The sequence below is a fragment of the Lactuca serriola genome, chromosome 2 (assembly GCF_051521515.1).
Source record: "Lactuca serriola cultivar US96UC23 chromosome 2, Lser_US96UC23_V15, whole genome shotgun sequence".
Taxonomy (NCBI): domain Eukaryota; kingdom Viridiplantae; phylum Streptophyta; class Magnoliopsida; order Asterales; family Asteraceae; genus Lactuca; species Lactuca serriola.
Genome location: NC_136409.1, coordinates 198,523,334 through 198,667,512, shown reverse-complemented (window position 1 = coordinate 198,667,512; position 144,179 = coordinate 198,523,334). Strand labels below are relative to the sequence as shown.

The following is a 144,179-nucleotide window of genomic DNA, read 5'->3' as shown; positions in this document are numbered from 1 at the left end:
CATAACTACATACTGCACATACTGGGCCACGCCCGCTATCCTGGGCCTCGCCACCTACCTCGGGCCTCGCCCGCTACAACGGCCCCGCCGCTCCAGGCCCCGCCTGGCTTCGAGCCCCGCTCGGATACAGATCTGTTTCACTTAGGCCTCGCCTGTCACAGGGCCTCGCCCACTAACATATAATAGCACATAAACATATCACATCACATCACAAAAGCTAAACACATACTAACGGATCTTGTCCTAAGGCCTCGCCTATCTCTGGGCCCCGCCCTTGTCCTGCTACTGATGAGTCATGGAACCCCATCCATACTCCTGCTGATAGTGAGGTAAAGGCCCGGCCCACCCTCACTCCTTCCCTAACTTGGGCCTCGCCCCTGATCTGCTGCTACTGAGATGTGGAACACCATCCACACTCTGCTATTGGTGAGATACGGGACCTCACCCACACTCACCTCCCTACCAGGCACATACAAGTATCACACAGACAACAAGCATACTGTGCCTAGGGCTATCCACCGGATCTATCATTGGACCTCGTCCTGAATATCATACTAGCATACTGTGCCTAGGGCTATCCCCCGGGTCTTCTACTCATAACTACATGGGCCGGCATTGTGGCCGTAGACCCATTCATATAAAGGGAAACTCACCTGCACTGGTTGAACTAGCTGATGAACCCACTAGCTGCTGCCCGACAACTCTCTGAACTCCTGCTCCACTCGCTCCTCGAGCTACCAATGTCAAAGCAACACTGAGTCTAACTGACCCCCGAAAGACAACCAAGTCAACTCTGGTCAAAGTCAAAGTCCTGGTCAAAGTGAACCTTCCAGGTCAACCCTACTCGCCGAGTCACCAAGTGACTCGCCGAGTTCATATGTTCAGAGTCCTTCTCTTTGCGACTCGACTCACCGAGTCAGTCCATGACTCGCCGAGTCTACCGATTTCCGAGTCCTGGCCTGTCCAACTCACCGAGTCTCCACTCGACTCACTGATTCGAGTCTCAACTCGAAGGGTTTGGGGTTTCGCGACCTGACTCGCCGAGTCCAAGAACAGACTCGCCGAGTCCAAGGCAATCTTCAACCAACTTGCCGAGTTGTTCTTCAAACTCGCCGAGTTCCTGCCCAACATCATCTGACTCGACGAGCTGTTCATCCCACTCATCGAGTTTTCTCCAAATCTTCATGCTACTCGCCGAGTCCACTCAAAGGACTCGCCGAGTCCATTCAGATCTCCAAACATGCAGAGGACTTTTGAGTCATGCATGTACTCCAAACTGTAGATCTACCCTTCCCAAGCCTATTCCTCACGTAAAGTTGCAAACTTTAGGTGTAGAGAAGGAGATCTAGGCAAAATACACCATAAACTAGGGTTTAAAGAAAAGAGGCTCCATAATCAACTCAAGGGCTGAAACTTTATGCTTCTCAAGACCATAATAGGCTTAGATCCGAAGTAGCAACTTCAGATCTGGCTTCTAACTCAAAAGGGTAGCTAATCATGGCTAAAAAGCCCCAAAAACTCACAACCAAAATAGATCTAAAGGAGGGAAACGACTTAATACCTTCAATAACTCAGAAAGTTTCCCCAAACTTCAGATCCAAGGCCAATACTTGAAGCTTCAATGTTTCCCTCTTCTTCTTCTTCCTTCAAATCACTCCAAAATGGCTTGGAAACTTGAATGCACGACAATGGAGACTTAGGGTTCGTATTCTGGGTGGGAGAGGCAGTAAAGGAACCCTAGGGGAGAGAATGAGACATTTAAATAGGCTCCAAGTCCCGAATTTAGGGTTTTCCTCGCACGGACCAGACTCGCCGAGTCCGCTTGGCTGACTCGCCGAGTTGGTCACTTACACCTCGACCCGGATCCCGCTCAGACTCGTCGAGTTCTTCCTTAGACTCGTCGAGTCGCCCCTAAAAATTAGGGTTTTCTGTCCTTTCTTGGCCTTCAAAACTTTGGGTGTTACATGTTCTTTTAGATCTGAGTTAAGTACAAGATTTATGAGATTTTTTGTTACATGCATGCATTAAGTCACTTATTAAGTCCCATTTAAGCTTAAGATCTTCATTTAGCCATGCATGAATGTAAAGTTAGCAACTTTACGTGATATTCCAGCTCAAGGAAGGCAGATCTATGTTTTGGGGCTATGTCTTAAAGGATTAAGGACTGAAATCAAGTTTTGGCTGAATGGGTAAGTACGTTGTGCGTACAAGTAGGTACGCTTAGTGTACAAGCCCTTAATCGAGTATGATGCGTATACGTGTTGGGTACGCCTCGTGTACTTAGTCTGGTGGACTTCGCAAGTTTGGGCTTCAGATTTGGGCTTTCCTTTTTGGGCTTGTTGCTTGGGGCATTTTTGGGCCACCTAAATGCAAGTATTTTGGGCTAGGAAAATTGTTGGGCCTTAGGGTAAGGTCCATGTAGGGATTTGGGCCCAATTTGGAAAATTGGGCCATATGTGGGCCTTTGATGGACAATGGGTTTTTGGGCTTTTTAGATAGGAAGTTTGGGCCTTAGTCTTGGACCAAACTAGGTAAGGGGTAAAATGGTCTTTTTACCCATAGTATGCATTGAAGGATATAGATTTGACTCTAATTATTAGTTTGTTGTTATTTGATATTGATAGCTCGGAGATCTGTCGGACCAGCAGCCAGGGATTTTCAGTGTAATTCAGCAGTCCGAGGTGAGTTTCCTCACCATGTGTAGCAGGTTGAAGGCGCCAATGCCGACCCATGATTTGTTGTGTTAGAGTACTCGTTGTCTATATAATACTATTATTTGCATATGCTAGTATGCTTACTGAGCGGGGCCTGATGATTATTCTGTTTGTCATTATTTGTTATGTAGTATGAATTGCATGTGAGCGGGGCCCGTTATGAGAGTTAGGGCGGGGCCCGTTATACTTTTAGGGCGGGGCCGATATGTGTGATATGTTTGGTGTGCGGTATCTTAGGGAACTCACTAAGCTTTGTGCTTACGGTTTTTAGTTTATGTTTCAGGTACTTCCGGTTCCAAGGGGAAGGGCTCTGGATGATTGTAGATCACACACTACCTCATTCTGTTTTTTGTGTTATACTATGATTGTTATGATGTTTTACACATTATTTTTTTTGGCTTGTACTGATGAAGTTTTGGAAATACTGGTTATTACTAAATTAAAAATGAAATTTTCGGGTCTTATTTTTGGTACGTTACAAAACGGATCTCCCCAACGTATCCAATGTGTATTTGTGTGATGTTAAAAATTGATTTGCGCTCATCCCCAAACTCGAGATCTGAAAATCGATCCCCATAAATGGGTTTGTGGTTAGTCTTGAAACAAAAACCATGACGATGAAGGGTTTTTTCTTGCCTCTAGAAAAATATGCACACACATTTCTAGAAATCAATTTTTCTATTCTTTCTTCCTGTAACGCCCGTAGATCCGGGCTAGTCAAATTAGAGGCAATAAGTGTCGAAAATGACTTTTTGACAAAAGATTATTTAGAAAAAATAATCTTAACCAAGTTGTAGTATATGTTACAAGGTTTCCATACATATAAAGAACGCCGAAATTCGAGTTATAACGAAGAAGTTATGACCCGTCGAAGTTTCGCGACGGAACCGACACGATACCGGGTAACGTAAATAGTGAATTTACGATAGAGCGAGATTTAGCCTTAGCAATCTAAATGAAAGTCGTAGAATACGTTAAACCGAGAGCTTCCATAAAAAGAACGCCCAAATCTGACGTCGTATGAGGAAGTTACGATTTTTCAAAGTTTCGGATTAGTAGTGTACAACCCGAAATTCGAATAATAGATCGAGCGGTTTTAGCCGACACGACCTAAACGAGAATTGAAGATCTCGTTAAGAGTAGCGTAACGATAAAAAGATGGGCGAAAACGGCTGTTTGGATGAAGAAGTTATGAGAATTTAACGGACCAATCGTGTCCCGGCCTGTTAAAAATATAACTTTTAAAATAAAGTCAAAATTAGCCGACGAAGTCGAAACGAAAGTTGTAGAGTACGTTCCCACCTTCGCGTGGATATAAAGAACGTCAAAAACGGAGCTCGTATGCGAAAGATACGAATTTTGGAAGTTAAGTGTACAACTTGCGAACCTGATGCATCAAATGATGACGTGGCCGAACTCCCAGCCGCCGGATGAACTCTATTCGAATGGTGACACCTGGTGCGAGGGTTACGCCCAGTGTAACGAAGGGATGCCTAGCGTCCAGAGTACGCCCTGCGTCGGAAAGAAGTACGCCTCGCGTCGGAAAGAAGTACGCCTCGCGTACAGCTATTCTACTTGGTCCGAGGAGTGAACGCGTAGCACCACCGAGACTGCGACATGTGGAGACCTTATCCGAACTTACGCCCAACGTAAGGCTTCGGTACACCGAGCGTAAGTCCGAAGTCTGGGCTATAAATAGATGGACGAGGCTGCCATTCTTCTTCACTCCAAAACCTCTTCTTTCTCTCACTAATTTCTCTCTCTAAGGCTCCTAAACCCCTCAAAACCCTAGATAAAACCCCTAGCACCCTAAGGAAGCCCCGAGGCTCCCGGAGTCCTGAGAAAAAGGGTCTTTCGGTTTCGGAAACGCTGCTCCGAGCAAATCCCAGTTTTCTTTAAAATCCGTTGTTTTATCGAAGGAAAATTGCTTTGAGAGTATCGAAGCGTTGTCCGAGTGTTGAGTCACCACCTTTCAGGTGAGTGCATAGTTACTTTCATCTTACACATAGATATGAAGTATTTTATATAAATTACGTGCTATGTGTGCATATTATCTGAATACTTGTTGTCTATGTTGGATGAACGATTTTATACATGTTTTAAATAATTTAAACTGTATATGTATTTTATATCTACGATAATGTTGGGGGAAAACGTGGGTAGATATAATAGATGGAATATGAGTTTGATGATGAGTTAAGAGGTGATATAGACCACGAGGTGAGGGTGAGAGGTGGACGATGTGAGAAGCCTTTTCCCAAACGATGGCCCCGTCATTCAGCAGAGTATGGATGACAACCACGGACTATTCTAGACAGTCCAGTGGAACACTAGCAGGCTCGCAACCTGTAGGTGCTGTGAACAATGTGTTCACCTGGTGTACTCTAAACCGTGGCGACCATGCAGACTTGGTGCCTAAACCTTAGCGATCATGCAGACTTGATGCCTAAACCCTGGCGACTATGTAGACTTAGTGCCCGTTGTGTAAACCTTGGCGATCATGCAGACTTGATGCCTAACCCCTGGCGACTATGCAGACTTAGTGTCTGTTGTGTAAACCGTGGCAACGGTGGACTTTGTGCTGATTCCTTAGGTTGATCCTTAGGAATAAATGAATGAGGAATAGCTGATTCTTAGGGTAGATCCTTAAGAATAAAGAAGATAATGGGGATGGGTAATTGGGTTGATTGTTTAATTGTTTAAACATAATAATTATATTATTGTGGGTTGAAAACCCTATGTACTCACCAGGTTTCCCAACCTGACCCACTCAGTTTATTTATACCACAGGTGTCGATATGAAGTGACATTACACTGAGAGATTAAAGAGATGTAGATCACTATTGTAAATAAATGTAGGTTCCGTTTATGCTTATGTTCTTGTATTGACGATGACATCCCAAACGTTTTAAAATGAATAAAATACGTTTCTTCAAAAATGTTTTGATAACGTATTTATCATATTCTTTTTCTGGAAACAAATTCAGCAACATTTTTATGAAAAGAAGTACTCTGATTTTTACAAAGCATAAACATAATCGGTCGTTTCTGGCTGTGAAAAATGGGGATGTCACACTTCCATAAATTGAAAGTTGTAGAAATCATTTTCTTGTTCGAAAAAATGGTTGAAGGAGAAGAAGACACGAACAAATCCGTAGGAAACTAGAATCCTCCACCGCCATCATCGTCTTCGCCTCTGCAAACCCTACCTCGATGAACTCAACAACCCTTTGTTCATCCCAGAAATCGATTTGTATGTGGGTCTTCATCTTCGATTTACCTCCCCTCTCACTACCTTCTGAAATCACCCATCACCAACCCTTTGTACTTTGATTCATCACAAATACAACGCCTCTACCTGTAGATCTCAAAGATCCTTTATCCCCCCCCCCTCAGCTCTAACAATCAAGGACGATTTTTGAAGCTATTTCAAAGTAGAAACCCCATGTGAAATTGAACCCTTGAGCTTCATTCTATGAAAGTTAACAATGGTGATGGTTCCATTGTTGCATGTAAACCTAAACTAATCTGCAAATGGGTCGTTTCCTTCCTAAAACAACATATTAACTTGAGTTTTTAATGTGTGTGTGTGTGTGTGAGAGAGAGAGAGAGAGGGGGGGGAGAGAGAGGATATTTTATTTTTGTGTTTATTATTAATTTTTTTAACTGTTGGTAATAAAACAAAATTGAAAAATTAAATTATAAGGGGCAAAATTATCTTTACAAAAAAAGTTCAAATGGTGGTGGTGGTGGGTGATGGTAATGGTGATAGGTGGTGGTGGGTGTTGGTAATGGTGGTGGGTGGTGGTGGTTGTTGGTAGTGGGGGTGGTGGTGGCAGTGGGTGGTAGTGACAGTGGTGGGTGGTTAGTGGTGTTGGTGGTGGTGGTTTTGGTGGGTGATAGGTAGGGTGGTGGTTATAGGTGGTGAGTGGTGTAGGTTAGTGGTGGTGGTGGAGATGGGGATGTATTGTGGTGGTGGTAGTGGAGGTGGGGTGGGTGGTAGTGATGGGTAATGAGTGATGGAGGTGGGGTAGGTGGTGGTGATGGGTGATGAGTGGTGGTGGTGATGGGTGGTAAGTGATGGGGGTCGTGGGTGATAACCGGTTGGGTAGTGATGTTTGGTGAAGGAAGATAGGTGGTAGTGGTGGTGAAGGGTGGTGTGTGGTGGTTTGTGGGTGATGGTGGTGTGGTTGGTGGGTGGTGGTGTTGTTTATGGGTGGGTGGGTGGTAGTGGTGGTGGTGATGGGTAGTGGTGACGTATGGTGATGTTTGGTGGTGGTGGTGGATGGCATTGGTTGGTGGTGACGGGTGGTGGTTTTTGTAGCTGGGGGTAGGGGTGGTGGCGACGGGTGGTGAGGCGGTGTGCTGGTGATGGGTGGTGACAAGTGGTGGTGACGGGTGGGTGGTTGCGAGTGGTGGTGGTTTTGGTGGGTGGTGGTGGTGATGGGTACTGGGTAGTGGAGGTGGGTGGTGGGTGGTGGTTGTGGTGGGTGGGTGGTGTTGGTGGCGAGTGATGGGTAGTGATGGGTGGTGGGTGGTGGTTGGTGGTGGTGGTGGGTAGTGGTGGTGGGTGGTGGTGATGGGTGGTAAGTAGTGGTGATGGGTGTTGTTGGTTGGGTGATGATGATGGGTGGTGGAGGTGGGTGGTAGTGCTTGGGTGGTGATGGTGATGGTGGTGACGGGTGGTTGGTGGTGATTGGTGGTTATGGGTGGTGGTTGTGATGGGTGGTGGCGAGTGGTGGGTAGTGATGGGTAGTGATTGGTGGTGGGTGGTGGGTAGTGATTGGTGATGTGTGGTGGTGGATGGTGGGGAGGGTGGTGATTGTGGGTGGTGGTGGTGGTGGTAGTGGTGGGTGGTGGGTGGTGGGTGTGGTGGGTGTGTGGTGGTGGCGGGTGGTGGTGGTGGTGGTGGCGGGTGGTGGTGGGTGGTGGTGGCAGGTAGTGGTGGTGGGTTGTGTTGGTTGGGTGGTGAGTGGTGTTAGTTAGTGAGTTTTTTAATTGTTTGTAACTATTTTTTGATTTATATGAATAATTTTTTTATAATTTTAATTAAAAAAATTGTGTGGTCCAAATTTATTCTCAAATGTTTTCGCGATAATAAATTTTATTGATTGAATGCTCATATATATATATATATATATATATATATATATATATATATATATATATATATATATATATAAAGAGAGAGAGAGAGAGAGAGAGAGAGAGTGAGAGTGAGTGAGAGAGAGAGAGAGAGAGCTAGGTTCAAATGTTTTTAGCAACTATTGTGTGCCTAAATGCACCAATGAAAATTCAAAAAATAATAAATAATTAAATAAATCATTAAAGGGTATTTTGGACCTTTTGTACTTTTAATTAAGGAAATCATTTAATTGAAATCATTCAATTATTGAAATAAACTAATCATTCAATTAAGAAAATAAACTAAATATATTTGACCTAGTTATTTTTGTGGCCGAACACTTCATCATCGGCATCAACACCATCAGCATCACTGATTCTGCTTCTTCTTCTACAATCGACGGATCCAAAGGGAGCACATACTCTCGTCTCACAATCGATGATAGATTCGGGGGTCGATGAGGCTGAAGAAGGGGATACGGAGGAACAGTGGCGTTGTTGTGGGGTCCGTCAACGTGAATGAGAAGCGAGGACAGGAGCGAACGGTGAGGAAATCCGGGCGATTGCAGGTACTTGGACGGAGGTATGCTCCGACAGCCTCCTGTTCTTCTTTCTCTGGTCCGGCAATCCAACAACTAGGGGATATAACTGGAAATTATTTACCTCGATTGAGATTGATTTTATCTCGATTTTGATTCAAGATCGAGATTGTGTTCATTATCTTATTAAATTTGATTTCTTCAATGGTTTATTTCTGTTCGATTGAAGAAATATTCTGATACAACTTGCACTTCACAGTCATAAGTTGGATTTTGTTTCGAAAAAGTCAAAATTGGTGTTCATATTTCTAAATCGATAATGTAAATGTGTGTTTGTTTATTGAGTTCATGACTAGGAATGAATGCAGATGTGTGTTGATGATTCAATCACAGCTCTTGAATTATATAATGTATTCTATTAGAATTTATTTTATATAAATGTATACTATATTCTGTCAAACTTTATAGTCTTTAATACATTCTGTCAGAATTTATAGTTTTTATTCTCTTAGAATGCATTGAATTTTTTAATTTTTGAAACTTGATTATATTTTCTTTGTGGATTTAGGTTTTAAAGAGGCTAACATTGATGTGAAGAAGGTAGAAAACATAGAGAACGAGAGTGTATTATACAGAATGTGTTATGCTACAATGTATAAAGTGTTGCTAAAAAATAATATTCTCTCAGAATAGATTAGTGTTTTTGTTAGATTTTGATGTTTTTTTCTTTTTTCTTTCAGAATGTTATTATTATTCAATTAATCACAATCATACAATGTAATTATTTGGTATATTATTAGTTCAAGAATTGATTTTGTGTATTTTTTTCAGAATGTATTTACTAGTTTATGGTTGACATTCTGTCATACTGACAGAATAAAATCGAAAAGTATAGTTACTAGTTTATGTTTAACATTTTATCATTCTGACAGAATAAAATCGGATTTTTAATTTTGAATTAATTTAAAATATTCAGATTTTTAAAAATAAAGGAATTAATTATCCCTAAAAATCCAAAAATTTCCTTTTTTAATATAGGTTAATTGACTAAAATGCCCTTATGCTGAAATTTGTGTGATTATATGGTATATGTTATCCTATTCTACTATCATAGACCATCAGATCATGACTTTTGGTTATATTTCATTCAATTATAGAAACAAAATAACCTAACCCTATATATATATATATATATATATATATATATATATATATATATATATATGTTAAGGTGCATTTCATGTACCCATTTTGTAGCTTTATTTCATAAAAGTACATTGCATATAGGCTTAAACTCATGCATTTTGCATGTTTTTCGGGATTTTTCAAATTTCATTCACATACTTTTGTGATATTTCAGGGACTTTTAGAGGTAGGATATTGTTGGAGGAGGTAAATAAGAGTTGCGGATAAAATTTCGGGACTTGCGGAGCACCGAGGAGCAAGATATCAAAGAAATGAACATTTTGGCTTTACAGAGATTTATACGGCCGTGTAAATGCAAACCTTGAGTTTACGCGGGCCGTGTAAACGTAGATTTCTGCGCAGTATATTTTTGCGTTTACGCGGGCCGTGTAAATGACAGTGTTAATTTATGCGGGCCGTGTAAACGTAAACTTGGGTTTTAAAGCAGTTTTTCACCATTCTTAAAGGGGGGAACCGATTTTTTCTTGAGGGGGTCGACTTTTAGAGCAGAGAAACGGATTTACTTGAGGATTTTGAAGTTGATTAACACTTGAGAACATTTGATTTCATTTTGTAAGAATTTTAATTTCATTTTCTAGATTTGTGAACTTGTTCTAGCCATGATTGGCTAGAACCCTAGTTTCTCCAACTTCATGTCTTGACTTCTTAGTTGTGATTTCAATCATTTGACTTGATGTTTGCTTTCAATTTCTATCTAGTGAATTTGATTTTGTTTCAATCAAATGTTTGATTCTAATTATGATTCTTATTGGCCATTTGAATTAGAGTTAGGTCATTCAAGTTATCTAATTGCAAAATCCGTAATTGTTTTGTAAATTGGGCTAGGTAACAAGCACTAAACTGATTTCTATTGAATGAATTTAGTGTAAATCTTATTCACACACTCTTACATTCCCGAGTTTGTGAGGAGTATTGGGTGTTGTTGGGAACATTCACATAAAGCTCAATGCAATCTTTTGATTTCTATCTAAGAGCTTGTTTAGACTTAAATTAATAGGTTAGGTTATTTTCAAAGAGCTTGTTTTGAATTTAACAACTAGGTGAATGGGAAGTGTTAGAGCTTTTTAACACTTTCAAGTACCAACTTAGGCAGAATTGAGTACATATCATTTCATCATTGGAATCACATTGTTAAATTGTCTTGCATAGAGTTGGAGTTCTCACAAATCCTGAATTTGTTTCATTTAATTGATCATTTACTTATTGCTTTTACCTCTTGTTTAAATCATTGCATACCAGCCCCCGAGTTATATGACCATTATTGTACCTTCCGCAAAAAGGTATAAACATTTATTCCGTGTCTCTGTGGATCGACCCTACTTACCTTATATTACATTTCTAATACAAAGTAGTAGTGTTTAAGGAGTTATTTTACCCCTTTATTTGTTGGGTTTGACATGCCCAACAATATATATATATATATATATATATATATATATATATATATATATATATATATATAGGTAAAGGTTCAAATGAGAACCACAAAAAGTTAAGAACCATAAAAACCACTATTTTTACCTTATAACTTAAATCATATGATATATGTAACGCCCGTAGATCCGGGTTAATCAATTTAGACATAATAGGGGTCGAAAATGACTTTTCAACAAAAGATTATTTAGAATAAATAATCTTAACTAAGTTATATTATATATTACAAGGATTCCGTACATATAAAGAACGCCGAAATCCGAGTTATAACGAAGAAGTTATGACCTGTCGAAGTTTCGCGACAGAACTGGCACGACGCTGAATGACGTAAAAAGTGAATTTACATTAGAGCGATATTTAGCCTTAGTGATCTACATGAAAGTTGTAGAGTTCGTTAAACCGTGAGCGTGCATAAAAAGAACGTCCAAATCTGACTTCGTATGAGGAAGTTATGATTTTTCTAACTTTCGACTTAGCGGTATGCAGCCCGAATACTCGATTTGAGATCGATCGGTTTTTAGCCGAAACAATCTAAATGAGAATCGAAGATCTTGTCATTAGTAGTGCAACGGTAAAAAGACAGACGAAAACGGACGTCGGATGAAGAAGTTATGATTTTATAATGAAGTTTTCCTGTGCCGGCCTATTAAAAATAATATAATAAAAATAAAGTCAAAGTTAGACAACGGAGTCTAAATGAAAGTTGTATAGCATAATCTCACCTTCGCGTGGATATAAAGAACGTCGAAAACGGAGCTCGTATTCGAAAGTTATGAATTTGTGAAGATCGTGGCACACATACCAAAGCTTATTCGAAGCATACACCCTGCGTAACCAAAATTACGCCCAACGTACTGAGTACGCCCAGCGTACTTGGAATTATGCCCAGCATACTGATTACGCCCAGTGTACTCCAAAATTATGCCCAGCGTAATCCCAGACCCAACAGCCTATAAATAGAAACCGAGATCAGCCATTTGCCTTGCCATTTTTCTTCCTTTCTCTCTATGTTTTGCATTGTTTTGTGTGCCAATTATATCCTGAAGCCCCGGTATCATTCACGAGCCCCGAAGCAAGTTCCGAAGCCCCGAGGATCCTGAGAAGTGAGATTCCCGAGCCGAAGCTCTGCCCGCGAGAAGCCCGTTTTTGTGAAGATCTTCCAGATATACCGAAGAATACTACTTCTACAAGTCGTAGTGCTGTTCGAGCATCGTCTAATCAAGTGAGTGTATAGTCACTTTCATCTTACACATAGATATGAAGTATTTTATAAAATATGTGCTATGTGTATATATATATTGTTGTTTATATGTATGAGTGTGTGGTTACTCTCTTCTAACACATAGATATAAAGTATTAGCTATGAAATACGTGATATGTGTTATATATTATTTGTCTATTGAGATGGGATTGGAATTGATGTTTTTATATGGGTGTTAAATGATTTAAACTATATATGTAATTTATATCTACAAATATGTTGGGTAGAACATGGGTAGATGAAATAGTTGATATGTGTTGAAAGAATGTGATAAGAGATAGGTGAGGGTATAATGGTGATGATAATTAGGTGATGATAGATAGGTGACGAATTACGAGTCCATGCGATGTTGTGGCTACGTATTCATGCGATGATAGTCTATCCCTTATTATGAACTACGAGTCCAAGCGATGTTGTGGCTGCGTATTCATGCGATGATAGTCTAACCCTTATTATGAATTACGAGTCCAGGCGATGTTGTGGCTGTGTATTCATGCGTTGATAGTCTAACCCTTATTATGATTTACGAGTCCAGGCGATGTTGTGGCTGTGTAATCATGCGATGATACCCTAACCCTTACTAGTCACATATTGAGGGAGTGATCCCCGAATTATTATTGTCTATATGATGCAGGCGATGATCCTTAGGAAAAGTTCTTAGGAACAAACATATAAGGAAATAAGATGTAAGGAGATGAGAGGTAAACATGATATAGGAGATGACCCTTAGGATAATATCTTTTGGGAAGATTAAACGAAGATAATGAGGATGGGTAATTGGGTTGATTGTTTGATGATTAAATATAATAATTATATTATTGTGGGTTGAAAACCCTATACGCTCACCATGCTCCCAAGCCTGACCCACTTAGTTTTCTTTGCATTACAGGTAATGGCACAAGAGTATAAGTTGGTGGACTTGACGATAGATTTTGGATTGTAGATCAGTGGTTATAAATGACTGTTGTAAGGTCTATTTTATATTGTTTATGCTTTTGATCTGTATCGGAACATGACATCCCGAGGTTTTATTATTTATTAAAAATACCTTCTTTTTGAGAAATATTTTGATAAATGGTTATCATATTTTGTTTTTGGGACAAATTCCGCAACTGTTTTCTTTAACAGATAACTCTGATTTTAAAACAAAGCATAAACAAATCGGTATTTTCTGGCCGTGAAATTGGGGATGTCACAATATATTTGATCAATATAATCTCACAAGAAAACTTTTCTCTCACCTCTCTCTCATCTCTCTCTTTCTCTCTCTTACCTTCTACCGCTGCTGACCACCACCACCAACGTCGGCACCACCGTCAGCACCGTCGTCGTCGCCGGAATACAACAATCTTCATATTCGGAGCCGCTACCTTCAGATCTGGTGCATTCGCCTTCATATCTATAACCCCCGACTTTAGATCTGCCATCACCACCGAGCGCCGCATCCAGATGTCCGACCACCTCTAGATAAATTCAGATCTAATGTAGATCTGAGAATTTGGTGTTATTATACAAATTTTTTGTTCAAGAACTCTTGAACTTATTTTTTTCTCTGAAATGTTCCATCACCGGCGAAAATGTTTGTCAAATTTGTACCGGATCTGTTATGTGTCACCTCTTTCCCATGTATAACTCATTTTCGTCTTTGTCTTTCTTATTTTTGGTCAAAACACCACCAAATCGACATCTGATCTGATGTTTTTGTCCATTTTCATGTTAGATCTGGTGTGTGTATGGTGTTTACATTGATGGTGTTTACGAAAGGAAGTTCTGAAAAAAAGATGCACATAAGGTGTTTGATGAAATGTCTCAATAAAATTTGGTAAGTTATTAAGCTGTGAATTAAGTTATGAATGCATATTTTTTGTATATTAAACTATGAAGTTTGTGTATTTAGCTGTGATATTTGTGTTTAAAATTGCGAATTGAATGCATTAAGCTGTGAATTTGTTCTTTAAACTGTAAATTCACTATATTAAGCTGTGAGTTTTGTATATTTAACTATGAATTAATTGTATTAAACTGTGAATAGATAGTATTAATTTTTTTAGTTGAAAATATGCTTTTTAATGCATATTTTTTTTGGGTATAAAACAGTGATTTTTCTATATTTAACTATGAATTAAAAGTTTTAAGTTGATATTATGTTTTTCTACTTGCATTTATTGTAGATCTCTATTATTTTTTGTTTTTTTTTTTTTGTTTTTTTTTATGTTAATGTGTGAATTTGATATTTTAATCTCTCATTTGTCATATAATTTTGTTAATCTTAGTTTTAATTGCTATTAACTTGTGAATGTATAATTTTTTTTTAATTAAACTTTAAATTTATTATACTAGTTTGTGAATTTTATACATTAAATTGTCTATTAATTGTAATAAGTGTTTTAAGTTGATAATATGGATGTGAATACTACTTTTTGTGTATTAAAATGTGAATTTAGTCTACTAAGCTGTCATTTTTGTGTTTTAAACTGTGAATTGATTACATTAAGCTTTGAATTTTCTTTTTAAACTACGAATTGACTGTATTAAGCTGTGAATTTTTTGTTTGAACTGTAAATTGACTAGATTAAGTTGTGAATTATGTGTATGAAACCATGAAGTTACTTGTATTAAGCTATGAATTTTGTGTATAAACTTTGTATTGACTATATAAAGAGTGTTAAGCTGAAAATATGGTTATGGATGCATACTTTTTGTGTATTAAACTTTGAATTTTGTGTATTAAACTATGACTTTTGTGTTTTAAACTGTGAATTGATTGCATTAAACTGTATATTTTCTTCCTAGACTATGAATTGACTATATTAAACTGTAAATTTTGTGTATTAAATTATGAGTTGATTGTATAAAGTTGTGAATGAATTGACATTAATCTATGATTATTTTATAATTTTTTTGTTTGCTTTTGAAATAATGTAAATTTTATTCACGACTTAATATATTAAATTCACAATTTAAAATATGAATGATTTATGTATAAATTTTTTTGTTAATTTTTTTCTGAATATATTTATTTGTTGTGTTGTATAGCTATATAAGAATACATTAGTTTTAATAATAATTTTGCATTAAATTCAAAATGAGTGAAATAAATGGTTTTATTAGACTGTGAATGCAGTATTTATGTTATTAATGCATGACTTTGTTTACAGATCTAATTTAGAGGAAAATAATGGTTGCGATGCTGGTATAGGTGGTTGGTGGCAGCGTGTGGTGGTGGTATTAGTAGGGTTTGAAATTTTGATTTCTTTAAGTTTGTGAATTAGTATAAAATGGTTTATATTAAATTGTGAATTTTGTGAATTAAATTACAAATGGACTGTATAAACTTGTAATTTAGATAAGTTTTGTGTTCAAATATGAGAGCATATAAGAATGAAAATATTATACTGCAAAAATTACAATTTTGCCCTTTTTGTATCGAAAAGAGAGAAAAAAAAGATTTACACATGTTTAACAAGAATATCATGTAAATATTAATTAACTAATGGGGTTCTTAAGTTATTAATCTTTTATGGTTCTTATTTGAACCACTTCCTATATATATATATATATATATATATATATATATATATATATATATATATATATATAGGTTCAGGTTCATTTGAGACCATTCTAATTTTGTGAAACCGTGAGACCAAATCTAAAAATAATTTTAAAATGCAAAATAAATGGAAAAATCCAAAAATTCTTTTTTTAAATATTATTTTCGGAACTTGAATTAACTAAAAAAAATAAAAATAATAAAAAAAATAAAAAAAAATCCCGTGTTTTTTTTTTTGAAAAATACGTGAAATATTCTAAATGTAATATTACACTGACATATTCTAAAAAATAATTTTAAAATGCAAAATAAATGAAAAAATCTAAAAATTCTTTTTTTAAATATTATTTTCGGAACTTGAATTAACCAAAAAAAATATAAAAAAATTGAAAAAATTAAAAAAAAATCTATTTTTTTTATAATACGTGAAATATTCTAAATAGAATATTACATTGTACATATTCTAAAAATAATTTTAAAATGCAAAATAAATGGAAAAATCAAAAAATTCTTTTTTTAAATATTATTTTCGAAACTTGAATTAACTAAAAAAATAAAAAAATAAATAAAAAAAATTAAAAAAATGCGTCTCACGGTCTCACAAAATTAGGCCATCTCACATGAACCTAACCCTATATATATATATATATATATATATATATATATATATATATATATATATATATATATATATATATATATATATATATATATATACATCTCTCTAGCTTTATAATATAATTGTTGTGTTAAACTAATCAATGTTAAAAGTTCCAAGATTTTGAGGGGTTGGTCAGTTGGTGTATCGGCGGAGGAGATTAAATAATAATCTTTCTCGATTAATTGATAACTTTACAATCATAAATGTAAACTGCAAGAAATTTTCGATTTAGTCAGCCTAAAATTTGATGTATATGTTTTTTTTCGATTTATTAACGGTTTACCTTTCATCTATGTTGGATATAGTCGGCTAGGTAATTTTTAATTAAATGTTGATCTAAAACAAGATTATTATACTGTTAAATCTTAATATATTATTAATATTATTTTTAAGGTTGGTAAATAAGTCTTTAAAAAGGTTGTGCAGTCAATGTTCTCATAATTTCATTTATACCTTTCCTGATTTGGATGCTTCGTTCTCCAAATAATCAATGAACATTTCTATTTTGGTAAATATATTTCGATACTAATGTCTAATGAATACGTTTTTATTAAAATAACTTATTATTGTTAATGACTTAATTTCATATAATTATTTTTCATTGTTAATATGTTTGGGTAAAGAAAATTTAGACGATCCTATTACAAATTAGGGTAAATTACACGAATGGTCCCTGTGGTTTGGGGTAATATGTGCGTTTGGTCCCTGAAACTTTTCTTTAACTCGGACGGTCCTTAAGATGTATTTTTGTTGCACGTTGGGTCCCTGATAGACCTAAAATGACTATACTACCCTTATTTTTTATTTTCTTTTATTTGTCTGGTTTATTTATATATAAAATAAATATAAAAATTAAAATTAAAAAAAAATCCTAAACCTCTAATCTAATAGTACACCCTAATAAAAGAAAAGTTGTTTTCCCCTTATTCCTTTCTTCGTCTCCATCCCTTCCTCCAATCTCGCCGGCGAATCCGCAGGGCTGCTGCTAGAGACAATGAAACTCCATCTTCGGTGCCCTTCTTTGTCTTCTTCCTTTACTCACCAGAAAAACTTGATCCACGAAGCTTCATCATCTTTGCCTCTTCTCCTCTCCGATTAGAGCTCTCCATCCTTTACTCACCGGAAAAACACGAGGCAGGAATTCATCGAAAAAACGTCGAACCATAATCATGGGATTGCTTCATTTTGTTTCGATTTACTACATATCTGAGTAGAAATTTTCAGAAACTTAATTTTTCACAGGAACCACAAAAGAGAAATTTGATTTCTCCGAAAGGGTGATGATGCTTTTCCATTTTTGAGTTACAGTAGTTATGAAAACATGACTCAGATTGAGGTAGTTGAAGAAGATGCCAGGACCAGGCAGGCTCAAAAGGGGCAGCAGAGTAGAGATGAAGGTTCTAGGTTTAATCATGGTGGGTTTCATCGATGATTTCATATGGTAGTTCAAGCGAGGAAGATGATGAATCTAGAACCCCCGCTTGTTTTTTGCATTCAGAATTTTCATTAGGTTTTGGTTTTCAACATTTTGATTTTGATTTTGTTCAATTTTGATTACAAGGTAACAATTTAATTTTGGTTTGGGTTTTGATTTGGTTTGATATTCATTAGCTTCATCCTCTGAAAATTATAGAAGCAAGCACCATTGTTGGAAGATGTCGGAGATGATGGTGGCTACAGGAGACAATCATGGTCATGATTGTTATCAGAGACGATGATGATGAAGATGGGATTTAATCGAAGGGGATGAAGAGTTTTTATTCCAGTTTCTGGTTTTTTTGTGCATATTTTAACATCACTTTTGCTTACCTGGGCTCCGATGTTACATATTTCTTTTGGAACTTTGGTTTTGTTCTTATTGTGGCCGGTGGAGGTGATCGGAGGTTAGTGGTAGTGGTGGCCGGAGGTTGTTTTCGGATGGCTGGACATAAGGAGGGGTAGGGTGGGGTGGGGGGTAAGGTATGGGGATGAGTTTTCATTTTAATATATTTCACTGTTTAAATAAATAACAAATTAATTTAAAAAATAGATGAGGGCAAAGTAGTATTTTTACATATGATAGGGACCAGACGTGCAATAAAAATATAAAATAGGGACGTTCCGAATTAAAAAAAAGTTGTTAGGGACCGAGCACGCAAATTACCCTAAACCATAAGGACCATCCGTGTAATTTACCTTACAAATTATTAAGTTGGTCATTATATATTATATTTTTGTTGTTATTAATCCGACGTCTTGAAAGAAAAGAATGTGGTTCGATTAGATTATTATGTACGAAAAGGAAAATCCACCAAAAATAATTGTTTTGAACAATAAATAAGACCATGCAACAGATGTGTCGGGAATTAAAATACGATGAAAATTTTAAACATAGTGAAATGATTAATAAACTGTATGTTATTGTTACATGCATATTGAATCGGACCACTATAATTTATTATATTTTCTATGACCATTTAATTCATATACCTTAACATACTATAATGGAGGAACCTATTGGTATGAAAGAATACTTTGTATGCCATAAAAAGCAATAAAAGTAAACCCTATAAATTTAGAATATATATATATATATATATATATATATATATATATATATATATATATATATATATATATATATATATATATATATATATATATATATATATATATATATATAATATAGCATTTAATTTCTTTAATATGACTCGTTCTTTTCCACTATGGTGGGAAAATGGAGGAACCTATAACTACAAGTCTCACAAACGTACACATAAAAACTTGAGTAAAAAGCCTTCATTTCGACACCTATGAAAAACTTTGGACCAAAAGTATTACACCCCGACAAACCCATACTTCAGTTTCACTTCAATTTCACTCTTCCTTGCATGTCGATCGATAGTTGACAAGAACCAAATCCAACCATACACATGAAACAAGAGATAAAATGACAAAAATAATCAATCATATACCGTTTTTTAAATATTTATTATAAAATAACCATATATTTTTGTTAAAACTAATTTTACAAAAAAAAGAGTTTAGGTCATTTTAGTCATTAAAGTTTTCTAGGTCACAAAAATGAATCAATCATATATTTCCCACTAAATTCATTATTCGTTCTTTGGTTCTCAGTCCGCTATGGTCCAGGTCTAGATCGATGTTAATCCCTAATTTATTCTAAAATAATTGATATAACAAGTTTACTTGTAGAGAATATCAAAACAAAAGTATTTTTTTTTAATAAATGATAATAAAAGAATAGAACGTCTTAAATGAAATTTTTAAACAAGGTCAATGACTAATGATAATTTTAATAAAATATTAAGACTAATGTTAAAGGGTATGGAAGTTTTTTTGTCAATAGTAAAATGATGTCATATAAACGTCACACAAGCTTTTATAATTTTTGTCACACTTTGTCTATGAATGAGTGTGGTGATTTTTTTACCAATGATATATTTAGTGGTATTTATGTTAAAAAGAAAAAAATAATTGCAATGACCAATAAGGAAATAAGAAAAGATTTACCATCGAGATTTGTTATCGGTGGAAGTTCACCTATGAGATTTACCACCGATAAGAAAAAAGGTTGGGGTGTGCCGGTGTGGTGTTCACCACCGATAAAAGTTCCACATAGACTTATGCCATCGGTAAAAGCCTCTCACACCATTAAGCCTAAAGTACAATACCTAGAGAAATTTGATAAAGAGTTATAACATTGGATTACGTCATTTTATGTTGATGTTTGCAACAACTACACTTACACCGGCTATAACCTGCGATAGTGACTAATAATTATAATAATAATAATAATAACAGACAAAACTATAAAAATAGTCAATGTGGTTAACCAAATGTTACAAACTTAGTCTCTATTGATTTTTTTACGAACATGGTCCATGTGGTTTCCAAAACTTGTGTGAATGTCCATTTTTGATGACATTGTTACTGTTCATCCGTTAGTGTGATCGTATTTTGGTTTTTTCAAGTAGTAGGGACGGAGTTTGTGACTAACGGTAAACATAGGGACCATTTATGTAAATTTTTTTCCATATTTTATGTTTATGAGTTTATGGCTTTTTCACCATTTTACTTTTTAAAATATCACTTTGAACATTGAAAAATGTTACTTTCACCCTTCTATTTTCTGAATTTCCGTGTTTAATCTTGTATTATATATAATTTGATTGTCATTAATAACTTTTGTTCGTTAAGCTAAAAAAACTATTTTTGCGTGTTTACTTTTATATATTTGTCGGTATAATTCAAAGTGGTCAACGTTTCAACTTTAATTTAGAACTTTATTTTGTTATTTAAAAAAATACATAGTTTTTTTATAGATTTGTCGGTTTAAATTCAAGTTTGACTACATTTCGACGTAGTTCTTTTTTTTTTTTACGTTTTTGTGTTTAGATTTATGTATGTTTCCTGCGTATGAGATGAGTCACATATAATAACTTTCATTTGTTAATTTGAAAAAACACATTATATTCGAGTTTGTCTATTTTTCGACGTAGTATCATCCGGGTCAAATATAATAAATTTCGGTCGTTAACTTAAAAAATATATTATATTCAAGTTTGTCTACATTCCGACGTAACTTTTTTTTTACATTTTTTTTACGTATTAGTATAGATTCTACTTCGTCTACATTTCAACATAATTTTCTTTTATGTTTTTGTTCTTATTTTTATGTACGTGTTTTTTTCATTCGTGTTTTTTAACGTCGAAACGTACCTTTTGTCAATACAATCGTCGAAATTCAACTTACAAAATTCAATGCTTATAATTACGTTTTTACCTATTATATGTGAACAACCTCATACGTACGAACATACATAAAAAAGGCACCAAAACATACAAATTTTTTGCATCGAAACATAAAAAAATTCAAATTTATATCGACACTTGTAAAAAAATAAGTAAGATTTTTTTAAGTTAAAAAATCCGATTCGCGAACTCGAAGATAATACATTTAAGTTAACGAATGAAACTTATTATATGTGACTCGAATGATACGTAAGAATGTACATAAAGTTAAGCACAAAAATGTATAAAATAAATAAATTATGACGAAACATAGACAAAACTCTAATATAATATATATTTTTTTTAAATTAACAAACAAAAGTTATTACTCACTCCGTCCCAAAATTATTGTCCACAGACAAAAAACACACAGATTAAGAAAAGCAATCATTAGTTTTGTCTTTTTGAGTAAAATGACCCTCTTGCCCTTTTCTAAAAACAATGGGAGATGTGTATTTGTAATTATTGATGTTTACTTTATTAAATGTTAAGGGTAATATGGTAAAAATGTATATCTACTTTTGGTAGTGGATAATAATTTTGGGACAAACTAAAATAGTAAGGTGGACAATAAAATTGGGACGGAGGGAGTATATATGATCCGTCTCATATGTAGGAAACATATATAAAGTTAAACACAAAAAGATTTAAAAAAACTACGTCGAAACATAGACAAAGTCAAATTTAAACCGACAAGTTTATAAAAAAAACCTTGTATTTTTTATAAAAAAAAAATATTAGCGAAAAAAGTTCTAAATTAAAGTCGAAACGTTGACCATCTTGAATTATTTTGACAAATATATAAAAATAAACACGTAAAAATAGTTTTTTTAGGTTAACGAACGTTATTAATAATTAATGGCAAACAAATTATATATAATATGAGGTTAAACAAGAAATTTTTGAAAATAGAGGGGTGAAAATAATATTTTTCAAAGTTCAAAGTAATATTTTAAAAATTAAATAGTGGAAAAACCACAAACTCATAAATATAAAATATAGAAAAAAACTACATGAATGGTCCTTATGGTTTACCCATAGTCATAAACTTAAGTCTGACAACTCTCAACATGACCTGCGATACGACACGAAATAAACAGGTTTGAGTTGAGTTTTTTAACCCGTCAACCCGTTTATTAAACATGTCATATATGAGTATTTCAAAAAATATACAGGTTGACCCGCCAACCCGTTTAGAAGTATACTAAAAAAATTATATATTTTTTAAATGTATTAAGTATTATACACTATATAGTTTATATTTTATACTAGGATAGGATACTTAATACCATTGACCATTTGACTTGTAGGTAACCATCAGTTGATTTGCATTGCAAAGCGTTTAGCGTTTGCGCTAATTAATCTCAGTATCTCACAAGAAGGGCGGCATGAATAATTGAATCATTATCAAACGACGTTAACGCCTACGATTAAATTTATTTATGTATGTATTAATATTTTAGTTTGAACATGTTTCCATGAATATTTTTAATTTTCATTTGGATATTTAAGACTTAAGTTTCTAAATTCAGATATATGTGCATCAAGAATTTATTCATGTTTAATTACCAATTTTATTTATGGAATCTGACCCACGAACACACGAACCCAAATCTAACCCACGAACCTGCCAACATGTGAACTTTTATAAATAAGTGGGTTGATGGGTCATATATGGGTTTATGTTCCAAACTCGTCAACATATGACCAGCCAATACATGACATGTATAATTAAATGGGTCGTGTTTGGATTGGTATATGTTGACTCGCCTACCTGAACACGACACGATTGTCAGGCCTAAATAAACTCAATCCTTCGTACTTGAAAAGACCAAAATACACTCACACTAACGGATGAACAGTAACGGTGTCAGCAAAAGGGGTCATTCACACAAATTTTGGAAACTACAGGGACCATGTTTGGTAAAAAAATTAACAATGACTAAGTTTGTGACATTTGGTAAACCACATGGACCATTTTTATAGTTTTGCTCTAAAAAATAAAGAAAATTCTTCATAAATGGTCACTATGTTTTCCCAAAATATCAAGTTTAGTCCTTAACTTTTTTTGTCTAGATAGTCCTTATGACTAATACCGTTTATTTTGGTCCGTTATGTTAGAACACATGCAATGCATGTGAGAGAAAAATTGTTTTGTACAAACCAAGGACCATTCATGAAGTTTTAAATAAAGAAAGAAAAAATATTCATAGATAGCTCATGTGGTTTTCCAAAATATCAAGTTTAGTCTCTAATTTTTTTGGTCTCATTTAATATTCGTATGCTTTCAATTTTTGTCTTTCACCTATATAAAAAGACTTATACTCTGTAATGCCCGCAAATCTGGGCTAGTCAAATTAGAGGCAATAGGGGTCGAAAACGACTTTTCGACAAAAGATTATTTTGAATAAATAATCTTAACCAAGTTTTAGAGTATGTTACAAGGTTTTCGTACATATAAAGAACGCCGAAAACCGAGTTATAACGAAGAAGTTATGACCCGTTGAAGTTTCGCGACGGAACCGGCACGATACCGGGAAGCGTAAATAGTGAATTTACGATAGAGCGAGATTTAGCCTTAGCGATCTAAACTAAAGTCGTAGAATATGTTAAACTAAGAACATCGATAAAAAGAACGCCCAAATCTGACTTCGTATGAGGAAGTTATGATTTTTCTAAGATTTAGCATAGCAGTGCACAGCCCGAAATCTGAATTTTAGATCGGTCGATTTTTAGCCGACGGGATCTAAATGAAAGTTGTAGTACTCGTAAATACCAACGCGTGGATATAAAGAACGTCGATAATAGAGCTCGTATGCAAAAGTTATGGACGAAGCTTAGTCCCTACTTTTCGAGCGCGGCGAATTCGATACAGTTTTGTAAATCCGAGATAGAATGAGAATTAGCCAACGAGGTCTAAATGAGAGTTGAATATCTCACTACTAGGAACTCAACAGTAAAAAGACAGACAAAAATGGAGCTCGTATGCGAAAGTTATGGACGAAGCTTAGTCCCTACTTTTCGAGCGCGGCGAATTCGATACAGTTTTGTAAATCCGAGATAGAATGAGAATTAGCCAACGAGTTCTAAATGAAAGTTGAAGATCTCATTAATAGGAACTCAACGGTAAAAAGACAGACAAAAATGGAGCTCGTATGCAAAAGTTACGGACGAAGCTTAGAGACTACTTTACTATAAAACTCCTATAAATACAAGGGTGAACTCCTCATATTTTCTTCACACCATAAGCCTTTCTTTCTCTCTCTAACTTCTCTCTAACCTCCCTAAACCCCTCCCAAGTCTAGGGAACCTCCCTATCACGAGAAGAAAGCCCCGGACGGCTCCGAGAAGAAAAGCTTTCGGCTCGGAAACGCTGTTCCAGCGAAGCCCGGTTTTTAATAAAAACCCGTTGTAAGTGAGCTACGCCTATAGTATATTTAATATAGATTTTATTTAATTATAGTAACATTGTTAGAACCTTAAAATAATTATTTAGGCTATTATTATGAGTTATATTGAGTGTTATTTAACGCTTATATAATAGTAATAATAGCTAGACTATTAAATTAGTCTCGTCAAGCGTTAGACTAAACTCTAGTGGTAATGATACTAGGTTTCGTCAAGGGATAATTGTTTTAAGAGTAACGAAGTGCTGTCCGAGTGCCGACTCACCACCTTTCAAGTGAGTGCATAGTTACTTTCATCTTACACATAGATATGAAGTATTTTATTATAAATTTACGTGCTATGTGTGCATATTGTCTAAATACTTGCTGTCTATGCTGGTGAAAGATTTTTATACATGTTTTAAATGATGTAAACTGTATAAAGTATTTTATATCTACAAGATATGTTGGGTAAAACATGGGTAGATGAATGATGATGGATAAAAGCTGAAATAGAGGAACATTAGTAGTACGGACCTAGTGCCCTATAGGTATACATTGGCAGCAGTGGACCTAGTACCCTATAGATGAGCACTGGCAGCTGCGCCACAACCCGTAGATGATTTAGATCTACGGTAAACGTCCTAGCAGCTGCGCTCTAAGGATAGTATCGGCAGCTGCGCCTAATAGGGAGCCTTATGACCATGACAGTAGTGTTTAAAGGTCAATACCGGCAGAAGCGCCTCATAGAAAATGTCCTAATTCTGGCAGCTGAGCCTAAGTGACAATATTAGCAGCTGCGCTTGACCAATGTGTCATTGGCAACAATGGACTTCATGTTGTTTCCTTAGGATGATCCTTAGGAATGAATGAATGAGAAATAGCTGATTCTTAGGGTAGATCCTTAAGAATAAAGAAGATAATGGGGATGGGTAATTGGGTTGATTGTTTGATTGTTTAAACATAATAATTATATTATTGTGGGTTGAAAACCCTATGTACTCACCAGGTTTCCCAACCTGACCCACTCAGTTTATTTATATCACAGGTGTTGATATGAAGTGACATTACACTGAGAGATTTAAAGAGATGTAGATCACTAGTGTAAATAATTGTAAGTTCTGTTTATGCTTATGTTTCTGTATTAACGATGACATCCCAAACGTTTTAAAATGAAATAAATACGTTTCTTCGAAAATGTTTTAATAACGTATTTACCATGTTTTTCTGGGAACAAATTACGCAACATTTTTATAAAATGAAGTACTCTGATTTTTATAAAGCATAAACAACATCGGTCTTTTCTGGCCGTGAAAATGGGGATGTCACAGTTGGTATCAGAGCATTAGTTTAAGCGAACTAGGAATATGGATTTATTTCTAGACTTAAACTTAGAATGTTAAGCGATGATTGTGAGGTGTGAGCACTAGATTATTTTAGGAATTGTGCCTAAAATGCTTTTATGTGCTAAATGCTTGTGCCTGATATGCTGTTATTTGTTCGGATCTATGGTCTGTTGCCGACCGGATCTGGAAACCTTATATGTTTAGGATTCTAAACGTACGACTACGATATTAGAACTAGCATGTAAATGTTTCGGAGTGATAAGGATGATTTAAACGTCAATCCTAAGTAAAGGTCTAGATTCACCTTATTCGGTGTATAGATCAAGATGGCAAGGACCCGTAGCGGAAACGTGAATGCAAATGAGAATAGGAACCAACCCCTAGTGGTTCAGCAAATACCTGTTGTAGAAGAAGTTGCACCTGAGCCAGTCACGATGGCTAGAGTTCAAGCCATGATTCGGGCTATGCTAACTGAATAAAGGGAAGAAATGAGGAGGATGTCGAATAGGGACGAACCTACTATGCCCACTGAGCAACCTGAGCTGATTCCCGAGCAATCGGAGGAAGGGAACTACAGTCGCCGAGTGAGTCAAGTGGGGACTCAAGATGGCCTGAAGAGGAGAAACGACAAGGATGGGCGAATGTACAAGAATTTCTTGGGTGCGAAACCACCAAGTCTCTCAGGAAGCCCAAAGCCTGTTGAGATTATGGATTGGATCTCCGAGATGGAAATGGTGTTTGAGAGCTGCGACTGTAGCGAGAAACAGAAGAATGTCTTCGCCGTAAGACAACTGAAAACTGGAGTCTTGAGCTGGTGGAAGCTATTGGCAAATACGATGCCACGAGGAGAAGCCTTAAGGATGTCATGGGAAGAGTTCTTGGAACAGTTGAAAATACAGTACTGCTCGGAGATAGATCTGATAGACCTAAACAACGAGTTTCAGAACCTGAAGAAAGGGAAGATGAGTGTTGATGAGTATGCCACTGCATTCACCAAGAGGATGAAGCTATTCCCCTACTTGGTGCCTTCTAAACTCTCCAAGATTGATAGGTTTGCTAACGGACTGCCCACTGACTTTGGCCCAATGGTCAAAATGGCAACTACCTTGAAAACAGCTGTTAGGGCAGCTAAGAACGTAGAGGCCCAGGTAAGAGAAAAGGGTCTAGAAAAAGATAAGTCAGGAGAGAAGCGGAAGTTTGAAGGATCTTCAAGGTCCAAAAAGGAAAGCAAGACTACCCAAAGAGAGAGGGGGCTACAAAGCCATATGTGCCGCCAAAGCAAAAAGCGAGAACATTTCAAATGATCCTTGACGAAGCAGATGACAATGCGAAGATTCAGGAGTTAACGCTTGACATCCAAGGATCGAGTTATGGAGTAATCGTGTAGATAGTACCTCGCGATGTAGCCTGTTAGGGGCATAGTTTAGGGTGAACTTGAACACCTATGTAAACATTTTAAGGAATAATATAAAACCTTCGTTTTGATATTTGATGTGTTAAACTGTTATGTGATTTTCTTGTATGGTGACTTGGAAAACTGCGAGACAATACTTGGGACGGGTATGAGTAGGTGTGGATGGTAGTAGAGGCCTATACTACCGGAAGCACAGGACTCACACTTGGATCAGGGAAAGTCACAAGGTTACCAAGAAGCTAGTAATTGATTTCGTTTTATTCAAGTGTGTTGTTACCATCGTTTCGGTAATGACTAAGAAGATTGTTGATATTCCGACCCTAGTGGTCATATCGAATCGAGTCCGACTACGATGAGTATGGTGTGTGGTTCAGAGAACCAAGTTTGATGTAGCGTCCGACTTAAACCAAAAGGTTGAAATCAAAGCGATCAATAGAAGTATCACACTCGTTGTTAAAGAAGTTGGTGGCTAGAAATGCCTAATGTTAAAGTGTGATTATATCACATTAGAACATGAAGGAAGGCATAGTCTGGTTTAGAATTTAACTCTAAGAGACCTAAGTCTAAGTGTTGCAACATACGATGATAGGTCATTAGAATATGACACATCGATCTATAGTAGTAATAAAAGAACTTATCTCAAGTACGTATCCAGCAAGGATCGAGATTGTGACTTGAAGGTCATAATTTGGAGTCTAACCTGAGGTAGAGAACAGGTGCACGATCGAGTACTCTTACAGTCAATGAGTTTAAGAGATAGAATTGAAGGAATGTAGAAGTTATAATTATTACCTAGGATGAAGAGATGACGTATGGAGTCATTATACGACCCTGTTTCGTTGATGATTCCGGGACGTAATCATCCTAAGGGGGAGATAATTGTAATGCCCGCAAATCTGGGCTAGTCAAATTAGAGGCAATAGGGGTCGAAAACGACTTTTCGACAAAAGATTATTTTGAATAAATAATCTTAACCAAGTTTTAGAGTATGTTACAAGGTTTTCGTACATATAAAGAACGCCGAAAACCGAGTTATAACGAAGAAGTTATGACCCGTTGAAGTTTCGCGACGGAACCGGCACGATACCGGGAAGCGTAAATAGTGAATTTACGATAGAGCGAGATTTAGCCTTAGCGATCTAAACTAAAGTCGTAGAATATGTTAAACTAAGAACATCGATAAAAAGAACGCCCAAATCTGACTTCGTATGAGGAAGTTATGATTTTTCTAAGATTTAGCATAGCAGTGCACAGCCCGAAATCTGAATTTTAGATCGGTCGATTTTTAGCCGACGGGATCTAAATGAAAGTTGTAGTACTCGTAAATACCAACGCGTGGATATAAAGAACGTCGATAATAGAGCTCGTATGCAAAAGTTATGGACGAAGCTTAGTCCCTACTTTTCGAGCGCGGCGAATTCGATACAGTTTTGTAAATCCGAGATAGAATGAGAATTAGCCAACGAGGTCTAAATGAGAGTTGAATATCTCACTACTAGGAACTCAACAGTAAAAAGACAGACAAAAATGGAGCTCGTATGCGAAAGTTATGGACGAAGCTTAGTCCCTACTTTTCGAGCGCGGCGAATTCGATACAGTTTTGTAAATCCGAGATAGAATGAGAATTAGCCAACGAGTTCTAAATGAAAGTTGAAGATCTCATTAATAGGAACTCAACGGTAAAAAGACAGACAAAAATGGAGCTCGTATGCAAAAGTTACGGACGAAGCTTAGAGACTACTTTACTATAAAACTCCTATAAATACAAGGGTGAACTCCTCATATTTTCTTCACACCATAAGCCTTTCTTTCTCTCTCTAACTTCTCTCTAACCTCCCTAAACCCCTCCCAAGTCTAGGGAACCTCCCTATCACGAGAAGAAAGCCCCGGACGGCTCCGAGAAGAAAAGCTTTCGGCTCGGAAACGCTGTTCCAGCGAAGCCCGGTTTTTAATAAAAACCCGTTGTAAGTGAGCTACGCCTATAGTATATTTAATATAGATTTTATTTAATTATAGTAACATTGTTAGAACCTTAAAATAATTATTTAGGCTATTATTATGAGTTATATTGAGTGTTATTTAACGCTTATATAATAGTAATAATAGCTAGACTATTAAATTAGTCTCGTCAAGCGTTAGACTAAACTCTAGTGGTAATGATACTAGGTTTCGTCAAGGGATAATTGTTTTAAGAGTAACGAAGTGCTGTCCGAGTGCCGACTCACCACCTTTCAAGTGAGTGCATAGTTACTTTCATCTTACACATAGATATGAAGTATTTTATTATAAATTTACGTGCTATGTGTGCATATTGTCTAAATACTTGCTGTCTATGCTGGTGAAAGATTTTTATACATGTTTTAAATGATGTAAACTGTATAAAGTATTTTATATCTACAAGATATGTTGGGTAAAACATGGGTAGATGAATGATGATGGATAAAAGCTGAAATAGAGGAACATTAGTAGTACGGACCTAGTGCCCTATAGGTATACATTGGCAGCAGTGGACCTAGTACCCTATAGATGAGCACTGGCAGCTGCGCCACAACCCGTAGATGATTTAGATCTACGGTAAACGTCCTAGCAGCTGCGCTCTAAGGATAGTATCGGCAGCTGCGCCTAATAGGGAGCCTTATGACCATGACAGTAGTGTTTAAAGGTCAATACCGGCAGAAGCGCCTCATAGAAAATGTCCTAATTCTGGCAGCTGAGCCTAAGTGACAATATTAGCAGCTGCGCTTGACCAATGTGTCATTGGCAACAATGGACTTCATGTTGTTTCCTTAGGATGATCCTTAGGAATGAATGAATGAGAAATAGCTGATTCTTAGGGTAGATCCTTAAGAATAAAGAAGATAATGGGGATGGGTAATTGGGTTGATTGTTTGATTGTTTAAACATAATAATTATATTATTGTGGGTTGAAAACCCTATGTACTCACCAGGTTTCCCAACCTGACCCACTCAGTTTATTTATATCACAGGTGTTGATATGAAGTGACATTACACTGAGAGATTTAAAGAGATGTAGATCACTAGTGTAAATAATTGTAAGTTCTGTTTATGCTTATGTTTCTGTATTAACGATGACATCCCAAACGTTTTAAAATGAAATAAATACGTTTCTTCGAAAATGTTTTAATAACGTATTTACCATGTTTTTCTGGGAACAAATTACGCAACATTTTTATAAAATGAAGTACTCTGATTTTTATAAAGCATAAACAACATCGGTCTTTTCTGGCCGTGAAAATGGGGATGTCACAGTTGGTATCAGAGCATTAGTTTAAGCGAACTAGGAATATGGATTTATTTCTAGACTTAAACTTAGAATGTTAAGCGATGATTGTGAGGTGTGAGCACTAGATTATTTTAGGAATTGTGCCTAAAATGCTTTTATGTGCTAAATGCTTGTGCCTGATATGCTGTTATTTGTTCGGATCTATGGTCTGTTGCCGACCGGATCTGGAAACCTTATATGTTTAGGATTCTAAACGTACGACTACGATATTAGAACTAGCATGTAAATGTTTCGGAGTGATAAGGATGATTTAAACGTCAATCCTAAGTAAAGGTCTAGATTCACCTTATTCGGTGTATAGATCAAGATGGCAAGGACCCGTAGCGGAAACGTGAATGCAAATGAGAATAGGAACCAACCCCTAGTGGTTCAGCAAATACCTGTTGTAGAAGAAGTTGCACCTGAGCCAGTCACGATGGCTAGAGTTCAAGCCATGATTCGGGCTATGCTAACTGAATAAAGGGAAGAAATGAGGAGGATGTCGAATAGGGACGAACCTACTATGCCCACTGAGCAACCTGAGCTGATTCCCGAGCAATCGGAGGAAGGGAACTACAGTCGCCGAGTGAGTCAAGTGGGGACTCAAGATGGCCTGAAGAGGAGAAACGACAAGGATGGGCGAATGTACAAGAATTTCTTGGGTGCGAAACCACCAAGTCTCTCAGGAAGCCCAAAGCCTGTTGAGATTATGGATTGGATCTCCGAGATGGAAATGGTGTTTGAGAGCTGCGACTGTAGCGAGAAACAGAAGAATGTCTTCGCCGTAAGACAACTGAAAACTGGAGTCTTGAGCTGGTGGAAGCTATTGGCAAATACGATGCCACGAGGAGAAGCCTTAAGGATGTCATGGGAAGAGTTCTTGGAACAGTTGAAAATACAGTACTGCTCGGAGATAGATCTGATAGACCTAAACAACGAGTTTCAGAACCTGAAGAAAGGGAAGATGAGTGTTGATGAGTATGCCACTGCATTCACCAAGAGGATGAAGCTATTCCCCTACTTGGTGCCTTCTAAACTCTCCAAGATTGATAGGTTTGCTAACGGACTGCCCACTGACTTTGGCCCAATGGTCAAAATGGCAACTACCTTGAAAACAGCTGTTAGGGCAGCTAAGAACGTAGAGGCCCAGGTAAGAGAAAAGGGTCTAGAAAAAGATAAGTCAGGAGAGAAGCGGAAGTTTGAAGGATCTTCAAGGTCCAAAAAGGAAAGCAAGACTACCCAAAGAGAGAGGGGGCTACAAAGCCATATGTGCCGCCAAAGCAAAAAGCGAGAACATTTCAAATGATCCTTGACGAAGCAGATGACAATGCGAAGATTCAGGAGTTAACGCTTGACATCCAAGGATCGAGTTATGGAGTAATCGTGTAGATAGTACCTCGCGATGTAGCCTGTTAGGGGCATAGTTTAGGGTGAACTTGAACACCTATGTAAACATTTTAAGGAATAATATAAAACCTTCGTTTTGATATTTGATGTGTTAAACTGTTATGTGATTTTCTTGTATGGTGACTTGGAAAACTGCGAGACAATACTTGGGACGGGTATGAGTAGGTGTGGATGGTAGTAGAGGCCTATACTACCGGAAGCACAGGACTCACACTTGGATCAGGGAAAGTCACAAGGTTACCAAGAAGCTAGTAATTGATTTCGTTTTATTCAAGTGTGTTGTTACCATCGTTTCGGTAATGACTAAGAAGATTGTTGATATTCCGACCCTAGTGGTCATATCGAATCGAGTCCGACTACGATGAGTATGGTGTGTGGTTCAGAGAACCAAGTTTGATGTAGCGTCCGACTTAAACCAAAAGGTTGAAATCAAAGCGATCAATAGAAGTATCACACTCGTTGTTAAAGAAGTTGGTGGCTAGAAATGCCTAATGTTAAAGTGTGATTATATCACATTAGAACATGAAGGAAGGCATAGTCTGGTTTAGAATTTAACTCTAAGAGACCTAAGTCTAAGTGTTGCAACATACGATGATAGGTCATTAGAATATGACACATCGATCTATAGTAGTAATAAAAGAACTTATCTCAAGTACGTATCCAGCAAGGATCGAGATTGTGACTTGAAGGTCATAATTTGGAGTCTAACCTGAGGTAGAGAACAGGTGCACGATCGAGTACTCTTACAGTCAATGAGTTTAAGAGATAGAATTGAAGGAATGTAGAAGTTATAATTATTACCTAGGATGAAGAGATGACGTATGGAGTCATTATACGACCCTGTTTCGTTGATGATTCCGGGACGTAATCATCCTAAGGGGGAGATAATTGTAATGCCCGCAAATCTGGGCTAGTCAAATTAGAGGCAATAGGGGTCGAAAACGACTTTTCGACAAAAGATTATTTTGAATAAATAATCTTAACCAAGTTTTAGAGTATGTTACAAGGTTTTCGTACATATAAAGAACGCCGAAAACCGAGTTATAACGAAGAAGTTATGACCCGTTGAAGTTTCGCGACGGAACCGGCACGATACCGGGAAGCGTAAATAGTGAATTTACGATAGAGCGAGATTTAGCCTTAGCGATCTAAACTAAAGTCGTAGAATATGTTAAACTAAGAACATCGATAAAAAGAACGCCCAAATCTGACTTCGTATGAGGAAGTTATGATTTTTCTAAGATTTAGCATAGCAGTGCACAGCCCGAAATCTGAATTTTAGATCGGTCGATTTTTAGCCGACGGGATCTAAATGAAAGTTGTAGTACTCGTAAATACCAACGCGTGGATATAAAGAACGTCGATAATAGAGCTCGTATGCAAAAGTTATGGACGAAGCTTAGTCCCTACTTTTCGAGCGCGGCGAATTCGATACAGTTTTGTAAATCCGAGATAGAATGAGAATTAGCCAACGAGGTCTAAATGAGAGTTGAATATCTCACTACTAGGAACTCAACAGTAAAAAGACAGACAAAAATGGAGCTCGTATGCGAAAGTTATGGACGAAGCTTAGTCCCTACTTTTCGAGCGCGGCGAATTCGATACAGTTTTGTAAATCCGAGATAGAATGAGAATTAGCCAACGAGTTCTAAATGAAAGTTGAAGATCTCATTAATAGGAACTCAACGGTAAAAAGACAGACAAAAATGGAGCTCGTATGCAAAAGTTACGGACGAAGCTTAGAGACTACTTTACTATAAAACTCCTATAAATACAAGGGTGAACTCCTCATATTTTCTTCACACCATAAGCCTTTCTTTCTCTCTCTAACTTCTCTCTAACCTCCCTAAACCCCTCCCAAGTCTAGGGAACCTCCCTATCACGAGAAGAAAGCCCCGGACGGCTCCGAGAAGAAAAGCTTTCGGCTCGGAAACGCTGCTCCAGCGAAGCCCGGTTTTTAATAAAAACCCGCTGTAAGTGAGCTACGCCTATAGTATATTTAATATAGATTTTATTTAATTATAGTAACATTGTTAGAACCTTAAAATAATTATTTAGGCTATTATTATGAGCTATATTGAGTGTTATTTAACGCTTATATAATAGTAATATAGCTAGACTATTAAATTAGTCTCGTCAAGCGTTAGACTAAACTCTAGTGGTAATGATACTAGGTTTCGTCAAGGGATAATTGTTTTAAGAGTAACGAAGTGCTGTCCTGAGTGCCGACTCACCACCTTTCAAGTGAGTGCATAGTTACTTTCATCTTACACATAGATATGAAGTATTTTATTATAAATTTACGTGCTATGTGTGCATATTGTCTAAATACTTGCTGTCTATGCTGGTGAAAGATTTTTATACATGTTTTAAATGATGTAAACTGTATAAAGTATTTTATATCTACAAGATATGTTGGGTAAAACATGGGTAGATGAATGATGATGGATAAAAGCTGAAATAGAGGAACATTAGTAGTACGGACCTAGTGCCCTATAGGTATACATTGGCAGCAGTGGACCTAGTACCCTATAGATGAGCACTGGCAGCTGCGCCACAACCCGTAGATGATTTAGATCTACGGTAAACGTCCTAGCAGTTGCGCTCTAAGGATAGTATCGGCAGCTGCGCCTAATAGGGAGCCTTATGACCATGACAGTAGTGTTTAAAGGTCAATACCGGCAGAAGCGCCTCATAGAAAATGTCCTAATTCTGGCAGCTGAGCCTAAGTGACAATATTAGCAGCTGCGCTTGACCAATGTGTTATTGGCAACAATGGACTTCATGTTGTTTCCTTAGGATGATCCTTAGGAATGAATGAATGAGAAATAGCTGATTCTTAGGGTAGATCTTTAAGAATAAAGAAGATAATGGGGATGGGTAATTGGGTTGATTGTTTGATTGTTTAAACATAATAATTATATTATTGTGGGTTGAAAACCCTATGTACTCACCAGGTTTCCCAACCTGACCCACTCAGTTTATTTATATCACAGGTGTTGATATGAAGTGACATTACACTGAGAGATTTAAAGAGATGTAGATCACTAGTGTAAATAATTGTAAGTTCTGTTTATGCTTATGTTTCTGTATTAACGATGACATCCCAAACGTTTTAAAATGAAATAAATACGTTTCTTCGAAAATGTTTTAATAACGTATTTACCATGTTTTTCTGGGAACAAATTCCGCAACATTTTTATAAAATGAAGTACTCTGATTTTTATAAAGCATAAACAACATCGGTCTTTTCTGGCCGTGAAAATGGGGATGTCACATACTCTATTTACTTTCTTTTACATTTTCTTTTATTAAAACTATTTGAAAAAAGAAAATAGAAAAAAACATCGCACCGACCCAATACCCATCTACCCTTTGTCCCATTAGTAGCACAAGTCCATACCAACTTTTCCATCCTCGTCTCTCTCTTTCTCTCACAATGAACAACCACTCTCGGAGATCGTATCCAAGGCTAATGACTAACGGTAACTTTAATACAATATAATGACTAAAGTAAAAAACACCTAGAGAAATTCGATAACTAATTATAACATTTGATCACATCGTTTCATGTTGATGTCTGCAACACCATCACTTACACCGGCTAAATAACCGGAGAAATCACATCAACCATTTATGAAGATTTTTTAGAGTTTTTAACCATAATGGGGTAGTTGAAAAAAATATTTATCATTTTAATGTCCTTTCAAAAATATTTATCAAAATAGTATTTTTCTCATTTTCTTTACTTTTAAGTTTTCTTTTTAGTTTTTTTTTTTAAATATCTTATTTTCTTCTCTTTTATTCACCTTTTTATTGTTTATATATATATATATATATATATATATATATATATATATATATATATATATATATATATATATATATATATATATATATTTTTTTTTTTTTTCTAAATGACAACTTTTATTTTAGCTTTCTAACCTTTTTTACTGTTTTTTTAATAACAATTTTTTTTAAAATCTTTTTTTTCTGTTTTTTTTCCTTTTTTTTAAGTATTTGTTTTTCTTATACAACCTTTTTACCATCAAATTTTCGTCATCAAAAATTAAAAATACAATATATTTTAAGTTGCAAAAACTCCAACATTCACGTACAATATTTTTAAGGTAAAAAACAAACAAAACCTCAACATTGTTTGTTAAAAAAACACCACAAAATAAACTCCTTCATTGTTTATTAGAAAAAGAAAAAAAACATCACAATTAGCTTGAATTTGAACCGGTAACAAATCCTTACCAGTAAAAAAAAAGAGGAAATAACCACAACAAATACCATAAAAATATTTTTTTTAAGAACCTTGACATTGACGGGCATTGTTTTAGATTATGCTCCGGTTGCCTACAAATTCCACAAAGATTGACATTTCTTCTTTCTTTAATATTCATACCGAAAACGATGTCCGTCTATGCTAAGGTAGTTCAAAAAAATATTTTTATGGTCTTTGTTCTGGTTCAAATTCAAGCTAATTGTGATGTTTTTTTGTTTTTGTAATAAACAATGTTGGAGTTCATTTTTTGGTGTTTTTTTTGTAATAAACTATGTTGAGGTTTTGTTTGTTTTTTTACGTTAAAAATATTGTATGTGAATGTTGGAGTTTTTGCACCTTAAAATATATTGTATTTTTAATTTTTGATGGCGAAAATTTGATGATAAAAAGGTTGTATAAGAAAAACATATATTAAAAAAAACAGAAAAAAAAATTAAAAAAACTATTATTTAAAATAACAGTAAAAAAAGTATTAAAAAAAAAACTAAAATAAAAGTTGTCATTTAAAAAATATATATAAAAAAAACAATAAAAAGGTGGAATAAAAGAGAAAAAAATATATTTAAAATAAAATAAAAAAAAAACTGAAAAGAAAACTAAAAAGCAAAGAAAATTAGAAAAACATCATTTTGGTAAATATTTTTGAAAGTACACTAAAATGGTAAATATTTTTTTCAACTACCCCATTATGGTCAAAAACTCGATTTTTTATTTATCTATTTAAAACTTCATTAATATGGTCATTTGGTTTGTAAAACATGATTTTGCCCTCCCATGTCTTTGATTTAACGGACCAAAATAGACATTGTTAGCCATAACGACTCTTTATAAAAAGTTTTTAAACCATATAGACAATCATTGAAGCCAAAAAAAATGGTAGAAATTAAACTTAATATTCTAAAAAACCACAGGGACCATTTATAAAGATTGTCAAAAATAAATATACAAATTAATGATTAATGACAGCTTAAATAAAATATAACGACTAAACTAAAACACTTGAAAAAGTTGACAAACCCTTACAAAAATAATCACTATAAATATCTGCTTATCAAATAACAAAAAAACGAAAAAATAAATAAATAAATAAAAGGGTGAGACTGATAATAAAATGGCTGGTTACTTTGAGATGCATGTTGAAAAATTAGTTATTTTGTAATAGGAATCCACCACCCATTTTGAGCATTTTAGTGATTAGCCCTGAAAAAAGCTCAAGCATAAGTGCATAACCAGAACACAGCAACTAAACTATTACCACTTTCCAGTGTTCTAATCGGCAATAAAACTACAAATACAACAGTCACGATTTTGCTTGTCTCGCCTGCCTAATGCCTTCTTTTACATTTTAGCAAATATAAAACATTCAAGGTCAAAAATAAAAAAGGATACCCACATGTGAATAAAAAATGAGTAGTTTTGACTTTTGAGAACAATAAAACTCATTGTCCTGCAATTGTGTTACATCTTCTCTCCTAAAAATCACATTCAATTTCCCTTTTAAAGTATCCTGAGACATTCTTGTGAGAATATCTTTATACTCTTCCGTCTCAAGTTCTCAACACTAATATAAATATAATCACCATTCACCACCTCACCTTTGCTTAAATCATCCTCATCTGTATCTTCCAAATCAATCATACACACAAACCACAGGTTCATTCTCCTGTAACATGTTAGTAATTTTTAATTAGTAAAACTAAATGAACATGATTCAAGACCCAAAATTAAGATGCTATAATAAACAAATCAATGGAAGTACATTGCTATTTCTTGTTGATAAGGGATTCCTCTCGTGACAATCTGCACACTGGAGTTGGCAGAAGACTTGACACATCAGATGAATATGTGTCACTTAGGCAGAAAACCACAGTGTGTGGGTCAACAGAAATATGCTTTTGAATAGATTTGATGCTCTCAAGGTAAGCTCCTTCAGTAGAAGATCCCAATCCATCAATAATCTGTTGTATAATTGCAAAAATTAAAATTAAACCATTGATTAGTTTAATGTTATAAAAAAATAAACAGGTTGAATAATGAATAACAATATAGCAAGCATACCAGAGAACGAACTCCAGAAATATCTATGGCTTCCATGGAAACAAGCTCCACAAGTCTATCTGGTGTGCAAACAAGAAACTCCGGCTCACAAGTTTTTAATCTGTAACATGAACAGAGTTTCAGAAATAAATTCAATCCGAAAAATTAACAGTTTCAAGTTTTATAAAGTTAATGTAATTTACCCGTGAATTTGATGATCTATGGAAGCACCAGGATGTAGACTGACTGTGTGTATTCCAAATTCCTTTAATGGCTTGCATACAGAACGTACCTGTATTGCTTTCTGTTGTGAAGGTACAAGGAATAAAAGGTAAGGGGTGGTGAAAGATACGCCTTCTTTTTCCTTATTTGTAATGGTGTCAACAGCAGTTGATGCTATCCAAGCAACTTGTTCCATTGTACAACTTCCATTTGTTTCCAATACATGTTTGCCACTTGAATAACATCTCCAAAAATCAAAGCCCCATGAGTCAAAGAACAGAGGCTTTCCTGGTTCGAATGCTTCATTGTGATGCATCATATCTTGTATTGTTTTCAAACATGAGATTAAGAATTTTGAAGGGCAGCCTTCATCTTTTGAAATACGTGTGGTGCTAAGTTTCTTGGTGCTTTTTTTATCTGAATCTTTCTCGACCCTTGCCCTTTTCTGTTCCTGGTTTTTTCCATTTGATTGATCATCTTCTTTAGCCTTTCTTTTATTTCCTTTTTCTGACAAATTATCAACTCCCTTTGATGGCTCAACTTTCTTGGTCTTCTTTGTCTTGTCCTTTTTCTTAGAATCGAGATTTGTAGGTTTGTCTAGGAAAGGATCCTCAAGAGTAGGGAGGCTAAAACACATTCCCTGCATCATTGCAACAAAAAGGTGGTAAAAGTGAGGAAAATATCTTCCAGTTAGATCATACTGTTTTAATGTTCAGGTAACCAACGTGTCATATAGATCACAAATCAGAGCTCATGAAAACATAGAGGCAACTACATTTGCATTAAAACTGAGGTTTTAGATGAGGTACACGGTTGCTCGTCATACGTGCTTATATAGCACGCAATAGTGCTACGACTACAAGCTAAAAATTAACTCTTTCAGGTAATTCGGTTTGTTCTTTAAGTAGAAGCATACAGCATAAAATTAGTGTCATATACTGTTTTTCAGCAGGAAATTGATTTGAACTACATAGATGTTCATGTGCTTATGTAGGTCTAAGTAACATACTCCAACAAACAGAGATGAGCAACATAATCTTATAGATTTCCTGACACGGTTTAATTAAATACTCAAAATTATCCACAAAAATTTGATCAACCGTTAGAAATCTTAAGCAAAAACAACTAATTATACCTGACACATTCTGCGTTTGCCGGACTGACGACGCTTTTTTTGTGCGATGATGGCGGCGATGCGATTAGAAACCTTCGATGACTCGCTCCGCAATTTCTTCCTGATCGATTTGTTCTTCTTCTTTATCTTATAATCTTCTCCTGTTGGCATTGTTCAGAGCTAAAAACAAAAATCAATCGAGAAACTGGTTCTGAAAAACGAAGAGCTCGGAAGGGAAGGCGGTTGTGAGCAGTTCTGCTATGCGAGCTTGTAATGGTGCATTGTACTTGGTGGTAGTGGGTAGGTTTGTCATAAGACACGAATCCTATGGGCTGTTTTGATTATTCGTAGGCTTAGAGGGCTGGAATGTATAGTTGGGCCCTTTTATGGGCTTTAATATATCGGTTGACTTGCAAAGTTAGTTGAGATGTTTACTTATTCTAGTTATATTAGTCATTAGATTGCATGAAAGTAAATATAAGAAAACGAACAAGTTTAATCTGAGTGCCTACAAAAGGTCTACGGACTACGAATTGACATCTATTGACAAACATATTTCGAAAAAATGTGATTTATTATTTAGAGGAGTTGGGAACATTATGCCAAGAAATAAGGTTTCGTGGTATTTTTTTTCATTAATTTTATGTTTGACATACTAGCTAAAAAGTTAGTTAATAGTTAAAAAGTTAATTGTTTTATAAAAAACTAGTTGATAGCTATAAAACTAATTGATAGCTGAAAAGATAGATAATAAACTTTGCCGTTTAGTAAAACTAACTGATAAGCTAGCTAAAAAATATAAACTAACACAAAATGACATTTCAAATAATGTTTTCTATAAATAATTAAGGGATATATTTAAAAATTTAAAAAAATAAAATTAAAAAAGTTCGTCTAAGTAGTTTTTCAAAAACTAGCTTATAAACTATATTTTGGTTTACCAAACATGATAACTTAAAAAAAACTTGAAAAATAAGTTATCTTATCAATTAGTTATGGCGCGCCAAAAACAGTCTAAATAGTTTTGTCCTATCGGTGAATGGATCACCTAAATTCTCTATGTTTATAGTCTTATACAATTATGTTATGTTTAATAAACTAGTTGGAAAACTATTTCTAGTTGAAAGGTTGGTATTCTTTGTAACACCTTTTGTATGACAACATGAGTCTATTTAAAAAGTCTTTACTAAAAAAATTCATTGTTTTAGTTTGTGAAAAATGGTCCCAGAGTTTAATTTAAATATTTTCAAGGTTAGAATGCCCCAAATATAAATTTCCAAACATTTAGTGTTTCATAAAAGCATTTCATGTGAGAGTGTCACAACATATATCAAAACAAAGGTTTAAAAAGTCATTACAAACCAAAGGTCTTCTAAATGTCCAAAGCTTATAAATCTTCTAAGCTTATGATAATATCCACGAACCTACAAAAACTTATCAATGTAGTGGGTTAGGCTATAGGGATCCTAATGAGTACAATCTCAAGGTTATACATTATATTGGTAGTGTATGAGTGAACACTTAACTCATACATAACTATACGAACTCGTACCTTGTAAAGTGATGGTTTGAAATGACGTTTTGAATATTAAATGCAATATGAATTGTTAACTTGTGAAATGTATTAATTATTGGGGATTGTAAGAATCAAGTACACAACTAATAGGTAGCACAAAAATCATAACTTGATATACTTAAGTGCACATGCTACCTAAAATCTATGTTTTATTATAGTAGCATACTTTGAAAAACATCATAGAAAGAATTACTGACCTCGTATTCTCATGTTTATGATCTTGTGTGTGCCACTTTGTTGCAAGATGAAGGATCCAGATAAAAACCCCTCTAATGGAATCAAACCCTCACACCAAATAGCAAAAGAAAGTATCCACAAATTAGGGTTATTCAAAAATCACCGACCCTATGAGAGAGGTTGTGATTTTCGGATATGGAGATTAATAGAGAAAGAGTATGGATGATTTTAGGGTGAGTAATAATTGGCTCTAGGGTTTACCATAGTAGTCTATTTATAAGTAACTGTTAGAATCTCAGATTAACACAAAGTTTATGGTTTATCCTTATCTGATTCAAATTTGTCTTATCCCTATCCAAGGAACACCAAAACCGTACATATGATGTCTTCCAGGAGGTTCTGGAATATTCCAATTAATCCCTATGATATATTCAACATATTTTAATTAATTAAATCATTTTAATTAATTTACCAAAATAATTTCTAGTTAACTTATTAATTCCTTGATAAATCAACACATTATTAATATACATTTCCCTATTTTATTTGGGTCATGAGGCCAACACAAAATGACCCTGCTATTTTTAGAAATATTACCAAAATAGTTAATGACCTTGACACCATTTCCAGTATTAATGACTTAATATTAAATTGGTATGAGTAAGGAGTTAAGTGGAATGAATAAAAAATAAGTGGTTTTGAAATTTCATGAGAAACACACCGCGACTATGATAGGTTCGTGACGTGTCAAAGGAAAAATGTGTCATGACATGAACTCAAAGAACGTAATGCGTAAGGTGTGATTTAAGTTATGTCAGTTGAACAGTGACAATAACATATTTTTGAAGATCGCAACGCGAATGTCTGAGATATGCCACATTTTTTTAAAGTAGGTTGTTGAAAAACCTTTATTACTTTTGGGTGTACAAATATCATGGTATGCAGTCACGCTAAAATCGGGTTTTACAAAAACTTTCATAACTTTATCAAAGCTTACAACTCTTTAGTTTTACCACGATACAACACAACTTTCATAATTTCATCATATTACGAACACTTTGAGTCTTTATAGCTTTGAAAAATCATAAAGGACAAAACATAAGGAATATAGTTCCTAAACACTACAAAAAAATGACATTTAGGTGTTGTTTGTCTTTTTCTAAGAAAAAATGTCTACAGTCTGCAGACCACATATGCAGTCTGAAAGAAGAAGCCTATTTGTTTTTTAACATCTGTAGGCTGCTAAAATCTAAATAAAATGTTTTTTTTAACTTAAAAGATTTTTTAATACTTTTATGACTTTATTATTGGCGATTAACAAATCGAGATCAACTTTCATGTATTATTGTATAAAAAGTGAAAATAAAATTATACGGATATATATATATATATATATATATATATATGTGTGTGTGTGTGTGTGTGTGTGTGTGATAAAAGCCAACAAATTTTGGTCACAAAGTTATTGTAATTAGGGATCAAAGAATTTGACACATAAATTGATAAAAATAAAATTCAATTTTAAATTGAATATTTTCATTTTACTTTTTCAATTAAATCAATTAAAACCCGACTATAAATGTTTTTCACAATAAAATGATGATATGTTGGATTAGGTGTCTAAGCCGATAACTAAATTAGTATAATCTTTAATTATTATCAAAGTCCTTTTGGATTTCCCCCAAACCTAGTAATGAATTGGAATGTTATTTGGAAAGAGAGACTTATTTATTAATTTATTATATAGTTAATAAATTAATTAGAAATAAAAATAAATGATTTATTAATATATTATGAGAATAATATATTAATTAGAAATAGTATTGTTTAATTAATAATTAATCAGAAATTAATTGGACTTAAATTTGGGCTTAATTGGATTAATTAAAAGTGGAAATACTAAAGTTGACAATGTTCAAAAGTTGAACATTGACCAATTCTAGAACATTCCTATGAGGAGGGATGAAATTCTAGATGGTTATGGGGTTTCTAGATGGTTTCTAAAGCTTTTCTTGACTCTAAAGAAACTTGGATGCCTTAAGGGGAAAAGCAAAAGGGATTAAACTTATCTAAGGAAACTGTCTTGTCCTTAGCCTCCCTATCACTATATAAACCCTCTTGAGGGTTCATAATTTCGTTCATCCCTTCTACAAGAGGTGGACACGAAAATCCTTCATTATCTCCTCTCTCTCCTTTTTAGTCTCCAATTTGCTATGGTTTGGGTGTGAGTCATTAGAGGCACAGGACTTCTGGTGCTTGCTTTCTAAAGCTAGATCAAGAAGGAATAATTGTTTATTTACTACAATAAACATAAGGTAAGTATTTTCTAATAACCTTTTACTTATTTTTGAAAATAGCAATGTACTTCTAGGTTTCTTAATATTCAATAGTTGTTTGAAAATCATAGTGAGAACATAGATCATTTAGGGTGCATGTGAACTTGGGGTTTATGTTTTTCTGCCAAAATAAGATTTTCGTAACATATAAAACCCATCATGATACTATATTAAATAATGTTTTATAAAATTTGGCACAAAATATAAGACAATATTAATATTTTTTTCTCATATCTATATAAACAGGTCCAACAACCATTATTATAATTAAATTTTTATTTCTAAAATTGTCACAAAGGTCATGCTTGTGTCGTCGAACTTATTTTCTTGAAGTATTGTAACTTTTTTTCCAAACTGTTTATCATAGATAAAGTTGGAATATATCTAAGTTAAAACAAATATATATATATATATATATATATATATATATATATATATATATATATATATATATATATATATGTTTCTTTAAGGCTAGAATATGTTTGAAGTTGCTAGAAGACTATGGTTCACATCTGCGCTGAGAAGATGACTCGCAGACCTTTTTTGCTCTGTAGTCTTCAAAAAATAAATAATTAATTAAATAGCCTGTGAAGGCAAATGTATGTGCATGGTATGCGCGGTGCAGACAGAAGATGCTAAAAAGATCTGCATACAAAAAAAATAAACAACACCTTAGTGGCACATATTATGTTTGTGCCACTGTTTGTCGCTCTGCTAAAATTTCATTTATGTACCACCCAAAATTTCTTTCCCACTTAGTTCAACTTCTCATTCCCCTTGTGTTTAATTTATATTCCCACCATATACCTCAAAACCCTTTTCTCTCTAAAACAACCCTACTTCGATGTATATACTCAACCAAAAGCACAAATCGTTGTTTTTCTCACATATTCTTGAATTCAAGATTGAAGATTCAATCCCATATTTCCAATTAAAAGGCTAATATAGTTAATTTGCAGTTTTTCTCACATATTCTTGAATTCAAGATTGAAGATTCAATCCCATATTTCCAATTAAAAGGCTCTTTTGATGAAAAATATACATCAATTTAATATATGTTTTCATCTAGTCAAGAAGTTATAGCAATTTTGAAATGAGATCTGGAACATTTAACAGCCTAACCTAGCGGTAAGCAAGGTTGTAGAACTCGTTACTTGGTACTTGTTCAGCCGACTACCGATTAGGGAATACTCAGGGAGTACTCGGATTCGGTAATTCATGTAGAAATATTTTTAAAGAAATTATATATGTCAAAATCATAAGTTAAAATCATAAGTTGATTGAAATATATAACAAAATTAGATACATCTGAATACACAAAAACTGAAAACACATAATGGTCTCATTTCGTGAATAATTACTGAAAATTTAAGATATATAGGTAGTAATAATCACATATGTGTGTTAAATAATAAATCATTAAGTAAATTATACATATTAGTCACCGAGTTGGCCGATTTTTACAAAACTGTTTAGTTCAATAAGGGGCTAATCGGGGAGTACTCGGGATTCTGTAACTCGCATCGGCAAAGGGCCGAGTAGCGAGTACTCGGATGAGTAATCGACAAACTCGGTGAGATTTACAACACTGGCGGTAAGATGTAATTTCTTTGCAATTCATATTTGAGTATGTTTATTTGTTGACATTATTTGTGTTGTTTTTATTGATTTTATAGCCTTCATAATCAATATTGTTTTTATAATTACTTTTCTTAGTCAAATTTTGATTGAATTGTTAAATTTTCTAAGGTATGTTCGACCTTAAGGAAGAAGATTGTAGATTTTATGAGTAGACATGATGTGAAAGCGATTAATCGAGTTTTTAGATGTATATTAATCTTTGTTTCTTTGTTTGTGTAAGGAATGTTGAAGCCGAACATATTGCTCCATATTGAAGAATCACTCTTAGGAATCATGATTTAAGAGTGAGGTTGATGTCTTCTTTTTTGTCGGTCGGTTACAACAACAAATAGCTTTCCTTAAGCTTTACAATTCATACTTGGATGTATATATGGTACTCATTAAATGTATTTTTGTTTTTATTAGCTTAATACCTATTAGATGCATTACCCGTTATGCTGGAGGGATATCTATCAATCGTCCGAGTAACTGTCCATGCGAGTTATCTCACTATATCGTGTATTATTATAATATATATCTATGTATGTTAAAACATAGGAGTTAATAGAACAGATCCGATAGTATAGCTTTTATGTGCTTGTATCAGTATAACTTAATGTGTAGTTTCTATGTATGGTTATGTATGTCAGGCGGGGCCTGCCATATAGTTTGTGCGGGGCGCGTTATGTATGTTGGGCAAAGCCATTAGGTAGTTTGGGCTGGTGGGGCCCATTATGTACTTTGGGCGGGGCCCATTTGTATGCATGTATATGTATTGTGGTATATGGTATCTTGGGAAACTCACTAAGCATAGCGCTTACCCAGTTGTTATAAATGTTTTCAGGCACTTCATTGGTTCGTGAGAAGGGTAATGTTCGACTGTACACACACGCATTCGCAACATGTTTCCACTAAATGTAATTATACGCTAATATATCAATATCTAAAAATAAAAACTTTTGGTTGAAAATCGGGACGTTACAATTACATTAAAGTAAGCTTGAGTGTAATTTAACTTACAGAAATTTTCTAGACAAAAGTTCGAAAATTACACTGCCGAACTCCGGTCTGCTAGCTACTAGATGTCGTGCTCTCAGGGGCCTCACATCTTCGCCAAAATACCCTAAATACTAAGAAAATTTGGGCTAATGTGGAGAGTATCAGAGAGAGATTGTTTAGAGGATGTGTGAAGGAAGAGTGGGCAAGAGATCTGAATTTATAAGCTGATTTTGGGGAAGGCGTGCCACGCATAGACAGGACGTGCGTTGCGCCCAAGCTTGGTCGGCAAGGGTACCTCTCAAAAATGGACACATGTCAATCAACTAATGAAGCGACGTGGCAAAATGAGTAGGTGAGGACATAACTTCAAAAATTCATATCTTGGTCATACGAGCTTCGTTTTTTATGTTCTATATATCCACGCGTAGGTATTTCCGAGTACTACAACTTTCATATGACCCCGTTGGCAAATTCTCAGCTGATCTTTATTTTAACAATTTGCAAAGATTACACTACTAATGACCATGTAAAATTCATAACTTTTACATACGGACTCCGTTTTTCGACTGTATTTATATCGTTGGGATCCTATTAACGAGATCTTCAACTCTCGTTTAGATTGTTTCGGATAACAATCAATCGATCTAAAATTCATTTTCTATGTCTGCACTGTTGCACTGAAACTTCAAAAAATCATAACTTTATCATACGAAGTCAGATTTGGACGTTCTCTATATGCACGCTCTCGGTTTTACGATTACTACAAATTTTGTGCTTAGATTCCTTAGAATAATAAGCAACCTATCTACAATTGACTTTTTACGGCACTCGTGGTCGTATCGGGTAGAACGTGAAACTTCAAACAACCATAACTTCTTCGTTCTAAGTCTGATTTGAGCGTTTCTTATATCTCTGGAACTCTCATCATAACTACTTCAACTTTCATCAAGATTATTCGACCTAATTATTATTCTATTTAAGATGCATATTTTATTTCTTATTTTATTATATAACTTTAAGCGTGTGTGTGTGTGTGTGTATATATATATATATATATATATATATATATATATATATATATATAAAACTGCACATAGAACAATTAATACTCAATAATTCTCTTTATTTACTTCATATAAAGGTTACGATTGTTGACCATTACAAGTATATCATCTTATTAATGCTTAGCTAGAAAACTCGAACGTTACACCTACTATCACCCACCTCAGACCTACACCGACACAAACATACATAGTAATAACCCCACCCCGACAACACCAACACTAACGCCACCCCATCCCTGTTTGAATACCAATGCCCACCACCACACATACACTTACACACACTTGTCCACTATCACAAGCTAGCACACATCGGTTTCAGCAGGTAAGAGTTTAATAAATGAAAGTTTTATCAGTTTTTAAAGTGGTAATAAATTATAGAAAATCATAAAAATGTATTTTGGTTATATACATACATTATTTTATATTTCTTTTAATAAATCTGCAAACCAAACAAAATACCAATTTCATTTCATGTTAGTCAAATACATTATCTAAATTTTAAAAGATTCCATTCACTAACCAAATACCACCTTAAAATTTGGAAACTTTTTACTTTTTCAGGTGAAAAACTTGAAACAAATATTCTTATAAGGTAGTATCTCGATCGTTTAATTGGATTTATAATAAGATGCAAAACTCAAAATCAATTTATTACATAAATCAATTTCTGTTATTTCTTTTATAATTTGTTACAATTTTTTAGGGGTCTTAGCAGATAAATAAAATAATAAAAAATAATAATAATACAATGGACCCACCAATGAGAAAAAGGTCTTGAAGACGTGAAAATGTGAAATTTGCTGGGTGTTTGGGGGAATCCGGTGAAAGGGACATAAATAAAAGATGGGCTGCGCCAAATTCCGGTGGCGGTAGGTTTGGGTGGGGCAGGGTATGGTTTTGTCCCGTCGGGGTGACGTGTAGCGCCGTCGTGGAAGGTTAAAATGGTAAATGTTAGTCAGGTCTCCGTGTGGTCCTTTACACGATAGTGAGGTGTTTTTGTGTTTGTATCTCATTTGCATTTATTATTTTAGTTGAAGTTGATATATACTACCATTTATTATTTTATTTCTCTCAGGTTTCATTTACATCCCTATACTTCCAAGTTTTACCAAAACTGTCTTCAATTTTAGTTTAGTTTCATACCTAATCATTATAAAACATTTTTAGATTTGTTTATTTGGTCATTGTAAATGATTCCTCTAAGCCATTTTCAAGAGTAACTTATGACCTTTAAAAAAATATATATTTATTTTCATAACAATAATAGATCAGTCGAATTATATAGCTGAAAACAAGATATGCAAAATAAGCAACTTTTTATAAACAACTTTTTTGATGCTATCAACGATATATATTACTCGTAGGTTCAAATGCAAATCAAATATAGCTTCCTCTTATTGTTATAATAGTTTAATACTATCATTTATCACACAATATTTTAGATGCAAAACAAATGTTTGAACAGTTACAATTTTAAAACCATATTCAAAAGGAATTGTGAACTACAACAATCATTTACACACATACATATATACATACTAACATCGGGATTCAAATATACGTTGACATGTAAAAAAAATTTGAACGAATAGAAATAGAATGTTAAATGAATTTGTAGCAACTAAAAATAAATTATTTTTATATGGTCAAATAGATATATTAATAATGGAAAACAAAAATAATAAAAATAATATACTCGTAAACAGAGACGACTCTACCAATTTGAAGACTCTAATCGAACTAAAATTTTGGAGCCCTTTGGCCTTTACTATTTGATTAATAATAACAATCACCAAAACAAATATAAATAAACAATCATAAACTAGAAGTAATAGATTATATAATGAAATACCCAGGAATAGAAGATAATGGGATACTGAGAGTGAAAATTCAAATTCATTCCTTGTTGGTTTGTTATGTAATCAGATTATGGATTAATGGAACCTTAGGCCTTGATTCTATAATATAATCTAATCAAAAAGGATAAAAATAGAACATGAGAAGTAACATGCACCAATAACAAATCTAAAGTACACTCAATAAATGTCTAATAACATAAAGATGATTCTAAAAGTAGAATATACAATAAAAAAAATAGTTCATAAAAATAAACCTAAACTATGTAGAGTTAAGCAATACCAATAGAGATGTTGATGAACTGATAATGATCGAAATTGAGAATCATACAAGGGCCAGAAGGCAGAACCGCAGAAGGTTGTTGGGCGTTGGTTGCATTTCAGTGTGCAGTCTACCACCAGGCACCGATTGAATTAGACAAACGAAATTGAGAACTAGAGAATGGAGAAGGAAAAATAGAGAAGGGATTTAAGGAAGAACAATAGAACAAAGGTTGTGCAAATTGATAGCGTTTTGTGAAAATTGAATCGTTGCCGGTTTTTCTTGTTGATTGTGGCATCAATCGTGCATATTATTGCTCTTGTTGATTGTGCATAAGAGGCTGCATACTATCATCGATTTTAAAAACTGGAGGCCATTTACAATCAGGGGCTAAGCCCTTGCTTAATTTTTTACATGGTTAGGCTGGGCCTGCTCGTGAAACTATAATGTATGAATAATGCATATGTTTGTTTAAATTGTATATTTTGTTTTCTTTCGAACTATAAAGAATAAAGACATAATTGAAGAAAAGCAAGGGACTTTTTAAGGTAAATCAATTCGTTAGGGCATAAAAAGCACACTTGACAAATCAAAAAGGACACAAAGCAAATTCTTTTCAATTATACTTCTCCTTTTCAAGTTCACTCGGTTTCTTGACCATGTGACTACTGTGTCCATCATATGTTCTCTCTCTCTCTCTCTCTCTCTCTCTCTCTCTCATATCAAGACCTTGAAGTTGGTGCTATGAAGATTCCACTCTTCTTCTACTGATAGAATCGGTGGGTATTCTTTCTCCTCCTTTATTCTTCTGGCAAATGGATTCCACTTGATTCTTCGATATTTCATGATGTTTTATTTCAGCTTACTTTATACCTGTGTGTATTACCTCCTTGAATTGGTGGTCTAGGGTTTGGTTTTTATGTTGATTTACTGCTTCTAGTGGTTTGATTTAGTCTGTTGTTGATGTCAGTTGCGTTTGGGAGTGTAGATTCTAAATCGGAGTTTGGTTAGTCCGAACCTGAACTGAGTTTGCTTGGATTTGAGCTCGATTGTACGTTTCGAAGCTTAGAATCAGAACGGAAGTTCGTTTAGTTGAAAGATGAAACTGATTTTGATTGAATTTCGGCTCGGAGTCACTAAATCGGAGTTCCAAAGAATACTGTAGGCAGTCTTTGAGACGTTAAAGTCGAGATTGGAGTTCGTTTTGATCGAAATTAGAGAATTTCACTTCAATTTGATTCTATTTCACGGAATCGGTTTTCCAAAATGTAGATTTAGGTAGCGTTTAGCAGGTTAGAATCAGATTTAATATCGATTTAGCTCAAAATCAAGCTGATCTACTATTAACCTCCGATTCCCGGAAGGAATTGGAGTGCTCAAACCACCATCATAGACTCACAGTGGGGGAAACAATGAGATCAGTTTGCAAATTTTGTCTCGATTTTGCCTCTGAAATCTGCTTTCTGGTTGCAGTAGGGTTAATTTTTGCTGGTGGTTGGGCAAGTAGGTCATGTTTAATCAATCAACGCATGTGATAGTTTGTTTTAGATGTTTACTGTGATTGTAAATGAATGCTATAAATCTTATTCATCGTATTACCATCTTTGGCATAAATCGTTTGATGTAACTTTTCTTTGAAAAAAGGGAGGATCAATCGTGATATTTGTCATGGAAACAAGTCAAGTCATTGTCATTCCATTCCAGAAATGGGAGAATCCATGTTTGACTTTTCCGCTTCTCAAAGTAGTTATATTCGATTACACTTTAATCACTATCTTGTTGTTTGATTATCTTTTCATTTTAAATTCAGAATTAAGAGAACTGCTTGCTGGTGGACTCATCCGCTTCAAATAAGTGATGGTGGTTGAATCATGGTTTCGTGGTCTACTAAAGTCTTCAAGAAAACACGACCATGGTCAAGAAAAGGCCCAGATTGGAGTATTAGCTTTTGAAGTAGCAAGCTTACTATCAAAGCTAGTTCATCAATGGCATTCTCTTAGTGATAAACAAGTTGCAAAATTAAGGGAAGAAATTAATAACTCAGTGGGTATCAAGAAACTTGTATCAGAAAACGATGATTACATAGTAGATTTGATATGTGCAGAAATGCTACATAATTTGGACTGTGTTGCAAGAGTAGTCACACGGCTTGCAAAAAGATGCAATGATCCTCTTTTAAAATGCTTCGAGCGTGCATACGATGATTTAATCAAGTCAGGTGTTGACCAGTACCAGTGGCAGTTGACCTGGAAAAAGATGAGCAAGAAAGTCAAAAAGATGGAGAAGTTTATTTTAATCAACGCTAATTTGTATCAAGAAATGGAAACCCTCACAGAGCTTGAACAAATTTTAAGGAGAATGAAGAGCAATGAAGAACAAGATAGCATAACTTTGGTGGAATATATGAAGAAATTAGCATGGAAACAGCAAGAAGTCAAACGGCTAAAAGAGTTATCTTTATGGAACAGGAGTCATGACTATGTGGTTGTCCTTCTCGCAAGATCCATCTTCACTATCTTCAATCGAATCGGGTTTGTTTTTGGAATAAACCACGTGTTACCTCTGGAATCTGATTCAGATTCCGATTCCGTTTCCGATCATATGTATAGAAGTCAATCAGTATCCACATTACTTCAATCTTCCATTCACCCATCCGAGAATCGCATCACTTTAGGAAGCATAATATCAAGATCCGGCCCGATATCAAGAACCAACAATCCAAACAATTTCTATTCCGGTCCACTTGGGAATTCAACCACGGTTTCCGGTCCCATCAAGCGCAAAAACATAACTTATTCCGGTCCTATAAAGTCAACATCAAAATCCGGCCCGCTAGCTCGCATGTCCAAAACCGGAATCAAACTATGGAATGGAAAGAGCCCGACACCACATCGTTTCAGCACCACCGGACCTTTCAAAGGCTGTATGCTCGCCGGAAACGGTTCTCCGGTGAAGCACTGTTATATAAATCCAAACGCCACCTGTTCCACGACCCCACAAACAATCAAAGAATCTGAAATGGAAATCCAATTACCAAACTGTGGCCCCAAACACAAAGTCTTTGAAGCTCCACCAGAAACACTTGGTGCTGCTGCTTTAGCTTTGCATTATGCTAATGTTATTATTGTTCTTGAGAAACTTGTGGCTTCCCCTCATTTGATTGGTCATGATGCGAGAGATGATTTGTATAATATGTTGCCAAAAAATGTTAGGAGTGCTCTTAGAGTGAGGTTAAAACCGTATGCCAAGAGCTTGGCATCGTCGGAATATGATATGGGTCTTGCGGAGGAATGGAATGAGGCGATATCGGGAACTCTGGAATGGTTGTCTCCGCTTGCACATAACATGATAAGATGGCAATCGGAAAGGAGTTTTGAACATCAGAATCTGCTTTCCAAGACGAATATGCTTCTTGTACAGACTCTTCATTATGCGAATCAGGAAAAGACGGAATTGACGATTACTGAGCTTCTTGTTGGGTTGAATTATATATGGAGGTTTGGGAGAGAAGTGAATGCAAAAGCTATGATGGAATGTGAGAGTGGTGGGTTGATTGATGAGTCTGTTGTGAACTCAGTGAGTTGATTAGCAAGCAGCGTGTTGAGCTTCATATCAATGATAAAGGGTGTTTCAAGATGCTCTGTTTCCTCAAGGCAATTGCTGATGATGACTGAGCGTTGAGGTTTTGGCATGGAATTTGGAATTGATGGATGGATGCCTGATTGTAGATGTATAGCTAATGGTGAAAACAATTTTAATGATGTGGATTTATTACCCTACCCTATAAGAGTTCTCCTTATAAAATATAAAATGTTTCGAGTGAGATTTCAAACTATCAAAGCCTTTTTTTTTTTTTTTTTTTTTTCTTTTTTTGTACAAGTTACAAGTTCTTGAATACTGAAAGTAATGAAGAGTCTTTTCAAAAGCTTTTTGGGTGAATAAGTTTTGAAATCGCTTATTTCATATGGTGAAAGCTTTTTCGTCAACAAACATTTTTACTTTTTAGTTACAAGCTCTACCGAGTTTTTTCATTGTTTTTCGTATTCTTTTATTCCATTTACTTTAGTTTATTAAATACACAGCCTACACATATTAACTGCCTTCCACGTAAGTTTGGCAAAATTGCCATAAGGACCCGCTTACATCATCTCTCCAAGATCGATCTATGTTGCTTCACGAAAAATAACACCCCTCTCAATATCGTCATGTTTCAGGAACCCATTCGGATCATACCTCGTATCCGACCATTCTCAACCTAACACTTCACCTCAGAATTACAATTAAAGAAACAATGGATCAAATAACCATCGTAGTGACTGTACACGTAGCAGTTTTGTGGACACGCTTGGGCTCGACCACCAGCCCAACCCGAAATGAACTAGTAATATTAGTGTTAGTGTGGGCTAATTATTCCAAATTACAAATGTCCCTTTTGTAATGGTTTATTTTTTTTAATCAAACTTAGTAAAATTTATGATTAGCCTTATTACTAAATTATGTAATAGTATTTATATTTTTATATACGGCGTAGTGTTGGAAAAAGACCAAGTTGCAAAGTGCTCATGTGACATGTTTCTTACACTTTTTACCTATTTATTTTTCATTTATACTTTAGTTAATATAACGTTTCATTTCTATTACTTTTTGTTGTTACTATTAAATAATTATCACACTCCTGCCTTTATCTGGGAGTAGGGGTATCAAAATTAATGCAGGGCCCATTCCTCAAAAGGGTGCACTTTTCAGTTTTATAACGTTTTAAAGGTGGGGTTGTTTAGGGATAATAATTTGTATGGGTAACTAACTTTTATAACTTGTATGGGTAACCAAAAGTGAGATTTTTAGTTTTATCGTATATTGGCACCGCATAAATTGACCCAAATACTTTTTTCCTCGTTGTAACTTAATACACAATTGTAAAAAAAAGTATAGGTTGTTCTTAAATAAAAAGATTTGGTTTGTCATATATTTTTTAAAGACACTTGGTATTCATATACCAGCTAAATCATCCATGTTAAGTCTATTAAGTCGAAATTAAACATAAACATAGAAAGTTTTAACCAACTACCATTATGTATTTATAAATTAAAGTAATAACACTTTGTTCAGAATTTGTATAACTTTCATATGTCGTTACACGAAAAGACAGGTCCATAATCTTTACCCTAAGTTTCCCTGATTAAATACTAAATTTAACATCAAACAATGTTAAAAATCTTCAACAATTTACAAAACATCTTACCTTACAAACAATCGGATTAAAAAACATCCTTGGCAAAAAAAAAAAGCAGGAAAACAAACACATTATATTATATGGTTCTATATATACCAAAAGAATACTTACAAACACAACTAATTAAGCTTCTAGTCCCAAGTCTTCCAAATTCACACTAGACTTCATGCACCTATTGCCATGTAAAAATTGTAAGTTTTTCTAATTATTTATTGTGATAATTAAATGACCTGTCTTAATGACTTCAAATTAAAAGGGCAAATTGCAAGGAATAGCAATTGACTACTCTTTTTTACCAATATAGGCAATGTACTTATATTTTATAACCATAATACCAACATACTTATATTTCTTTACCCATAATAGCAATGTAATTTATTTTTTACTCATGGGTAAAAAAGAAAGTACATTGGTAAAAAGAGTGAAGTACACTGGTAATTCCTGCAATTTCATTTTTCAAACCACCAAATAGATTATAGAATAATAAAAAAAAAACCAAGGATTTTAGAAAGTTACATGAGTGAAAATCATGTCCCATCAGTAGGCAATGCAGCCATAAAAGAATTATAGGAAGACTCCAAGTCAAAATGCAATTGCCTGGACTGCTGTTCAGTCAACTCATCAGCCGCCCCCATTTTGGCCAACCTCCCAAGCCACTCCTTCATCTTGACCTTCCCTTCAAAATCCGGGGGCAAAATCGACAATTTGTTCAACGACCCCGACAAATCAGAAAGCAAAGGAAAAACTTGATCAACAGCCACCATATTCAACTTCAAAGAATCCATCGCAGTGATAAAATTCTGCACGCATTCCGCCACAAAAGCAGCCGAGGTTCCACCGGAGGCGGTGGTTGCCGCCCTGTGCTCCACCGTGGCGGGGACGCCGGACATTATGAGGCGGTTCATGGCGGCAGGGCAGTCCATTTTGTAAGTATTGTGGAATCTTTCGATACTGGGTACGGTGTCTTTTAGTGTTGATGAAAGTGTTTTGAAATGTGCAATGAGCTTTTGGCATTCGAGTTCGTATTCGGTTGATGGGATTATATCGCGAACGTATGCTTTTTCGAGTTTTTCTGTGGCTTTGATGATCGCATAAAGTTCAGCAAAATTTTCGTACATTTCTCTCTCACGTTTGTCATTCCATAGTTTCACTTCCATCTGTGGATAATTATTAACTGATTGGAAATTAGAAATATATTGGAAAAGTAGGCAAACTTCATATGAATAAGTGAAAAAGGAACAATGTAACTGAACTTAATTACTTGAACGTTACTTAAGCTTAAAACTGAGTAAGGTTGAATCTAATGTTCATCGTTATTTGCCAATTAGCATATGGAACTCAAGTAAGAGGAAATAGGGACATAGCGCTCAAGATAATGTTAGATAAACCATTTCTAGCATTCAATAATCAATAAAAGAGCTCCACAACCAAAAGACAAAAACACAAAATCAGTATCTAGATATGAATGTAAAATAAAGTGGAAGCATGTAAGGTACATGGAAATATATGCCTCAAACAAGAATACCAGTGTATGAGAAAGCATATGCAGAATTCTCACGAAAAGGGGTAAAAAAACTGAACGAAAAAGAACGTGGATGAGAAAGCATAATCAAGTAAAATCCTCACGAGCATCTTCGTAAACAACTAACATAAGATATACGAAACGACTACCGATTCTTAATTCCAACTGGAACCTAAGAAGTTTGCAGAAAGAAAATTGAGATGAATAAGATATCAAGTTCCCGATTAAAAACAGAAGGTGGGATTCAGTGAACCGGCAGAGCAGTTTGAAATTGTCAGCCAAAAGATCACCCCAAATCTTAGATGGAACTAGGGTTACAGAGTGGTAAAAAATCATCAGCAAATCACATATGAAACTAGGGTTTAATCATTGACCTTATGCAGTATTCATTATCGAACGAAGGAAGCTCAAAAATCAATGATGACGGACGGCCTTATACAAATCGAAGGAGAAAGACAGAGATGTTACCTACCTGATTGAAGGACGGAGAAAGATGAGGCGACCGGCGAACTGGTATTTTCTTAAGAATGTAATTCAGTTCCTTCGACGCACCCTTCTTGTATGATATATCAATGGTGAAACGTAGACTTTGATGAATGGAATCTAATTTTACAGTTTTGTCACTTCAACTAGTCGCGTAAAGCAATTCTGAATTCTAATTTTGCCGAAATTCGTCGAGATTTTATAGTTTGTGGGTGACAACGTTTCATAGAACACGGTTTACGGTAGGGAAGAGAATCAGAACCGGAAAAGGACCTGGAACCCAAAACCGAACCGTTGGAACCGGAATATATATAACCGGTTCCGGTTCCAGGTTTAAAAAGTGTTTTTATCCGGGTTTCGGGTAATCCGAGTTTGGGTCCAACGGGTCCGGGTAAACCGGAACCGGTGTTAGGAATCGGAACCATTTTTAGGGCCGGAACCGGTTTTTATGAAATGTTTAAAATATGTATATCTTATTTGTTTCAACTCCGATTGACATGAAGTTTTTTTAACATGTAGTTTAGAGTTTGTACATGATTTTAGACTATAAATTTGTTATTTTTAGTTTTATATTCATTGAATTACAGTCCCCCAAAGTCGAGATATTAAAGTTGGAAGTTTTTAGTTTTTTAGTTTTTTTTGTATTCGGTAAAAGTTTTAAAACATGCATATCTAATTCTCTTGAATTCGGATTGACATGTGGTTTTTTCCAACTTGTAGTTTATATTTTGTACATGAGTTTAGACTATAATTTTGTCATTTTTGGTTTAATATTTAATGATTTACAGTTCTTCGAAGTCGAGGTATCAAAACTGAAAATTTTCAATTTTTTAGCTATTTGTTTTTGTACTTTGTATTCTGTGAAAATGTTAACACATGCATATCTCATTCGTTTAAAGTCGGATTGATATGCGGTTTTTTCCAGAGTGTATTTTAGAGTTTGTATATGATTTTAGACTATAATTTTATTAATTTCGGTTTCATATTCAATGAGTTACAGTCCCCTAAAGTCGGAATATCAATATGAAAATTTTCAAAGTTCAATCCACTAAGTAGTAAGTAATTACCAAAAAAATCCGGTTTTCCCGGGTTTTTCGGTTCTAAACCCACTTTATTCGGTTCCAACCTACCCACTTTGATGTTTTCGGGTTTTCCGGTTCAAGACCCACTTTACCCGGTACCGTACCTGGAACCGAACCGGAACCAGTTCCTATATACCGGTTCGGTTTCCAGTTCTAAAAAATCTCGTTAACCGGTTCCAGGTTTTTCTGGTCCGGGTCCATCCGGTCCGGGTTTGGACCCACTTTCATCCCTAGTTTATGACATCAATAACTGATATATTTTGGTTGATAATCTTTTTAGTCATTTGTGATGGGTTAGGATTGGGAAATTTGGGTGAAAGTAATATATCATTGTAAGACCTTCCGGACCGAGAACAACAGTCGTACACACCATCCTGACCCTCTGTGGTTGCTCGTTGTCATGAAGGATTGTGGTCACCACCACATTTCACCACGAACGTTTCCTATCTGCCTTCTTTCTCCTTCTCTCTCTCTCTCTCTCTCTCTCTCTCTCTTGTTTCTCGCTTTGACCACGATATTCCCTCATGCACACCATCCCGGTTGCAAGGGGAAGAATGGTGGTGGTGACGTGGAGGTGGAAGAAGGTAGTGGTCGTGAAGACTATTGCGGATGACATAAAAGTATACAGATCACAGACATATCGCTGGTCTAGGTGGCAAGAGACCATGAGCACGAACACAATCTCGATGTCTCATTTTGGCTCGTGGTCATTTTCCATTCTGGTCTAGATAATGATGGACCACAACAATCAAAACTCTTCATTTTTTGACTCATGCCTTGACCATTCTAACGGTTACTTTGGGTTTTTTATTTAATCTTTACCTATATAAATACCACTACAAACCATTTTATTTTTCATATAATTTTTCTCTCATTTTGTTCACATTCACACATTTGTATTGTTCTAAAATTCAAAAACCACGGCTCCCAAAAGATGAATTCTTCAGAAGAGAAAGAAGAGAAGTTAACACAAACATGAGTGTCGGTTTCGAAAGAAGGAGATAGTCTAATCTTTAGAGATTTTTAGGTAAAAAATTTCAAGCGTTTTTTATGGTTTAATGGGTTGTCCAAGTCGAAGTTTTGATGAAAGATGTTAATAGTGGCGCAATATGAGGGTAAAATGTTGCGAGTTCGATGGAACTTACAACTTTGTTATAAACAATGTACAAGAAAGCGATATCGATCCGGTTAATGTGATCATGGATCAATATGAAAACACAAACCATAAACCTTTTACACATCTCAAAGCTTGGCTAAAGTTGAAGAATTCCCCAAAATGGCAAAACATTGTTTAAAAAAATAAGTTTAAGGGTAGTTATCTGTGTAACACTGTGTTTCGGGTCGTTTCTTAATTCAGGGTTGTGGATTGAAATTTGATCATAAAAAGGCTTTAGGCTTTGAGAAAATAAAGTTGGACCTTACTGAATGTTGATAATGTTGGTGGTGAGATCTAATCCCTTGATTATATGTTGGAACCGAAGGGTAAAAAGGGAAAGTTATAGATCAGACTTATTTTATGGATTGTGGTTTTAATTTGGTATGTGATAAGCCAAAAGTAACTTCATATGATTGTGGGGCTCTTCAATTCCTTTATGTGCATATAAAGAACGCCGAAAACATAGTTTAAACGAAGACGTTGTGGTTGTTTGAAGTTGAGCTGGAAAACGGGAGCCTTGCACTACGCGGGGCGTACTCTAAGTACGCAAGGCGTAGTGGGGGCGTGCTTTTAGTATGTTACACAGGGTGTAACTATGCAAATTAAAAACCCTAATTTCGGGTTTTGGGCCCCATTTAAGGAATTTAACCCCTTGGGATCCTCCTTATCATCAGCCTCCATCCTCTTGATCCTACAACTAAAAACCCTAGCTATCTTGTGAGAATTTGAAGCATTTGAGTGTTCCTTGTGTGTTTTGAGAAGAAGAAGATCATTGAAGGTGTGCTTAGGGAGTCCAAAGCTTATAGATCCAATCTTTACTCTTCTTCAACATCCTCCAGGAGGTATAAAGCTTGCACCATTGATGATTCATTAGATAGATCTAGCTTGTTATAGGTTTTATGAGCTTTTTGTCCTTTGATATCGGGTCTAGTGAGTATGAGTTACTCCATACCTCATGAGTGGCATTTTCTAGCAGTTCAGAGCTTGTAGAGTGATAAAATAGGAGCTTGGTCTCTCCCATCTTTCCATTCATGAGTAGTTGGGCATTAGAATTCGTTTTGGACTTGAGATTTGGTATTATCATCTTTTAAGCCATTCAAAGGCATAAAGTTAGGAACTTTATCACTCTAGACGTTTATTAGGACCAAATCTAAGCAATAGATGGTTGGTCTTTATGGATTAAGAGCTAAACATGGAAACGACTTATCAGTGAAGTATGCGGGGCGTACTCTCACTACGTATGGCGTACCACTATGCATGGCGTACTTTGAGTACGCATGGCGTAAGTCAACTGGTTGTTGATCGTTAACTTTTTGACCAGTTTGACATGTGGTCAAATGTGAGGGGTTGAGGACTAGGGGGCAAAATGGTCTTTTGCTCAAATGGAGATTAGCATTGGCTTTTGGACCCTTAAGTAGAGTATTACCTTAGTTACTAATTAGGGATTGGTTTGTAGATATGTTTAGTGGGAGAGACTTTAGCACCAACAGCTTGTGTATGAGATATATTTGTTTACCGATCAAGGTGAGTCTCCTCACTATACTCGTGGGTTGAAGGCACCAATGTCGGCCGATTGGATTATGTTATGTAGGAAGACCAGGTGGTGGCCCCTAGCAATTGTATGCAAAACTAGGATCCAAACCCTGACAATTATATGTAGGATGCTAGTTGTCTTTATGATACCTACATGGAAGACCAGGAGGCGGCTCTTGGCACTTGTTTGTAAGACCTTGGTTTTAGCCCCCAACTTGGAAAGAAAAGACCATGATACAGATCATGGCATGATAGTGATTGTAAGTCTATGGTTGGTACGTAACGTTATCTATTCTTGAAAACGATAACAACATTTATTTGAGTTTTCCATACTCATTAGTCTATATAGGATAATCTTAATTATTTATATCCCTCCCTCAAGTACCCTAAACAAGAAGCTCCAAACTCTCTCCCTCTTGTTGCTTCATCAAGTGCCATAAAATATGCCTTCCCTCTTGCCTTTGGCGAAGCATTCAGCCTTGCAGTTCCCTCCTTCTTCGGGCAGTCTTGCTTGAAGTGTCATTCTTCACCACATTTGAAGCAAACTTCCTTCTTGGCCATGAATTCATTAGAATAGTGACTTGTTTTCCCACACTTGTAACAATTCACTCCTTCAATGCATTCTCTAGTGCTTCTTTTTGCACTTTCACACCACCTCGTCGTGTCACTTCCATGCTTCTGATCATTAGACTTTGAGGACTTACCCTTCTGATCGGGTCCTGAGGATTCCTCCTACCCTTTTGATCGGGTCTTAAGGATTCCTCCAACTTCCTCTTCTCTCCAACCTCCGCCTTCTCCAGAGTGGTTGCGATCTTCACCATTTGACCAAAGTCCTCTAGTAATCCATTAGCAAACCTCTCAATATTGAAGAGTTCAGTGGGCACCAAGTAGGGAAATAGCTTCATCTTCTTTGTGAATGCAATGACGTACTTAGTGACGCTCAATTTTACCTTTTTCAAGTTCTGGAACTCGCTGTTCATCTCCAATAGGTCTGTTTTTGAGCAGTACTGTCTCTTCAACTGCTCCAAGAATTTCTCCCACAACATCTTGATAGCCTCTCCTTTGGGCATCGTATTAGTTAATAACTTCCACCAACTCAACACCCCAATCTTTAGTTTCCTTACAATGAAGATCGTCTTCTGTCTATCGCTGCAGTCGCAACTATCAAACACCATTTCTATCTCAGAGATCCAATCCATAACTTCTACTGGTGTTGGGCTTCCTGAAAGACTCGGTGGTTTGGCATTCATGAAGTCCTTATACTTACAACCACCATTTCCACCTCCTCCATTAGGGTGGTTTCTCCCTACTACCTGGGGTTCAACACGACTAACAGTTCCACTAGAGTTTCCTTCTTTCGATGGCTCCTATTCAAACTCACGATGCACAACCGCTACAATAGGCTCTCTCCCATTCTCCCTGATCAGCTGCCTCATTTCCTTTTTTTGCTTAGCTAATAGAGAGTTAAGCATTTCCATTGTTACAAGTTCAACTACTGGCACTACTTCAGGCACACGCTCAGTTGCTCGGGAATCAGGCTGACGACTCTCGTTATCATTTCCTAGTCCACTACGTATCCTCACCATGACATTCTATACATCGAAGCAGGCGTTCAATGTATAGTGACGAGAATATAGATAGGGAAGATATATGTATAAACCTCCTTATTACTTTGAAAAGTTACATGTCAGTTCTAATACCGTAATCAAACGTTTAGAAATATGAACACATAAAATTTCTAGATCCGGTCGGCAATAGACCATAGATCCGAACATCCTAAGGCATCTAAAGGTATCCTATAGCATCCTAAGGTAGATTATAGCTATAGCATGTATAAATCATTTAGCACATAGAAATAAATTAGGCATATGTCCAAAAGTAAGCTAGTGCTCGTGTCTATCCAGGTATACTACTTAAAATATACTAGACACTTATCTTACGATCATTGCTTAGCATTCTAAGTTTAAGTGTAGAAACAAATCTTTACTCCTAGTTCGCTTAAACTAATGCTTTGATACCAACTGTGACGCCCCCATTTTCATGGCCATAAAAGATTAGGTTATGATTATTTTAAAATCAGATTTTTAATATACAAGTGCGGAAATTGTCCCATAAAATATTCCTAAAGGAATGTTTTTCATTGATTTATTAAAAACTCAGGGTGTCATCATCGATAAACATAAGCATAAACAAAGACTTACAACATCTCTTTATACTAATGGTTTACATCTCCTTAAATCTCTCATTGGATACATATATCATCATATATGTAATTACATGTGATACAATCAACTGAATGAGTCGCATTAGGAAACCTGGTGAGTACATAGGTGTTGTTTGTTTTTCTGAGGTAAAATGTCTGCAGTTTGCGGACCACATCTGTAGACCTCTACAGCAGAAGAAGTGGACCAAACGTCTGCAGTTTGAAAAAAGAAGACTGTTTGTTTTTTAACATCTGCAGACTAGTAAAATAAACTAAAATCTAAGTAAACTGGTTTTTTTAAACTACAAAGTGATTTTTTAATATATTTATGACTTTGTTACAAATAATTAACAAATCTAAATCAACTTTTATGTATTATTGTATAAAAAGTGAAAATAAAAATGATACAAATTAACGTATATATTTGATAACCAACAATTTTGGTCGCAAAGTTATGACTAAACATTGTAATTAGGAATCAAAGAATTTGATATATAAATGAACGGAAATAAACTTTGATTTTTTCAATTAAATCAATTAAAAACGTGTCATAAATATTTTTTCTAAAAAATTGACGATGCTTTATTAAATAATGTTTTATAAAATTTGGCACAAAAAAATATAAGAATACATTATTTTTTTTCATATTTATATAAATAATTTCAACGACCATTATTTTAATAAACTTTTATTTATAAATTTGTCAAAATATCATGTTTGTGTCGTCAATTTTTTTTTGAAGTATTGATTTTTTTTTCAAATTGTTTATCACTAATAAAGTTGGAATAAATATAAATTCAAAAAAACTAAAAAAAATAAAGTATATGTGTTTTTTTAAGCTAGAAGATGTCTGAAGATGTTAGAAGACTCTAGTCCACATCTGCGCCAAGAAGAGGACGCGCGAACATTTTTAGGTCTGCAAACTTCAAAAAAACAAACAGTATGCGAAGATTAATGTCTACGCGTGGTTTGCGTTGCGCAGACAGAAGAGGGCAGGAAGATATGCGGACAAAAAAAAACACCACCTTACTCTTTTACTCTCATACTCTCTCTCTCTCACACACACACACACACGCACACCTATAGGATTTATCTAGAGTGTTCTACCCTAAGGATTACTAACAAATTTGCTTACCGGATTAGCATTATATGTCAAAATGGAATAATAGAGTACTCAAATGAATTCCACAATCCATACTCTCAGTTTGTGTGATTTCATAAACACCTGCAGAATGTAGCTCTACTAGTGTTCCACTGGACTGTCTAGAATAGTGTGTGGTCGTCATCAATACTCTGCTTGATGACTAATCTCTTTCAGACATGATCTATTTGCCCTAACTCTGGCATGATCTCTCACTACTATTTTATCTCTGGTATGGTTTCTCACTATCATCTGTTTTCTCATGGCCTCTCACAAATATCGCTCCTCGTATAGGCCCTAACTTATATCAAATCTCTTATCTCTTTCTACCCGTCCTACCCAATACATTATGAGTACGATAAAAATACATATATGATATTTTAGAAAAAAAAAATCATTTTCTCATATAACACAGATATCAAGAACTCAGATAACAAACACATATAGCGTTTAGGCAAATTAAATACTTGATATCAGCATATAAGCTAAAAGTAACTATGCACTCAGCTGATAAGGTGAACGAGTCGAAATTCGGACAACACTTCGCTTCTAGCAACTGACCTTTTCTTTGGCGTGACTTAGTATCACTAAAACTAAGTCTAAGTCTACAATTCTACGACTGAAAATAGTCTAGACCTATCAATCATTCCAAATGAATATTCATCGTTCTATAAGGATCAGTCAGGCATGACAGTTGGGAGACATGATCATTTCGATGTATAGCTTTTCTGAAATCCAACAACCAAGCCAACGTGCCCATTCATGACACCTCTCCTGTAAGTAGATTAATCAGTATAATGACTTGGAATTACTGATAAATCTTATTTATAGGTTCATAATAACGACTTATGACTATAAATATAAGTTACACTAAAAATGCTAGAGTGTAGCTTAATTTACAGAGGATTTAGCGAAATATTAGGAATCATGCAGGCAAGACTCTGATCCGGGAACTTCTATTCACCGGCTATCTGACACCGCATGGCTTATACTTGATAGCTACTACTACTTCAGAATTGTAGGGCTTCACCAAAGTCTAGACCTAAGGGAAAATGGGGCCAAAATCGAAGGGAAGAGAATGAGGCCGAGCACCTCTATTTATAGGTCATATGTGCACCGCGCCTGGCGTGCACGTCGTGCACACCTGAGACGTTGCTCCTTCTATTTTTCTGCCACGTGTCGCAAATATGGCGGTCCACGCCCCACCTTCTAGAAGGTGTGCGCCGTGCAACCCACCTGCGCGTGACGCTTCTCGGAAAACTTCAGAAAATCATATCTCCTTCATACAAACTCTGTTTTCGACGTTCTTTGTATCCACGTGTACCTATCAACGAAATCTACAACTTTCATTTAGACTATGTCGACTTATTTTGACTTTATTTTTAAAGTTATACTTTTAACATGCTTAGACAGTTAAAGTCTGTTAAAAATTCATAACTTTCTCATATGATATTCGTTCGACTGTCTTTAAAGATATGGAATCATATGGACGAGATCTTCAACTCTCATTTAGATTGTTTTTCCAAACAATCAACCGATCTCTACTTCAGTTTTTGAGTCGTATACTAATGTGTTGAAACTTCGAAGAAGTATAGCTTCATAATACGAAGTCAGATTTTAGTGTTTTTTATATGTGTGGAATCATTGTCACACATACTATAACTTGTTTAAGATTATTTACCCTAAACAATCGTCTACAAAAAAGTCATTATTATGGCTTATAACAACTTATTTATTCAGCCCGAATTTGCGGGTGTTACTATTACTATTCGGAAAATGAGGATTAGTTTATAGGTCTGAGAGCCCACATCCACAAACTTCTAGTGGAAGTCAACTAGGGTACCAAATCGAAATGATTTAATCCCACTTGAGAGCTTCAAGATAACCCTGAAAAATGTCTCAGATGTACCACAATAGATTGACTACAAAAGGGATTGTGGGGTGTTTTTGTGTTGGTTTCTGGAGGCGTTGATCACCAGGAAATCGATTTTTATAGAGGGTAAAACTGGTCCATGGGATTTGGGTTATCGAAAACGACTAGCGAATTTTTTTTTGGGCACAAGGACAAAAATAATTTAAACACCTTATTTGTAATACCACTTACGGACACATCATTTATTTAGTTTATGTATTTATTAGTTGTTTGTTTATTTTAATTGCATTTTATATTTGATAAAACCAAAAGATATACATCTTATAAAAGCAAAATGTAAACATTTTATAAAAGCAAAACTTTTACATTATATAAAACCAAAACTTACACTAAAAGAGAAATTACATGTTACAGGTATAAAAAAAATAAAAAATAAATAAACAAATAAAATAAAAACTAGGTAACTATATTCCGGAACAATGGTCCGGAACCGTACTCCGGAATTTCAGAGAGCTCTCCAAAACAGGTATTCCGGAGAATATGATTGTTTTAAAAAAAAAAATGGTTTTTATGTGAAAAAAGTCATTTATAAAGGTTAGATTTCTTAATTTCCGTAATAAGTGTGTATATATTAAATAATTGGCATTTTTATATTAGTTTATTAGTTAGTTATGTTTAATTAGTTAAACTATAAAGTTTTTACAAAATTAATGTGATTGAAGATGATCGTTACAGGCTTGCAGCATGTATTACCGACTTACGCGTTGCCTCATGCCTGGTTAACCAAAATCTGTGATTATGTTTCTAACCGTGAAACGAGCAGAGTGACAAAGCACGTAAATCGTTATTTCTCTTCCATCCTCCGTCACATGCATCCCTCGTAAAGAAATTAGCAGCCACCACCACCGCCGGAGTTTCGCCGTGAATGGCGACGTCGAGTGCACGAAGGATTTCTCTCGGTCAAGCGGAAAGTGGACTCATTGAATCCGAAACGATTGAAGGCCTGGGACCCGTTGAGTGGACCAAGATCGACGTAAATACTCTCCACCCTTCCTCTCTTCCTCCTAGGCTTTGGGTTTAGATCCTATATTCAGTTTCAATTCCTCAATAGATATACGATTTTGTGTTCGGATTTTACAATTGATTGGTTTAATTTGTGGAGTTTACAGGAGCCTGTTTCTCATGGATTATCCGAGTTTTTGCTCAAAGCTGAGAGTGTTATGGCTGAGGCAAGCTTTCTCTAGAACTTTATATTTCAATTGATCAATTCATGTGTGTTTTCCTTTCGATTATAGGGGCCTTTCTTACATTTTACACTTCAATTTTGATGTGAAGCCTAGCATATTTCCATTGAAACCTTGTTATCAGCGCCTATTTAAACCAACTTCATTCTATTTATTGTATTTGACAACCTACTATAAAGTTAATGCAGTAAGCAATTTGCTCTAAAAATCTTAAATCTTCATATTGAGCTTGGTTAATCTCTTTCTCCTTCTCTACAATGTTTAAACTGCGTTCTGGTGGTGTACACTTGCTTTCCTGTTGTCATGATATGCTAATTTCATTTCATTTAAAAGCTTTGTCTGATATTTGTGTGTTTTAATTTGCTGTTAGGGGCATGGTGTTCTTGTTAACACGGATGAAGCAGGTACCATTTTTGTGACCAATTTCCGTCTTGTTTTTCTGGTAAGTTATCCATCTATTGATCTTTTTGGTTACTGAATCATGCCATAGTACAAACCAACTATAGTTTCCAATTGCAGAGCCTATATATTTGATAATGAAAATGTACATTGTTCAATGTTCTTCGAAAGTTTGTTCTAGATATCTAGTAGCAAATCAAATGGCTTAATTCAATATCCATCTCAACACCAAGCTTTATCAATTTCTCCTATATCTGACACGCATTTCTGTTATATTCTTTAAGAGTGAAGAATCCAGGGAAGTTACTGCACTTGGAACAATACCATTGGCCACCATTGAAAAGTTCAACAAGATTGTAAGTTTTTGTTACAGAATAATTTTGTTATTTCTTTCCAGAATATTATAATAAAATATTTCCTTCTCAATCTAATTTTGTAGGTTGTAAAGCAACAATCAGGTATTCGGCAGACAGAGAAGACTCCTACACGTAGGCTTCTTCAGGTCACTGGTATGGTATTATTCTTCATGTTATTTTGGGTTTGGGAATATATATATATATATATATATATATATATATATATATATATATATATATATATATATATATATCATACAATTAACTGAAATTCTTTCCATACACAGATTTTAACCAAATACTTAGCCAACTTCATTGCTTTTGTAGGCAAAGATATGAGAATCATCTTATTCTCTTTTCGTCCTCGGACTAAGCAGGTCATTTATGATCATCATCATACTTATAAATTTTTGCCTTTTTTACTTTATTATCTCATTGATTTAGGTTTTACTTAATTTACAGAGACGTGCTGTTTTTAATGCATTGCTGAGGTGGACAAGGCCTGCAAGTATCTGGGATCTGTATGCATTTTCTTGTGGTCCTTGTAGATACAGTGATACCAATCCTAAAGTGCGATTAGTGAATGAGTATTATCGCCTTCTTGGCTTGGGGTCACTTTGTTCATCAATTGGACACATTGAAGATGGTTTGTTTAAATTATCTAATGATTGGTGGAGGATTAGTGATGTGAATGCAAGTTATAACATGTGTCCAACTTACCCTTTTGCTTTGTTAGTTCCAAAAGCCATCAGGTGTGAGAGAAGCATCTTCTTTTTTGGTTTTAGTTATCTGAAGAATATTATGAATCATGATACCCTGCCACTTGTGTTGCTCATTTCAGAGATAAAGATTTGTTGAAAGCTTGTACATTTCGTGCACGCTGTAGACTACCTGTAATATCATGGTGTGATACACGTAAGCACTCCACTGTTTATCTTTCTTTTAAAATTTTAAACATGCAAGTTTATTGCAACATACTTGCATTTATTTCAATGATAATATATATGTAGGCACTGGAGCTGTTCTTGCTCGATCATCACAACCATTAGTTGGTCTTATGATGAATATGAGGAGGTAGGTAACCTAGGCTAACCCCATATTCCTGGAGTTTTTGGCTGGTGTAAAGTTCCTTCAATATGTTATAATTGGGTACAATTTATTAATGATGACATATATCTATATAATGCAGCAATGCTGATGAGAATCTAGTAGGTGCTCTTTGTACTCGATTTTCAAGTGGAAAAGAAGGAAGGAGGTAATGCTTATTGTGATTTTTGCTATATATCTAAGTTAGGGGCTGTTTCTTTTCGACTTAATAAGCTTAATAGGTTAAGCACTTTATCTATACAAATATACATGGTTGTTTCTTTTTGACTTAATCCGGACAAAATGACTTAATTGGTTAAGCCAACAAAACATGGCTTAATGTATTCAGACACCAACCCTTTACTTATCTGCTCAACTCCTCTCACGTCAAAATTGATGAATATTGTTAAAATTGATTAATGTTGTAAAAGTAGTTTGCTGGAATGTAAGGGTAAAATGGTCCACTAAAATGAATACCATGGGGTTTACTTTTGGTAGGAAGTTATACATAGCGGATGCAAGACCCCGAAAAAATGCTCTAGCAAATGGGGCTATGGGTGGGGGCTCAGAGTCATCTTCAAATTATTTCCAGTCTGAGGTGTGTTGCTAAACCTACTACAATATAACATGTTCCAGTTGCATAATATATTTGTAAATTCTAACATGAACACATTTATATATTTATGTTCAGATTGTATTCTTTGGTATAGACAACATCCATGCTATGAGAGAGAGTCTGGTTCGACTAAGAGACTACTTGGATACACATGGAACCACATCATCAGATGGAATGTCATCATTCTTGGTATATATATATATATATATAATTGACTGGTTTGTATTAATTGATTTGATGGGTGGGGTTTGGTAAATGATTTAGTTGTGATTTGAACAGAGAAACGGTGGATGGACATGGGGGGTGGGGAATCTGAGTAGTATGTCCGCTTCAGTGTCCACACTTGGTGATAGTGGTTGGTTACAACATATCCAAAATGTATTAGCGGGTTCTGCTTGGATTGCTGCTCGTGTTGCATTAGAGTCTGCATCAATGCTTGTTCATTGCAGGTAGGTAGGTAGATAAACTGTAAACTTTACTAAAACCAAAGGGATATTTATGATCAATTTGTAACATAAGTTATACTAATATATTATATGCTCTACAGTGATGGATGGGACAGAACAACCCAGCTAGTTGCACTTGCAAGTTTATTACTTGATCCGTATTACCGCACCATAAATGGATTTCAGGTGCATACATTTATTTAATATTTTAATTACTAAAAGTTTCCAATTATTTAGGGTACCTTTATATGTGCATTCAGGCTCTTGTTGAAAAAGATTGGCTTGCATTTGGGCATCCATTTTCAGATCGAGCTGGAATGCCTCCTAGTTTATCTGGGACTGGAACCATGCCTTTAGAATTGTCCAGGCATTCTTCAACTCCAAACATTTCATCATCATCATCATCCCTTCGCCAGCTGTCTGTATCCTTATCAACCACATCTCAACCTCCAGTCGCCTCCTCCAACACACAGCATTCAAACAATTATTCTCCGATATTTCTTCAAGTAACTTTTGCTTTTCCTACAATTAATGTCTGGTTTCTTCTTCGATCTTAAAAGCATCTCATCCATGCTGATTATATTTATGTGTATTGATTTCTACTTCACAGTGGATTGATTGTGTCTCTCAGTTATTACGGATGTACCCTTTTGCATTTGAGTTTTCATCTGTAAGTAAAGTATTAAGTATATCCTTTCATTAGATTGACTACATATATGTCACATGATGATGATTATGTATGTTATCGTGCAGGCTTTTTTGGTTGATTTACTGGACTGTGTGCTCTCATGTCGATTTGGGAACTTCTTGTGCAATAAGTGCGTATGTATTTATTTTATAAGGAATATTATAAAGTTTTAACAAACAGTTATTGATAATTTCAGCGAGAATGAAAGAGAAAGGGCTGGTGTTTTTGAGGCATCTGCGTGCTTGTGGATGCATTTGGCTGATATGCGAGGAGCTTCAGAGGGGACTTCTCACGTACACTACAACCTCTTCTACAATCCATCTAAACATGATGGTCCATTATTACCACCGGCCGCAGCCTTGGCTCCGACTTTATGGCCTCAATTTCATCTCCGGTGGTCATGTCCTGCAGAAGCTCAATCCGGCGAGATTGAAGCCAAATGCAGAAGCATGATGGATAAGTACTCTGAACTGCAAAAGGTAATCAATCTCTTTTATTAACGATTTCATATAATGAATATTACGGAGTATTATTTATCATCAACGATGGACAGGCCAAGGATTTAGCGGAGAGGAACGCTAGAGAAATAACGACGACGGTGGAGTCTTTGACTGCTGATCTAATTAACGAGAGCCAGGTCAGCAACTCCACCTTGGCCTTGGCGAGAAAAGCGAGCATGGAAAATTCAAGCATAAAGCGAGCAATCGAATCACTCGGATGTAGAGTTCATGTTTCAGCCGCCGACGACATTGAAGACTATCCTGCATCTTCTCCGACAGAAACTGTGTCTGTAGGTAGTGGAGACGATGGAAAGACGGATATGTCTGTCTCCATTGCCGTAGCGGAAGATAACGACCATCTTCCAGGGAACCCTAGCAATCGGATTTGTGAACTGTGCCCGCTATGGACACCAGACGGAGGTTGTCGGTGGCCGGACGCCGGTTGTGCTCGAGTTAGGAGCCAGTTTGTGGGTTTGAAAGCTAATTATGATGCTTTTGATCGGCTATCGATCAATGATGGCTACTTTCAACCCGAATCATAAAAATTGTTTGCACTTGTCACACCAAAAGAATGCAACAAAGGTGATTAATTTTGTAGCTATATTTTAGTCGGAATACGTGACATAGATGTATATCCTTCCATTTTTTGAATCAACACTGTTCTCTTCACATATCACAATGTATAAAAAAAACTAATCAAATGTCAACTCTGATATGTATATCGTCTAAAACAGAGTTTGTTTATTCTTTAATATGAATTTGATTCGTTTGTTAAATACACCGTTACCGTAAAAGGCTGTATTTAGTATTTGCCACATGTTCTCTGATTTGGTCGAATATTAGTAATGTGACATGGGAGCAATAAATATTCCTAGGCGATCTTGTTTATTAAAGCGTGCAAAGATTCCTGTAAATGAATGCCAGGAAGTTAGCTTATTTATTAAACTAATTTTAATTAAACGAACAAACAACGAATAAAGGTTTCATTCTTTCATTTACGTTTAGAATCATTCAATTAGATTCGTTTATGTTTGGTTTTTATGTCCGTGTTAAACTTTGTTTGGCAAGCCACTGTATTGTTGTTTCTTGGAACACGCACCATTCATTCATGTTAAAAAAAAAAAGATGTGCCAACTTTTTGGGCAATTGTACGTCTTCCCTTTTTGCTTTTTGAATGGTTGTGATTTTGTGGGTATCTCAATAGAAAAACTACGCAAATTCTATAAGTACTTTTTAAATTGTTTTTGATAGTGTAATAATGTGTGTATCTATATGAGTTTTATAGTGTAACAATTTATATGAGTACGTATAATAGCACCCAAAATCTACAATATGTTGACAACTTTATTAGAAAATTTACATTACAAAAAAAAATTCAAAGAGTAGGACAGACTGCCCTTGCAACCAATTGGGTGAGTTTTTGCCCCATAAAACCTCTATGGATTTGTTTGGGAATTTGAACAAAACATGATGAATAATGATTAGTAACTTATATATCGATGTTAGATCACACTTACAAATAATAATTGATCACTTTTGAAAAAAAAAAAAAAAAATTCAAACTTCACATAATATTGCCTATAATACCAACAACTACTTATCTAAAATTCATATCACAAGCGTGTCTGAATTTTCTATAAATATGGTATAACATTTAAGTTTCTTACTATATATATTTTATCTTGTTGAACCATTGATATCATCTTTTAACACAAACATATCAATTTCAAGTCTTCAAATCTTGTCAAGATCTAGTAGATCGGGTGCAAAAATCAGGATGTTCTCTTATTATCGTCACTAGAAGGACCAAAGCACAACCGAGTGGATTCTTGACAAAAACTCACACTTACATAGTTATGTGTGATCATGACAATTATGGATCATGAACCAGCAAGACAGTTTATACTTGGATCCATAAAAAACTACTCAAACTTTTACATTAAAAATTTCAAGTTATATTTTATCAACACATACATGTGCAAAAGAAATGATATATCAATAATGGCTCGAAGGCAAGACCTTATCAATTGGAAATAAAGTCATCTTTCAATCACCCATATTTCCCCCAAAAAAAAAAAGTTATTTAATGTTACCATTTAAGTTATTAAAAACATTTTCAATTAATAAGATCTTGCCTTTCGGCCATTTTTTATGATACGAATTTATAAAACACTAGGTGTGAGACCTGTATAATACACGGGTTTATTAAAAATAAAAATTTAATATCAATAATTAAACATTAAATATTTTATAAAATAATATTTTTACATAAAATAAGGTAATCTTTTGTAACATTTATAAAAGAAATTTAATATTCTTTAGACCATTTATGAGACTTTATTCTCAAAATTAATAGAATGATTCTCTTTCTTTATAAAATTCATTAGAATTTTATGGAATTTTATTTTAATAAAAATGGAAATTGTCAAAAAATGACAAGTGGAAAATAATAGTTCTAAAACTCTCACAAAATTACATGTAGCAAAACTCTTGAAAATTTGACAAATGACAAAAAAAACATTTATTTATTATAGAGAATTGGGCTTGTGGGTTAATCTCACCACACCATGTAGTGACAATGATGTGGTAGTAAGGATGTACGATAACACCACACCACGAGGTAAGGCTCTGCGAGATGCTCCACCGCAAGAAGCAAATTCATTGCATGCATATACTATTGCTTCATATTTATTTAGAAAAAGTAAAAGAAATATAAGACGACCATTTCTAAGTTTAGAATAATAGTGATGGGAAAATAACATGGCATTTCCGTAACTGATGAGAGTTTGATGAGATCATACTTTTTGACCTTAGAAAAAATATTCAATGCCTCCTATTTCGTTTTTACTTAAAAATGTTTTCAATAAATAAGATCTCTCTCTCTCTCATAAAGAAATCAGTAAAATTCAGATTTTATTTTAATAGAAGTAAACACACACACATACCTATATATATATATATATATATATATATATATATATATATATATATATATATATATATATATATATATACACACACACACTAGATGTTGGCGATAAATAGCTTTTTTGGCGAATAGTTTTCTTACGGGAAAATAATTGTTAGATTTTGTTATTAGTTATTATGTAATAAGAAAGATTACCACTTTTAATTAAAATATTTATGTTTAGAACTTATATTTATATTGTATGTTTATACATTTGATGTAAATCATCCCTAATAAATGAAAATAATTTTGCCAATATGTCACTCTCTCATTAACTTGAACACATGTCATTTTTTGGTATTTTTGAATATATGTTTTTTCCATGTGTCATTTTCTAATTATTTGTCTTTTCTTAATTAACACGTCATATTTACATCTCAATTAATAATTACCTTAATTGAAAATAACCATTAAATTACAATATTACAACTCATATACTATTGAATATGTTTCCTTTTAAATTCAAATTTTAAATTTTAAATTTCAAATTTAAATAATTTTTTGTTTAAACCTTCATATTTTTTTTCATCCAACTCGTATAACATACGGGTCTCACAACTAGTTAATTATTATCGGTAAATAGTTTAACAAATATAAATTAACTTATATTGATGAATTTAATATTTTGAAATTATTTTTTTGCTCCAAATTAATTTTTAATAACCTTCCTTAATTCAAGTCTTCAAAATTTTAGCAAATATTAATAGTTTTATTATGTATAATTGATTTGTATAAAAAGTTTTGTATTTTGTACCTCTTAAAATTCAAGATTTGTACAAAAAGCTTTATATATATATATATATATATATATATATATATATATATATATATATATATATATATATATATATATATATATATCAAACAAATTGTCTACAAACAGAAACCAATATTGATGTAAACTTTTATCTTTTAAAAGAAAAAATAGTGATACTAATTATAAAAAAATATTTTGTATTCTAAGAAGATTAAAAATATTTCTATTTTTATAATCCTAATATAAAGTGAATTTAAATAATAATATTGTTTATTCAATTTACGTTACTAATACTATTATTTTTAAAATTAATATATATATATATATATATATATATATATATATATATATATATATATATATATAATACGTAATATACAATTTTAATTTATAAGGGTTATTAAATAAATATTTGTAACGTTCTAAATAACATTAGGTGTGACTTGACGGTTTAGACTTTTATGAGTCATGATGAGTCACATTGTGTGTGTGTGTGTGTGTATATATATATATATATATATATATATATATATATATATGACTTAAAACGACATTTGATAAAGTGTGCCGTCAAATATAAGTTTTGGAGCTATGACGAGCTTTTTAGAACCTTGATGATTTGTCATTTGTCAATTGTTACTTTAAACATACGTGTAAATTAGTCATTTATTCATATTTAGATGATATACTGATCTAAAAACAAAATATTAACATTATTTTATCCACACAAATATCACTATTCATTCCGTACAATTCACCAATTTGTTAATTTCGTAGTTAATGTTTAAACCAAGACTTGAGGGGTATTCGCACTGTAGCACAACAAAATTTGGTGAATTTACACGTTTCGTCACTCAAATATTTTTTATGCTCAATTGGTCATTAAAATTAAGTTTTCACTGCCAATTATACAATTATGTTACCAGATACCGGGAAATATCGGTTATTTTGTATTGTGGTATTTTAAATTAAATCATATATGTTTTTTGGGGCCCAAACCTCACACTCACAGCGTGCCTCCTTTGCGTCTTCGTTCTTAATCAACCAACATGCACCAAAAATCACAACTCCTCTTGAAATCGGATTGTAGGAGCCTTCAAGGCAGAGATTACGAACACCCACTTCTTTTAGATCTATCGCAACCTCCTTCTCTCGTTTCTCCCCTCCGCTAAACCCAAACCTCCTTGCAAAGTCTCTTTTTCGATACCCATTCTTCCCCTGTGAGTGAGATACTCATTCTTCCCCTGTGAGTGAGATAGTGATGTGGCATTTTAAACTAAATCCTATATGTTTTTTAGGGACCAAACCTCACACTCACAGCGTGCCTCCTTCTTCCCTTGAGTGAGATCGAAGCAGGTTACTGAGTAAGGGCGACAATGAAACCCGATGATTGCCGCCACCTGATGAGTTTGTACCAGGTTACCGAGTCACGACGTTGACCGTACCTAAATCCATCGGAAGCCCTAGATGACGCATCAACTGCAACAAAAGTATTTGCCTTTTCCATAATAGAACACAAATCATGCACTCAATATTGTTAAGCAGCTTATGTCTGCAGTTGCAATCTCAGATTTTCAATCTTTGCCCCAGCTTCAACATTGCATTACGACTCTTTTTCTCACTTCTGCTCTTCTTTGAACTCTCGTTACCACAAAACAAAAACCCAAACAAACCTTTCAACAAACAATTTATAACAAAAACCACAAATTGTTCTTAGATCAAAAGACGATATTCAAAGTATTATCATGGGAAAAGAAGCGCAAAATTGAACTGTAATATAACAAGATTCGAGATTCAAAGTTCAGGTAGGCTTCGATTTCCATTTCACATACTTCGATTTCCATTTCACATACCGAGGTTAAGGGCAAAACGTCGAATTGATTTTAGATTCGACCTTCACATTTTTGCAAAGAGCGTCGGAGGTGAAGCGTTGCAAGGAGGAGGTGTCGTCAGAGACGTCACCAAAGTTGGGGTGTCGGAGGAGGCGGAGAGCGACAATGGGAATGTAGTCTAAGAGTAGGGTTTCACAATATTTATTCATAAGTTCAGGAAAAAGGAAAAAAAGCCACATATTTAGATTTGATTTTTAATTTTGGGAAAAAAAAAGTCATCTAGATAAAGGCTAACCTGTAAGCTAGATAAAATTTCGTTCAATCCTTTAATTAGAAGGTAATTTTTTACTTTAATGACCAACTGAACACAAAATATTAAGTGACTAAATATGTAAATTCGTCAAACTTTGTTGTGCTAGAGTACCAAAAGCCCATGACTTAATGAGATAAGTTGGAAGAACTATGTTTATTCATTCATTCTCCCCCCAAGCTTATTTTTACCACATAGTTCTCATCCTACCCTTTTACATCACCCCCTACCCAAATCTTTTTTTTTCCGATGTCTTCCAATTACCAAGTATCCAAAAAAGAACATGTATTCCTATTTTGTATAATAAACACATACAAGCCCTCTTTACCTAATCTGCATACATTTACTAATGTGTTCGGGTAAATATTCTCACCTATAAAATCATCAGGATCAAGTCCATTATTGAGTGAAAAAAAAAATTGATGTTTAATTTGTAGGTTCTATTTGTTCTTTTGAAGGTTTCTTTCTTGCTATCCCCACCCGAATCTAATATCTCAAGCACGATTTATTTTTAGTGTCCAGTGTATTATAAAGAAAAAACATATATTATTATTGTTGGAGGTCTCCTTATTTTAGTTTTTTACATTAGTAATATAGAAACAACGACCTATACTTTTGAATGAACGGTTAGGTTGCGTTGTTTATTTTTCAGAGCTTTTTCAATTTTTTCGGATCCTTTCATATGCACCTATTAGAAGATTTGGGCTACCTCCTCTCTTTCCGATCTCATTTAGATAATAAGTCACTCCGTTTATTAGATAGTGAGTGGGTAAGACAGGTGCTTGGTTTTGTCTCCGAACGTGGGCGTAGAAGTATTAGAGTCTTAACAAAAAAAAAAAAGCAAATGATTAAGGTTTTTTTTTCCTTTATCTGATTATGGTGATCATTGAATTATTAGGGATAATGACTTAAAAGAATAATATTCTTTTTTATTTATACATATTTGGTCATTGATTATTTTTTGTTCACATTTAACTTGCTTTTTTGTCATATTCCATCCTTATAACTGGCTACGCCAAAAAAATGATTTAACAGTGTCATATATTTTTTTTAAGTTTGTATACATTTAATCTTTTTTTTTACACATTTAGTTCTTATGACAAATTTCTTCATATTTTGCTCTAGACATCCTACATGAGACAATCATTAACGAGGTATTCTGATAAGTGGCTCTTTATTCACTTATATCAGTAACTTAATTCACAAATCGGTCAAATAATATTGGTGCTCTAGTTTTCTGTTTTCTTCAAGCAGAATATGTTTTCGTTTTCGCTTTCATCTATCTTTATAGCAGACAACGAGATTCTTTGTCTTGGAAATACAAATTCGAGTTAAAATGAAGCAATCACAAAGAATTTCGTTATCTGCTATGGAGATAGATGAAACTTTTTGCTAGTAAGTTCTTTTGTCTTAAAAGTGCAATTTCTTTTAAAATCTTCCTTAATTATTTTTGTATTGGAAGTGCAAAGTCGAATTAGAAGAAAAAAATCACAAAAAATCTAGTTGTCTATTATGGAGATAGATAACTAAAGTCGACGACATCATCTGTTGGAGAAAAACTAGAGCATCATCATTATTTTTGACTGATTCGTAAATTAAGTCACTGATATAAGTAAAAGACGAGTCATGTATAAGAACATCTCATTAATAATTGTCTCATGTAAGATGTCGTGAGTAAAATTTGAAAAAACCGGTCATAAAGATTAAATATGTACAAAAACATTAATTACTAAATATATACATTTTTTCCGCATAACCTACAATAACAATAACAGGCTATAAGGACTAAATATAAACAAAAAAACAAATTAAATTGTCAAACATAGGCAAAATAAAATACTCTCCGACCAAATATATACAAATCAAAAAGTATAATTTTTATACAAATCAAAAAGTATAATTTTTTAAGCCATTATCCATATTATTGCAAAACTTTTAAGCCATTATCCATATTATTGCAAAACGTTTTCTTACGACCAAAAGGCTTATAGCCTACTAGTAGTATTAGGTGGATTCAGAACGACTTGAACATTAGATTATGTTTGTCGTTCCCAAAAAAAAACCTAATATATCATTCAAAGAAATTGTTCTCAAGTTTCATTTTTTAATTTTTTATATTTAAATAATTGTTATGTCAATTTTTAACAGATCAGTACGTTCACTCTAAAAAACGAAACAAGATTTATGAGCAACACTTTATCATGCAAAGATATTGTTCTCAAGTTTTATTTTAATTTTTTTATATCTAAATTATTGTTATGTCAACTTTTAACAGAAATATAAAATAATCACTTATTCATATAAAATACATTCAGTCCAAGAAAAGAAACAAGATTTATACGAGCAACAATTTATCCACACACATGTCATTATCCATTCGGTATACTTTATCAATTCGGTCTTAAAAAAAAGAGTTCAATACAACATCTGTATTTGGATTTAAACCTAAAAAAACAGAGTTCGATACAACATCTCTTTGAATTTAAACCTAGGACTTCTAAATCCAGTATTCGTATAAATCTTTATTATGCATTTAGTACCCCTTTTTAAGGGTTCATTAAAAGAAACTATCTTAGTTGCAGAAATACAAAATCGGATACTTTCTGCAACCATGATGGGTATTTTTTTTTTTTAAATTAAGGTCAAATATTAATATTCAAGTTTTCTATATATAATATTTTTGTAACTATGATGGTTATTTCTGAAAGCTAAAGCACAATTGTTATAGAAGTTGGTTAATACCTCTCAAGAGTTGTTGCTTATAAAAAACCTAATCAATTTTGACTTGCCAAAAAGCTAGGTATCACTTAAGTAACATTCTAACATATGCTTCATTTCATACCATCAATATTTGCCATTCTGAACACTTTCAATTAGAGAGAGCTGGAGTTAAAAGAAGTAAGAAAAAGGTTGCAACTTTTTTTACTTGAAAAAATCTAAGCAAACTGAGAGATCACATGCAATCTTACTTTGCATGTGCAATAACAATTAAAAGCAGTAAATAACTAACCTTTCTTGAACCTTCAAGATGACCTTCCTAAATCTTGATGAGCCTTTCAGCCTGGAAAACCAAGCATACCTGAGAACATTATGATCATGAAATTTCCAAGATCTTAAAAGAACACCAATTTCGTTCTAAGCTGCTACTCAAAGAGTATCAATCTTGTTTATGCATTGAATGATGTACCTACCTCCAAATCTTTGACATAGAAGGGAAAATTTAAAACAAGCAAATTCAATTACATACATCTCCCTAAACACCCCTGACCTCTACTAGAGGGGCAACATTAACATTTACCCCTTTTAATTAATAAGCCAATTGATTCTGAATACATACCTTAATTTAGTTATTGCTATCATCACTATGATTGTTGTTGTTGCTGTTTATAGTATTATGGTTACTACTGTTGTGATGATTATGAGTGTTATTATGATTATGACTATGATGATGATTGGTGGTGTTGTTCCCAACACCTTTCCTACTGTGCTTCAGCTGTGACAGCTCTAACTGTGTCTTCATGAAGAACTGCATCCTTTGCAATTCAAGCTCCTTTGCAAATTTCATGCTTTGCTTCTGCATCTCCACCATCTGCTGCAACTTGGAGCTCTCAGCCTGCTCATAAGCTTCCCCAAATTTCATTATCGCCCTGGTCAATTCTCTAACGGAATCTCCCCAATTCTTCTCTCTCCCTCCTACTCCTCGCCCTCTGTCCTGTTGTTGCTGCCTCGTGGTGGAGTTGGAGTTTGCATTGAATGGAAGTGGAACTCTTGGGCGTTTTTGCTCGTAGGAATCTGATTCAGGCGAATCTGGAGACGCCTCTGGTTCTGATTCAGATGAGTCTGAATAGGCAGGAGGGGGGCGTAGACGCTTACGCTGCTGTTGAAGTTGTTGTTGTTGTTGCTGCTGCTGCTGAAGTAGCTGTTGTTGTCGCTCTTGTTGCTGCTTTAGCCGCAGACTTTGAAAAGGTGCCGATCTAACACCGACCGGAATCCCCATCGGAACAGCTCTTAAAGGCGGAGTAGTCAACAATGATGAACCGCTCTTCGCGGTGGCCGTAGGGCCGATGAGCTGGTCCAACCGATCATAGAAACTCCACGTACTAGGCCCCCCGCCAGACGCAATTTTGGCCTTCTCAAGCTTATACTTCTTCTTCACCGTGTCGATCCGATTCTTGCACTGAATATCCGTTTTCGGAGCCTTCAAATAATCCTCCCGACTACTAACTATATCCGCAACCTCTTTCCAGTGCTTCTGCTTCAAATTCCCCCTGCTCAGCTCCAGGTACCGCTCTCCCCACGCGTCAATCAATACAGCGGTTGCACCTTCGCTCCAACAATCCTCCCGACCTCCTCCACCTCCTCCTCCTCCACCACCACCACCGCCACCTCCACCACCGCCGCCGACGGTCCTCGGCTGCTGTATCGGTAGCGCTAACGTCAAGGTATTCTGAGGAGGCGCAGCGGTAGCCACCGTGACGGTTATCCGGCGATTAGAACGCGGCGAACTCGGAGATCCAGATCCTGCGGATGGATGTGACTGGATTTCTTCGTCGTCTTCCATGTGTTTTCCCTGAAAGCTAACAAATCGTGTGGCCGGCGGGCGATATCACCGATCTAAAAGATTTTTAGAGAGAGAGAAAGGAAGGGAAAGTTTGTTGTAGAGAGAGAAGGGAAGGTAGGGTTTTTAGAAAGAGAGAGAGGGTAGTTGACCGGCGTTTTTTACGATAGAGATATATAAATTTATCGGTTGACGGAGAAAAACGGAGAGAGGGGAGGATAAGTTGACGGAGAAGTCGGCCGTCAAGGGAACGGGTTAGGAAGGACACGTGGAATCCCATTTAGACGAAACCCGACACACCGGACGTGATTGCCACTTTGCCGGCTCCGGCTCCGGCTCGGCTCCCTCGTTTCGGCCGTTTTTGTTTTTTCTCATCGTTTTGCTTTTGCATTTAATTTCAGTCTTTAACCTAAACTCCCTCCCTCATACGTCTTCGTCCTGTAAAATGACATTTTTCTCCTTCTCATTATTTCTCTCCTTTTCAATCCCACGTGTTGTGATCGTTCGCAGTCGTTGATGATTGATATTACATTTTGTATTAATCACCATAAAAATTAGATAAATTTGTAAAAATGGGTTTTCATTGCGATTATGGTTCAAATGGTTGTTAAAAGTTATATATTTGTCCCTTTTTTAACAAGTTTTATTGTGATTTTGGTTTCTTTTCCGTTAAATTTAATTAGTCGGCCGTTAACTTCATCAAAATGACAATTGATCATTTTTGTAGTTTTGTCTTTTACCATACCATTTTATATTCTTTTCAATTTCAATAAAGTATTATATATTAATAAATATTGTTTTTAATATATAATATTATTTGTTAATAAAATACTTTTTTTATTGAATTATAAATTTATTTTACTTATTTTTTTTTGTTAGAATAATTCTTTTTATTGAATTATTACATATCGATACCTATAGTTTTTAATATCTAATATTTATAGCATAATAAGTATTATATTATGGGATTATTATATATTACAAAACATTAGTTTATTGGATTATTGTTGATTCTTTTTATAATTTCTTTTTTGTTGGAGTAATTCTTTTTTATTGGATTATTATATATCAATAAATATTATTTTTAATATGTAATATTTATATCATAATAAATATTACATTGTTGGATTGTTAATTTCTTTTAGTGAATTTTTTGTAATTTCTTTTTTGTTTTTTTTATTATTATTGAATTACTATTTTTAATTTATTATTTTTTTCATATAATAAATATTATTTTATTTTTAATGTATACTATTAGTTCTTTTTAATTTTATTAGTTTCACCATAAAGTCACCAAAATACGCAAAATCACCGCTTCTCATCATCAAAAATCGACGAGATCACCGCCAAACACCTTCATCGGAGATTTGACAGAAACCCTACCAACATGTTCCACCCAGCGTCATTGGTAGCCACCTGCGACAACATCTTCACAATCCAATGGAATCATTTATATCCAACATAATGCTCAACAAACTCATGTAACAATTATAAGTGGTGGTGGTGACCCGGTGATAGTGGTGATGTTTTCCCTATGGTTTCTTATTATAAGTTATCTGCAATGAAGGTGTTTGGCAGCGATCCTAGCGATTTCGATGATGAGAGACAATGATTTTGTGTATCCCACGACTTTGTGGTGGAACCAATAAAATTAACACGAACTAATATTATACATTAAAAATAAATTAATAATAAAATAAAATAATATTTAGTATATTAATAAAATAATAAATTAAAAGTAATAATCCAAAAAAATAATTTAAAAAAAAAAGAATTACAAAAATTAACTAAAAAAATAATCCAATAATATAATTTTTATTATGATATAAATATTATATATTAAAAACTATATGTATTGATATATAATAATTCAATAAAAAAGAATTACTGCAACAAAAAAATAAAAAAAAATAACTAAAATAAATTAATTATCCAATAAAACAATATTTATTAATATATAATATTATATATTAAAATTAGTATTTATTAATATATATAACTTCAATAAAAAAATAATGTATTTAAAAGTTGTCATTACAGTATAGTAAAAGACAAAATTATGAAAATGATCCCCAGATTAAAATTGTCATTTTAAAAAAGTTAACAGCCAACCAGTTAACTTAACGGAAGAGGGACCAAATCCACAGCAAAACTTCTTGAAAATGACCAAATTTGCAACTTTGCTAACGTTTGGACCTTAACCACATAAAATGAGAAACCATATGGAGCATTTTTGCAATTTTGTCTAAAAATTAGCTTTGATTAGATATGGATAAAAAGCCTTAACTTCTATCAATTATTAATGGTTTTATGTTGAGCTTAATTATATATTAGTTAATGTTTAATATCTTTAAAGCTTTGTAATAAATAACTTATCAGGTCAAACATACAATATCTTGTTGGAATCTTATCTTTTGACGTGGAATCTGGCATGCTGTAGTGGCATCGAATAGGATTTTTGGTTAAGATCATCAACATCAGTATAATACCAATCACATTTGAACACTTGAAATAAGTTTATCCTGTGTGGCTTTCAAATAGTTAATATTTGGCTTTGCAATTTGGTTTGAAATAACTTATGTAGATGATATAATGTGACATGTCATTATTTAACACCCCAAATCTTTAACATTTACAAACAATAATTGTTGTGAAACTTAAAATATTTAGTTATCATCTCAAAATATGGTTTAATAAAAACCAAAAGTGTTCAAAAGTAAATTTAAAACTTTTGGGTTAGAACTTTACATCACAACACAGATAATCACAGGAGTAATTACACAAATCACCCCTAGTACGTATGCAAAAAGGCTTGTTTAGTCTTTACTTTCAAAAATTAATTATGACCATCCCTGATATGTTTAAAAGTTGCACGTTTCATCCCTGGTTTCATTAATCAGGCCTAAACATACAAATTTACCCTTATATATTTTATTTTTATTTATTTTTAATTTGTTTATATTATTAATAAATAAAATAAGGGCCACTACCACAAACCCTTGATCTCTTACTCTAAGTCTCTAACCCACACTTTCATGGGTTCATCTTCTCCAACGTGGAGTTGTCGGAGTTACAAAGAGAGGGCGAGAGAGACGAAGATAACGATGTAGATATGTAGTCGCCATCTGCACATTGTAACACCCAATTTTGGGATGTTTCTTATTTCTGGCTTTTGGATCGTAATTCAATCAGTCAATGGTATTAATCTTCAAAGGAATAAGTAATATAAGCCTTGAATTGTGCTTTATAACTAAAGGATAAAATGGGAAATCTGATATTTCGGACTCCTTGCATGAATTGATGAATTTAGTTCGGTATGTTTTATGTAACACCCATCTCGCAGAATGAATCAGTGTATTGCATAAGGAAGTCAACTATATGGTTTTTGAGGAAAAACTATATGTCACGACGTGACAAGAAGACATAGCAAATATGAGAATGTGTTTTCGGATGGTTGTCATGACATGACAAGAGTATGGTCACAATGTGACGATATCTGCAGGCAAAGCACATGATCTTTTAGGGTTTCCCCCATATTTGAACCCCTAACCTCATATTAGGACATCATTTCCAACCTCCGTCACCCTCAAGAACCCTGAAGGATACCTTAATACCCTCTTCTCCGTTTTTGAGCTTACCTTTGGTGTTTGGTGCATTTGGAAGGAAGAAGAAGGCCTTTGTGGTGTAAAGAACGTCTTGGTAAGCTTAGAGATTTCATTTGAACCATTTATGGACCATTGTAAGTGTTCAAGATCCAAGCTTTATGTTGTGTGCTTCTAAATCTAGGTTGCTTGTCCCTTATTCTTCATGTTGTGGAAATTTGAATGGAAGGATTCCCTAAAGTTGGAAACTTTATAGGTCATTGAGGTCCCTTGAGGGTTATATATGTTGGATCAGAAGTTTGGCTAAGTTTTGAATCCATGCATGTGATTGTGGTTCCATTTTTCATCATTTTGACCTAACGTGAGCTCAAGACATGCATGTCTATAAAACATCGATTTTTAGACTGTTTTTGGAGTAATAAGTCCCTCTAGAAAGTCGGAATGGGCGGCTTAAAGGATTAAGATCTAAATGCATTAAGTTTCCCCAAATGCAGTAGTCACGACATGACCGTATGGAGGTCACGACGTGATGATGAGGCTCATTGATTGTATTGGACGGATTCTATCATGATGTGGTGGCATGACCATAACGACGTCACAATGGTTTTGCTCGTGGTTGATTGTTTATAACCGGAAGTTTTGAATCAAGACTGATTTCGTTAGCTACGACGTGGACATGGGTTGGTCACAATGTGGGTATCAGCTAATGGTGATGTTAAATGTTGACTTTGACCTTGACCGTTGACTTTTGACATGGGTTGACTTTTCTTCAAATTTCTAGTCTTAGAAGGTAGACTAAGGGTTTACCTTGTGTGGTTTATTAGGAGGTATATATCATATGTTCGTTGGTTATAAGAGATGTTAGTTGTTGACTACGTCGATAAGGTGAGTTTTCTCACTATGTTATGTATGACGCTAGTTGTCTTTGTGATACTTGCATGGAAGACCAGGGTGTGGCCATTGACATATGTATTAAAGACTATGGTGTGGCCGTTGGCATATATATGAAATACCATGGGTCTGTCTCCTTGTAGTTATACATAGGATGCTAGTTGTATTTGTGATGCTTACATAGAAGACCAGGATGTTGCTCTTGACACTTGTACGTAAGACTAGGGTTTGGATCCTGGAGTTACAAGGAAATACCATGATTTGGCTCATACTTGATAGTGACAATAAGACTATGGTTCATCTCATAGCATTTCATATCCTATGTATGGTATGTGGTATTTTGGGGAACTCATTATGTTTTATTCTTACGGTTTATGTTTAAAATGTCTTCCAGTACTTCTAGTTCCAAAAGGAATAGCCCAACTTGACTGCACAACATCCCTTGATGGATTTTTCCGCACCGATTATTATTGTTTTACTCTGATGTTTGAAAGATACATGTTACTCTGGTTGGATTTGGAACAAATGTTTGCACGAATTTGTTGGTTAAAAAGATTGAAAGTTTTATTGGTATTTTTGGGACGTTACCAATTGGTATTAGAGCCTTAGTTTGAAGGATTTGAGCACACTCTCAGGTGTGTCTGAACTCAAACCGAGGAATTGATAATCATTTTGAAAGAAAAAAAATATTCTAAAAGGATTTTTACAAAGAAAGGGATGTGATGTGTGCAAACAGCCAAGCTCAAGTAAGTGATTCCTAGAATACTCATATATATATATATATATATATATATATATATATATATATTAATATTAATATTAATATTAATATTAATATGTTATATGTGTTATAGAATGTTTTGCTTGTTAGAAGTTAGAATAAGGATGTATTCAGTGTTGCATGCTAGAATGCCTATTAGGAAAGATGTCTTTTGATGTTTTGTTGCCTATAGAGTTTTTGATCGAATGTTGCTTACTTTATGCTTTGTAGGGCTCATATTGATATGAGTTAAAAATTAAGTGAATACATTAAGTTACATGCTGCAAAAGGTTAAATAATTTTAGAGTGATTAATTTGGCCCTATTGTGCAGCTCTTGTCTGATTCCAACCATTGTAGGGTTGGGTCTTTTAGTCGAAAGATTATTTAAGTTTTGTTGCAGGTAATTGTATTCATGAAGTAGTTAGCTGACATTTGTAGAAGTTTTTCAGCAAGGGTAAGGTGGGGACCCTAGGAGAACCTAGGAAGTGCTTTAGTGTGAATGGTGAATTGTTTAGCGAGTTTTGGGAGTATCATTATAGGGAGGTGACTTAGAGGATTTGGGATGATTCTTGAGGAAATTACGGATAGGTGTGGATGTGACATCCTATTTCAAGAAGTTCTTATTTCAGGATTGTATATGATTAATGGGTCAAATGAAGGCCTTGGTAATTTACTTTTTTAACCTTTAATATGAAGGTGTTTGCAAAATTTGTCCCAAGGAGCCTTAAGTGAGAAACGCGCCCCTGTTGTGTACGTTAGGCATACACTTGTGTAAGTTGGGCATACATGGTCGAGACTCAAACCCTAAATTTTATTTTTTGGAAACTATTTAAGCATCATTAACTCCCAATACCACTTCCCCTCATGAGCCTCCACTGTCCACTTCATACCTTACAAACCCTAATTTCCATTTATGGTGGTTTGAGCTCATTTTGGTGATTTGGTGTCCATTATGGAAGGAAATATGCCACTGCCTAGCAAGGAAGGAGCACCAAGCTTTGAGATATGAGTATTTCACCCCTTGAGCAACCTCTAGAAGGTATAAAGTTATGAGCTTGTGGATTATCTCCTTAGATATTGCTAGATGTGAAGTTTTGTGCTTTTAGTCTCATATTCTTGTTCTAAGTGAGTATGGACTACTCTAGACCATACGTTTGCCCTTTTGGACGTTTTAAGTGCATTGAGTTATAAAAATGGAATCTTGATTGTTCATATCCCTCCATGCATGCTCTTTAGTGGTTAATGCCTTGTGTTAAGTTAGGGTTTTTGGTATGGGGCACTTAATAGCCATGCAAGATCATAAAGTTGGAATTTTTATGATTTAGAACGTTACGTGGGACTAGATCTTGGTTTTGGATGAAAGGACTTAAGAGAATAAGCACTTAATGGAAAAAGTGTCATCTAATCGAGTACGTTGGGCGTACTTCTGAGTAGGCTGCGCGTACTCATATGGAGTCTCGTTTTTCGATGGTGAGTACGCCATGTGAACGAGCTGAGTACGCTGGGCGTACTCAGTCGGAAACTCGACTTCTTTAACTTTGACCTTTGACTAGGGTTTTGACCAAGTTTGATCTGGGCGTATTTTGGGTATTTTGAGTTGTAGCCTGAGTTTTGGTTACTGTTGGATGGATAGGTGACCTATAGCGTTGGGATTCGGAGCAGTGTTTTGTTCAAGTATCTTTCAGACTGTGAGGTGAGTTTTCCTCACTGTACTCTGGGGTTTGAAGGCACCAATGTCGTCCAGATAGATTATGTATCCTGACACAGGATGATTGATGTGTTGTAGTGATCTGTTAGATATGTATCCTGGTATATATGGCGTTGCTATGTGGTAGTGATCTATAGATCTATTTATTTGTCTGTTGACTTGTTATATGTTTACCTGTTGTATATGTCAACATAGTGCGGTTTTGGGTTGAGGACTTACTGTTATGTGTTTGGGCCAACAGATCGGGGTTAATCCAGCCTGATAGCTATGGACCCGAGGGTATTCCAGTCCGATGACTGATTGGACCCATTGCATATTGGCATCACGGTTCGATGATTGGTTGATCTGTGGCATTCTAGTCCAATGACTGATTGGGGCGGGCGTAATCTAGCCCGGTGGATGAATGACCCAAAGTGTAACGCCCAAAGATTCGGGCTAGTCAATTTAGAGACAATAAGCATCAAAAATGAGTTTTTTATGGAAGATTATTCAGAAGGATTAATCTTAACCGAGTTGTAGTATATGTTACAAGGGTTCCGTACATATAAAGAACGCCAAAATCCGAGTTATAACGAAGAAGTTATGACCCGTCGAAGTTTCATGACGGAACCGGCACGACACCGGGAAGCGTAAATAGTGAATTTATGATAGAGCGACTTTTAGCCTTATCTATCTAAACTAAATTCGTAGAATACGTTAAACCGAGAGCGTCCATAAAAAGAACGCCCAAATCTGACTTCGTATGAGGAAATTATGATTTTTCGAAGTTTCGGCTTAGTAGTGTACAGCCCGAAGTTCGAATATTAGATCAAGTTGTTTTTAGCCGACACAACCTAAACGAGAATCGAAGATCTCATTAATAGTAGCGTAACGATAAAAAGACAGACAAAAATGGACGTCGGATGAAGAAGTTATGAATTTTTAACGACCAATCATGTTCCAGACTTTTAAAAATATAACTTTTAAAATAAGGTCAAAATTAGCCAACAGAGTCTAAACGAAAGTTGTAGAGTACGTTCCCGCCTACGCGTGGATATAAAGAACATCGAAAACGGAGCTAATATGCGAAATTTATGGTTTTTAGAAGTCGGAAAGTAAATTTGTGAAACCTGTTGCGAAGATGGTGACGTGGTCGAACCACAGCCGTTCGATGATGGTCTCAGAACTCGCTTTGGATGAAGACACGTTGCATCTCAGTATGCCCAGCGTCCGAGCTCGGAACGCGTTGCGTACGCGAGCCCCCCTCGGTCCAGCATCCTCCACGTCGCACCACCCAAAGATCGCCACCTGGCAGCCTTATCCGATCTACGCCCAACGTAGTAATTTCGAACTCCCAGCGTTCCGAGGTGCTGAGCGCCTATAAAAGGGTTGCGAGGGTCAGCCAATTCCTCACTCCAAAATCTCTTCTTTCTCTCACTGGTTTCTCTCTCTAACCTACCCTAACCCCCTAAAAGCCTAGGTAAACCCCCTAGCACCCGAAGAAAGCCCCGAGGCTCCCAGAGTCCCGAGAAAAAGGGTCTTTTGGTTCGGAAACACTGCTCCAAGCAAATCCTGGTTTTCTATAAAACCCGCTATAAGTGAGCTACGCCTACGCTATTTTTAATATAGCTGTTATTTAATTATAGTAACGTTATTAGGAACTTATAATAACTACTTGGGCTATTATTATGGGTTATATAAGTATTGTTTAACGCTTATATAATAGTAATAATAGATAGACTATTAATAAGTCGCGATTAACGTTAGACTAAACCTTAGTGGTATTGATACTAGGTTTTGTCAATGGAAAATTGTTTTGAGATAACGAAGTGTTGTCCGAGTACCAAGTAACCACCTTACCAAGTGAGTGCATAGTTAGTCTCATCTTACACATAGATATGAGGTATTTTATATAAATTACGTGATGTGTGTACATATTATCTGTATACTTGCTATCTATGCTAGATGTACGATTTTATACATGTTTTAAAATATTTAAACTGTATATGTATTTTATATCTACAAAATGTGTTGGGTAAAACATGGATAGATGTAATAGTCGCTATGTGACAAAATAAAATAATGAGAGGCCTCGATATAGATGTAATTGGTGATCCAGTCATCTAGCAGAGTATAGATGACGACCACAGACTATTCTAGACAGTCTAGTGGAATGCTAGCAGGCTCGCAACCTGTAGATGTTTATTTGAACTGTGTGCTCACCAGCAATACTCCATCCCCCACATGGTTTCCTTATTTGACATGAATTGCTGAGGAACCCCCGAACCATGTGTTGTCACCCAGATGAAAATCCTTAGACTAGTAGATGTTTTAGGGACGTAAAGTGAGGATAACTGGAACGAGTGATCGGGTTTTTTGGTTTGATAAAGTTAATAAACTTATTTATTGTGGGTTGAAAACCCTATGTACTCACCAGGTTTCCTAACCCGACCCATTGAGTTTATTTATATCACAGGTGTTAATATGAAGTCACATTACACTGAGAGATTAAGGAGATATAAATCACTAGTGATAATGAATGTAAGTTATGTTTATGCTTATGTTTCTGTATTGAGGATTGACATCCCAAATGTTTTAAAATGATAAAAAACTTTTCTTCGGAAATGATTTGATAACGTATTTATCATGTTTTACTGGGAACAAATTCCGCAGCATTTTTATTAAAAGAGGTACCCTGACTTTTATAAAGTATAAACAAAATCGGTCTTTTTTGGCCGTGAAAATAGGGATGTCACACAAGGGTATTCCAGAATGATGACTGATTGGACCCAACATTCATGGTTGTATATGTTATGTTGTGTGGTGGTATTTTAGGGGAACTTGCTAATATTCATGCTTACAATATGGTTTCATGTTTTAGGTACTTCAGACGATCGGGGAAAAGCAAAGGCGTGATCGTGCACATCCTTCTGATTTTATGATTTTGGATTTTGGAATACTCTGATCGGTGATTATTACTTTTGAGATCAAAGTTTTGTAAAAAATTATGGTGTTTGGTTGAATTTTAAAAATGAAATTTTTACCTTGATTTTTGGGATGTTATAGTGCAAGGTAGTATTGGGCCCATACTACTGAAAGCATAAGATTTGTACTTGAATCAAGGAAATTCATGAGGATTCTAAGAAGCTTATACAATGAGGAATTCATCAGGTATGTTTTGATCGTTTGAATGGTTGTCTTTCAGTATGGTAATGAGCACTCGAGGAGGAGGTTCTGGTTCAGGTTCAGTTTAGGCTCTAGTACTGAGCCGATTGATGAGAGGATACACGAGTTCGTTACATATAAGATTACTCGTAGTATTTTAGATGTGACTCTTGTGATATTTGGTACCATCAAGGAGGGGATAATGGAGTTGTTGGGTGAGCGATTAGGGGCTTTTTGGACAGAGATTGTGACTAGTTAGATCGGGGAACATAATCAATCTTTTTGGGAGTTTAAAGCTTACGGAGCCCCAGAGTTCTTTGGGAAGAAGGAACCTATTTCCAGTAGATAGTGGATTGTGGACATGGAGAATACTCAACGGATGAGTTTCTTCCCCTAAGGGATCGAATATGGGATTTGCATCTTGCCTTTTGAGAGATGGAGCTCGCGACTGATGGGAGGAGATTGGTCACTCTTTGGGAGATGAGGTTGTGGCAGCCATGACATGGACTGATTTTGTGTCAAGATTCATGGAAGAGTTTACACATGTTATTGAGGTGCAACAATTGGCGAGGGAGTTTCAAGACCTTCGCCAGACGATGAAGACTGTGGCAAAGATTACCTCCAAGTTCATGGAGAGATGAAGAAGATGAGGTACCATGATATGTTGAGGGATGATATTTGGTAGTTTGTGAGCCTGTAGAGTTGCAATAACTTAGAGGATATGATTGTCAGGGCCCCGGAGTGGGAGATTAAGTAACTCATCATAGAAAATGATATCCCTAACCATCGGCTAACCTATGAACCTCAGGCTATAATCCTCAGTTCGATCATCACATTTGCTTCCTACATGAGTCATGCAACTCATGTTGGTACTACTTCTAACAAGGTCTTCAACATCTTAAGATCAATTAACTCATACAGATCTATACTCTTCAAGTCTAAGTTGCCATGTCCACTTGGGCCTGAACAACCACCAACTTCACCCTCATCCAGATCAACCATAACCAAAAGACCGACAACATGAGGATGGGATACAACTAACCCTAGTGTTATACCATATGGTCTACCAACGACCAGTCCTTTAGCATCCCTGTGACTTTTCTTGATCTTCGTACGGATCCTATACTTCTAGTAGTACATGCCCATTATACCTTCCATACTTATCCATATTGTTTCATGAGTCATCCTGATGTTCTAGGTCACTACACTCGATCACAACCAGGTTTACTAACACACACCTATATGCTTAAAATATCCACAAGCTACACTTCCTATATTTTCACCCTAAGACTCTTCTCACACATATGTATGCGTTGGTATACCATAACACCATACATATGTCACTTAGAACTCCACCATACATTGATATCCCGTTGGAAAGAAACTTCAATCAATATCAACCAACCACCATACGAATACTAACCACATGCAACTAGAATTAGGAAGTCCTTCAACTGAGAGATCCAACACTATAATGGTTGGACTCAAACAAGAGTTGTGCAATAGTCCAGACCAAGCAATCTGGGACTATCTAATCCTAGGTGCATGCAAACCTAACGTACTCGCATAATAGTTAACACATATAAACATAGGCCTCAAATAGCCCAAAGAAATCTACATTTAAAAAATCAATCTACCAGGAAATACCTAGGCTATAACGCATCTCAAATATCAGACAACTCTAACATGTAATTCATGAAAGATCCTTAGCCTATCCACTGGCATGCATTTCTAACAATACTCATATCAACAGATATATAACCGGTATGGATATTTTGGGAGACCACTTCCTTGAGCTCCGGTTGACTGTACACAACGCATATTGTAGTTCATTATTTTTCAAAGATGTAACGACCCAAAATTTTCAAATAAATTTTACATTTTTAATTAGCCAAACATTCCCATAAAATATGAAGTAACATTAACCACTGTTTTCAAAATTCATAACATTAACATTTTATTCAAAACATTATAATGTCCTGTCAAAACGAATGCCAAAGAGTGTACGTTGCGCCATCAAGCCTTGCCCTTGCCCTTAGGCTCAGAAGTACCTGAAACAAATCAACGAACTGTAAGCTAATGCTTAGTGAGTTCCCAGAGCATAGGCTCAAAAGTACCTAAAACAAATCAACGAACTATAAGCTAATGCTTAGTGAGTTCCCCAGAGCATACCCACACAATCCACATAAATACATAATTCATATTAGCTATAAAAGCTACATAAACCATATAAGTCATGCATACAAACATATAAGGAAGCTGTGGAAACCCTCCAGGGTCTTACACCTAGTGCCACTGGAACCCCCACGTAGTCTTAACTAACTGCCATGGGAACCCCCACATGGTCTTCCTGCCATGGGAACCCCCACATGGTCTTCCTGCCGTGGGAACCCCCACACGGTCTTTACAACCAAGAGATGACATACAAACTACACAAGCAAATATACTAGAATGCCATGGAAACCCTTTAAGGTCTTACACATAAGTGCCTCGGGAACCCACCCGAGGTCTTTCATGAGAGTATCACAAATAACTAGCATATCATATTTCTCATAACCAACTAATCATAACTCTTAACAATAATGGGTCGGCCTTGGTGCCTTACACCCATTGGTATGGTGAGGAGACTCACCTCTCGTGAATGTTGAACTGACAAGATAATATAAGATTAGGGGTGTTGATCGGGTATTTTTTTGGATTTCGGGTAATTCGGGTTTTTCATGTTAGAAAAAATACTCGTTACCCTACCCAAACTAAATTCGGGTAATTTTGGTATTGGGTCGGGTTTGGATAATTCGGGTATCACCTCAAAAATAAATTTAATGAAATAAATACGTCGTGCTTTATTAGTCTTGTTTATATAAACAAACGAGACATAAACGAAGTTACTCAAGCTTTGAACATTGAGATTTTTTAGTCAATAATACATGAGATATCAAGTAATTTTGTAACAACTTAATCTAAGCCAATAAAATGTTAAAAAAACAAACACTTAAAGATCTTAATTTAAAAGTTTAAAATGTTTAAGATAATTGTAGCCATAAGTTTTGTCATGTTTAGAAGTTTCGTCAAGATAATGAGTTTGTTAGTTGCAATAAAAACTATAATCTAGAAAACAGTTAAGTTTTAAAGAACATGATGATATATAAACAATTACTTTTAATATTGTTAGTGTCATATTGTCATAATAAATAGATTCATGTTTTACAATAATGATAGTTAGTTTAAGCGTGATCAAATATCTGCTATATAGTACAAGATCTACAAAAAAAAAGGAATTTTTAAAATAATTCGAGTAATTTGGGTATACCCGAAACCCAAAAAATGTACCCTTTACCCGACCCGAAAAATTGTGTTACCTAATTACCCGAAAATTTTACCCGATACCCGATTTACTCGATACCCGAAAAAATCAGGCGGCTAATTCGGGTATCGGGTATTTTCGACATTGCTAGATCAGGTAGTCCCTCGCACTGCTCCAACTCAACCACTTATATGATGGATTTTAGGCATAAGAACAATCCTATGTGCTCATACAAACCCTAATGCTTGGATCTAGGTTTCTCTATTGTACATGCTTTGAATCCAAGACTAATAAACTTAGATATAACATATTATAAACTGAATTAGGGTTTAGAGAATTACCTTTGATTGTTATATAGCAATAACAATCAATTCCTTGCTTGGATTGGCCTTAGAAAGCTTAGTGCCTCAAGTGTTGCACCTCTAATGGAGTCACAAACACCTTATGCAACTTGGATGAAGATGAGAAGAAAGGAGGCTGCCCAAAAACGACTAGAAACCCTAGAGAATCAGTTCCACACGTTTTTGGGGCCTAAGGGGTCCTTTATATACTTGTGTGGACTACTAGGGTTTCAGTCAAAACCCTAATGGACAGCTTAAACTCTAAGCAGCCCATGGAACCTTCTGGATAAGGCCATGGACGAAAATGTGATGGGCTTCCATCATAATTTCCTTCACCCCTTATTCCTTTAGCATTCCTTAGCCTAATAACTCAATTATCCAATAATTGCAGTCCAGTCTCCTAAATTTAATTAATCTCTTTTAGCCACAAAATTAATTCTTAATTAATTCTTGACTAATATTAATTAAACAATATGATTTCTCCTTTAATATATTACTCTCATAATATATTAATAAATCATACTTAAACCTCTCTCTCCTTAATTAATCCTATATATTTCTATGGTGAAGGCAACCCAAAAGGACCATGCTCATAATCGGGTCAAGTACATACCAAAATAGTTATGGACTTAGACACTAATCCAACAGTCTCCCACTTGGATAAGTCTAATAACTATTTTCCGTATGACTTCAGAACCTGATCAGCAATCGTAGCTTTCACAAGCCGTTGTCAACTCTGATCTTATCAGATAGCGTGTCCTCTAGATAAGGGATTATATATTCCTCCATTCTCAAGATATCGTATAGACAAAAGACATGAATTTCAATCATTCTCTCTATACTGTTTCCCGACTTGCGATTTATGACGACTGATAATAGACTACAATTGAACACATTAACTTAGTCCCGGCTTGGCCAAACACTTAGGTGTCATCACTAAATCATCGAGAGGCCCATAGATATCGCTTTTATCCCACTTTGAGTAAAAGGAATGGATAAACTTCGACTCAAATGCTCGCTTGCATTTACTGATCGAATCACACACAACAATAAGTTTTATAACACCAAGTTACTGGTGCGTTTACTTATTATCAATGTGTAACCGACCAACAAATAACAACTCACACGTCTCGGTTTCAAGAATATACAATATTATCGTCTCACTAATCACTCGTGATAAATCCATGAAGTGATCCAAGTGAGCGTGGGTTTAATCCAATACTCTAATCTTATCAAAGCACTCATGAACTCTGCAGCAAGCTTGTGCTATGTCTAAACACTTCAGACAATCTATAGACAGATTCATGACATTCTTTATTCATACCTACTCCCAACGTATGACCGACTGTGGATGTTTGAATAACCTAGTTATTATGGAAGTCAAAACATGAAAATTGAAACATAACAATAATACTTAATCCTATATGGCCTCAAACTTGTGAGAGTAAATAAAACACTTCTATTTAACCACCATATTGATTACTCATTATTATCGTTTACTGTTTCAGAAAATCAACTTATTACTTAAATTACAACAATAGCTGTCCCATGCATAAAGCATGCACACTATGTTTCCTATGGTCCTTACTTTGTGAAATAGATCAATTGAAAAACCTTTTCAATGATGCTCATTTCACAATTCCCAATCCTTATCATTAGTGTAAGAACACAAGGTTCTTTGCTAGTATTATAATATGCTAGATTCTAACATCTTATGTAACGATCCTTTCATAAAGTCATAGCACAAAAGTCACCAAGACTTGGCTGATGAAATTTTGAAGTACTCTATCGGACATTGTTACAAGACAATTCCATAGACGTGAAGTCTCACATTCAAAGTACATTCATTTGAACATCCTTCCTGCATAAAAGTTTCTAATCTAGGCATAGAATCTCAATATCCAACTCCCAATATGGAAACATTTCCACATTTGCCATATGACAACTCATTCTTAATAGAATCTTATCTATTCATAATAATGTCGATATGGTCCATCCAATACCATACTTCCAACTACTCACAAGCGACCAATCCTCAGCGAACTTTGGATCATCTTTTGATAGTTGTTTAATTATTTTAGTCAAGACCAATTCTAGTCCTGTTTCCCTCTTAATGCGCTAGACATTTAGAAAATTTTAGAATGGTAAAATATTATAACATTTGCAATCGATCCTATACCCGAAGCGTATGGGACACTATACATAATTTCTTACATAAAGATATGATACTTTACCAATCTTTTGCCATAATATTTTATGTGTCATGTTCTCATAATTCGAACTATGAAGAGGGATGCCGTAATCATAATCGAATTTTAAGAACACACAATGTATCCTTTGACTGAAAATATTAACATTTCTCAATCTAAGCTTTAGATTTTGAAACGAAGTATAATATTCTCTCCCTTAATTATATTAAAACAACTTTTCAACCCATGCAACTTTGCAAATTGAATCTTTGTTTTTCTATAATTAATATTGCTAACTTGCAATACTCGCCATAATAATCATACAAGCATAACACTTATGCTCCCACTATCATGATGATTATTATCATAACACTTATGCTCCCACTAGCTTTGACATTTATTCAGAAAACAAATGAACTTTCAGAAAACAATGCCTATTGAATTTATGGAATTCATATTTCTAATACCAGATGCTTCGATAAGCCTTTATCTAGGCTTCTTAACATTATAAACCTTTGTCTTAGATAGCTCATATGTGTGCTTAAACAATTCAGAACTTATGTTACTAAGTTCCAAATGTTGAAACTAATTGCCAAATCTCATAATTCGAACTATGGAAAGGGATGCCGTAACCATAATCGAATTTTGAGAATACAATTTTCACAATCGCTATCTTCTTACATCTCTTTTAGTGAAAGCATTTCCTCACAGTCATTTTCATGAAGGAGGGAATCTTATGACACTTAGATTTTATGGTGTATGAGTTCCTATCCATGTGAATTTGCCAAAACCAAGGTTTGCGACAAATCCAAACTCATATGGACTGAACTTTCTTAATCTTGATTTCTTGCCTTATGGTAACACGAGTGCCCACCATGTCTTCCAAGTAGTTTAGTAACTTGTCCTTACATATCAATGTACTTTCCATCGACTAAGGCTCTAGTATGCATTCAAATGAGAACTCATAGAACTCACATACGCAATTAACTCAATTGGAATGGCACAAAAACAAAATAATGTCAGCACGATAGGTTGCAAACCTCAAGTCGTGTGCTAGTGATGATCGATAAGGTATATTCTTGATTTGTTCTTGAAACCTTTCAAGACCATTAAGACTCCCACTGACTCCTTGACATATAAGATTCTCTTGTCAAGAAACATTTCTTGACAAAGCAAATATTCAAGAGTTAGTGTAGTTCTTATCAAGACAAAACACTTCACATATTGGTCCTAGTTGGTCTTTGTCTTATCCAAGACAACACAACTTACCCATTTCAAATGTGCAAGAATAAGAAATTTTTTCCAAATTCCACATTTGATGAGTGTTATAAACCTACTTAAGACTTGATATTGGAACGAAGTATGATTGACTTCTTGATTTACCCATTTCTACAATTCTTGATTCCTCTTTTTAGACATGCAAATGCACTAAGACTCACTTAGAGGATCAATTGAGATATGGTTCTTAATCATTAAGACTTCATCATAAAACACAATAAAAGGTACTCTCCCTTCTTCTTAGAATGGAGAAACTTTTATCTTTCTGCCTTCTTGATTCTTCTTATTCGTTCTGCTATTGATTGAAACTATTTCAGTTAACTCAGAATTATACTCAATCTTATAAGTATAACCATATTTACTAAACTTTAGTAAATCATGACGAATATCTTTGTCACTCTTGTGGTAGAATTGATCAACGTACGATCTAGTGTACTTGATCTCCTAGTCCTTCAATTGACACTTTGCCAAAGAATTAGTCTAAGTTTCCCAAATGTGAAAGTTTTTCATTTATCATACAATACACATTGCATGATTCCAAGTTTATGTCCAATTGAAACTTGGGAGATGAGAAACTCTCCCTATTTGGTAAACATTTGATATTTCCACAAATAACATAATCAAGAATCACATCCATTTTACTAATAATAGAAGTACACAAACATCAATTTTTCATATATTTCATTGCAAGGATAAACAAATAAGATAAAAACCAAAAATTTATTTTATTCATAAAACCAGCGGAAAACATGTCCTTACAATGCAAAATTCAAATGAAAAACTATGTAATCATATACTCCTAACAATTCTATCATAACTCCCTAAGCTCAAAATCTGATCTTCGAATTCATGCGATCGAAATCCATTTCTTCGTGATCAGACTCGTCTTGCTCTTCCATCAAACTTCCTCTCTTTTCTCTAATCCTGCAAAACATGCCAATGTTATCTTATCACATTATGAATAAAGAATAGGAATTTAAATGGAGTTAGATAGTGGATTTTATACCTGAAGTAGAGCCATACTTATCGAATCTCCTATCTCTTAGATTCTTCTGGTCCTTCGGGCAGCTTCGTATCCATTGCCCCTTCCCTTGGCAGCAGGAACAGGTGGTGTCCATGGAAGCATGGTTGGTTGAGTTATCAAACAAATATGCTCCATTACTTCGCCAAATCATTTCTGATTCAACAACAATAAGCATGTAAGTCAAGTCAATGAGGGTTGCGTCAAGTTTCATCATATAATACTCTCTTATGAACTTATCATATGATTCAGGGAGTGACTGAAGAACCCAGTCCACAACCAACTTATTTGAGATAGACGCACCCAACATAATCAACCTATCAATGTGTGATTTCATCCCTAGGATGTGAGCACACACGGGTTTGCCATCTTGATGCTCCATTTCCAATAGGGACTCGGTGATCTTGAACCTTTCAAATCTTCGATCATTAGGGTTAGGGAGAACAACGGAAGGAAAAGGAGGAAGTGAAATCAAGCTAGTCCATAGTGATCCTTCACTTTGAAGCAAGTTGTCACTTTCATTAGGAACACTTTTTCCTTGGGATTCGGGAATACCACGGTTAGAGTCAGACATCTACAAAACGAGAGAAAATTCAAGTTAAGTTGATTGAGTCCTTAATAAAACACCCAAATGAGTTATTAAGGCTAGGATCCAACACAATATTCTACAACCTAGAAAAGGGATGTCGTAATCTAGCTGCAAAATATTTGAAGGTAGGTAAATGACGATTTACCAATTTCCACCATGAAAAACGAAAAGGAAGATTAAGTTTTAAATGAATTGAAACTCCTAGATCTTTTGAGATTCATTGAACTTTTCAATGGCATGTTTAATCTCGATTATGCCCTACTATTTGTGACTTGGATGCCGAGGATCACAAATAAGGTGTGAATAACCATATGAATCACGTGGTGCACCCAATGCTACAATTACCTAATCAATGTGCCGGTTAGCCACACACGCTCCATTGATCTATGACAAACATTGAGTCACCCTTCGCTACCAATGTCATCCCCAAATTAGTGTGCCGGTTAACCACACACGCTCCACTAACGTTTGACAGGGGTACGAAGTGTAATTCTATGGATTAGCATACAATTTCACATTTTTCCTAAAGTAACTATGATTTGGGAATTTGAAAAAGCATTTAGTTACTTTGTACTTCATTATACTTATAATGGAAGGTTTCTGTCCTATCCTACCCGTTCGGCTAACGACCCTCCATTAGTCAAGAGTGCGGTGGGTAAGAGTGGATACCCATTCAATCGCCATTTTATAGGCAATTTCCTTAAACACCCATTATAGATCAGCTTCGTGAATGAGGCCTACTAACGGTAAGACTTACTGTTTACTCATACATATTTAATACTAGACTTTTAATGTTATATATAGTATATGGTGTATTTTACACTTTTAAAATACTAGGTGGTTTAACTTAGTAAATTATACTTTTAATTTAATTAAATGTCAACCAAAAATTTTTATGGGTTTATTAAATCACTTTTAATTATACACTTTAATTAATTAACAAAACCATAAGGATGTGATTCGAACTTTTCAAATTACTAGGGTTTTAGAATTTAACATTTCAAAATTAAACTTATAATCAACTTTTAAATTCCAAAACTTGAGGGAAAGTTTTGAAACATTTCAAAACGTTAGGTATCAAATAACAAATAATTCAAATTAAACAATTAATTTCATAATTATATACATTTGACCTAATCTTATTTTTGTCATTAGATAATTACCAAATAATTTGAAATAATCCATATTTATCATATAAACAACCAATATTTAAAAGATTTGAAATTATCTATCGTTTTGGCAAGGATAATCACTAATTTAAGATAAAAATCGGATTTTAACTTCAAAAAACGAATTAGGCATTAAATCCAAGTTAAAACAGCAGCTAAATCCCGAAATTCCCTCTGTCTGTCCCCTGGACTCGCCGAGTTCATCCACTGACTCGCCGAGTCAGGTCGGGCAGAGGCCAAAAAATTCGTTTTTCAGTAAATAATTCAACATAGCATCACATACAACTGAAACCAATCAAGGCTCTGATACCACTGATGGATTTTAGGCATAAGAACAATCTTGTGTGCTCATACAAACCCTAATGCTTGGATCTAGGTTTCTCTATTGTACATGCTTTGAATCCAAGACTAATAAACTTAGATATAACATATTATAAACTGAATTAGGGTTTAGAGAATTACATTTGATTGTTATATAGCAATAACAATCAATTCCTTGCTTGGATTGGCCTTAGAAAGCTTAGTGCCTCAAGTGTTGCACCTCTAATGGAGTCACAAACACCTTATGCAACTTGGATGAAGAGGAGAAGAAAGGAGGCTGCCCAAAAACGACTAGAAACCCTAGAGAATCAGTTCCACACGTTTTTAGGGCCTAAGGGGTCCTTTATATACTTGTGTGGACTACTAGGGTTTCAGTCAAAACCCTAATGGACAGCTTAAACTCTAAGCAGCCCATGGAACCTTCTGGATAAGGCCATGGACGAAAATGTGATGGGCTTCCATCATAATTTCGTTCACCCCTTATTCCTTTAGCATTCTTTAGCCCAATAACTCAATTATCCAATAATTGCAGTCTAATCTCCTAAATTTAATTAATCTCTTTTAGCCACAAAATTAATTCTTAATTAATTCTTGACTAATATTAATTAAACAATATGATTTCTCCTTTAATATATTACTCTCATAATATATTAATAAATCATACTTAAACCTCTCTCTCCTTAATTAATCCTACATATTGCTATGGTGAAGGCAACCCAAAAGGACCATGCTCATAATCGGGTCAAGTACATACCAAAATAGTTATGGACTTAGACACTAATCCAACACTATAATCATCATGTGATTAACTTGTCACTATCCCGAAATACCATAAATTCCCTCAAAGTCAACCCTAGTCAAAGTCTAGGTTAACAGTCAAGGTCAACAGTGCTTGTTGATCTCAATTCATCGAGTGTATCCAGTAAATCGTCGAGTTACCTGTGTAAATCGTCAACTCGCCAAGTTGCCTGTGTAAGTCGTCGAATTCCCCAATGTCCAGAAGACCGGAAACTCATGTAGACCGAAACATGGAGAAAAAGCATGTCTTTTTCCAAGCTAAGTCAAATTCATGTCAAATGCATATCTTTCCCAAGCCAAGTCAAAATATTAGTGGAAATGAGATAAAAAATCTCATGCTTTGGCCAAAACCTAACCAAATCTCAGATCTGGAACACTAAACCTCAAATGGACCTCAAGGATCCATAAAGTTGCAAACTTTATGGAATCTATCCACTCAAACTCTCCCAAACATGGAGAAAAAAGCACAGAAGCCTAAATCTAGAAGTATAGAACATAAAGCATGGAACTAGAACACTCACAATGGTCCAGAGTAAGTGCTAGAAGATGATGATGAGACTTGCAAGTTGGATTTATGTACCAACAATGTTTCCTTCTCCCTCAAGACACGAAAAACACCACCAAAAGCTTCAAAAACTCAACAATAGAGGCTAGGGTTTCTTGGAGGGTGAAGGGAGATGTCGGAGGCTGAGGGTGTGCAAACCTTGTCCCTTACTTCCCATAAATAGGGGCACAAGCCCCGTAATTAGGGTTAAGTACTCAAGTGGCTGCCACGTCGTGAACATAATCTTGTCACATCATGACACACAAGATTGATGTGCGTTTTATACAATTATGGCCACGTCGTGGTAATCCATGTCCTACGTTGTGGCATAGGGTTTTCTCAAAAAACCCCATCTTTGATCCCATTCAGTCTTTAGCTGATCAACTATGGGAAACGTGTGTTAAAAGTTCCATATTTACTTATATAAGTATGGTATGATACGATGAAGTTGTTTTTGTAAAGCATATCCCTATTTATATATCTATCGAATTTGACTACATCATTGTATCTCTTGAAATTGCATAGTTTTGTAATAATGCTTTTAAGGTTATTGTCAAATCAACTGTATAGTGGATTCATAAGGATCTAGTACACATATGATAAAGCTTTATTTCGACATTTCTTTGCTTCTAATCCGCTTAAAAAATAACGAGCTAACAAAGACTTTGAAAAGACTTTCCATCCTGGAAAACTACCTAATGTTATCCAGGCTCATCAAATAACAGTTTTTTTTTATTTCTTTAGAATTCTCCCCAAATTTTTCAGCAGATTCCCATGCGTTATGCACTCATTCGACATTTTGTTCTCAAGTCTTCTTACCTTCCAGGACAGACAATCTACCTTTAGCTAGGAGCCTCTTTTCCTTTTGCCCAGTTCCCCAAAAAAGCATTTGACGTGTACGTGTTAAGCATATAGCTAGCGTTCATTATGAGCCAAGATCAATCTCTTTATTTAGACTATGATTTGGTCATACAATGGTAGAACCTAGTGAACTGGGCGTACTACTTCTCAACCTTTTGTTGTCTTTTCTTTTCTTATGATTTTTGCTTATTTGTTTAGTCTAATGAGTGATATCTTATAGAAGTTGGTAAAGTAAAGACAAAATCTTTTGAAAGTAATGGTGGCTAGGAATGCTTTCAGTTAGGGCATCGATACACGTAATGTTCGACCTGCTTAAAGAAGGCCCCTTCCCTCCTAAGTTGTAAAAGGGAAGTGCAAATGTTTCTGTAAAACTCTTTCGACTTGAGTATACCCTGAAAAGAGGCTTCTCGTTTATCGTTATTTGGTACTAAGGATACCAACGTTAAGTGCAATAATTGTTGTTGAAGGAGCAGTAGAATCTCAGTCTGCATTCAATGCCTACTTGACTAGCTCAAAACAAGGCAGTTGGAGTGTGTAGATGAGCTTAGAAGCAGGGCTATATATATTTCAATTCGACGACAGGATGGAAAGACTTTCCTAATAAGAGATGGCAGGCTTGATACATATACAACTGTTTATCACACTGGAATTAACCAGTTCAATTATACCTATCTTAATTCCTTCATTCCATACAAATGGATCTGTTAAAGTTGGTCGATTAATCCTTCCTTTGATTCCCTTGCCTTCGAGCACCCTCATCCATAAAGACAATGGGAAAAATGAATCCCTATGACAATGAAGTTTAAAACTTTACTTCGAGATCCCATGCCATTAGCCTATGTAATGTGTGACAACCTGGAACTTTTGTCTTGTACAATTGGTCAATTCTATCAATGTTAAACTCGATTCTATCACCTTTTAACACCGTTTAAGGGTTTGTTCAAGTGTTCTAAGCCTAGTACAATCAAAATTTGGGTTCTAGGTTGAGTTATTCCAAGTCATAGCATAACATTCGGGACAAACACCCCTCTAGGAGGAGTGTACGGCCGTACACCCACCCCATGACCGCACACTCGGGGTGGTGGGTCACTCACACCTATGTATATGAGGAGACCCCCTTCCTTCACTCTTTTCTTCTCTTGGCTGCACACTACTACTTTATCTCTCTAGAATCTTCATCCAAGAACCATCCAAAGGCCTAAAAAACAAAATTGATTCATCCCATAGCATGTTATACCTGAAAGATCCCTTGATTCTTCATATTTCAGCCTTGTCATCACCTCCTTGAAGGTGTACGACCGCACACCTTCTTAAGGTTGGCCATACACACCTTAAAGGCTCTCCAAAGTGAGAGTTTGGCCCCCATCTTCTAGTCGAACTTGGTATTATCCTTAATGCACCTCAAAATCGACATCTTGGGCAAAATCATGGAGAGTGTACGGCCGCACACCCCTCTGTACGGCCGCACACACACCCTTAGGGCCGTATACCCACTTTGATGATCGTCTTTGGCCTCAAACTTGCAATACCACTAAGTATGGGACCTATAACACTCATTGGATGCTAGTAGAACCTTGGAAACACCTCAAAAACACTTCCCTTCATGATTGTATGGCCATACACTCATGGGCCGCACAACCATGGACGTACACACCCTTAGGGTGGTCGTACACCTCCCTCATTCAATCATATATGATTCCGACACTTAGTTCAAGCATTTACAGGTCCTTAGAGTGGTTACCTATCATGTTTAGTCATGGAATATCCTATTCTAAATACATATGTGTGTTATTATATGTTAATAGGATCCACTTGCGTACAAAACATCAGTTGACACTCAGCATCCCTATAAACACGACATTCAAATCCTATGTCAAACAGTGAGTTCATACCCCTACGCTTTTATGACTTTTACACGTTTTCAAGGGAATACAAGCCAAACACAAAGTTTTCAACGAGTCAAATTTATGCAATTTATACAAATCAATGATTTTCATAAAGCATTTAGATACTTAATCCCTTTTGTAGTATGCAGAGCATAAGGGACGTTTTCTAAATAAAATTGCATAATTTTCAAAACATTTCGTGAACTTAACGTTACATTCAAACTATAATGGGTATAGTTTGGGGATTTCATTACCAGTTTTACAGATACAAACTACATACACGGTTGAATGCATAAACTATGACAGATTTAGATTATATCATACATTACTAAGAGAGTACAATAGTAAATAAATATTTTAGTATAATTATTTTTACTCTACAAAACATACATTGGATTTTCATACGAAAGGACAATACACTTATTTATATTATTACACGCAAAGTTGTCAACTTAATTGGGAGACACGTCCTTGGGCGCTTACAACATTAACTAAGTGGAGGACTACCCTTATGAACCAGAATTTCCTGGAGAGAAAGCGTGACTTTTGTGTATAGATCTATACGGGACTGACTATCCCGCACCTGGCTGCTAGCTACAGTCGGACCGGCAGGCCTACGAGTGACAAATGTCATAAAGGATATTGGCGTCAGTTTCACGTCGTATCAAGTTTAAGTACGGTCATAAAACTCGCCAATCGTACAAAATAATTTACGTAATAATACACTCATGAACAATTGCTTTAATTTCATAAGTGTGACACTTATGCCTTACAATTTGGGAACCATTAAAGCAACAAAAACACGAATACTAGGGAAAATAAGGGATTTTCCCAGACAAACAGAACATACTTTACATACTGGTGGTAGCTAGGGTTTTCAAACAGAAATACATTTTACATACTGGTGGTAGCCAGAGTTTCAATACAAACGATACTTTACATATAATGAAATTTTAACATTTATACAAATTCAGTGACTAGTTTTCATTACAAAATCATGCTTATGAACTCACCAGCTTTATGCTGATACGTTTTCAAAACCGTTTGTATTCTCAAGACAACAATAGACAGGTACCCTTGCCAGCTTTTGGAAAAGACGGAGCATTTTAGAGTCTCGTCTTTTACCTTTGTTATATTTTGATGTATACAAACTATGTTTTTAAACAAATGTAAATATTCATATGCAATGTAATGGTTGTGTTTACTTTGATTACTATGATGCAATTGTTGTGATACTACATATGACGTCATCCACCTCCGAACATTTCCACCGTTTGTTTTATGGTTCGGGGGTGTGACATAATGGGATCTCTAGAAGGTAAAATATGAAGAGAGTATTTGAAACATAAATACCTCCCCAACCTAAGAGTATACCTATATGGGTTGTTCCCGTCGAATAAAAGCATATCCAACTTTCTTAAGCTTCAATTTAACCCATTGGTCGTCAGGATTATTCCCACTGATCTTTCTTTTCTTCATTCAAAACCTAACAATGGTGGTGGTAGAATGTTATTGTTGCCACCTTGACCAGATTCCTCTAACAGTGTGGTGTGGATCATGTCTCCAATAATGAAGCGCAACCGTCTGTTTTCTACATCTATTTTCGTCATTTTTTCTATGAGGGGAGAATTTGAACACTGCTGAAATATCTCAACCATGAAGGACCGTATCCCTTCTTGTCCCTTTTATATTGCTTCCATTATTCAAGTTAAATTTCAAGGAGCCATTGATGCTCTCATACCAATTTACTACAACCTTCTAACTATTTGAAAGAGAAAATATGTGGAACATAAATGAATGCTTGATTTCAGTAATAAAAAGATAGGTAAATGCTTAGATAAAACTATTCATTTGATATGTTAGGGTCTCCTTGTAGAATATATCAAATCGAAAAAATGCATAATACTAACCCTTACAAACTAGATGTTATTTTGTAATCGGCGCGTTACCCACTTTACCTATAATGTGTCAATTGTAATGGACATGGAGCAGTTTCATTGGGGTGATAAAGAAATGTAATTTTTCAAACCAGAACATGCTAGTCATTTTTAATGACTAGCCCTTATTTCAATATGTTACTCTTTTTAGTAACTTAGCCTTATTTCAATTGATATAATCAAAGTTTGTTAAATTCATCTTCAAAAACATGTATATAGTAATCGTTTAAAACACAATAAATATATCAATCAGTTGAACAAAACACATACAATGCATGAACACATGAGCCTTCAGTCTCGCCTTCGTCATTTGATAAGCACCTGAAAAACATTTAATCCACAAGATCACAACTATAAACCAAAGCTTAATAAGTTTCGCTAAAACACCCCATACAACAATACACATACAATGCATGCACACATGAGCCACCAGTCCTCCTGAACCGCTTTGCAAGGCCTGTAGGATGCTTGGACTGTTCTATCGAGCCTACAATCTACTGGCCCGCCTCACATGGCCTATAGTGGTTGGACCTCTCCCTTGGGCTTATATTTTGACTGGGCCGCCTCGCAAGGCATACTATACACTGGACCGTCCGGGTATCTTAACCTAAAACACAAAGAAGGACCGCCTCAACCTAACCAACCATAATATATCAATATATGCAAACAGATAAACAATAACCAACAACACAGGTAATCATACATATCTACCAACAAAACTGATCACTGAAGCATACCAACATGCTACACACAAGGATACATACTGCAGTACAAAGTATAATGAGAAAACTCACCTGAGCTAACTAGCAGAAGCTCAACAGCAACCCTCAGCAATCAGAACAACTAACTTAAGCTACCTAGCACCAAATCAAGACTAGATCTTAGCTAAACACTTAATTCTACCAAGGTTTGACCAAAAGTCAAACTGGTCAAAAAGTCAATGATCAACGATCAAAGTCAACAGCCCAAAAGACAACTTTATTGGCCACCATTTGTGGCCCAACCTTTGTTACGATGTGGAAATCTCTGTACAAAATAGTCGCGAGAACTTCATACATCACGACCTGATGGGCATATTGCCACATCGTGGGAACTGATCTTGGACAACATAATGGATTAAGCCCTTAATCCACTAAGCCACACACTCCTCTCCTCTAAATGGTTTCCTTACACCCAATGAGTCATAAAAATATTTTCTTTATAGTCGTGCTTGTCAAATGCATGTCTTTCCCAAGCTAAGTCATAACGTTAGTGGAAATGAGGTAAAAAATCTGATGCATGAGCCAAAACCTAACCAAATCTCAGATCTGGAACACTAAACCTCAAATGGACCTCAAGGATCCATAAAGCAACTTTATGGAATCCATCCACTCAAACTCTCCCAAACATGGAGAAAAAGCACAAAAAGCCTAGATATAGAAGTATAGAACATAAAGCATGGAACTAGAACACTCAAAATGGTCCAGAGTAAGTGCTAGAAGATGATGATGAGACTTGCAAGTTGGATTTATGTACCAACAATGTTTCCTTCTCCCTCAAGACACGAAAAACACCACCAAAAGCTTCAAAAACTCAACAATAGAGGCTAGGGTTTCTTGGAGGGTGAAGGGAGATGTCGGAGGCTGAGGGTGTGCAAACCTTGTCCCTTACTTCCCATAAATAGGGGCACAAGCCCCGTAATTAGGGTTAAGTACTCAAGTGGCTGCCACATCGTGACCATCAACTTGTCATATCGTGGCACACAAGATTGATGTGCGTTTTATACAATTATGGCAACGTCGTGGTAATCCATGTCCTACGTTGTGACATAGGGTTTTCTCAAAAAAACCCATATTTGATCCCATTCAGTCTTTAGCTGATCAACTATGGGAAACGTGTGTTAAAAGTTCCATATTTACTTATATAAGTATGGTATGATACGATGAAGTTGTTTTTGTAAAGCATATCCCTATTTATATATCTATCGAATTTGACTACATCATTGTACCTCTTGAAATTGCATACTTTTGTAATAATGCTTTTAAGGTTATTGTCAAATCTACTGTATGGTGGATTCATAAGGATCTTGTATACATACGATAAAGCTTTATTTCCACATTTCTTTGCTTCTAACCTGCTTGAAAATAACGAGCTAACAAAGGCTTTCAAAGGACTTTCCATCCTGGAAAACTACCTAATGTTATGCAGACTCATCAAATAACGGTTTTTTAGCTTTCTTTAGAATTTTCCACAAATTGTTCAGTAGATTCCCATGTGTTATGAACTCATTCGACATTTTGTTCTCAAGGATTCTTACCTCCTAGGACAGACAATCTACCTTTACCTAGGAGTCTCTTTTCCTTTTGCTCAATTCCCCAAGAAAGCATTTGACTTGCATGTGTTAAGCATATAGCTAGCGTTCATTCTGAGCCAAGATCAATTTCTTTATTTAGAATATGATTTGGTCATGCAATGGTAGAACCTAGTGAACTGGGCGTACTACGTCTCAACCTTTTGTTGAATTTTCTTTTCTTATGACTTTTGCTAATTTGTTTAGTATGATGATTGATAACTTAGAGACGTTGGTAAAGTAAAGACAAAATCGTTTGAAAGTAATGATGGCTAGGAATGGTTTCCGTTAGGGAATCGATACACCTAATGGTCGACATGCTTGAAGAAGGCCCCCTTCCTCCTAAGTTGTAAAAGGGAAGTGCAAATGTTTCTTCAAAAGTCTTTCGACTTGAGTCTACCCTGAAAAGAGGCTTCCCACTTATAGTTATTTGAGAATGAGGAGACCGACGTTAAGTGCACAAATTTGTGTTGAAGGAGTGGTAGAGTCTCAGTCTGCGTTCAACACGTACTTGACTAGCTCAAAAAAAGGCAGTTGGAATATGTAGATGGGCTTTGAAGCAAGGCCACATATATTTCAATTCGAAGGCAGGATGAAAAGACTTTTGTGAGAAGAGATGACAGGCTTTATACATATACAACTGTTTATCACACTAGAATTAACCAGTCCAATTATACACGTCTTAATTCCTTCATTCCAGACAGATAAATCTATTAAATTTGGTCAATCAATTCTTTGATTCCCTTGCCTTCGAGCACCCTCATCCATAAGGGCAATGGGGAAAAACGAATCCCTATGACAATGAAATTTATACCTTTACTTTGAGTGACCATGCCATTAGCCTGTGTAATGGACTCTCTAGAAGGTAAAATATGAATAGAGTTTCTGAAACATAAAATACCTCCCCACCCTAAGAGTATACCTATATGCGTTGTTCCCGTTGAATAAAAGCATATCCAACTTTCTTAACCTTCAATTTAACCTACTACTAGTCGTGATTGTTCCTACTAATCTTTATTTTCTTCATTCAAAACCTAACAATGGTGGTGGTAAACCGTTATTGTTGCCACATTGATCAGATTCCTCTAACAGTGTGGTGTGGATCATGTCTCTAATAATGAAGCGCAACCGTCCGTTTTCTACAGCCATTTTCGTCATTTTTTCTATGAGGAGAGACTCTGAGCACTGCTGAAATATCTCAACCATGGAGGATCGCATCCTTTCTAGTCCCTTTGATATTGGTTCCATTATTCAGGTTAAATTTCCAGGAGCCATTGATGCTTTCATACCAATTTACTACAACCTTCTAACTATTTGAAAGAGAAAATATGTAGAACATAAATGAATGCTTGATTTCAATAATAAAAAGATAGCCAAATGCATAGATAAAACTAGTCATTTGATATGTTAGGGTCTCCGTGTAGAATATACCAAAACGGAAAAATGCATAATACTACCCCTTACAAACTAGATGCTATTTTGTAATTGGTGCATTGTCCACTTTACCTATAATACGTCAATTATAATGGACGTGTAACAGTTTCATTGGGATGATAAAGAAATGTAATTTTTCAAACTAGAACATGCTAGTCATTTTTAATTACTAGCCCTTATTTCAACATGCTACTCTTTTTAGTGACTAACCCTTATTTCAATTGATACAATCTGAGTTTGTTAAATTCATCTTCAAAAACATGTATATAGTAATCATTTAAAAAACAATAATTATATCACTCAGTTAAACAAAACAAGTATACAATTTTGAAATGAAAATGAATTATAACCCTAAGGCCCTAACATTTTAAAAAAGCGTATCATTTAACATTTTGAGTTGGCATGAAAGTAACATCTAGGTTGAAAAGCTATGAAACCTCGGAAAATAAAATAAGAGTTTAGGTCCCTTAACTTTTGGTTTTCTACTCATTTGATCACTTAACTCATTTTAAGTTTTAAAAGATCATCAAACTTTTGGCTTTATGCTCATTTAGTCACTCAACTTTTGGTTTGGTCACTTAACTGTTGGTTTTGTACTAATTTAGTCACCTAACTTTTAAAATCGTGTTCATCTAGTCACTGAACTTTTAAAATTGTGTCAATTTAATCACTAAAAGTTTAAAATAAAGTTATAAAAATGAGTACAACTTTTAAAAATTAGGTGACTAAATGAACACAAAAAGCCAAAAGTTAAATGACCAAACCAAAAGTTATGTGACTAAATGAGCACAAAAACAAAAACTTTGGTGACTTTTTAAAACTTAAAATAAGTTAAATGACCAAATAAACACAAAACCAAAATTGAATGATAAAAAATAACCTAAGCCCATATAATAGTAAATCACAAAACCAAAAATTGAATGAACAAAAATGACCTAAACCTATAAAATAAAAACTTGTATGGACGATAAACAAGTTTTAGAAAATGGCATTAGAAAGAACTGTTCAGGAAGCTGCTTTATTTCATCACAATTTTGAAAGTAGAAACATGAATACAATATCTAAGGAGCTTATAAGTGTAAAACCGTTCGCAAAGTATATGAATGTTTAAACTTTAATTAATACACATTCTCGAAATGGCTCAAGATAAGTCAATAGATTCCATGCATACATGTTTTAAACCCATTGTGTTTGAAGTTTGAAAGGACTTGGTTGGATTTATGAGAACAAACGTACATTTTTTTATCCCTACATGTTTGCCCTAGTGGTACGAAAGTAAAAATCCTTAATTAGAGTTTCAGATTTAAATCTAGACACCATCCTTTTTATGGGTATTTTGCAAAATACTTGGAAATCTCAAATTCTATAAAAAAAAAACGTGTAAGAATGCAACTGTCAACCAGATGTAGCGTTTATGAATGGTATAAAGTTGTTGGCTCATAACCGTGATCAAGTTTTGTGAAATGCAAAATCAATTGGCAAACAAAAGGATCATGTTATATGTGTTTTTATAGCCTTTTTCCTTGTAACAAATAAAGGAAAAGTGTTTAGTCACACCACGACATTCTTGAATCACCTGTGTTTTCAAAATCCAACCATGGAACGATACAAAAAAAAAAATGTTAATTTTTATATCTCTGACGTCGGTCTCAGACACAGTCAGTAGTTAGTCAATCAGTCTCAGTCTCAATCCAGATGGTGTACAATCTGTTTTGATCTAATCAAACGAGACGGATGCTATAATTGCTATTTGTACTTGGAGAAACAAAAAGAAAGAAGGTTGCAAGTGGTAAGTAAAAGAAGTCGGAAGCTGTATATTCAAAGTAATTCTCAGATTTAAACAGAGTATTTGAATTAATATACGACATATGTAAAAAAGATGGAATCTTTTAACCATATTTCATAGGTACTACTGATCATCATTGGGTGTGGGTGATGGTGGGACATCATCAGATGGCTTCTTCCTTGCCCTGCCCTCTTTCCATCGTCCAATAGCCCACCTCAACACAAAGAAGCCTCCAATTGCATAAACCTAAAAACAAACACCAACCGGAATAGATATTTCATAATTTTTAGTAACAATTCATAATTCATAAATAATATAAATGGATTAAAATTGAAAATTCTAGCCATAAAAGCCAAAAAGAAAATTTTACATGGGATGGAGCCCTTAGCCCTTTAGTGAGGATATGATAAAGTGTTCTAAAATTTAAGGGAACCTTCAACATCAACATCTATGATCTATCCACCAGCTGGACTTAAATGACCTACCAATTGCCAATTGGTACTGTGAGCAAACCAAGACCTATAACCTAGCATCCATTTTATCCAGCCAATCTGTACTAGTGTTGTTAACTTATTTGCCCCAAATATCACTCAACATAAGATCACAATTCCTAGATTCCTTCTCCTACAGCTTATCAACATAAAATATAACACAAATTCAATTCAATTACATAATCATCAACAAATAATGAGCTCGAATTAGAAAAAGGACCAAACTTTACACGGAGAATACCAAGATTTTAGGAGTAGAGATTTCGTGGTTACAATGAAAACGATGAGAGAGAGAGAGAGAGAGAATTAAGGAGCTTCGAATTCGTGATCCGATAGTGTGAAAAATATTCAATCAACGAGAATCGATAGAAAATAACTCCGAGAATATTCAGGACTAAAATAGCAAAATCAGGCATATAGGGTTCAGAAAAAAAAGAGGATAGATTACATACCTGCCAAAGAACAGCAGGACTTGTTTCTTGAACCGCATCTTCCGATTCAAGCTTCAACGAAGTAACGGTCTTCGAACGACCATCTGGATACGTAACCGTAGCCGACTTCGCTACCCCCACCACTTCACCATCACGAACTATCTCTTTCTTCTCTGTTTCCACCTTCGCAATCTCTTTCTTCTCCGGCGGCTGTGGTCGAGGAGGGAAATTAAAAACCTGAGTAAACTTGGTGAACAGCAGAGAAAAAGGATTCGGAGGCCGGTTCGATTCGTCTTCGTTTTTGAGCACAATCGAAGTTTCTTTGTCCGCCATTTTTGTCGCAAAGCCGGTGCGAAATCAGTGCAAACTGCAAGCAAACAGTCAACTTAAGCGGATCGTCGAAGCGCGTGCGATCCAACCGTTATGTTAGGCTCGTGAAAGCTATAAACGATGAGACATGGAGATGTGCGCTAAAGTAGGTTTCAAGGCCCAATTGTTTGGACTAATCGATTTAAATGGGATTAAAATCATATGTTCACACCGATCCCTTCATATATCAACTATGTTTTGGAATAAGTTTGTGACACAATCATCTTTTATGTTTTGTAAGTAAGATTGTAATTATAAGATTAATTTGGGAGATTCAATCAAAATAAACTTGTTTTTTTTTTATTTGTTTGTAATGTTGTTTTTGTTGAGTATCTAATTATCTATTATAGTATTATGTTAGGAAACATACTTTATAAATAGAACATTTTAAGTGAAAAAGGAAACAAAGATAAATAATAAACATTATCATGTATAATTAGTCATTGATAAAATGATGATGTTCTATGAGACTTCATGTGACCTAATATGCTCGATTTTCAAGTTGAATAAACCAATCTTTAAAAATTGAATATATAATAAACTCAGATTAAATTAGGATCGTAAAATCCTAATCGAATCTTATTATTACAGTTTAATATGATTGTGATCATCTTTTGTTTATAGAATCATAAAATCTAAGATTATATATAATTGTTTAGAACTATTTATGAATTTTTTTTATTAGTTTACATGGTATAAAAATGAAATTAAAAAAATATGCTTAAATTATTTTATATGGTATTTTTTTAAACCCCTAACATTTTCTCCAGTAACTGAAAATAAATAAATAAATAAATAAAAATAATTAACCAACTTTTTTTCTTCAAAAAACATTTATATTTGGCAAACTACAATTTCATTTTACCTCATTATTCGTATGGTTTTTTTTTTTTCTGTTTTGCGGTTGTTTATTGTGGTTTTCAACATTAAATTTTGAAATTAACATCATATCATTCTTGGAACAAGGAAAAATGTTGTGACCAATTTTTGTTGGTAAGTGAGCATCAAATTCTATTTGCAAGATTTTCAAAGATTGTTGTGGGTGATGAAAAATGGTCTAGGCTAGTATGATATTTCAGATTGTTTTCATAATCAAATAGAAAAACAACTCTTAAATTCCAATATATGTTAAAAAATTTAATGTATCTTTGATGTTATTTGATCTATAATAAGATCATTCGATTTCTTTGATACTCTTTTTTTCTCATCAATACTCATATAATAAGACATTACATTTCATTTTCAAGTTAACACAGGCCCTTCTGTTAATGTAGAACCTTTCAGTATCAAAATTAGTAGATGTTGAACCATTAGTTTCCAAATTAGATCACACTAGATCATTTGTCATACAATTTCATTCAAGTTTGCAATGCAAAAACTTCAATTTCTAAATTAACAAGCACAAATGCAACGGATTCTCAATTAAAACCATTATAAAAAAAGTCAATCAAATATGTGTATTATTTTTGGGAAAAAAATTTGTGTTTCTCTGAAAAAAACAATCAATTACAAGAAAATTACAATTAAACATGCTAAGAGAATTCAAAATAAATAAAAAAAAATGTTCATAAATATGGACTAAAAGCTATGTTTACAAGATCAAAAATCCAAAAAACATTAAGAGCATTTATAAAAGGAAGTTATAATTTGTAAACTTGGTCTTGCCGTTTTTGTTAATTTCAAGATTAGCTTGGAATGTTTACTTTTTGACTTATTTGATATCAAACTTTAACTTAGGGTTATGAGATAGACCAAGGTACCTAACGATACTTTTAAACGACATAAATTCGGTATAAGACAAAGACTATACATATATATCATCTTCAAACTTAATCATAGCCTTTGGACACCAACGGGTTGGTCTTGTTTTATAAGAATCATAAGTCATATTTAATAAGTGGAGTGTTCTGATAATACATACTAAATATGATATCTTAACTCGTAGATTTAGATTCTATAAAACTTTAATCGATTATACATGTAAAAATGTAAATAAATTACTTTTGATTAAAGTTAATGTACTAATTGTTTGAACCTGGTTACATTAAACTTTAACAATGTACTAATTCTTTGATTGAATCATTTGCTGTTATTCCACTCCTTTTATAATCATTTGAGCAAGTTCATAGATCCATATATCTCGGCTCATACCTAATACAATTCTCAATCTAATAAATTAATTTAATGTACTTAAAACTTTCTAATCCTTCTAATTGCATTTGTAAACAAATGATCTTTCATATTTCAACACTAGGCTTTACTTCAATCTCACTAACTAGTTTAATTCGTGAGATGAAATACTAATACAACGATAAAACAATCATTTTCTGCATTGATAATCGATGGAACACAATGAATTCAAATCATAAAGTCCAAATCGATATTGTCAGCATAGTCATGAGAACGAATTCGACGCCTACTGTGTCTGAGATTAATAAAATATACTTTGCTAAGCTAATCTGATTAAAAACTATTCAAATGCAATCATATCGATTTGTATTGATCAGCTGAAAGTATTCCATTCAAGATGAATAGTGTGGATATGAATATTAAACAGCAATTATACGATGAAAGGAACAAACTCATATCGATAACCAATCCAACAAACAAGCATGAGGTACAAACAACTAATCCTTGAAACGTATCTTGATTTGCAACCAAAAATCGATACAAGTAAACTAGCATTAATCAGTCTATCATCATCAACATTCATCAACTAAAGATTCGGAAAAACGTAACAAAACCTGACACGAAAAACAACTCAGAATCGGAGCTTCGAGAAGAACCAACGGTTTTTCCCGGTCTTGAACCGCTCCTCTAGCCTTGCTTTGGTCTCTTTGCAAGCTGTAACCTTCTTGTCGCGCGACTGGAGAGCATCGACCGAGACGACATCCTTGAGATCGACGTCGAGAGTGTACCTCGTCGGCATTATGTGGTTGTAGTTCACTAGCTTGATAAATGCCTTCACACGCGACTTCTTCGCAGTCTTCTTTGCTGAATCTTTACGAATCACCTTCTTCGGATATTTGGCGATTCCAGCGACGAGGCAGTGGCCGTAGGGACGGTCACGAGTTCCGTCATCGAACTGTTTTACGATCACGGCCTTCCGCCCAGCGAAACGGCCGTTGAGAACAACGACAGCCTTGTTAGGTTTCAAAAACTTCACCATTTCCGCTTCTTCTGATCTTCTCTTAGGTTTGCCTTTGCCTCCGCCGCGCTTCTTAAACACGATACGACAGATATATTTCTAGGGTTTATAAATTTTAGATAGCATTGACGTGGGTGGGCTGGTAGCCTCTACTAAATAAGGCCCAGAAACAGGAGTAGTTACAAATTGCCAATTTGCAATCAAGATTTGTGTTTGTGGGCTTGTGTCATCGAGAGTTTGGGCCGAATTCAATTGTACCACTAGTCCATTACCCAAAAAAGTATAAAATATTAAAATTCAAGTTTTTGATCAGATGGAGATCGTTATTAAAGTTTAGTTTTGAAGGTGGCAATTATTTTGCATCGTGTTTGTGTCACTCGTTCTTTTAATCTTTTGCATCCTAACTCTTACGAATGAGCAAAAAAGAACCGCAACCAAAATGTGGTTAATGGTTTTGTTTCAACATTATTATAGTATTGGTGGATGAAAAAACTTTTGCTGGAATTTTTATATCATTTCAATTTATCTTCATTTTTTTCAAAAAAATTGAGTAAATAATATTTCATCTTTAATCTTACTCTATTTTTTACCCTCAAAAAATATTTTTTTATTATATTTTAAGAATAACCATAGGTAAGTCCCGTCAAAATTTAGAGGAACCAAAACCGAGAGTTCCTAAGATGTTGTATCTTGTCGCTATAACATTTCAACTATTTTAAAACAATGATCATAATATTCTTAAGAATTATCTAACTAGAGACCTCTCACAATTTATAATGACTTCCCTCCAATTTACATTATCAGATGTGAGATAGGATGCTAAATTATCAACAACCTGATAGTAATCTATTTTTATAGCTTCATTTGATTCAAATGCATTTATCCCACAAGCGAGGTGGGATAATTTTTGGCCACGTTTTGTTATTTCAATATTATAAACATTAGTTGCCTCTTCTTCTATGGCTTATCCCACATTCACATTTATATATGACAAATTTCTTTACCATCTTAATAATATAAAGATTACCCACTCTAAAAAATGAGACATGTTTTTATATGAGCACTTTTAAGTTTTTTTTTTTTTTTTTAATTGAGAATAAAAATATAACTTCAAATTTCCAGCAATCATATTATATATGCAACCGGTTCCGGGTGATACCCAACGGGTAACGATTCCAAAAAAATTAAAATCAAAACCGGAACAGTTTAAGGCGGTTCCAAAATTTAAGAAATTGGAACCAGAACTGTTAAAGGCGGTTCCAAATTATAAGAAACCGGAACGATAATTTATCTTTTATTCATTACAATAATATTAAATAAATGAGATTATATTTATAACACACTTATAAATAAATATTATACATGTATTTATAGAAACATTACACATACCCGCTTTTAAATAAATATTATACATGTATCTATATAAATATTACACATACACAAATTTAAATAAATACTATAAATGCGCATATATTGTTATGTCCCAACTATACCAAATAAAAATTTCATTTTTAACCAATCAAATCCATTTGTTCATTTTACTCTAGAAGATAGTAAAACTAATAGTTTTCTCAAAACATCAAAGTAAAAATCACAACTAGCCAATGCGGAATAAACTTTGGGGGATGCAGTGCGATCACGTTGGGTTCTTCACTCAGGAATTGGAAGTACCTGAAAAATGTTTAAACCACAAACCGTAAGCACAAAGTTTAGTGGGTTCCCCAAAATACCACATACTATACACAACAACGGGTCAGCCCGCATATTGGGCACATCCTATCATAACGGGCCTAACCTCACGTATCAATGGACCCAACCCATCATACAAATGGGCCCATGTGACATCCCCAAAATCACGGCCAGAAAAGACCGGTTTGTTTATGCTTTGTTTAAAAATCAGAGTTACATTTTAAATGAAAGTGTTGCGGAATTTTTCCCAAAACAAAAATATGATAAAGATTTATCAAAAGCATTTCCATAGAAATGTATTTCATTAAAAGACTCGGGATGTCATGTTCGTACAGATCAAAAGCATAAACAGTACAATATAAGCCTTACTACATTATTTCATATCTACAGGCCTATATCCGTAATCCCTCGTCCAAAACATCACACCTATGCTCATGCGCCACTACCTGTAATACATAAAACTGAGTGGGTCAGGCTTGGGAGCCTGGTGAGCACATAGGGTTTTCAACCCACAATAAATAAGTTTATTAATTTCATCGATCAACAATAACCCGATTACCCGTTCCCGTTATCCTCACTTTACGTCCCTAAACACCTATCATAAGGGACCTAGCCTAAGGATCATCATCGGGACGGACACTACTACTAAGGGGATTCCTCAGCAATAAATGTCCTAAAGGCAACCATGTGGGGGATGGAGTACACCGGTGAACATATCGTTCACAAACACCTACAGGTTGCGAGCCTGCTAGTGTTCCACTGGACTGTCTAGAAGAGTCCGTGGTCGTCATCCATACTCCGCTAGATGACAGAATCAACAACATCAACATCGAGGCCTCTCATCATTTTATCACACATCACCTATTGCATCTACCCATGTTTTACCCCAACATTTTCGTAGATATAAAATACATATACAATTTAAATCATTGAAAACATGTATAACAACGTTCATCTAGCATAGATAGCAAGTATTCAGATAATATGCACACATAGCACGTAATTTATATAAAATACTTCATATCTATGTGTAAGTTGAAAGTAACTATGCACTCACTTGTTAAGGTGATGATTCCAAAATCGGGCAGCGCTTGCTTCTAACGATTCTATTTTCCTTCGACGAAACCTAGCATTATTATCGCTAATTTTTAGTCTAATATTTACCGTGACCAACTATTAGTCTTAGTATTATTATTATTATATAAGCGTTAAACAATATTTTCCAACCACTATGTACAGACAGGGGCCAGACATAAAACACCGGAGGGCAGGACCATTTTGGCATATAGCACTTCTGAAATCCAACAACCCTATGCGGCCCTTTAAACCAGATTCCCCGTACCGCAAGTAGTTAAAAAAAATTATAACGACACTTATATAAGTTATAATAATAGCTCAAATATTTATTATAAGTTCATAATAACAATACTAATTTTAAATATAAGCTATATTAAAATAAGGTAAGCATAACTTACTTACAAGGGGGTTTTAGCTAGGAGTCGGGCTCTGCAGGGGCAGAACTTCGTCGCTGAATCTTTCTAAGAAAGATTCGTGCAGCGCTTCAGCGCTCACCTTACTATACTAAGCTACAGAAAGAGAAGTCGAATCACGAGGGACCGAAATGCTCGGGGGATAAGGAAAGAAATACTCTTGAATCAAGAGAATGGTGCAAGAAATATGAGAGCCCAAGGCTCTTATTTATACTAATTGAATTTTCAAAAACTACCCTCCATAATTACTTAATGACCTTTTAGTTATATAAACAACTAAACACCCTTCTATAATACTATTATAAATGGATTTAATGATATTTGTACTAAACTAATGTCGAAAGAACTCAACATTAGTCTTATAATGACCGCATCGTCGATACCTTTCTAATGATATATACATATGTATATATATATGTGTACGTATACATGAGTTATACTTTATTTTAATACGTAAATATGTTATTATAATTTGTAACTCGTTCATACGAACTCCGTTTTTGACGTTCTTTATATCCACGCGTAGGTGAAGATATACTCTACAACTTTCGTTTAGACTCCGTCGGCTAATTTTGACTTTATTTTTAAAGTTATATTTTTAACAAGCCGGGACAGGATTGGTCTGTTTAAAATCTCATAACTTCTTCATACGAAGTCAGATTTGGGCGTTCTTTTTATCGATGTTCTTAGTTTAACATATTCTACGACTTTCGTTTAGATCACTAAGGCTAAATCTCGCTCTATCGTAAATTCACTATTCACGCTTCCCGGTATCGTGTCGGTTCTGTCGTGAAACTTCGACGGGTCATAACTTCTTCGTTATAACTCGGATTTCGGCGTTCCTTATATGCACGAAAACCTTGAGACATATTCTACAACTTTATGTAGAGATATCGGGATTATCTCACACTTTAATTTTGACGCTCATTTTTATTCTTTATTAATTATACATTTATAATTAAATAATAAACACATATAATTCACATAATACTCAAATATTTCATCTTTATTACTTCAAAAAGAGTTACAAGAGTTGACCTAGACTATTACATTGACAAAAATGCTTAGCCCTGAAACCCGGGCGTTACAGCCCACCCCAACATGCATAATAATGGGTCCAGTCCAATGAGCATGTCGATGGGGCTCATCCCAACACACATTACAAGTATCACAAAGACAACTAACATCTCACACTCTATAGTGAGAAGACTCATCTAACTCGCAAAACCAGCTAGACCACAACTCAAAGCCCCGCAATAGATGCTACAATACTCCTACCAAAACATATTAGGTCCAACCTTAGTCTACACACTAAAACCAGCCATCGAGACCAAAGTCAACCCAAGAAAAAGTCAACAGTCAAATATAAAGTCAAAATAACCAACAGTGGCCCTCCACTTCGTGACCTTCCTTGTCACGTTGTGGGCACCAAATACCAAAACAATCAATGATTCCCCAGTCACCACATCATGGCAGCCTAAGGCCACGTCGTGGGGATTGGTCTAAATAGCTTAATCGAGCTTAATTCGATTTCTTCTGAATTTAAGAACTCCAAAGCTCATATTTGGTCCTTTCTATAACGCTCGTAGATCCGGGCTAGCCAATTTAGAGACAATGAGCGTCAAAAATGAGTTCTTAATGGAAGATTATTTAGAAGGATTAATCTTAACCAAGTTGTATAATATATCTCAAGGGTTTCGTACATATAAAGAACGCCAAAATCCAAGTTATAACGAAGAAGTTATGGCCCGTCGAATTTTTTCGGCAAAACCAGCATGACACCGTGAGACGTAAATACTGAATTTACGATAGAGGAATTTTTAGCCATAGTGATCTAAACCAAAGTTTTAGTATATGTTAAACCGAGAACATCCATAAAAAGAACCCCCAAATCTGACTTCGTATGAGGAAGTTATGATTTTTCTAACATTTAGCATAACAGTGCACAACCCGAAAAATCGAATTTTAGATCGGTCGATTTTCAGCCAAAATAATCTAAACGATAAATGAAGATATCGTTAATAGGAGTTAAACGATAAAAAGACAGTCGAGAACGGAGCTCGTATGCGAAAGATATGGATGAAGCTTAGTCTCTACTTTTCGAGCGCGACGAATTCGATACAGTTTTATAAATCCAGGATAGAATGAGAAATAGCCAATAGTGTCTAAGTTAAAGTTGTAGTACTCATAAATACCAACACGTGGATATAAATAACGTCGAAAACTAAGCTCGTATGCGAAAGATATGGACGAAGCTTAGTCTCTACTTTTCGAACGCGGCGAATTCGAATACAGTTTTGTAAATTTGAGATACAATAAGAATTAGCCAACGAGGTCTAAATGAAAGTTGTAGTACTCGTAAATACCAACGTGTAGATATAAATAACGTAGAAAACGGAGCTCGTACGCGGAAGATACGGACGAAGCTTAGAGACTACTTTACTATAAAACTCCTATAAATAAAGGATGAACTCCTTATATTTTCTTCACACCATAAGCCTTTCTTTCTCTCTCTAACTTCTTTATAGCCTCCCTAAACCCCTCCCAAGTCTAGGGAACCTCCCTAGCACGAGAAGGAAGCCCCAGAACGCCCGACGGCTCCGAGAAGAAAAGCTTTCGGCTCAGAAACGCTGCTCCAACGAAGCCCGATTTTTAATAAAAACCCGTTGTAAGTGAGCTACGCCTATACTATATTTAATATAGTTTTTATTTAATTATAGTAACATTATTAGAAACTTATAATAAGTACTTGGGATATTATTATGGGTTATATAAATATTGTTTAACACTTATATAATAGTAATAATAGCTAAACTATTAATTAGTCTCGGCGAATAATAGACTAAACTCTAGTGCTAATAATACTAGGTTTCGTCGAAGAAAAATATTTTTTTAAGAAGCGAAGCGCTGTCTGAGTTCGAAATCACCACCGTATCAGGTGAGTGCATAGTCCCTTTCATGAACATGATTTTAATACAAGTATTAATTGAAGTATTAAATATATGTTAAAGAGTTGAATATTTGTTGAAGAGTTTATGTGTGAGTGCATAGTCCCTTTCATGAACATTATTTAATACAAGTATTGATCTAAGTATTAATTATATGTTTATATGCGAGTTAATTGAGGTTGGCTGAAATACGTGTTAAAAAACATACCTGATTATATATGATGATTTAGGATAAAGGGTAGACCTAAATTAATTATGAGGAATATTGGGTAGTATTTTTTTTACGAGTAAAAGGGAGTTATACTCAGAGAATAGAACTTTAGTATATGTCATTTATCCGGGAGCATGGATTAGACACAGTCATTGTCCCTAGTCCGAGAGTATGGATTGGACATAGTCAACTGTCATTAATTCGAGGGTATGGATTAAGACATAGCCAGTTGTCCTTAGTTTGGGAGTATGGATTAAGACATAGTCATTCATCCCTAGTCCGAGAGTATGGATTAGACATAATCATTCGTCATTAATCCGAGAGAATGGATTAGTCATTCGTCCCTAGTCCGAGAGTATGGATCAGGCATAACCATTCGTCATTAATCTAAGAGTATGGATTAGGCAAAGTCGTTCATTTCTGATCCGGGAGTATGGATTAAGTAAAACGGTTAATCTTGGGTTTGAGAGTATGGATAGTCTTGTTGTGAGGATCGACGGGGTGGGATAAGAGTTGCTTATACATATATGGTGAAATTGTATGTTTTGTGAGTTATAAATTATATATATGATATAACATTGTGGGATTGAAATCCCTATGTACTCACCAGGTTTCTCAACCTGACCCACTCAGTTTATTTATATCACAGGTGTTGATATGAAGTCACATTACACTGAGAGATTAACGAGATATAAATCACTAGTGACAATGAATGTAAGTTCTATTTATGCTTATGTTTCTGTATTGACAATGACATCTCAAATGTTTTAAAATGAATAAAAATACTTTTATTCGGAAATACTTTGATAACATATTTATCATGTTTTACTAGGAACAAATTCCGCAAACATTTTTATTACAAGAGGTACTCTGATTTTTATAAAGCATAATCAAAATCGGTCTTTTCTGACCGAGAAAATGGGGATGTCACACTTTCCAAGGTCTTAATGGATAAAGTTTCCAACTTTATCCATTAAGACACACCCTTTACGTCAAGATCTAAATTCCAAGGTCCAAAAGGCAACTTTAAGCATGAGACTAGATCATTAAGCGCTTAATCTAAGAAATCTTCAACTCAAAACTTCCAGAAGCACTCTAGGGATCCTAATGAACCCTAAAAATGTAAACTTTATGGACATGTATGCCCCAAACATGTCTTTTCCCAAATATAGGTCAAAAGATGCAATATGACTTAGATTTCATGCAAGGTTCCTAAGTCACCATCACTTCCTATATCTATGAGATAAAATACTCTTGGGACTTAGAGAAACCATAAAGTTGCAACATTTATCTCTTCCAACCATACAAACCTTATGAAAGGGACTAAATATGACATAAACCTAGTTCTAGAGAGAAAACCACCAAAAAAGATGGGCACTTAATCACTTACAAGAGTCCAAAGAATGCTCTAGATGTCGGTGATGATGTTTGATTGTTGAATAAACACATTAGACACCTTCTTCTTCTTCTGTAAGTTATCAAAATCACCAAAATAAGCCAATAATTACCAAGAGGCTTGAGGGTTAGGGTTTTATGGGGTTTGAGGGTGATGGAGGCTGATAAGGAGCCCTGTATTCAAGCTAATGAGGTTTAAATACGAAGGAAACCCTAAAAGATCATAGGCTTGGGCCAGAACAGTTGTAACGTCGTGACAAGTTCATTACTTTTAAGTTCTTTGAATTTAACATGAAAGATGTTGTGTCATTCATGGATCAAGTTCATGAGTTTATGATTCGTGTCTTTAAATTTAAGAATCCAGATGTTGAAATTTCCGAAAAGTTTATCGGTGGGGCTATCATTACCAAATTAACACCTTTAAATTTAAGAATCCACTGCCACAACACCCACCATATAACTTATAAATCAAAATAAAATCGAACAAAAAACATAAAAAGGACAATTTTGATATTTTACGTCATTTAAATTCTCTTTCATTCCAATCAAACAGATTATTAAATTGGATTTCAATTCCAATTTTTGTCACCCAAACAAACTATAAAATTGGTTTCCAATTCATGATAAATTTAAGTTATTTAACATAAATTTCCTCGCAATCATTATGCAAAAATACATGTCATTTTAACACTATCTGCGAACCTAGCAGGTGATTTACCCGGTTGGAGACACATAATTGGTTAAACTTGAGAACTGATGTTACACATAAAACGGTACCGTTTGGATTAAGAGCAGATTTACTCCATTTCGATTATTCGGATTTGTTGGTGAGGATTTTTCCCAACCCTGCTCTTCCTCCATACCGGTACCATTTCTTGTTTTGAAACTCGCGCTTACATCTTCTGGCTTAACGAACTCACCGTTTATTCTTCCCAAACGAGTGTAGGGTTTTAGGGGAAGAAGACGATGCTGACTCCAACAATCCCAACGCACAACAACAGGATCGTTGATTCAACTCACCATCGACTACTCGAAGTAGTTAAGACTGCTCTTATCAAGATTTTTGTCTCTCCCTACGCCACTGTCTGTAATCTCTACTCAAATACTCTCTTTGTATCTATATGTTTTTGCTCATGTGCATATTCATGCCGTTTCCACAATTTGACATTAAAATTCGTTTGTTCTTCAGGTGTGTGATTTGTATTGCGGAAGAGTACCAGACGAAGAGAGATGGGACGAAGCTCAAATAGGTCACTTCATCGGAATTGGTAATTTCACATACAATCAAAACGTTCCTATCTGTTAGTGATCGATTCAGTTTTCCTACGTGTATGAATTTGTTCAATCCTTCGTCTTAAAAGTCTTAGATAGGGTTTATGGTTGAACGAATCTTTTTTAGAAGATTTTAATTTCATATTTCTGGAGATGTATGACAAAATTGAAGTAAAAAATAAAACAAAATCAGAACATATCTTGAACAAATTGAGTTATTATGCTTACAGACGAAGCATCATCTGGAGTTAGAGAAGTCCAAGAAGCATGGGAGAGTCAACGAAAGACTTACACTTCAGACTTTTATGAGCTTGATCCCTGCATTGTGAGTCCTGTTATCATGTAATTGCATATATTTTGTCTCTTTCATGCGTTATTAAAGATAGGTACTCATTTAAGCATTTCTGAGATTTTGTAGTTTGTCCACTGATGGATGTTGACCTTCTTCAGGAAAACTTGGAACCAAATTTGGGGGACAAGGGAAATACAGCTGATATTGTTTGTTGCATGCAACATTTGCAGGTTAAACTCCATTGTTTGTGTTAATATTGACCTCTTCTTCTCATATTGAACATATAAAGGGAACTTCTGTTACTTATATACTGCAGTTCTGTTTTGAAAGTGAAGAGAAAGTAAGAAGACTTCTGCATAATGTGTCATCTTTATTGAAACCAGGGGGTTACTTAATCGGTATTACTCTGGACTCATCTACTATATGGTAGGCTACCATGTTTTTGGGAGTCATTTTGTCAGAATTTATTTATAGCATCATTTTCTTGCTTTCATTTTGAATAATTGGATTGCATTGCAGGGCAAAGTATCAGAAAAATGTTGAAGCATACCACAACCGAAGTGGTGCCATGAAACCCAACCTTGTTCCCAACTGCATTCGATCAGAAAACTATATGATCACTTTTGAAGTTGAAGAAGAAAAGTATAATAAAAACACCCAACATGTTGTATTTTCTTATAAAATGTAATCAAACGTCTGAACTTATTTTCACTATATGGTTTAATTTTTCAGGTTTCCTTTTTTTGGGAAAAAGTACCAAATGAAAATTGCAAATGACACGTCTGCTGAAACACATTGTCTGGTACACTTCCCAAGCTTGATCAGGTTAAGATTTTGGCAATTTCATTTCATCTTTTATGTGGTGATAACTCTTGTTTTTAATAAAACTTTTCCTAATTAATGTTTATGAATTTTTTCAGACTGGCAAGAGAAGCTGGTCTTGAATATGTGGAGATACAAAACTTGCTGGAATTTTATGATGATAATAGGTGGGGATTGGGGAGTGTGATAATTTTTTTTTTCAAAATTTCGCTTTGTGATCTTTACATTATACTTTGTTATATCAGAGCACAGTTTTCTGGGATGCTTCTAGAAGCCGGTCATGGTCTTGTGGACCCCAGAGGGAGACTCTTACCAAAATTCTACGATGTACTAGGTTTTGTGTCGGTTTCATCGTCCTTTCATCTTATAAATCGTTTTCCTAAACTACCCTCATTGCTTATACCTGAAACCTGTTATGCAGGTTTATATACTACATTCATATTTCAGAAGCCTGATCCGGATGTTGCCCCTCCACTTATGACCCCATTATTGCATGATCATGGAACCCAAATCCTTGATGAGGCAAGTTATTCCATCTTTGACCCTTGATGTTAGAATAAATTACAAAGTTGGTTTTTGTTTCAGAGGGAGTGGCAGGGTAGTGTGTGGAGGGATGAGGAGAAAATTGGAGCATCACATTCTGAATCAACTTTCAGCTTGGGGAAGATAACTGAACAGAAAGGGATTCTAGGTCCTGGACCTGCTGATTTACGTTTTTCAGAAGCCATTTAAGCTTCCTCCTCACTAATAATCTCACAAATTCATCATGATATTATTAAGAACTAAAATCATTGATTTTCATTTTTTAATACTGTATAATCCTTCATATATATAGATCACTGAGGATTGCATTTTATGTTGTTTATATTGAACAAATGACACATGTCACACAGACAGTAGGGTGTACATATGTTATACGTTAACTTGTTGCATATATATTAGTTTATCATCAATCAATTGGTAGATTAAATCAGTAAATGATGCCCACTAAAACCATATATTAATTAATTAATTTACATAAAAATTTCATTACATTCACTTTCCGGGTACAAAGTTTGTGGCATAAGACCAAGCATTGTTGGCAACGGGATCAGCAAGGTGGTCAGCAAGGTTCTCCAATGGTCCCTTTCCTGTAACAATGGCTTGAACAAAGAAGCCAAACATGGAGAACATAGCAAGTCTTCCATTCTTGATCTCCTTCACCTTCAACTCAGCAAAAGCCTCTGGATCATCAGCAAGCCCTAACGGGTCAAAGCTACCACCAGGGTAAAGCGGGTCAACAACCTCACCCAAGGGTCCACCTGCAATTCTGTAACCTTCAACCGCACCCATCAAGATCACTTGGGTTGCCCAGATGGCTAGAATACTCTGAGCATGGATCAAACTAGGGTTTCCCAAGTAATCAAGCCCACCTTCACTGAAGATCTGTGATCCTGCCTTGAACCAAACAGCCTCACCGAATTTCACACCATTACGAGCCAAGAGCTCTGGGAAGACGCACCCAAGAGCTCCGAGCATGGCCCACCTGCAGTGGATGACTTCAAGCTCACGGTTTTTTGAGAATGTTTCTGGGTCAGCTGAAAGTCCGGCGGTATCCCAGCCATAGTCACCGGGGAATTCACCGGTGAGATATGATGGGGCTTCACCGGAGAACGGGCCTAGGTACTTGACTCGGTCGGGTCCGTACCATGGACTTCCTGATGGTGCAACCTTCTTTGCAGATGCGGTTTTCCTCATTGAAACCCGCCCGTTTCCTAAAAGCTCGGATCCAGAGGGAGCTGTTTTCACTGCTTGTCCGGCGAAAGGGGAGGAGAGAGCCATGGTGGAAGCAGCCATTGAATTTGTTCTCAGATCAGAAGGTAAGAATGTTGAGAAAAGTGGTGGTCGACTGGTTGAGTGTTATGGTTTCTTCACAGGTTCTATAAATAGAAACAAGATTGTGGATTCTGTAATCTGTAGGTGTATATCTTCAGAATCTTTTGCTTCATTTTGATTGGAGGGTGATATCTTTGATAGCTAAAGAACAACATATATCCAGAAAACCAACCAACAAATGACACGTTTCCGATTTCCTATCAAATATTCAAGAGATTTATAGTAATACTAATAATGTACATATTGTTTCCTCGCGTTTTAATTATTTGCAATTCATGTTTATACTTGATAATTATGTATAACATAAACAGTCTATTTCCTGGTAAACCGTAACAGTAGTTTTTTTATACAGTAAAAACTGAATTTAAGTATAAAATGTATATAGTTAAAAGAGTAAACCGTAAAATGAATAAACTTGTTTTTTTGTTTAACATACCATTATTTTGGGGGTTTGAGTTCTAGCTCCGACGACATCTTCGGAACATGAAAATGCAAGTGAATAAACACTTCAAATTTAGGTTTTATTGCTGGAATTGAACACCACAAACCAGAACAAGAACTCAATAGAACACACACACATTAGATCTGAAACAAAGGGTGTGTGTGTTCATGTGTATCCGAGTTTTTGAAAAACCATAGAAGATGATGAACAACCCTAGAAGCTCTGATGAACAATCCTAGAATTGAATCGGTTCCAAACGTTCAAGCCCTAGATTGGCTCTTGAACTCAAGCCGTCGGAATTAGGGAACTCAAACTCTCAATTTTTAGGAATTCGATAACTCAAACTTTGAAACTGGAAAACGAAACCCTTGATCCTTTGAAATTGATTTCAAGAATTAGGAATAGATGAACTAGAAAAGACTAAGGTTTTTGATTTACGAACAAATGAACTAGAAAACACGACAGAAAAGTCATGATTGCTTGACGAAGTTAACCATAAAGCTCATATTTTGCCCTGAAAAGATGTCACAAACCGGAAAACCCCGCTATACCCGTTCATATTGACACTTTTTCCAACAAGTTCAATGGTATATCGAACATAAAAATAAGTTTAGTCATTAACTATATACAAAACCTAAAATTAGTTAACCTTATCATTATCCCATTATAAAAATGTCCCTTTTGGTTATGTATTTTTGTAATAAAGTCCATTTTTTTAATTTGGATACATAGGACACTACGGGTTGTTAAGGTTTCTTTTTGTCATGGGTTTAGTGTCTTAGTCCATGGACTCAATGCATTTTAAATTGGATTGTTAAACTCTATTTTATGTATCAAAACCCATCAATTTAAGCATCCCAAATTGACATTTATAGCAACTTATTTTCATTTTAATGCGAGTTATAGTATTTTTTTTTCCATTCATTTTAATGTTAATTATAAAATTTTACATTCATTTTTTTCATTTTACTTACATTTAAGTGTTAATATAATTTAATGTTATTTTAAGATTTTATTCGTCTATAAACATTTTATAACAATCTACTTTTTGATTATATAGCTTTACATTCCAGAGTCAACTCACCTAATTTTGGAACCTGGATATGTTCGTCGCTTTATTGTATCAAAACACTATGGTGATGATATCAATATGGTAAACAAAAATAATACTACATCTATATTGTAATATCCATTTTGTGAGGTAATATATTTCTTGTCATTTCTGGTTAAGTGTTTGATTATTATGAAGAAGGAAATGACATATTACGTTGGGCGTAATATGTAAGAGAGTGTGAGCACGCACGACGTACTCACTTGACTTGGACGCGGGCGGGGGCACCTTTGTACAATGTGTATGTTGGGCATACGCTGTGGTTCAACAAACCCTAATTTTTAGGGTTTAACCCCTATATAATCCCCATTATGAGGCTTGAGGCTGCCCCCTCATCAACCCTCCCACACGAAACCCTAACTGCCATTTGAGTGTTTTGAGCTTAGAAGTGACCTTTGGTGGTGTTTTTAGTAATCTTGAAGAGGAAAGGATCTCTTGGAAGTTGCTCTTATGGTGTTAAAGCTTGTGGATCTAGAGCTTAGCCACCTTGATTGTTCTTCAGAAGGTATCAAGTCCTTACCTTGTTGATTCATCTCTTAGTTCTAGATAGTTAGGGTTTTTGGCTTGTTTTGGTCCCTTGAGGTGTTTCTTGGGAGTATAAGCTACTCCAGAAGGTTATGATGATAAATCTTAGTGTTTTTGATGTCCCTTGTGTATAAAAATGGTGTCTTGATGGATTAAGCTCAACCATGCAAAGGTTGATGCTCGTTTCATGAAGTTAGTATGTTAAAATCCAAGATTTGACCTTATTAAGCCATGCAAAAGCCTAAAGTCTTTGACTTTATAGATTAGGACCGTGCTATGATGTTGTTATGGAGTTTAGACATTAAGTCCTTAAGTGTTTAAGACATTTGGGAAAGAAAAGGGTCTCTGACCAGTACGTTGGGCGTACTTCTGAGTACGCTGGGCATATTGGATTCGAACCCCGATTCTGGATCGGACCACGTACGCAGGGCGTATGAGCCTGGTACGCCATGCGTATGTGCTGACAATAGGCTGAGTTGATTTTGGGCCTCATTTGGGCTTGGATTTCTTTTGGGCTTGGTTTTAGTTGATGGGATGAAAATGGGAGAAGGGTATAAGGGTCGGGATTGTTGGATTTGAACCCCCGATTTTGGGTTATTACCTAACTATTAGGGTTTTATATGATTGGTTAGTGTGGAATTCTCCAGTACAACAACCCAAGCATTTATTCGACTTATCAGCAAATTGAAGTGAGTTTGCTCATTATATTGTAAGACACAAAGATATGTTATGTGCTTGTAGTCTTTGTGACTCATGTTGTAGGTGTTGTATGCATGTGTGTTTGTTTGCTATATGTATGTGGGGTGAAATAAACTCGGTATAGCCTTGTGCTGACATATAAGTTGAAATAGACTCGGGGGTGAAATAGACCTGGTACGGTCTTGGACTGAAGCATGAGTTGAAATAGACTCGGGGGTGAAATAGACCCGACACAACCTTGAGATGGCGTATATGTATGGTATGCGGTATTTTGGGGAACTCACTAAGCTTCGTGCTTCTATGTTTTGGTTACTTCCGGATCGAAGGGGAAGAGCTCGGGATGATCGCATCGCACACACCATGATATTTCCCTTTTTGTTTTGATACATACGTTTGGGTGATGTGTTATTTAATATACACTACTAGAAAAAAGGCCTTTTACGACGCTCATTGCGCGTCGTAAAACGCTCAGACGACGCGCAAATGCGTGTCAAGGAAGGCCCTGTCATAAAGAGAGACGACGCGCTTTTGCGCGTCATCTATAGACGACGCGCATTTATGACGCGCATTTACGACGCGCGGTTATGACACGCAATGCGTATCCAGGAAGGCCCTGTCATAAAGGAAGACGACACGCATTTGCATGTCGTAACCTTACGACGTGCGTGTTTATGACACGCAATGCGTATCAAGGAAGCCCCTGTCAAGAAATGCCATGTCATAAATGAAGATGACACATTTTTGCATATCATAATTTTAAATGTTCTAAAAAAAATATTTATATATTTATTAATTTTTAAATTAAATTTGCATTTAATGTCTCATAATAGAAATAAAATATCATATACAAAAAATACAATCCATTGCATAAAATTTAATGTCATACAATTCTATTTTTTACAATATCTAAATTTGCATCTAATCTACTCTCTACATCAAATTCCAACTAAGGAAAGTTGCATCTTGCCTTTCATAATTCTTTAAGACTAATGCTCCAAACAGATGTTATATGGATAAGAAGTTGTACATTGGCCCATCTACTCTGTGTTTCATACTAACAATTGAAATGAAGAATGCAACACTTGCATTTGCAGCATCTTATCTCTTTCGGCTTGAGCTTTCTTTTCCTCTTCTAACTCCAAAGCTATTCGCTTTCATCAACCCTATAAACACAACACAAAATCACTTGTCATTTTCATTCTACTTTTAAAATTAATTCTTATCAGGACATTCTGCTTTTAAACCTACCAATCTAGCAAATTTTTCAAAGAATATAATTTATAATTTTTATGGAAAGTACATTGCTATTTCTTGAATACAAGATGTTACAAATCAAGAAACTTACATGGACTGCCGACCACCATGAACCTGCAAGACATGAGACATCAAATAAATCAAAATTAAATTTTGATTTTTTTTGCTTTCAATAACGATTAACATTTAACAAAAAAACAAAAGGTCAACTCACTCCCTTTGCCTCATTCCAGCTGACCCACTCCCTGGAAACAAGAAAAAAAACTATCAACCAACATTTTACTTATATTTGAGAGGTTTTCATATTTATTTATTTATTTGTTAATAAATAGTTTACATACTACACCTATGGTATGGATTAAGTATTCAGGGGAGGATTTACTATCAAGGAAAATGTCGAGGGTAAATTGTTCACATTGGTTTGAGTGATCTGCAATCTCTTTGAATTTGAAAGTATGACTTCGTCTTGAAGCTGCATAAAATAAATATCAATGAATACAAGCTCATAAGTCATAATCACATCTATTATTGTGTGCACATTAAACTAACACTGATTGCTAAAAGAATAAAGGTTTTGACATGTGTTTTGATTAAGAATGTAGTCATATCAAATACCTTCAAGCGCTCAGAAAGATCTTTGAAACCCTTAACAAGTTGGGGCCAAAGGCGTTCACGGTTGGAACTCTCCATATCTTCTAGCTTTCCCATTGCATCTGCCCACATATAATACACCCATTTAGAACCGTATTATATGTATATATAATTAAACCAATGGAAGTACACATTGTTAACAGAGACATCCATTTCATTGATGAGGCAGATGAAAAATATATTCAAAAGCAGGAATAAAATGAGTCAATTTGAAATGCTTTTTTCCTATTACAGTTTTCCTAACTCTATCATATCCTCTACCACCATCAGTCTCCACAAATCTACATAAATAAATAAAATAAAATAAGACTTACTTATGTTGTTAAACAAAACAAGAAAAAAGTAGTCGATTACTGATTACTTGAAATATGATAGTTTGTACATAAGGGGGTTTAGCATGGTTGGAGTCGCATGTGAACCAATTTGGTATTGACCTGATAAGAAATAACAATGAAAAAGAAGTAATTTATTAGAATAGATAAACAAAAATGAAATAGAAGAAATAACAATGAAATAGAAGTAATTTATTTTCCATTTTTTAAAACTACAATGCCCTAATTAGAAACTATTTGAAAGTACAATGCTATAACTAATTAAAAAAATGAAAGTACATTACTTGAAGTACTTAAACATACAAGATAATCAGGCTCCTTCATATGTGGGAAGATGCCTCCTCCTATACACACCCATTCGTAGGAACTTTTTTATATCATCACTAGAGTATCCCACGACACCTAACAATGATGAAAACTTCAAATAATTAATTTCTTATTTTCAATTCTTTATTATTATTTAAAAATAAAAAATAAAACTAGACATCCAAACAGTTGAAAAATTCTCAAGCAACTTTTTTGGGTGATGACATGGCAGTACCAACAGTAGCAATGTGTGTTGTTCCATGTTGTATTATCAACTATAACTGTCCTGCTAGCCATTGTTGTTGTTTGGTAACATCAAGTGTGTGTGTGTGTGTGTGAATGAGTGCATTAAGTCCTAAGTCCTAAGCATGGATAAGACCTTATATAAATGCTGATTGAATGCAGTGAGTTACTTACTTTATCATCTACTTCAGTGTTATGGCTTAACCATGCGTAAGCCTCTCTGAAATCATCAAAAACATGAAGACCTTCAGGTGGATGAGAAGTGAGCACAATTTAAAGAGCTGAATATGCTTCTGTTGCATCCTGCACACTATGAACCTAAACAAAGGGTAAAATCGTCATTTACTTTGTCATTCAGATGGTTCATTAGGTGCAAATAAGAAAAAGTCCTTGTACATACAACATACACCATTCATCACTTAATGGAAAAGAAAGAAACAAACCCTAATCTGGTAAGCTATGCATGGGTGTTTCTTTTTTACTTGATTAAAAAAACCTACTTTAATGGAAGAAAGTATGGTTACCACATAGAAGGCACCCATAAACACAATTAAGAAAAGAGCAAAAATCGATGTGTCAACATGCAAGACTAAGGGCCACTTTTCAGTCTTCTTCTTGGAAGTCTCTTCCACAACCACCTCTTTTTTTGGTTTTCTTGGAAGGTCTTTTCTTCAACAAATCTTCTTTTTTTGTCACTATTTTCCATGGAAACAGTACTAGCAGATACTCCATCCCAAACCTTAGTGGTCAAAGTCAACAAAAAAGTCAATAAAATAATTTTGAGGACTAAAGAAGTGCGTGTGTGTGATTGCAAATACTTACTTCATTTTGGGTATTTTCAAATAAACTAAAAACATAGAATTTATTTGATCTTGCGAAAACATCAAAGGCTTCAAAAAGAGCAATTTCGGATAATATGCATGCAGTTGGAGCAAGCACAAGCATTAGTTGTACCTGTCATATCGTTAGACAAAAAAGTTTAAGTTGACAGGAAATTAAACATATGAAAAAAAGGTAAAAATGTAAAATGAGTAGAATCCTTACCATGGCACTACAAAAGTATACAAACATTACTATATAAAGGATCAGAAAGGAACTTGCATCAAATAGAGGTGAAAAGCATGCCTGCAACATCATGAGTGTTCAGCACTCCCGTGTAACATTCCATCTCCCCAATGTTCCTTTACTTCAATCTGTTCCAAAATTAGGCAAAATCAATGTTATATAAATGAGCATTATGCTTATTAAGCAAGAAAATCAATATAAATTACTATATTACCTCTTTGAATCGGGTCAAATAGTATTCAATCATCTGTGTTGTGTATTTTCTTGGTACTTTGACACAACAGCACCAAGAGCACAAGCTCCAACACTTCCGCGTAAAAAGGTTACATCCCTATCATTATCGATTTCAACAATATGTTAAATATGGATTTATATATCAAGATAATGAGATTGGAGTACTATAGAGGGTACCTAAAGCTTGCAGAAGCAGAGTCACAAGCTTCAATAATGCAAGCAGAGGTGTTCAGATCATTCTTGTTGCCATTCACTGGAAAAAATTTCAAGAGCAAGAAAGCGGTCCCCGGAGTACCATCACAAAGAGTAGAGTCGACGTGTATTCTTCTTTCAATGGTCTGCCATGTGTTCACCACAACCTGTTAAACATTTCCACAAACACGTTGTAGGCATGCACACAAATGCAGAAAACCAAGAAACACGCAGTTCCCCTAAAAGATTTAGTATCTATAACCATGTGTGTGTGTGTGAGAGAGAGAGAGAGATGGTACCGTGTGCTTGAGATATGTGGCGGCTCTTCTGAATTTTCTACGGATCTGTAAGGAGGGTCAAGGGAAATCAAATTCAGGAATCAAGAACTTGGATTCCATAAATACGAAATCCTAATTGGAAATCAGGCATTCGTTTTTCAACGAGTATTAGACTTTCAGTCAATCCCACATTTGAGTAATAGATTTTTAGCAAATCCCAGGCTTTTAGCGATTAAGCGAGTCTCGGTTTGGTTTCGGTAATAGGCTGCTGGCGACTGACATTTAGAAATCTCAATCTAAAATTAAAATCAGATGGAAGAAATCAGAAATCATAAAATCAGCTGAGAAGAAATCTGTGAAAAGAGTTGAAGTGGAAGGTGCGTTATGAGTGTCGATTCGCTTAGGTGGCGAAGCAGCAGCAATGGTGAAAGTTAAAACCCTAAGTCGTCAGTTAATAGAAAACAACATTACATGCTTCCTTCTGCGGACATTTACCCTAATTTCCCCTTTCGTCTCTCACTCTAGAAACCCTAATCCCTCCGCCACAATGAACACCATTATAGTTTCCACAGCGCCTTGAAAGCCCTAACCTGAATCTCTCGATGAGAAGCGTATCTAGAAGGAAGCAGGTCAAGGAATAGTGCAAGAAAACTATTGGCGAGTATTCTCAATAACAGCAGAGAGATGAAGAAGGTGAAATTACAGCAACGATGAAGTAGATGAATGGAAATCAGAAGCCCTTTTTCTTGATTGAGATGATGAAGTCGAGAGATGGAGATGAAATCGTAACCTTCGATCTTTGATTGAGAAGTTGCACAACAGTGTGAGGAGAATGAAAGATGCGTGAAAATGCTTAGGGCAGGAAGGGTAGCGGGCTTTTCTAATTTTTTGGCTTTTCTTTTCCCGCTTGTAACTAAGGAACGCGCGTTCATTAAAATTATAAAGCGACACATATAGAGGGCGCGCATTTAAGGTACAGCGCCCTCCGTGTTTTTAATTTTTTTTTTCTTTTGACACTAATTTAAAGGCACGCAATAATGCGTGACCTAAATCCTTAAATTTTCTGAAGAGATGACACTTTTTTAATGTCACTCTCGTTTGCGTAACATAAATTAATGAGTGTCGTAATTTGCGCGTCGTAAAAGGCTATTTTTCTAGTAGTGATAAAAACAAAAAATTTTGGTTTTGACGGGTCGTTACATTGGGGCCAATACCCTTTCATCATCAAATAGTTCTAATTTTGGTGTAGTTGTAACACCCGTTTTCCAGAATGGAGGAATTGTGACCAAAAGGAGTAAAAAAATATGGTTTTTGGGAAAACCATATGTCATGACATGGTGGGTTGGTGGCTATGACGTGGCATGAGACTTAGATGAGCGTGTGTCCTGATGGAAGCCACGACGTGGCGAGTGCTGTAGCCGAAGCCTATGATTTTTAAGGTTTCTTTTATTTTAAAGGCCTTATCTCTAGAGTTAGGTCATTTCCGATTAACCCCCACCCTCCTATCCTGAAATCCTAGCCTCTTCACCTGTCTTTTGAGCTATTTGTTAGCATTTTGATCATTTGAAGGTTGAAGGAGGGCCGTGTTGAGCAAATGATCAGATAACATCTTATGTCCATCTCTTGGTGCATCTTTTGGACTTGTGTGAGTCTCCAAGTTCTCACCTTTGTGATTCATTATTGTAGATCTATACTTTTGAGCTCATTTTCCTTCAAGATTTGTGGCACAAATGGTGGGTTTTGATAAACTTGGCAACTTTATTACTTCTTGAGGTCATTTGGTCATCATATGTTCCAGATCTAGATTGTCTTGTTGTTTGGTGCAATACATGGAGTTTTGACTCCATTTCTTATCCTATTTTAACCTAGTTTGGGAGACACATGCATGTCCATAAAGTAAGGATTTTTATGGTTCATTTGAAGGCAAGGAAGCTATCTGTAAAGTTGGAGAAAAAGACTTAATGGATTAAGTCCTTAATGAGAAAATTGGCTTCTACTAGTAGCCACGACGAGGTAAAGTTCAACCTCACGATTGTTTTGTTCGGACATGCCCACAATGTGGCGATGTCTTGTTTATCCTGTATTTTGTCCTGTCTTGCCCACGACGTGGCCAAGAGGTCTCCACGTCATGGTGGTTGTTGACTTGGTTGACCTTTGACTTTTGTAGACCATTTGTAACATCCCAAAATTCAAGACTAAAATTTTTCTTTTTAACAAAACATTACTTAAAGCAAAATCATCAATCCAATTATAATCAGAGTATTAATTTCCAAAACACATGTTCATTATCAGAGTAAAACATTCCCAGGCTGTCTAATCTATGGTGCGTGTCATGCGATCACCCCGAGCTCTTCCCTCCGCTACCGGAAGTACCTGAAACCAAAACTGAAAACCGTAAGCACGAAGCTTAGTGAGTTCCCCACCCTACCACATACCATGCATAACCACATACTGCACATACTGGGCCACGCCCGCTATCCTGGGCCTCGCCCCCTACCTCGGGCCTCGCCCGCTACAACGGCCCCGCCGCTCCAGGCCCCGCCTGGCTTCGAGCCTTGCTCGGATACAAATCTGTTTCACTTAGGCCTCGCCTATCACAGGGCCTCGCCCACTAACATATAATAGCACATAAACATATCACATCACATCACATAAGGTAAACACATACTAATGGATCTTGTCCTAAGGCCTGGCCTATCTCTGGGCCCCGCCCTCGTCCTGCTACTGATGAGTCATGGAACCCCGTCCATACTCCTGCTGATTGTGAGGTACGGCCCAGCCCACCCTCACTTCTTCCCTAACTTGGGCCTCGCCCCTGATCTGCTGCTACTGAGTTGTGGAACACTATCCACACTCTGCTATTGGTGAGATACGGGACCTCGCCCACACTCACCTCCCTACCAGGCACATACGAGTATCACACAGACAACAAGTATAAACTATCACATAAACCATTCCTTGGGCACCCGCCCTCTATCATTGGACCTCGTCCCGAATATCATAGTAGCATATTGTGCCTAGGGCTAACCCCCGGGTCTTCTACTCATAACTACATGGGTCGGCATTGTGGCCGTAGACCCATTCATACAAAGGGAAACTCACCTGCACTGGCTGAACTGGCTGATGAACCCACTAGCTGCTGCCCGGAAACTCTCTGAACTCCTGCTCCACTCGCTCCCCGAGCTACCAATATCAATGCAACACTGAGTCTAACTGACCCCCGAAAGACAACCAAGTCAACTCTGGTCAAAGTCAAAGTCCTGGTCAAAGTCAATCTTCCAGGTCAACCCTACTCGCCGAGTCACCCTATTGACTCGCCGAGTTTATGTGTTCAGAGTCCTTCTCTTTGCGACTCGACTCGCCGAGTCAGTCCATGAATCGCCGAGTCTATCGATTTCCGAGTCCTGACCTGTCCAACTCACCGAGTCTCCACTCGACTCACTGGTTCGAGTCTCAACTCGAAGGGTTTGGGGCTTCGCGACCTGACTCGCCGAGTCCAAGAACAAACTCGCCGAGTCCAAGAACAGACTCGCCGAGTCCAAGGCAATCTTCAACCAACTCGTTGAGTTGTTCTTCAAACTCGCCGAGTTCCTGCCCAACTTCATCCGACTCGACGAGCTGTTCATCCCACTCGTCGAGTTCCTCCTAACCTTCATGCTACTCGCCGAGTCCACTCAAAGGACTCGCCGAGTCCATTCAGATCTACATACATGCAGAGGACTTTTGAGTCATGCATGAGCTCCAAACTGTAGATCTACCCTCTCCAAGCCTATTACTCACGTAAAGTTGCAAACTTTACGTGTAGAGAAGGAGATCTAGGCTAAATACACCATAAACTAGGATTTAAGGCAAAGAGGCTCCATAATCAACTCAAGGGCTGATACTTTATGCTTTCCAAGACCAAAATATGCTTAGATCTGAAGTAGCAACTCCAAATCCGGCTTCTAACTCAAATGGACAACTTAATCATGGCTAAAAAGCCCCAAAACTCACAACCAAAATAGATCTTAAGGGAGGGAAACGACTTAATACCTTCAAATGTTCATAAATATCTTCCCAATCCCAGATCTATAGCCCCCTTCTTGTACCCCTCAAGATCCTTCTTCCTTTTCCAAGCTTTAGTGCACTCTTCAAGGCAATAATTGGCTCAACAATGGATATGGCGGCTAGGGTTTGGTATTCAGGGTTAAAGAGGCAGTAAAGGAACCCTAGGGAAGAGAATGAGGCACTTAAATAGGCTCCAAGTCCCGAATTTAGGGTTTTCCTCGAACAGACCTGACTCGCCGAGTCTCCTTGGCCGACTCGCCGAGTCGGTCACTTACTCCTCGACCCGGATCCCGCTCGGACTCACCGAGTTCCTCCTTGGACTCGCCGAGTCTCCCCTTAAAGTTAGGGTTTTCTTTCCTTTCTTGGCCTTCAAAACTTTGGGTGTTACACCATTGACCATTGACTTTTTGACCTTGTTGAAGTTTAGTAAAATTTTTGGTTTTAGAAGGTAGACTAAGGGTTTACCTCGTGTGATTCATTAGGAAGTGTGTAACACCCGCTGTTCTTCTATGTAAACTTGCTAGTTGTCGACTTTGTTTGTGAGGTGAGTCTTCTTATCTTATTATACTATGTAGGTTGCTAGATTGTTTTGTGACTCTTGTATGAAAGACTGTGGTTGGATCATAACACTTATATGAAATAAAATGGTTGGATCACATCACTTGTATGAAAGACTGTGGTTGGATCACAACACCTGTTTGTCTTTGTGACTTGCAGGGAATACCATGGTTGGATCATGGCAAGAGAGACTGCAACTGAGCTGTAGCAATGAAAGTTATTGTAAAACTATGGTTGGATCATAACATTTACATGAGTTAAAGTTAGGGATGAGATTTAAAACGAGAAAACCAGACCGAAACTGAAATCAGACCGGAACCGAAACCGTTACAACCAAAATATATAGAACTGATTCTGGTTCCAGGTATAAAAATTTGCTTTATTCGGGTTCTGGATAATTCGGGTTTGGGTCCATCGAGTCCGGGTAAACCGAGTCTAAGAACCGGAACCAGTGTTAAGAACCGAAACCATTTTTAGGGGCCAAAACTAGTTTATGTAAAACATTTAAAACATGCATATCTCATTTGTTTTAAATCGGATTGACATACGGTTTTTTCCAACATGTAGTTTAGAGTTTGTACATGATTTTAGACTATAAATTGTCATTTTTAGATTTATATTCATTGATTTACAGTCTCCCAAAGTCAAGATATCAAAGTAGGAAGTTTTTTTTTTTTTTTTTTTTAGTATTCTGTGAAAATGTTAAAACATATATATCTAATTCGTTTGAAGTCGGATTGACATGTGTTTTTTTCTAACTTGTAGTTTAGAGTTTTAAATGATTTTAGACTGTAATTTTGTCATTTTTGGTTTAATATTCAATGACTTACAGTCCCCCGAATTTGGTATATCAAAGCTAAAAAATTTCAATTTTTTAGCTATTTGTTTTTGTACTTTGTATTTTGTGAAAACGTTAACACATGCATATCTCATTGGTTTAAAGTCAGATTGACATTAGGTTTTCTCCGGAGTGTAGTTTAGAGTTTGTACATGATTTTAGACTATAATGTCAATTTTGGTTTTATATTCAATGACTTACAGTCCCCCTAACTCCGGATATCAATATGAAATTTTTCAAAGGTCAACCCACTAAGTAGTAAGTAATTGACAACAAATTCGGGGTTTTTAGGGTTTTCCGATTCTAAACCCACTTTATCTGATTCTATCTTATCCACTTTAATGTTTTCGGGTTTTTTGTTCTAGATCCACTTTACCCAGTACCGTACTCGGAACCGAACCGGAATCGGTTCCTATTTACCGATCCAATTTCTGGCTCTACAAAATTCCGTTAAGTGACTTCGGGTTTTCCGAGTCCGGGTCCGGGTCCATCCAGTCCGAGTTTGGACCCACTTTCATCCTTAGTTTAAATATACCCCTAAGGTCGGACCCACTGATATGTATGGTATATGATATCTTGGGGAACTCACTAAACTTTATGTTTATGATTTCATATTTAAATGTTTTTAGGTTTTCTTATATTAAAGAATGGCGCGGCTCGATTGTATCGCATCTATTGGAGATTTCCGCACTTAATAATTTCATGACGATACTTGGTAAATGTTTTGAATCCAATTGTTTTATCTTGATCTTTGAAGTCGTAATTTGAACAAATTACTTTTATTTTTAAATAAAAAATAGGGTTGAAAATCGGGACGTTACAATAGTTAAATATGAATAATAATGGTCTACTAGGATCATAGATGATGGATGTAATATGTCGTTAGAAGCTTTATGGGGACCACGTATTCCATCAGTCACATCTATAACACCAAATCATTGACATCCTTGGTATTTATTGCATGTTAGATGTTGTGTTAAAATTTGTAAAAATATTATATTTTGTTTCTCATTTCCATTTTGTAATAATATTCTTGGTAATGATCAAGATGTTTATTTTGAAAAATCTAAATCTGAGATAAATGATGAAGTATATGAGGAAATACGTTATGAGGTACGTTTTTAAATATTGAAACTACTTATCTTATTCAAAACTACTTAATACAATTGTATTATGATCATTGTGTCGTTTTCTTTGTTTCATGTTATTTGACGCTAGCCAAAAGGGAGTTAATCTGCACGAGAAAATTAATCGCCAAAAAAACCCCAAGGAATGTGTTATGGGCATTTCGGTCTTAATTTCCTTATTCTTGTGTGTTATATTATTTTAAGTGGGACTAAAATTTAAAGGTTTAATTCCATTTTATTTGGTCTTTGTCATATTTTGTTTGAGTTCTAGCTACACCAAAACTTC

The 144,179-nt window shown here is 35.3% G+C and overlaps 10 protein-coding genes and 1 long non-coding RNA gene across 17 annotated transcripts; 3 read left to right on the top strand and 8 right to left on the bottom strand.

Moving 5' to 3' along the window:
- Positions 1–37,639: 37,639 nt before the first annotated feature.
- Positions 37,640–40,081, bottom strand: LOC145088069 (P-loop containing nucleoside triphosphate hydrolases superfamily protein). The gene is made up of 5 exons (XM_079026274.1): positions 39,808–40,081; positions 38,654–39,312; positions 38,472–38,571; positions 38,173–38,371; positions 37,640–38,076 (listed from the first exon to the last, which is right to left on the bottom strand). The coding sequence occupies exons 1-4, from the start codon at positions 39,955–39,957 to the stop codon at positions 38,177–38,179; spliced, it is 1,104 nt and encodes a 367-aa protein (XP_078882400.1). The 5' UTR covers positions 39,958–40,081; the 3' UTR covers positions 37,640–38,076; positions 38,173–38,176.
- Positions 40,082–50,306: 10,225 nt separating this feature from the next.
- LOC145088068 (type-1 restriction enzyme mjaxp r protein (DUF668)) lies at positions 50,307–53,519 on the top strand. 3 transcript variants are annotated; one of them, XM_079026271.1, is made up of 2 exons: positions 50,307–50,458; positions 51,490–53,519. In XM_079026271.1, exon 2 carries the CDS (start codon positions 51,537–51,539, stop codon positions 53,262–53,264), a length of 1,728 nt encoding a protein of 575 aa, XP_078882397.1. In that variant the 5' UTR covers positions 50,307–50,458; positions 51,490–51,536; the 3' UTR covers positions 53,265–53,519. The 3 variants fall into 3 exon arrangements, with proteins under 3 accessions (XP_078882397.1, XP_078882398.1, XP_078882399.1); XM_079026272.1 differs by having other exon boundaries at positions 50,336–50,458; positions 50,650–53,519; XM_079026273.1 differs by lacking the exon at positions 50,307–50,458 and adding an exon at positions 50,476–50,971.
- Positions 53,520–54,849: 1,330 nt separating this feature from the next.
- Positions 54,850–57,198, bottom strand: LOC145088067 (vacuolar protein sorting-associated protein 28 homolog 2-like). 4 transcript variants are annotated; one of them, XM_079026270.1, is made up of 3 exons: positions 56,903–57,198; positions 55,429–56,086; positions 54,850–55,084 (listed from the first exon to the last, which is right to left on the bottom strand). In XM_079026270.1, exon 2 carries the CDS (start codon positions 56,067–56,069, stop codon positions 55,440–55,442), a length of 630 nt encoding a protein of 209 aa, XP_078882396.1. In that variant the 5' UTR covers positions 56,070–56,086; positions 56,903–57,198; the 3' UTR covers positions 54,850–55,084; positions 55,429–55,439. The 4 variants fall into 4 exon arrangements, with proteins under 4 accessions (XP_078882396.1, XP_078882395.1, XP_078882394.1 ...); XM_079026269.1 differs by having other exon boundaries at positions 55,429–56,069; positions 56,903–57,197; XM_079026268.1 differs by having other exon boundaries at positions 56,907–57,197.
- Positions 57,199–61,293: 4,095 nt separating this feature from the next.
- LOC145089935 (uncharacterized) lies at positions 61,294–62,274 on the bottom strand. The gene is made up of 2 exons (XM_079028314.1): positions 62,173–62,274; positions 61,294–62,055 (listed from the first exon to the last, which is right to left on the bottom strand). The coding sequence occupies exons 1-2, from the start codon at positions 62,272–62,274 to the stop codon at positions 61,294–61,296; spliced, it is 864 nt and encodes a 287-aa protein (XP_078884440.1).
- Positions 62,275–66,706: 4,432 nt separating this feature from the next.
- MTM2 (Myotubularin-like phosphatases II superfamily) lies at positions 66,707–71,971 on the top strand. Its single transcript, XM_079026266.1, has 19 exons — positions 66,707–66,938; positions 67,075–67,134; positions 67,520–67,591; positions 67,833–67,904; positions 67,988–68,057; positions 68,232–68,281; positions 68,367–68,656; positions 68,746–68,819; positions 68,915–68,978; positions 69,094–69,159; positions 69,489–69,588; positions 69,682–69,795; positions 69,886–70,055; positions 70,154–70,238; positions 70,313–70,558; positions 70,663–70,722; positions 70,806–70,870; positions 70,937–71,219; positions 71,294–71,971. The coding sequence occupies exons 1-19, from the start codon at positions 66,831–66,833 to the stop codon at positions 71,780–71,782; spliced, it is 2,538 nt and encodes an 845-aa protein (XP_078882392.1). The 5' UTR covers positions 66,707–66,830; the 3' UTR covers positions 71,783–71,971.
- An 8,315-nt stretch (positions 71,972–80,286) lies between these two features.
- On the bottom strand, positions 80,287–82,053 carry LOC145088065 (trihelix transcription factor ASIL2-like). The gene has a single exon (XM_079026264.1). It carries the CDS (start codon positions 81,666–81,668, stop codon positions 80,451–80,453), a length of 1,218 nt encoding a protein of 405 aa, XP_078882390.1. The 5' UTR covers positions 81,669–82,053; the 3' UTR covers positions 80,287–80,450.
- A 31,513-nt stretch (positions 82,054–113,566) lies between these two features.
- On the bottom strand, positions 113,567–114,934 carry LOC145088064 (uncharacterized). The gene is made up of 2 exons (XM_079026263.1): positions 114,502–114,934; positions 113,567–113,804 (listed from the first exon to the last, which is right to left on the bottom strand). Exons 1-2 carry the CDS (start codon positions 114,811–114,813, stop codon positions 113,682–113,684), a joined length of 435 nt encoding a protein of 144 aa, XP_078882389.1. The 5' UTR covers positions 114,814–114,934; the 3' UTR covers positions 113,567–113,681.
- Positions 114,935–117,409: 2,475 nt separating this feature from the next.
- LOC145088063 (large ribosomal subunit protein eL27x) lies at positions 117,410–118,087 on the bottom strand. Its single transcript, XM_079026262.1, has one exon. The coding sequence runs from the start codon at positions 118,016–118,018 to the stop codon at positions 117,611–117,613; it is 408 nt and encodes a 135-aa protein (XP_078882388.1). The 5' UTR covers positions 118,019–118,087; the 3' UTR covers positions 117,410–117,610.
- Positions 118,088–119,435: 1,348 nt separating this feature from the next.
- On the bottom strand, positions 119,436–120,812 carry LOC145090708 (uncharacterized). Its single transcript, XR_013701729.1, has 3 exons — positions 120,744–120,812; positions 120,056–120,132; positions 119,436–119,668 (listed from the first exon to the last, which is right to left on the bottom strand). It is a non-coding gene; the product is annotated as an uncharacterized LOC145090708 (long non-coding RNA).
- A 5,789-nt stretch (positions 120,813–126,601) lies between these two features.
- Positions 126,602–129,069, top strand: LOC145088061 (S-adenosyl-L-methionine-dependent methyltransferases superfamily protein). 2 transcript variants are annotated; one of them, XM_079026259.1, is made up of 11 exons: positions 126,602–126,813; positions 126,920–126,998; positions 127,233–127,327; positions 127,453–127,524; positions 127,611–127,720; positions 127,814–127,936; positions 128,027–128,119; positions 128,215–128,283; positions 128,362–128,450; positions 128,538–128,638; positions 128,702–129,069. In XM_079026259.1, exons 1-11 carry the CDS (start codon positions 126,697–126,699, stop codon positions 128,846–128,848), a joined length of 1,095 nt encoding a protein of 364 aa, XP_078882385.1. In that variant the 5' UTR covers positions 126,602–126,696; the 3' UTR covers positions 128,849–129,069. The 2 variants fall into 2 exon arrangements, with proteins under 2 accessions (XP_078882385.1, XP_078882386.1); XM_079026260.1 differs by having other exon boundaries at positions 128,362–128,443; positions 128,702–128,925.
- A 25-nt stretch (positions 129,070–129,094) lies between these two features.
- LOC145088062 (chlorophyll a-b binding protein 16, chloroplastic-like) lies at positions 129,095–130,028 on the bottom strand. The gene has a single exon (XM_079026261.1). It carries the CDS (start codon positions 129,950–129,952, stop codon positions 129,152–129,154), a length of 801 nt encoding a protein of 266 aa, XP_078882387.1. The 5' UTR covers positions 129,953–130,028; the 3' UTR covers positions 129,095–129,151.
- Between the last annotated feature and the right edge of the window lie 14,151 nt (positions 130,029–144,179).

Excerpts from the sequence above, each read along its gene's own strand:
- LOC145088063 (XM_079026262.1), bottom strand. The coding sequence starts at position 118,018 with ATGGTGAAGTTTTTGAAACCTAACAAGGCTGTCGTTGTTCTCAACGGC.
- LOC145088061 (XM_079026259.1), top strand. The coding sequence starts at position 126,697 with ATGCTGACTCCAACAATCCCAACGCACAACAACAGGATCGTTGATTCA. Across the intron at positions 128,284-128,361 it reads GAATTTTATGATGATAATAG|AGCACAGTTTTCTGGGATGC; the intron begins GTGGGGATTGGG and ends TTGTTATATCAG. Across the intron at positions 128,451-128,537 it reads AAAATTCTACGATGTACTAG|GTTTATATACTACATTCATA; the intron begins GTTTTGTGTCGG and ends CCTGTTATGCAG.
- MTM2 (XM_079026266.1), top strand. The coding sequence starts at position 66,831 with ATGGCGACGTCGAGTGCACGAAGGATTTCTCTCGGTCAAGCGGAAAGT. Across the intron at positions 68,282-68,366 it reads TTCGTCCTCGGACTAAGCAG|AGACGTGCTGTTTTTAATGC; the intron begins GTCATTTATGAT and ends CTTAATTTACAG. Across the intron at positions 69,160-69,488 it reads AGTGGAAAAGAAGGAAGGAG|GAAGTTATACATAGCGGATG; the intron begins GTAATGCTTATT and ends TACTTTTGGTAG.
- LOC145089935 (XM_079028314.1), bottom strand. The coding sequence starts at position 62,274 with ATGGTGAGGATACGTAGTGGACTAGGAAATGATAACGAGAGTCGTCAG. Across the intron at positions 62,056-62,172 it reads TAGTGCCAGTAGTTGAACTT|GAGCCATCGAAAGAAGGAAA; the intron begins GTAACAATGGAA and ends GAGTTTGAATAG.
- LOC145088064 (XM_079026263.1), bottom strand. The coding sequence starts at position 114,813 with ATGGCGGACAAAGAAACTTCGATTGTGCTCAAAAACGAAGACGAATCG. Across the intron at positions 113,805-114,501 it reads GTCCTGCTGTTCTTTGGCAG|GTTTATGCAATTGGAGGCTT; the intron begins GTATGTAATCTA and ends GTTTGTTTTTAG.
- LOC145088062 (XM_079026261.1), bottom strand. The coding sequence starts at position 129,952 with ATGGCTGCTTCCACCATGGCTCTCTCCTCCCCTTTCGCCGGACAAGCA.
- LOC145088069 (XM_079026274.1), bottom strand. The coding sequence starts at position 39,957 with ATGCCAACAGGAGAAGATTATAAGATAAAGAAGAAGAACAAATCGATC. Across the intron at positions 39,313-39,807 it reads GCAAACGCAGAATGTGTCAG|GGAATGTGTTTTAGCCTCCC; the intron begins GTATAATTAGTT and ends GCAATGATGCAG. Across the intron at positions 38,572-38,653 it reads ATAGATCATCAAATTCACGG|ATTAAAAACTTGTGAGCCGG; the intron begins GTAAATTACATT and ends TTCATGTTACAG.
- LOC145088065 (XM_079026264.1), bottom strand. The coding sequence starts at position 81,668 with ATGGAAGACGACGAAGAAATCCAGTCACATCCATCCGCAGGATCTGGA.
- LOC145088067 (XM_079026270.1), bottom strand. The coding sequence starts at position 56,069 with ATGGAAGTGAAACTATGGAATGACAAACGTGAGAGAGAAATGTACGAA.
- LOC145088068 (XM_079026271.1), top strand. The coding sequence starts at position 51,537 with ATGGTGGTTGAATCATGGTTTCGTGGTCTACTAAAGTCTTCAAGAAAA.